This window comes from Pristiophorus japonicus, chromosome 7, assembly GCF_044704955.1.
Source record: "Pristiophorus japonicus isolate sPriJap1 chromosome 7, sPriJap1.hap1, whole genome shotgun sequence".
NCBI lineage: Eukaryota > Metazoa > Chordata > Chondrichthyes > Pristiophoridae > Pristiophorus > Pristiophorus japonicus.
In genome coordinates, this window is record NC_091983.1 from 65,804,528 (window position 1) to 65,948,706 (window position 144,179).

Here is a 144,179-nt window from a genome sequence, read left to right on the forward strand (position 1 = left end):
GGGGATGAGCTCCCTCGTGGCGGAACATGAGAGTGCATGATTTACAGATACACAACATCACTCCCCCCGCAAAGTCAAAGAGAAAACTATTTATAAGGTGAGGCGGTCGGGAGCCTTTCTTTCCCTGGTGGACCGCCTCGGTACAAATGTCTGTTCTGGTGTGTTGGCTGTGCCCTCGCTGGGCTGGCGTGTTGTTGGCCCTGCAGGGCTGCTAGCTGAGCCTGGCCTTGCTGGGCTGTTGGGCGTGATGGGTTCGAATTCCTGGTCCGGCATGGTGTCGTTGATCCTTTGGGTGTGTGTTGTGGGCTCGAAAAAGGTGGTGTCTGCTGTGGGTTGTTCAGGGCAGCCTGTGAACTGCAGCCTCGTTTGGTCCAGGTGCTTTCTGCAAATTTGTCCATTGTCTAGTTTGACTACAAACACCCCATTCCCTTCTTTAGCTATCACTGTGCCCGCAATCCACTTGGGACCATGTCCATAGGTTAGCACATACACAGGGTCATTCAGATCAATTTCCTGTGACACAGTGAAGCGACCATCGTTTACATTTTTTGCTGCCGTCTGCTCTCTACCTGATCATGCAGGTTGGGGTGAACCAGCGAGAGTCTGGTTTTAAGTGTCCTTTTCATGAGTAGTTCAGCCGGGGGCACCCCTGTGAGTGAGTGGGGTCTCGTGCGGTAGCTGAGCAGTACTCAGGACAGGCAGGTTTGGAGTGAGCCTTCTGTGACTCGTTTCAGGCTCTGTTTGATTGTTTGTACTGCCCGCTCCGACTGCCCATTGGAGGCTGGTTTAAACGGGGCCGAGGTGACATGTTTGATCCCATTGCGGGTCATGAATTCTTTAAATTCGGCACTGGTGAAACATGGCCCGTTGTCACTGACCAGTATGTCAGGCAGGCCGTGGATGGCAAACATGGCCCTCAGGCTTTTAATGGTGGCATTGGCGGTGCTTCCCGACATTATTTCATATTCAATCCATTTGGAAAAAGCATCCACCACCACCAGGAACATTTTACTGAGAAACGGGCCCGCATAGTCGACATGGATCCTCGACCATGGTCTGGAGGGCCAGGACCACAAACTTAGTGGTGCCTCTCTGGGCACGTTGCTCAACTGAGCACATACGCTGCATTGCCGTATATAGGACTCCAAGTCAGAGTCGATACCGGGCCACCATACGTGTGATCTGGCTATCGCTTTCATCATTACTATACCCGGGTGTGTGCTGTGGAGATCCGAGATGAACTTCTCCCTGCCCTTTTTTGGTAGCACTACATGGTTACCCCACAACAGGCAGTCTGCCTGAATGGACAGCTTGTCCTTTCGCCGCTGAACGGCTTGATTGGTTCATGCATTTCAACGGGGCTGCTGGCCCAGCTCCCATGCAGTACACAGTTTTGTACTAGGGACAGCAGAGGATCTTGGCTGGTCCAAGTCCTAACCTGGCGGGCCGTGACAGGTGATTTATCATTTTCAAATGCTTCCAGGACCATCAACAAGTCTGCGGGCTGCGCCACCATCAACAAGTTTGCAGGTTGCACCATTTCCACCCCCGTGGTGGGCAATGGTAGCCGACTGAGAGCATCCGCACAGTTCTCGGTGCCTGGCCTATGGCGGATGGTATAGTTATACACTGATAGCGCGAGTGCCCACCTTTGTATGCGGGCTGAGGCATTAGTATTTATCCCCTTGTTTTCAGCAAACAAGGATGTGAGGGGCTTGTGATCGGTTTCCAGCTCAAATTTGAGGCCAAACAGGTACTAATGCATTTTCTTTACCCCGAACACACACGCTAATGTCTCTTTCTCAATCATGCTGTAGGCCTTCTAGACCTTAGACAAGCTCCTGGAGGCATAGGCAACAGGTTGCAACTTCCCCGCAATGTTAGCTTGTTATAATACACACCCGACTCCGTACGACGACGCGTCACATGCTAGCACAAGTCTTTTACACGGGTTATACAATGCAAGCAGCTTGTTGGAGCATAAAATGTTTCTGGCTTTCTCAAAAGCAATGACTTGGTTTTTTTCCCCATACCCAGTTCTCACCTTTACGCAATAACACATGTCGGGGCTCTAAAAGGGTGCTTAACCCCAGTAGGAAGTAACCAAAGGAGTTGAGGAGTCCCAGGTACGACCACAGCTCCGTGATGTTCTGTGGCCTGGGCGCATTCCTAATAGCCTCTGTTTTGGCGTCTGTGGGCCGAATGCCATCCGCCGCTATCTTTCTCCCCAAAAACTCCACTTCTGTTGCTATGAAGATGCATTTTGACCTCTTCAGCCGCAGCCCTACGCGATCCAGTCACTGGAGGACCTCCTCCAGGTTTTGTAGGTTCTCGGTGGTGTCCCAATCCATGACCAATATGTCGTCCTGAAAGACTATCGTGTGTGGTACCGACTTGAGTAGGCTCTCCATGTTTCTCTGGAAGATCGCTGCAGCCGACCGAATTCCAAACGGGCATCTGTTGTAGGTGAACAGTCCCTTGTGCGTGTTGATGCAGGTTAGGCCCTTCGAAGACTCCTCCAGCTCCTACATCATGTAGGCCGAAGTCAGGTCGAGCTTGGTGAATGTCTCGCCTCCTGCCAGCGTCGCAAATAGATCGTCTGCCTTAGGTAGCGGGTATTGGTCCTGTAGCGAGAAACGATTAATAGTTACTTTATAATCGCCGCAAATCCTGACCGTGCCATCACTTTTGAGTACTGGAACAATCGGGCTGGCCCACTCGCTGAATTCCACTGGGGAGATGGTGCCTTCGCGTTGCAGCCTGTTCAGTTCGATTTCCACTCTCTCCCTTATCATGTGAGGTACCGCTCGTGCCTTGTAGTGAATGGGTCATGCCTCTGGGACCAAGTGGATCCGCACCTTTGCCCCGGAAAAGTTTCCAATGCCTGGCTCAAAAAGGGAAGGAAAATTGTTAAGAACCTGGGTACATGAGGCCTCATCGACATGTGATAGCGCTCGGATGTCATCCCAGTTCCAGCAGGTTTTGCCCAGCCAGCTCCTTCCAAGCAGTGTGTGGCCATTGCCCGGGACAAACCAGAGTGGCAGTTCGTGCACCGTGCCCTCGTAGGTGACCTTGACCATGGCGCTGCCCGGGACAGTGATAAGCTCTTTGGTGTACGTTCTCAGTTTCGTGTGGATGGGGCTCAAGGCTGGTCTGAATGCCTTTTTTCACCACAGTCTCTCAAACATCTTTTTACTCATGATGGATTGGCTTGCACCAGTGTCCAGTTCCATGGCTATGGGTAAGCCATTCAATTTTATATTTAGCATTACAGGTGGACATTTTGTCGAAAATGTGTGCACCCCTGTGTACTTCAGCATCTGCCTCCTCTCTCTGATGCTCAAAATTGCTTTGATCCACCATGGACCGATTTTCCTCTGCCACGTGGTGGTTAGCAGGTTTTGCAGAGCTTGCAGCTCATTTGCAAGTTCTTTGGAGGTGCCCCATTGTTCCACAGCTCTTGCAAACATACCCTTTGAAGCGTCTTGAATAGACTGAATGGAAGCCTCCACAATGCCAACAAGGTGTGAATTGCTTTGCATTCATCCTTTGTTGGGGACTCTGAGTCATCTGGGTCACCTGAGGCCTGCTGGCAGTTGCAGACTCATGGGTTCTGCCCTGTACATTTCTGCTCGCAAACACAGTTCAGGTAAATTTATGAACATTGCTCGCACTTGTGTGCTGAGAGATATGTTTGGTGTTATCACTAGTGGACATAAACGCCTGTGCTATCGCAATGGCCTTACTGAGGATCGGTGTTTCTACAGTCAAAAGTTTTCATAGGATGGTCTCGTGGCCAATGCCCAGTATAAAAAAGTCTCTGAGCATTTGCTCCAGGTAGCCATCAAACTCACATTGTCCTGCAAGTCGCCTTAGCTCGGCGACGTAGCTCGCCACTTCCTGACCTTCAGATCGCTGGCACGTGTAGAACCGATACCTCGCCATCAGCACGCTCTCCCTCAGATTAAGATGCTCCCGAACCAGTGTACACAGCTCCTCATATGACTTTTCTGTGGGTTTCACCGGAGCCAGAGATTCTTCATGAGGCTGTAGGGCGGTGCCCCGCAGACTGTGAGGAGGACCACTCTCCTTTTTGGAGCGCTTCCTTCTCCGTCCAGCTCATTGGCTACAAAGTACTGGTCTAGCCACTCAACATAGGCTTCCCTGCCCTCACCCTCCGAGAACTTCTCCAGGATGCCCACAGTTTGCTGCATCTTTGCGTTGGATTCCTATTCTCGTCACCAGTTATTGTGTTCCTAACACAGATGAGGCTGCACACAGGGAGGTTAAAGTAACAGTGACCTCAATCTTTAATAAGACACTCCAGAGTGAGGAACAAGCCTTAGGAGCCGGCTTATATACAGTGCTCCCAAGGGATGCTGGGATCCCTTGGGACTTCAGGGAATGAGCTCCCTGGTGACGGAATGGGAGTGCATGCTTTACAGATACATAACACCATGAAACCCAGGTCTCGTTGCACCTCCCCTTTTCCTAATCTGTCACCATTCAGATAATATCCTGTTTTTGCCACCAAAGTGGATAACCTCACATTTATCCACATTACACTGCATCTGCCATGCATTTGCCCACTCACCTAACCTGTCCAAGTCACCCTGCAGTCTCTTAGCATCTTCCTCACAGCTCACAATGCCACCCAGCTTAGTGTCATCTGCAAACTTGGAGACATCACATTCAATTCCTTCATCGAAATCATTAATCTATATTTTATACTCCAACAGCGACAGACCGGAATGCTGCACCGCCATCGTTGCCTGGGAACTTAGACGCTTTGATGTCAACATCGCCGCCCTAAGCGAGATCTGGTAGGCAGCTCAAAGAACAAGGTGGAGTTTACACCTTCTTCTGGAAAGGCAAGCCAGAGGAGGTACGCCACCTCCATGAAATTGGTTTCACTATCAAGAACGAGCTGGTCGACCACCTCAAAGACTCCCCCTGCAGGATTATCGAATGTCTCAAGATTCCCCGACTCACCATCTCCCGGAACCAGTGCGCCACAGTTATCAGTGCGTACGCCCCAACACTCAACGCAACAGATGAGGTCAAAGAGGGATTTTACTCCAGCCTCGACCAATCCCTGTCCCAAGTCCCTTCGGATGACAAACTGATCCTCCTCGCCACTTCAACACCAAAGTCGGTAAGGACACAGACCTCTGGGGAGTCGTGAGGGCAGAGAGGGGGTAGGGAAAACCAACTCCAGCAGTACCCTGCTCCTGAAAAAATGCCTAGCACACAACCTTGTCATCACCAACACCTTGTTCCACCAGAGGGACAAGTACAAGACATCATGGCAACACCCTCGCTTCAAGCACTGGCATCTACTTGACTACGTCATCGTTCGAGCAAAGGATCGCAAGGATGTGTGCATCACCCGCGCCATGACAGGAGTCGACGACTGCTGGACGGACCACCGCCTAATCCGATCCATCATCAATATTAATACAGCCCCAAAGCGATGTCGGCAACACAAGCAGTGCCACAGAAAAATCAACGCCGGGGCACTCAAAGACCCAGTTAAGAGAGCCCTATACAGCCAGCACCTCAGTGCTAATCTGGCGATCCTTGATGACCCTGAGACGCAGAGAGCCCACGGCGCTTGATCTGTCCTCCAGGCCACCATAACCAGTGCCTGCGAAGAGACGCTCGGTCACTCAACCAGGAAACACCAGGACTGGTTTGATGAGAATGACCAGGAGATCCAAGAGCTAATAAATCGCAAGCGCAGGGCATTTCTGAACCTAAAACAACCCAACTCGGGAGCAGCAAAGCAGCTTTACAGATGGCTTAAGGCCGACTTCCAACAAAAAACCCGTGGCCTAAAAAATAGATGGTGGGTGGAGAAAGCACAGGAGATTCAGCAGCTGGCAGATAGCCATGATGTGCGAGGATTCTTCACCACAGTCAAGTCCACCTACGGCCCAAGCACCCAAGGCCCCACCCCTCTGCTGGCCAAGAACGGGGAGACATCAAGGACACTGAGGCAGTTAGGACCCGCTGGAAGGAGCACTTCGAAGATCTCCTTAATCGAGACTCTGCCTTTGATACGAGTGTCTTCGACTCCATCCTGCAGCATGCTACCCGCCACCATCTCAGCAAAACCCCAGCCCTGCACAAGGTAGAAAAGGCCATCTGTCAGCTCAAGAACAACAAGGCATCGGGAGCGGATGGAAGTCCCGCTGAGGCACTAAAGTATGGCGGAGAGGCACTATTGGTACAAATGCATGACCTCATCTCTCTCATCTGGAAGGAGGAGAGGATGCCAGGAGATCTCAAAGATGCAGTAATCGTGACCATCTTTAAAAAAGGGGACAAGTCCGACTGCGGCAACCACAGTGGAATATCCCTGTTGTCAGCCACTGGGAAAGTCATCGCTAGAATCCCCCTCAAACGTCTTCTCCCTGTGGCTGAAGAGCTCCTCCCGGAGTCAAAGTGCAGATTCTGTCCACTACGGGGCACAACGGACATGATCTTTATGGCGCGACAACTGCAAGAGAAATGCAGGGAACAACACCAACCCTTGTACATGCCCTTCTTTGACCTTACAAAGGCATTTGACACTGTTAACTGCAAGGGACTATGGAGCATCCTCCTCCGTTTCGGCTGCCCCCAAAAGTTTGTCACCATCCTCCGCCTACTCCACGATGACATGCAAGCTGGGATCCTGATGGATCCACCACAGACCCAATCAACGTCTGGACCGGGGTCAAGCAGGGCTGCGTCATCGTGCCAACCCTCTTCTCGATCTTCCTCACTTCAATGCTCCACCTCACACTCAACAAGCTCCCCGCTGGAGTGGAAGTATACTATAGAACCAGTGAGAGCTTGTTCAACCTTCGTCGCCTCGAGGTTAGATCCAAGACCGTCCCATCCTCTGTCGTCGAGCCACAGTACGCAGATGACGCTTGCATCTGCACACATTCAGAGGCTGAACTCTAAGTCATCATCAACATCTTTACCAAGGTGTACGAAAGCATGGACCTTACACTAAACATCCGTAAGACAAAGGTCCTCCACCAACCTGACCCCAGCATACAGCGCTGCCCCCTCCATTCATCAAGATCCACGGCGCAGCCCTGAACAACTAGGACCACGTTCCATACCTCAGGAGCCTATTATCAGCAAGGGCAGACATCGCTGACGAGGTTCAACACCGCCTGCAGTGTGCCAGCATAACCTGAGGAAGAGAGTGTTCGAAGATCAGGCCCTCAAATCTGGCACCAAGCTTATGGTCTACAGGGTTGTAGTGATAACCGCCCTCCTGTATGGCTCAGAGACATGGTCCATATACAGGAGACACCTCAAATCGCTGGAGAAATACCACCAACAATATCTCTGCAAGATCCTGCAAATCCCCTGGTAGGACAGATGTACCAACATCAGGATTCTCGATCAGGCCAACATCCCCAGCATTGAAGCACTGACAACACGCGACGAGCTCCGTTGGGCAGGCCACATTGTTTGCATGCCTGACATGAGACTCCAAAAACAAGCGCTCTACTCAGAACTCCGACACGGCAAGCCAGCCCCAGGAGAGTAGAGAAAACGTTTCAAGGACACCCTCAAAGCCTCCTTGATAAAGTACATCATCCCCACCGACACCTGGGAGTCCCTGGCCAAAGACCGCCCTAAGTGGAGGAAGAGCATCCAGGAGGGCGCTGAGCACCTTGAGTCTCGTCGGCGAGAGCATGCAGAAAACAAGCGCCGACAGTGGAAGGAGCGTGTGGCAAACCAGGCTCCCCACCCACCATTTCCTTCAATTACTGTCTGACCCACATGTGACAGAGACTGTAATTCCCGTAATGAACTGTACAGTCACCTGAGAACTCACTTTTAGAGTGGAAGCAAGTCTTCCTCGATTTCGAGGGACTGCCTATGATGAAAGTTAGCAGGACAGGTCGATAAGGTAGTTAAAAAGGCATATGGGATCTTTTCCTTTATTAGCTGAGGCATAAGAGCAAGGAAGGTAAGCTAGAATTGTACATAACACTAGTTAGGTTACAGCTTGAGTACTGCATACAGTTCTGGTCTCCACATTACAGGAAAAATGTGTTTGCACTCGAGAGGATGCAGAGGAGATTTACGAGGATGTTGCCAGGACTGGAAAGATTGGATAGGCTGGGGTTGTTTTCTTTGGAACAGAGGAGGCTAAGGGGAGATTTAATTGAGATGTATATTATTGAGGATATAAAATTATGAGGGGCCTAGATAGAGTGGATAGTAAGAACCTAGTTCCCTTAGCAGAGGGGTCAATAACCAATAGGCATAGATTTAAAGTAGTTGATAAAAGGATTAGAGGGGAGATGAGGAAAAAATTTCTGCCTGAAAGGGTGGTAGAGGCAAAAACCCTCATCACATTTAAAGAGCCGTGACCTACAGGGCTACGGGCCTAGTGCTGGAAGGTGGGATTAGGCTGGGTAGCTCTTTATCATCCGACACGGACATGATAGGCCGAATGGCCCTTCTGTGTCGTACTTTTGTATGATTCTATGATTCTATGATGGTAATACTCAATCAAAACACACACACACACACACACACACATTTTTTGTTGCCTCAATTCATTTAACGATGGTCTCATCATTATCTAGTCACAGTACTATATTTAGTATAGTTCAATTGTGCAGATAATGCAGCCAATATGGGTCAAGGTAATTCGGGTATAAAAAATGAACAAGTTGAAAAATTAATAGAATTCTATAGAGGCAATCAGTTAACCATAATGAATGCAATAAGCCGACAGAAGAGATGAAGAAGATATACTTGGACAGCAGTAGATGACAATGTAATGAACTAGATTGATTATATGCTAGCACAAAAAATGGAATAGCAGAGTCAACAATATTCATCCATACCTGGGGATCGGGTGCATAGTGATCACAACCTTCTAATGTGTAAATTGAAGATAAATCCTTCATTTTGTGTGCCTGCTGATTTCATTGTGGGCAGTTTTCACAGTAGAAATAGTCCGAGGTGCGATACATTATCCCAAGTACAGCTGAAATACTATTCTAATCAAATACTTCAAGTAACGTGTCCCGCCAGGAATTGATTTTACGAGGAAATCTGCCCTCACTGAAGTTCACAGGCAAGCAGAGTAAAATGAAACAGGCATCAGCCATACAGGCAGAAAATGATACAACTTAACGCAGCTATACACAGTTCAGAATGTTGGATAGAAAACTTGTTATTACTCTTTAAAATAAAAATGGGCTCGAATAATAATTCACAAGCAATTGAAAAGCTGCGGCAATGTTTCATTTCTAACCTTCACAAAAGCAAACAATTAAAAGTTACTCTTCCTTCTTGGTTCAATTTCATATTGAAACATTAATCTCCAAAGGCTTTCAAAGCATTCAATAATTTTTTTCCCCCTTTTTGACTCCCTCCTATCTGTATAGCTAATCTCTACTGCACACAGCAGCTGCAATCTTTTATTACAACCATTGACTTTCCGTTCAGACACAACGCTGCAACTGTGACTTTATCGAATAGTCTATACTGATAGAAAGATCTTTGAAAAGTATCTCAATTGTTAGAAATTGAAACTGAAGTCCAAAGAGTTAGTTTCCAGCAGTAGATTGGGACAGAAGGAGACTGTTGGAACAGATTAGCAGTAAACATATAGGTGCAAAATATGAAATAAGATTGGAGGCAGAGGAGATAAAGGGCTAGACTTTCCATTTCACCACCCATATATCGCCCAAAATGGCCGTCTATCGCCCATTTTGAGCAAAAAATGGAAACTCAGGCTGTAACATCACCGGAAAATTAAGCCCCCAAGTTGCGGCTCACATCGCTGAGCTGATCGCTGAGGTGATCGCCCACACATCGCCGAGTGGAACTTTCGGCACATCGCCGGCACATTGTCGGGCTGATCTCTCGCCGAGAACATCACTGCATAATAGTTGCTTTTCCCGGTCCTTCCTCACCGAACTGGGCACTACGGATGCCATTTTAAATTTCGGAGGAAGGGAGGAGGCAGCAAAAAAACTCGAGTTTATATATTGTGAGTTATTTAAGGGTCTTTTACAGATAAATACACTCACATTTATACTTATAATTAATTATACTAATAATAGCTTAGTAGATTGGGTATTTTTTTTTACATAAAAATGCATTTATAGCAACTGAAAATAATTATTGATAGTGATGAGGCCTACACACGTTGGCTTCTGAAAGGATCAATCGAAGAGGTGGCAGAGTAATGCGGAGACAGAGGAGACAGAGGAGGCGACGTACAGCCAACGAAGGTACAAGGAAAAGCAATCTTACCTCAACTTGTCTGAAAATGCGTGTCTTAGGAGGCTGCGCTTCTGGAAGGAGGTCATCGACGAGATTTGGCAGCTCATCAAGAGGGATCTGCAGCCTTCCAGCGCCATTAAAACCGCACTGTCCGTTGAGGTAAAGGTTACTGCGGCACTATCCTTCTATGCATCGGGCTCCTTTCAGGCTTCAGCTGGTGACATCTGTGGTTTCTCTCAGCACGCCACACATTGCTGCATTCGGCAGGTGACTGAAGCCCTTTACGCTCGCAGGATGGACTTTATAAACTTCCCTGAGACCAGGGAAGTACAGACCGCGAGAGCTTTGGGTTTCTCGAGAATAGCAAACTTCCCCAAGGTGCAGGGAGCAACAGACTGCACGCACATCGCCCTGAAAGCCCCTTTACAGAACGCGGAGATGTTTCATAACAGAAAGGGATTCCACTCCCTGAATGTGCAGCTTGTTGTCGACCACAATCAAATAATTATGACAGTAAATGCTACATTTCCTGACAGCATCCATGATGCACACATCCTGCGTGAGAGTGCAATCCCTGACCCGTTTGTCAATCAGCCAGAAGATCACGGTTGGATGCTGGGGGATAAAGGATATGGCCTTGCCAGCTGGCTGATGATCCCACTGCGTAATCCCGTCACTGAAGCTGAGAAACGTTACAACGAAAGTCACATAGCTACATGTAACATCCTTGAAAAGACAATTGGAGTCCTAAAGCAGCACTTCAGATGCCTGGACCACTCTGGTGGCAGCCTACAGTGCCACACTGACCAGGTTGCTGAGTTTATTGTGGTGTGTTGCATGTTGCATAACCTAACTTTAAGGAGAAGACAACAAATGCCAGATGGGGCTTCAGGTCCAGCTCCAGAAGGAGGGGAGATGGAAGAGCCAGCCGGTGAGGAGCAAGAGGAGGAGGAGGCTGGTGAGGACCTCGGGGAGGACCAGCCTGGCGATGTAGCCATGGTCCCACTGCCCCACCCCCCGGCCCCCCAGGAAGACCAGTATCCAGTGGGAGTTACGCGGCTGCAAAGCTGTTGTGTCAGCAGATCATAAATGAATGCTTTGCATGAACTTACACTGGGGACAGTCACATTTACATTTACAGTTACAGTTAAACAAAAGTTGCATTTGCGTTGAGTTACGTTTTTGCCTTGCCTACACTGGCCTGGCCTGAACATTGTTGTATAACATTTGCATTAATGCTTTACTTAACTAAAAATAATGTTATTATAAGAGAATGCACAACAATTGTTAAATTTAGTAAAAAATTATTGCAAACAAAAGAATTTAAAAAACATTTTGACAACACCCCGCCCCCCCACCAACTTACCCACCCACCCCCCCCTCCGTCCACACCCCCACCCACTCACCCACCCACTGCCCCTCCCACGCACTCACCCACCCACCGCCCCCCCCCACCCACTCACCCACCCACTGCCCCCCCACCCACTCACCCACCCACTGCCCCCCCCACCCACCCACTGCCCCCCCACCCACTCACCCACCCACTGCCCCCCCATCCACTCACTCACCCACTGCCCCCCCAACCACTCACCCACCCACCGCCCCCCCCACCCACTCACCCACCCACTGCCCCCCCCACCCACTCACCCACCCACTGCCCCTCCCACTCACTCACCCACCCACTGCCCCTCCCACTCGCTCACCCACCCACCGCCCCCCTCCACCCACTCACTGCCCCCCACCCACAACTATGAACGCACATTAGCAGCAAAAATTTAACAAACACTTTAACATTAACATGAACACATTGAGGTAACATTGCAAAAACACCCCCCTCCCTATCAGCAGCCATGTTTCCCTCCAGGTCCTGTAACCGCCCCCCCCATCCCCGCCCCCGTGTTTTGGCACCACAGACCGAGGCGATGCTGGCGTGCAGCGGGCGACAGCAAGATTTCCTGCCATGGTGGGGTGTTGGAGTGGAAGACGAAGCTGGTGTTTCATCTTCCGAGTCGGGAAGAAGTGTATTCTCCATACTCACTTGAGTGCTCGGGGTTGTACTCAGACCCAACATGACACCTTGGGGTGCAGCGCCGTGTTCAGCCAGCAGTGCATGCCGAAGGGCATTTGTTGTGACAGTCTGTTCACGCACCCCTTCCAGGGTCTGCCGTACATCCTCCAGTAGCTTGACTTGCACAGCAGACACCTGTGAAAAGTCACGTGCGAAATGAGTGAACCCCTGGAGAAGCTCGCGACCTATCGCGACCGTCTCCAACTGACCGTCTGAGGGAGGCGATTGCTGACCTCGCTGACCCGGCCTCCGTGGGGTTGCCATGCGCAATATAATGCACCTTGGCGTTGCCGGCTGCACGCCACTTGGTCCCGGTGCCTCTTCAATCTCAAAGGAGATGACCGCAGGTTCATCCCCTTCAACATTTTTCATCAGCTGCTGCTGGTGCTCCTCCTCCTCCTCCTCCTCCTCGGGCTCAGTGGTGATGCTGGTGTCACACTTCTCCTCCTCCTCCTCCTCCTGCTGTTCACCAGGGGCAGGTGCAGGTGTTGGTTGCACCTCGACCATCGTCTCAGGATGACCTTAAAAGCACATTTGAACTTATTACGGAGCTTATTAGAACATAACGGTGCACATTAATGAGAGACGTTACATAGCAATACATTTCACTACCCCAGAAAGCTGTAGCGGCTGCATCCCCTGCATCCCCTGCTTCTTATGCACAAAGGCTGCATGACATGACATGACATCATTCATATATTGCATATTGCAATAATTATAGGACATTACATTACTTTTTAATACTGTTTGCCACATTACTCACGAGACGCATAGCTGGGCTCCGACAGACCGCGGGTAGTGGCCGGACGGCTTTCATGGCCCAGCAGCGTGGCTGCACGCTCCTCGAGGTCCATCAAGGGTTGTATCTGAGCAGAGCCCCTACCGGTGCGCCTCTGCTCAGCACGATTGTTAGATATCTTCTCTTGCAAACGAGAAAAGAGCATAGCATAGGCTAATTAACTAAGTAATATCATGGAGTCACAACAGTTTAAAACGTTACATGCTACAGCTTGACACATATACATCTCTCTATACTGCAACAGTCAGAGAGATCTCCATTCCATTAAACGCTCCCAGGGCAGGTACAGCACGTGGTTAGATACAGAGTAAAGCTCCCTCTACACTGTCCCATCAAACACTCACAGGGCTGGTACATCACAGGCTACATACAGAGTAAAGCTCCCTCTGCACTGTCCCATCAAACATTCCCAGGGCTGGTACATCACAGATTACATACAGAGTAAAGCTCCCTCTGCACTGTCCCATCAAACATTCCCAGGGCTGGTACATCATAGATTACATACAGAGTAAAGCTCCCTCTACACTGTCCCATCAAACATTCCCAGGGCTGGTACATCACAGGTTACATACAGAGTAAAGCTCCCTCTGCACTGTCCCATCAAACACTCCCAGGGCAGGTGCAGCACGGGTTAGATACAGAGTAAAGCTCCCACTACATAGTCCCAGGTTCAGAGCCCTGTCCAGATCTTAACATGCAGTTTATGTAATAAATTTATGAATAACAAACTTAAATTCAATCCAGGAGATTCATTATTATAATTAAAATTTGCATCAGTACAATATACAATGCAACTTACTCTTGCTGCAGCTACCAAGCTGTTCCAGCGTTTCCAGTACTGGTCCGACCCCCTCGCCTCATGGGATGCCGAGGACACCACCACAGCGATCTCCGCCCAGATTTTCCGATACACTCGGGTTGGGGGTTTCCCGTGCGCAACCCAAGTCAGTTGTCTCCACCGGGAATGTACTTCGTCAACGAGGGCCTCTTTAGCCTCGTCACTAAAAGCTTTTTCCCTCTTCCTCTCCCTCTCAGTATCATGATGCATTTCAGACATTACTTTAAACTATTATAACATTTTATGAAGTTTAAATTATGATTTAAAGCCTGCTCTGTTCTCTTTTCTGCTATTCTCTGCTCTTCTCTGATCCACTGCCTTCTCAGTCTCTCCTCTTTCTCTCTCTCTCTCTCTCGTTCTCTGCCCCTCCCTGTTGTGTGGATGACCCCTGACCTCCCAAAACGTGGGAAAACCAGTCACCAAGAAAAAATTAATTAAAATCGCATATGCAGAAGGCCGTTGCTAGGGAAGCTTTTGCCTTCTACATCGCTGGCCGCAAGTCACACTGCTGACCTTTCACATCGCCCATTTCATATCGTTGGCCTATCATCGAGAGGAAAATCGCGATCCAAAAAATGGCCGATGTTCCAGCAATCGGTAAGGCTGGGACATTGCACATCGCTGGAACAGCGCACATTTAAGTGGAATGTCTAGCCCAAAGGGTCCAGCAGCCCAAGGAAGTCAAATATTGACTAATAGTACAGATTTGGCAACTATTACTTGTATATTCACAGGGATTAGGTAATAGGATACAATATCAATACTTATATATTCATTGAATATGTATAAGAAACCACAGGTGCTCCTGATGAATAGTGATGGTGTTTATAAAGCAATATAATAAGGAAATATTTTGAGGAGATTTGGAGCACTGTGATTTTTCCTAACTGATGTCAGCAGCAACTCAGATCTAAATTATGCATTGTAAATTCTTAAAGAAGCCTTACTTGTTAGACCAAGCGGTCTTTTGTATTCTTAGCATTTTCTGCATTACTAATTAGAAAATCCTTCATTACAGCACAAGAAATTTCAGGACAAGAATCCTTTGCCCAGCAAGCCAATTCCTTCCAGCACCATGTCCTATCATGGACCTTATCAGTGTCCTGGCTAATCGAATAACTAAGGCTGTAGATAGGGGTTTAAACTAAATAGTGGGGGGAGGGTTCAGGTGAGGGGAAATTTAAAAAGTCAAAGAGAAAGAAGAAAGCAATAGTGCAGGGTAGTGATAGGGGTAATGATAACCAGAGTGTGACAGGAAGGGACAGAGCGTTTAAACATAAGAGTGTACCAGAAAGTAGAGTTAGAGTAGGGAAAAATGGTAAAAAAACAAGATTAAAAGCTGTTTATCTCAATGCACACAGCATTCGTAACAAGATAGATGAGTTGACATGATAAATAGATATGATCATAGCCATTACAGAGACGTGGTTACAAGGTGACCAAGGCTGGGAACTGAATATTCAGGGTTATTAAGGAGGCTAATAAATGATAAGATCAATGCAGTAGGAAGAATTGATATTGGCTCACAAGATCAAGATGTAAAATCAGTTTGGGTGGAGATAAGAAATAATAAGGGAAATAAGTCACTGATGGGAGTAGTCTATTGGCCCCCTAACAGTAGCTACACTATAGGACAGAGTATAAATCAAGAAATAATGGGGGCTTGCAAGAACGGTATGGCAATAATCATGGGTGATTTTAATCTTCATCTAGATTGAACAAATCAAATTGGCCAAGGTAGCCTTGAGGATGAGTTCATAGAGTGTATTTGTAATGGTTTCTTAAAACAATACACTGTGGAACCAACCAGCAAGCAAGTTATTTTAGATCTGGTTATGTTTAATGAGGTAGGATTAATAAATGATCTTATAGTAAAGGATCCTCGAGAGAAGAGTGATCATAGCATGTTAAAATTTCAAATGGAGTTTGAGGGTGAGAAACTTGGGTCTCAAACTAGTGTCGGAACTTAAATAAAGGCAATTACAAAGGTATGAAGGCAGAGTTGGTAAAGTGGACTAGGAAAATAGATTAAAGGCTAAGATAGTAGAAAAGCAGTGGCAGACATTTAAGGAGATATTTCATAACTCTCAGCAAAGACATATTCCAATGAGAAAGAAAGATTCTAAGAGAAGGATGAACCATCCGTGGCTAACTAAGGAAGTGAAGGAGGGTATCAAATTGAAAACAAAGGCATACAATGTTGCGAAGATTAGTGGTAGACCAGAGGATTGGGACATTTTTAGAATGCAAACGATGACTAAAAAAATAATAAAGAGAGTGAAGATAGATTATGAGAGTAAACTAGCACAAAATATAAAAACAGACAGTAAGACCTTCTACAGGTATATAAAAAGGAAAAGCTAAAGTAAATGTTGGTCCCTTAGAGGATGAGACTGGGGAATTAATAATGGGGAACAGGGAAATGGCAGAGACTTTGAACAAATATTTTGTATCGGTCTTCAAAGTAAGACACTGAAAGCATCCCAATAATAATAGATAATCAAGGGGCTATAGGGAGGAGGGAACTTAAAACAATCACTGTCACTAGAGAAAAAGTACTCGGCAAACTAATGGGATTAAAGGCAACAGGTCTCCTGGACCTGATGGCCTGCAGTTTAGGGTCTTAAAAGAAGTGGCTGCAGAGATAGTGGATGCATGGATGCATTGGTTGTAATCTAACAAAATTCTCTGGATTCTGAAGAGGTCCCAGCAGATTGGAAAACCACAATTATAATGCCTCTATTTAAGAAAGGAGGGAGAAAGAAAGCAGAAAAATATAGATCAGTTAGCCTAACACCTGTCATTGGGAAAATGCTGGAATCCATTATTAAGGAAGTAGTAGCAGGACATTTAGAAAATCATAATACAACCAAAGATGTAATGAGCAGGGTAGATAAAGGGGAACCAGCAGATGTAGTTTATTTGGATTTCCAGAAGGCATTCATTAAGGTGCCATATAAAATGTTGCACAAGATAAGAGCTCACAGGTTGGGGGTAATATATTAGCATGGATAGAGGATTGGCTAACTAACAGAAAATAGAGTCGGGATAAATAGCTAATTTTCAGGTTGTCAAACTAGCGGGTCGCCACAGGGATCAGTGCTGGGGCCTCAATTATTAAAATCTAGGGTCTAGACTTCCCACTTTGCTCACTAGCACCCAAAAAATGGGCGATGTTCCAGCGATGGTTGATGTCTCAGCCTTACCGATCGCTGGAACATCGCCCATTTTTCGGGCTGCGATTTTTCACTCGGCAATAGGCCAGCGATGTGAAATGGGTGATGCCAAAGGCCAGCAATGTAACATGCGCCCAGCGAATGGCCAGCAATGTGGAAGGCAAAAGCTTCCCTCGCAACGGGCTTCTACACATGCGTGGTTTTTTTTTTGGTTGGCTATCTTTTCCCATGTTTCGGGAGGTCAGGGGTCATCCACACATACCCAGAAGGGGGAGAGAAATCGAGAGAGGATAGAGAGCGAGAAAAAGAGAGAGAGTAGGAAGACAGTGACAGAGAGGACAGAGAAAAGGGAGAGCGAGATAGGGAGAGTGGTATATCTGAGAGTGATGAAAGTTTTAGAGATGTGGTGATGGCAGGAAGAGGTGCAAACCGTTTTTTCGGATGAGGCCAACGATTTCCTCATGGCGGCGGTGCACTCCCAGTGGGCCCAACTGACCGGGGATGAGCATGGTGAGAAATCAGCATCACGGGCATATCATAAATTATGGAGCGACATCCTGCTGTTGTCTCATCTGCGTCCCATGAAACCAGGGGACCCAAACAGTGCTGCAAATACTGGAACAGCCTTGTAGCTTCAGCAAGGGTAAGTATGATTTAATACTGTAATGATGCCAAGTCTAAGTAGAATTATAATTACCATAGTCAATCTCCTGTATTGCATGTAAGCTTTTAATTCTAACATATATAAGTTTTGTGAATGGAGAAAGAGTCAAACTGAATACTGTGAGCTCAAAGTAAAGTGTAACCTTAGTCTTTTAATTGCAGGTCTCCAGAGTGCCTCTCCAACATATGAGGCCTCTTTAAATACCTGTGCTCCTAAGGGATTATGGGATCCCTTGGGACTCCAGGGGATGAGCCCTCTGGTGGCTGTACAGAGTAAATACAAAGACCTATATATAACAACACTCCCCCCACAAAGTCAATAGTGTAACTATTTACAATGTGAGTCGATCTGGGGCCATTCCTGCCCTGATCATCTCAGTGTGAAAGCTGGTATTGTTGAATCATTTGTTAGATCCTCGCTGGGCTGCTGTGCAGTTGGCCTTGCTGGACTGCCTGGTGTGTTGGGTCCTGCTGGGCTGCTGTGGATGATGGATTCTGCTTTGTGGTCAACCATGGTGCCGGTTGCCACTGGTGTGTATGTTGGGGATCAAAAAAGGTAGGATCCAAGGAGGGTTGCTCAGGATAGTCCGTGAAACTGAGTTTGATTTGGTCCAAGTGTTTCCGGTGAATTAGTCCATTTGAAAGTTTGATCTGAAACACCCTGCTCCCCTTTTTGGCCAGGACAGTGCCGGGAAGCCACTTGGAACCTTGTCCATAATTCAATACAAATACAGGATCATTGATTTCAATCTCGCACGACACATTTGCGCTATCATGGTATGTACTTTGTTGAAGCCGCCTGCCCTCTACCTATTCATGCAGATCAGGGTGAACTAACGAGAGCCTTGTCTGAAGTACTTTTTTCATGAGCAGTTCAGCAGGTGGGATCCCAGTGAGCGAGTGGGGTCTCGTGCAGTAGCTAAGCAGGACTCGGGACAGGCGAGTCTGTAATGAGCCTTCAGTTACCCTCTTCAAGCCTTGCTTGATGGTTTGCGCTGCTCTCTCTGCCTGACCATTGGACGCTGGTTTAAACGGGGCAGATGTGACATGTTTGATCCCGTTACACATCATGAATTCTTTGAACTCAGCACTGGTAAAACATGGCCCGTTGTCGCTCACCAGGACATCGGGTAAGCTGTGTGTGTCAAAACATGGCCCACAGGCTTTCAGTAGTGGCAGTGGACATGCTAGCCGACATTATCTCACATTCAATCCATTTGGAGTACGCCTTTACAACCACAAGGAATATTTTACCCAAGAACGGGCCTGCATAGTCGACGTGTACCCGAGACCACGGTTTGGCGGGTCAAGACCATAAACTTAGCGGTGCCTCCCTGGGTACATTGCTTAATTGTGAGCATGTATTACATCTGTGAACGCAGGACTCTCAGTCTGCATTGATACCGGGCCACCACACGTGGGATCTGGCTATCGCTTTCATCATTACGATGCCTGGGTGGGTACTGTGGAGGTCATTGATGAAGGTGTCTCCGTCCTTCTTGGGAATCACTACTCGATTGCCTCACAGAAGGCAGTCTGCCTGTATAGACATTTCATCTTTGCGCCGCTGCAATGGCTTTATCTCTTCCTGCATTTCCGCTGGGACAATGGACCAGTTCTTGTGAAGCACACAGTTTTTGACTAGCGACAATAAGGGGTCCTGGCTCGTCCAGGTTTTGATCTGCTGGGCAGTGACGGGTGATTGCTCACTCTCAAATGTTTCCATAACCATGGTTAAATCTGCGGGCTGCAACATTTCCACCCCCGTTATAGGCAATGGCGGCCTACTGAGAGCATCGGCGCAGTTTTCTGTGCCTGGCCTGTGGCGGATGGCGTAGTCATATGTGGACAACGTGAGCGTCCATCTCTAGATGCGGGCTGATGAGTTGGTATTTATCCATTTATTCTCGAAAAACAGGGATATGAATGGCTTATGGTCAGTTTTCAATTCGAATTTTAGCCCAAACAGGTATTGATGCTTTTTCTTTACCCCATAGATACATGCTAATGCTTCTTTCTCAATCATGCTGTAGGCTCTCTCAGCCTTAGACAGAATCCTGGTTGCATAAGCAACTGGTTGCATTTTCCCTTAATCATTAGCTTGTTGCAATACACACCCGGCGCCATATGACGACGCATCACATGCTCGGACCAAACGTTTACATGGATCATACAACACAAGCAATTTGTTTGAGCATAACAATTTTCTCGCTTTTACAAAGGCATTTTCTTGGCTTTTGCCCCAAACCTATTCATCCCCTTTTCGTAGTAAGACATGTAGTGGTTCTAACAGTGTGCTGAGACCCGGTAAGAAGTTACCAAAGTAGTTCAGGAATCCCAGAAACGACCGCAGCTCCGTCACATTCTGTGGCCTCGGTGCGTTCTCAATTGCCTCCATCTTCATGTTGTTAGGCCTGATGTCATCTGATGCAATTCTCCTTCCCAAAAACTCCACTTCAGGTGCCAGGAAAACGCACTTCAAGCGTTTTAGCCTGAGCCCCACGCGGTTGAGTCGACTAAGAACCTCTTCCAGGTTCTGCAGGTGCTCGGCTGTGTTTCGACCTGTGACCAAGATGTCGTCCTTGAAGACCACAGTGTGCGGGACCGACTTCAGTAAGCTTTCCATGTTTCTCTGGAATATCACCGCCGCTGATCAAATTCCAAACGGGCATCTGTTATAAACAAAAAGACCTTTGTGCGTGTTGATGCAGGTGAGGCCCTTTGATGATTCCTCCAGTTCCTGCGTCATGTAGGCTGAAGTCAGATCCAGCTTCGTGAATGTCTTTCCTCCCAACAGCATTGCAAAGAGATCGTCAGCCTTTGGTAGTGGGTAGTGGGAGAAACAATTGATAGTTACCTTGTAATCGTCACAGATTCATGTACACTACTGCTCTCGCCTTGTGATGAATGGGTCGCGCCGCCGGAATTAGATGGATCGTCACTTTTGCTCCTTGGAATTTCCCAATGCCTGGTTCGAACAGCGAAGGTAACTTGTTTACGACCTGGAGGCACGAAGTGTCGTCAGCGGGCGATAGCACTCGGATGTTGTCCCAGTTCCAGCGTATCTTTCCCAGCCAGCTCCTGCCAAGCAGCGTGGGACCATCGCCCGGTACCACCCAGAGTGGTACCTTGTGCACCGCTCCATCGTAAGAGACCTTTACGGTAGCACTGCTAATTACAGGAATCAGTTCTTTCATATATGTTCTTAGTTTCGTACGAATTGGAGTTAAGACTGGCCTTGAGGCCTTGTTGCACCACAACTTTCGAAAGTCTTTTTGCCCATGATGGACTGGCTCACGCTCATGTCCAGCTCCATTGACACCGGGAGTCCATTTAGTTCAACATTCAGCATTATCGGTGGACAATTCGTGGTGAATGTGTGCACCCCATGTACCTCTGCCTCCTCAGTCTGAGGCTCTGGTTTGCCGTGATCCTCCGTGGATCTGTCCTCATCTGCAACATGGTGGTTTGCAGGTTTAACAGGATTTGCAGCTCGCCTGCACATACGTTGGAGATGTCCTATTGTTCCACGGCCCTTGCAAACATACCCTTTGAATCGGCATGAATGGAAATGATGATTACCCCCACAGTGCCAACAAGGTGTTAATGGCCTTGCATCCATCACCCTTGATGGTGGACTCTGAGACATCTGCGGACGTGCAGCTGCAGACATGTGTGACCTGCCCTGTACGTTGCGATTCAAAAACAACATCACTTTGTTCACAGTACTTGTAGCAGCACTTGTGGGCTGAGAGATTTGCTTAGTATTGTCACTGGTGGCAATGAATGCCTGGGCTATCGCTATCACCTTACTCAAGGTTGGGTTCTCTACAGTCAAAAGTTTGCGAAGTATGGTTTCGTGGCCAATGTCAAGTACGAGAATGTCTCTGAGCATGTGCTACAAATGTCCTTCAAATTCGCAATGCCCTGCAAGGCCTCTTAGCTCGGTGACATAACTCGCCACGTCTTGGCCTTCAGACCTTTTGTAGGTGTAGAACCGGTACCTCGCAATCAGAATGCTTTCCTTCGGGTTCAAATGCTCTCGGAGCAGTGTACACAAATCATCGTACGATTTCTCCGTGGGTTTTGCTGGAGTGAGCAGATTCTTCATGAGGTCATATGTTGGTGCCCCACAGACGGTGAGGACGATCACCCTTCTTTTGGCAGCGTTCTCTTCCCCATCTAGTTCGTTGGCCACGAAGTATTGGTCGCGTCGCTCGACAAAAGTTTCCCAATCATCTCCCTCCGAGAATTTCTCCAGGATGCCCACTGTTCTCTGCATCTTTGTGTTCACTATCTGTATGTTGTCGCCAGTTGTTGTGTATGGAGAAAGAGTCAGACTGAACACTGTGAGCTCAAAGTAAAGTTTGACCTTAGTCTTTTATTACAGGTCTCCAGAGTGCCTCTCCAACCTGTGAGGACTCCTTAAATACCTATGATCCCAAGGGATTATGGGATTCCTTGGGACTCCAGGGGATGAGCCATCTGGTGGCTGTACAGAGTAAATACAAGTTCAATATATAACAATAAGATATATCATCCCCGCTTGGAGCTTCACATGGTTATGAACCTGTTCCCTTTTGAAGTCTCTCTGGCTGCTGTCACTTACACAAGGACCCAGCATGGACTGGGGGAGAGCTGGCTTTGCTCCCTGTCTGGCCTGGGACAATTGTGGCACAAACCCTATTGGCATATAACGTTGGAACCTCTTGTCTATACATGATAGAACCTAGTTAAGTAGCTTATGCCACGCTCTCTTCACCTTTGCAGAGGAAGATACCTCATAATCCTTCGCCGCAGAGGCGCACCGGAGGAGGCCTTCCTGTGATACAGACTTTCACCGCCATTGAGGAACATGCTGCAGCACTAGTGGGGGTCCACAGTCGCGCGATCACTACCAGTTGTGTTGCCGGACCTCCCGTGTGCCACGTGAGTAATGTGTCAAGCACTGTTAAAGTAATGTAACATCATTTCATCAGAAAAGACTAGACGAGTGATGTACTGCTATGCATGCAGCCTCTGTGCTACTCTCATGATGACAACATAAGCACATTAAAACATAAGAGCATAAGAGCAGGCCATCTGGCCATCTGTCCCCTTCTCTGTCAGTACCCCATAAACCCTCGCTCCCTTATCATTCGGTCTATCTGCAACTGATGCAGTCTCCACAGCTCTCTGGCGCAGTGATTTCCACATAGATGTACCACCATATGGTCTTACATATGATGCATTAATATGTAACGTCTCTAGCTCACATTTATTGCAGTAATGCTGCTCCTCCTACGTATGCTAGCGCAGCGCTCCAATCCTAATAAGCTCAATTCTGTTTTGCAGGACTCCCAGCTCCAGAGGCGCCAGTGGAGGACGCACCCTCACATGCAACTAAACCACTGCATGTGTCATTCACCATGGTTGGTGAAGGGGAGACCACCAAGCAAGAGGAGCAGGAAATCCTGGAGGCAGAGGAGGATACCCCTTGCATCCCTCTGTTTGTCGAACCTGTGGCCATGACGGTGATTCCGACCGAAGTGGCACCCGCAACAAGCGGCATGGAGTTGGCAACGCCAAGGCGCACATTGGTGCTGTCGCAGACCCCACGGAGCCCGGGTCATAGACTTGAGCAATGGCCTACCCTGGATGGGCGCATAGACAGGCTGGCACGAGTGTGTGAGGCGTCTGTCTCGATCCAGCATGAGCAGCTCCAGGTGTTTGTGAGATTGACTGAGAAATTCTTCTGGTGCCTGCTCGCCAAGTGAAGGCGATGCAGCAGATGATGCACGAGATGCGTGAAAACACTGCCTCCTCCCATGCATTACAGTGCTGCACCCCAAGGTCCCGTGACCACAAGCACCAGCAACAGGCGTGTCCGGAGGAAGCCCCACCTCCTGACTCGGAAGGCGATCCACTTGTTTTTTCCTCCTCTCCAACAGCCCCCCAACAGGCGATCGTGACACCACATCCCTCACCACGCCAGGAAGTCTTGCCGTTGCCCACTGCACGCCTGCTTGTAGCAGTACCAGGGAACCAAAATGGGTGGATGAGGTAAGGAAACGGTTGGGTGCAAGATCTGGAGGGAAACGTGGCCACAGGTAGGGAGGGGGGTGCAATGATTTTTATATTGTACATATTGTTCACATTGTTCATTGTTGGTGTTTTTATTGCTGTTTCACTGTTGGGGTGTGGGTGGGGGGGTTGGGATGGGGGGCGCAGTGTGGTGGTAGGGTGTTTCTATGTTTGTTGTTTAAAAATAACATTCAAGAGTTATTATTTTATTAAAACAATTTTATTTTGCTTTACAATTGTTGTGCAGTATCTTCCAGTAATGTACGTTTTAATAAACCATGAATGCAACTGTTGTGAAACAATGGCCAGGCCGGACCAAGTAAGGATGAAACGTTACTTATGAATATAAATATAATAAAACGTCTAATTGTCTAACTATCTTTAAAAGGCCCTTACATAATGCACAAATTATTTAAGCCTCTGTCTAAGCAGCCTCCTCTGTTCCTGCGGCTTTCAAAATGGCGTCCGTAGTGCCGAGGTTTGTGAGGAAGGCCAGGGCAAAGCAACTATTCTCCAGTGATGTTCTCGGTGAGCGGCGACGTGCCCGTGATGTGCCGAAAGTTGCGCTGGGCGATGTGCGGGCGATCACCTCAGCAATCACCTTGGTGATGTGAGCTGAAAGTTGGCGGAATAATTCTCTGGCGAAGTTGCAGCCCAACTTTCCACTTTTTGGTCAAAATGGGCTATAGCAGGCCAGTTTGGACGATATATGGGCACTAGCCCAGCGATGTGAAGTGGAAACTCTAGCCCTATATTAATGACTTGGATGAAGGGACTGAGTGTAATGTAACTAAATTTGCTGGTGATGCAAAGATAGGTGGGAAAGCAAGTTGTGAAGAGGACACAATTAATTTGCAAAGGGATTTAGATAGGTTAAGTGAGTGGGCAAAAAGTTGGCAGATGGAGTATAATGTTAGAAACTGTGAGGTCATCCACTTTGGTAGGAAAAATAAAAAAATTGAGTTATTATCTAAATGGAGAGTGACTACAAAATGCTCTAATACAGAGGGATCTGGGGGTCCTTGTATATGAAACACAAAAAGTTAGCATGCAGGTACAGCAAGGAATTAGGAAGGCAAATTGAATTTTGGCCTTTATTATAAGGAGGATGGAGTATATAAGTAGTGAAATCTTGCTACAACTATACAGAGCATTGGTGAGACCACATCTGGAGTACTGCATACAGTTTTGGTCTCCTTATTTAAGGAGGGATATACTTGCATTGGTTCAGAAAAGGTTCAATAGTTTGATTCCTGAGATGAAGGGGTTATCTTATGAAGAAAGGTTGAGCAGGTTGGAGTTTAGAAGAATGAGAGGTGATCATATGGAAACATATAAGTTTCTGAGGGTGCTGAAAAGAGTAGATGCAGAGAGGATGTTTCCCCTCATTGGGGAATCTTGAACTAGGGGGCATAGTTTCAGAATTAGGGGTTGCACATTTAAAACGGAGATGAAGAAAATTTCTCCCTTTAGAGGGTTGTGAATCTTTGGAATTCTCTACCCAGAGAATTGTTGAGGCTGGATTATTGACTATAATTAAGATAGAGATAGACAGATTTTTGATAGAGGAATGATAGGGGAATGAACGATAGGGGATTCAATGGTTATGGGGAGTGGGCAGGAAAGAGGCCAAGATCAGATCAGCCATGATCTTATTGAATGGTGGAGCAGGCTCGAGGGGCCAAATGGCCTACTACTGCTCCTATTTCTTTTGTTCTTATGTTCTTATTCTATATATGAATGAGGTGATTGACCACAGATACAGCCTCCAATAAGATAAAGCTTTGTGAGATCCCTCCCTGGCCCCTGGAGGTTACCAGGTGAAGTTCTATTAATGCAACCTTCAAATCTATAAATCCACAGTGAGTTAATAATGCAATGAGTTTGATCTTTCTGGGATTGCCAGTAGTAAGATAATTGGAGTGCCTACAAGAAGATATAAATGGCCTACCTCACAATATTTACGGACATCTAGATAAAGGTAATAGTTATTGGTAAGTACAAATCAGTTCCCTAGCCACCAGCAATTTCATCTTCAGTTTCTGTTACAGTGTGATGACCTTCTGCAGCACACCTCTGGCAACATGATTTTGCTGTCTGCTGAGATGGAACATTTGATCGCCATCCTATTGTACAGAAGATTCTGATTTGATAGATTTTGCTGAAACCATAAAATTGTAACAGCAGGGATAGAATCCAGTGCTAATAAAACATAAAAATCATTTAGCACATATTGCACTATGTAAACCCAATGAAAAAGTTACCATGGATGCATTTTTTTCACCCCTCTAATAAAGGGACACTTTTGAATGTAATACCTCTTCACTGCTCGAAATGTAAACAGTTAAACCAGTCCATCCCAATGCTTCAAATCTGGTACCTTCCTGGTCTTTATTGTTTAGCACCTTATTATATGATGTATTTATGTCTTGGGTCATTGGGGGAACCCCATTTTTCTCTTTCTTTTTATGATTTACAGTACTGAAAGGAACGTATGAAATGCCATGTTGCGGTTCAGATGCAACTCGATGGGCAAATGAATCAGACACATGGAAATAAAGATAAATTCAGCCTCTTACATTCCTAACAGTGAGCCTTTCTTGGCAGGAACACAGGTCTGAGATAGGCAAGTAAGACTGTAACAGCGGCCGCAATTTTCCCTACCTCGACGGGTCCGGTGCAGCCGGGGTCGGTGGCGGGTCCCAACCTCGCTGTTGGCTCCAGCCCGCTGTCTGAAATTATTTGACGATGATTGGGCTTTTTAAGCCCACGCAGCCATTTCCAGGCCAACTGAAATAAGCGGGTTTGATGATTTCATTTGATGACATATCTTTTACATTGACATTTGTACTGTCAGTGTTCTACAGCATTGAGGTGCTGCAAACACTGACAAGCACTGCACAGAGGTGCACGCCTGCACCCAGGCTCTCCCATAGGCATGGAGGTTCTCTTCCCTTCCCATGAGCAGAAGATACCTCCCCGGGAGACCAACACAGCCTAGTTGCACATTACACAGGAGGGCAAAAGCAGGGATGTGGCCAGGAGGATCTGGCTGCAGTGGCGCAAACCTTTCAATGATCTCAGTAAATCACGAAACATTACTGCAAAGCTGCACTCAACCTAATCCTGCTGTGCCACTCCACACATCACCATCACTCTGCCTTCCCTACCCTACTCCTGCACATCCTTACTCACACCAACTTACCTTGCACCTCCACCCATCCCTCTCTATCTACATTATCACTTCCCCATCTCACTAACCACCCCTCACACTCACTGTCATCCTAGTCCAATCATACCAACTAACAACACACAAGGTGTGTTTTAGCCAATGTTCATGTAAAGTTTCTGTCAATGTGCTGTCAAGCATTGGTCTTTATTTTCAACTCTTTGCATTCTTGGACAGATTTGTGTGCACCTTTGGAAGTGGTTTAGTGAGTTGCAGTGAATGGTGAGACATAACAGTTCCCCCCGTAATGATGATGAGTGTGAAAGGAATGGCTTGGGCACTGTAGGAATACTTTATTGTGTTGGTGTGGGGTGGTGCCAACCTGGCGCATCATGTGGCAGCCTGTGTGTACAGCATCAAGTGAAGTAAATCTGTCCATGGTATGGCCTTCCCTGGCCTCCCGGGCAGCAATGTGGTTAGGTGCTGCTGCCCTGTGTCCTGTTCAGCATCAGTTGATTGTGGAGAAGGTTGCTATTGTTGTTGGTGCTGCTGGTGTGCCTGCTGTTGCTGGTGTTGGGGCTGATTGTGGTGGGATTCTGAGGACCAACTTAAGTAAGTTTCAAAGACACTGATGCAATAGATGGCAGGTGAACATGAGATGACAGAAGCGATCTGTCAATGGTAAGTGAGTTTATTCCAATGAGGTGACACTGGATACAGAGTTTACTCCAAACACTTGCAACCTGCATAAAGTTCAATCTGTCTTCCAAATGCAGTCCACAACAGCTTTTGATCTTGGAAAGTGAACAGCTGTGAGATGAGAGTTTTTATAGCACAATTGCAGTTGTCAAGTAAAGATATGATTTCATGGTAACACAACTCCCGACCTCTTTACCTGACGTGATCCCTGAGCAGCGTGGATCCCATGGGCGACCTTGTGAAACCTAAAGGTGAGCTCAAAATACTTTTGAAGAGGCTGTCATAATGACCTGAATTACCTCCCACGCTGCAGTGTGTCGGGTCTGGTCAGCGTTGGCAGACCTGACATCTGGGCTGGGCGCGTGCCGGCGGGTTCCGGATCTGCTATCAAAAAAAAATTCCCACCCGACCCGCCACCAATCGTGCCCTCTGACCCCCCCCCCCCCGAAAAATTCCCCCCAGCGATTCTGCGACCCACATTCCCATTGAGTGCACAGAATTGTTAAACTCTCAAATCACTTGAGACTGAAAAAAAACCTCATAAACTGTGGAAATCCCGTGGGCTGTCAAATCGACTGAAAATTTGTAAAAGATAATCAGAACTAATACTAAATTCCAGGAATCTATTTCAGTCAAGTCTGACCAGGGTAATAGGATATAGGAACAAGTGAAGACTTCCTTCCGAGGTTTTGTAAGGTCCTCGGACACCCATACATGTTAAATGCTTTTGCAATATAGATTGTAATTGTAACATAAGAGAATGGTAGATTATAAAATGCATGAGTTATTGTGGCATTGTTGACTTATCTCCCTGCGTTAGGCCTGGTGACTCAGTCAGCTGTGTAATGCAGCAAGAGATAACAAAAATTAAATAAATCTGTTTATGAACAGTTTACAAGAACAAGAAAATAACTTGCACAGAAGAACATTTACTGACATTTTGTGGACTTTCATTTTATTCTGATCTAAGCAGGTTTATGGATCATTTAACAGTCTGATTAGATTGAGCTATTTCCTCTTATTGGACCATGTAAGGCCTGTTAAGACAGCACTAATTTCTGATAAAGGTTCCACCTGAAATGTTAACCTGTCTTTGCTCTTCTCAGGTGTTGATGGATCTGCTGTATATTTCAACCATTTACTTAAGATTTCCAGCATTTGGAGTTTTTCTTTTTATATTCAGATTTCTCACATTTTGTCTTCCTGCTCTACCCTCCACCCACATAGATTTCTTATAGACTCAGTGGTTTCATTTTAAAAATTCACAATAGATCAAAGGACATGGCAAATGTATCATTAATTTCTCAAAAACTAATGAACCATTGGAGTTATTTTCTAATAACTAAAACTTATGACTGAACAATAACATTTTCTGTACCATTAAAAAAAAGTATGGCTCAGTGGGTAACAGGAATGTCCCGTTTCCTACTAAGCCATTTAGACCAAAGAGATCCCGACTGCAATCCCTGACCTGTGCTGAGTTACCCAATGCTAAGCTTAGAGACCCTTCTGTAAGGAGAGGAAACATTACTGCACCGAAATGACCTTTAATGGTTAGTGTAGGCTTATGATTGTTGGGTGAGTGCAAGATCAGGCTCAAATGTGATGGTCTCCATAATTGAATAGCCTGTGTAGGGTCACTTGTAAAGAATGGGCATTTGGATGAAGTGCTAAAGGTTGCTGGCATCTAAGAAATCCCGATAATCCAGCGCGAGTCAATCCTTCAAAATAGGAGAGGGAAAGAAAAACATAAGAACATAAGAACATAAGAAATAGGAGCAGGAGTAGGCCCCTCGAGCCTGCTCGATCCAATCATGGACTCAGGTCCACTTCCCTCCCCGTTCCCCTTAACCGCTTATTCCCTTATCGTTTAAGAAACTGTCTATCTCTGTCTTAAATTTATTTAATGACCCAGCTTCCACAGCTCTCTGAAGCAGAGAATTCCACAGATTTACAACCCTCTGAGAGAAGAAATTCCTCCTCATCTCAGTTTTAAAGATGGCCCCTTATTCTAAGATTATGCCCCCTGGTTCTAGTCTCCCCTATCAGTGGAAACATCCTCTCTGTATCCACCTTGTCAATCCCCCTCATAATCTTATATGTTTCGATAAGATCACCTCTCATTCTTCTGAATTCCAATGAGTAGAGGTCCAACCACCTTAACCTTTCCTCATAAGTCAACCCCCTCATCTCTGGAATCAACCTAGTGAACCTTCTCTGAACTGCCTCCAAAGCAAGCAAATGCATGGCAGATGCAGTATAATGTGGATAATTGTGAGGTTACTCACTTTAGTGGCAAAAACACAAAGACAGAATATTATCTGAATGGTGACAGATTAGGAAAAGTGGAGGTGCGATGAGACCTGACTGTCATGGTACATCAGTCATTGAAGTTTGGCATGCAGATACAGCAGGCGGTGAAGAAGGCAAATGGCATGTTGGCCTTCATAGCGAGAGGATTTGTGTATAGGAGCAGGGAGGTCTTACTGCAGTTGTACAGAGCCTTGGTGAGGCCACACCTAGAATATTGTGTTCAGTTTTGGTCTCCTAACCTGAGGAAGGACGTTCTTGCTATTGAGGGAGTACAGCGAAGGTTCACCAGACTTATTTCCGGGATGGCAGGACTGACATATGAGGAGAGATTGGATTAACTGGGCCTGTATCCACTGGAGTTTAGAAGAATGAGAGGGGATCTCATAGAAATATATAAAATTCTGACGGGATTGAGGCAGGAAGAATGTTCCCGTTGCTGGGGAGTTCCAGAACCAGGGGTCACAGTCTAAGAATAAGGGGTAAGCCATTTAGGACCAAGATGAGGAGAAACTTGTTCACTCAGAGAGTGGTTAACCTGTGGAATTCTCTACCGCAGAAGTTTGTTGAGGCCAGTTCGTTAGATATATTCAAAAGGGAGTTGGATATTGCCTTTACAGCTAAAAGGATTAAGGGGTATGGAGAGAAAGCAGGAAAGGGGTACTGAGGTTGAATGATCAGCCATGATCTTATTGAAAGGTGGTGCAGGCTCGAATGGCCTACTCCTGCACCTAATTTCTATGTTTCTATGTTTCTATGTTTCTATCCTTTCTTAAATATGGAAACCAAAACTGTATGCAGTATTCCAGGTGTGGCCTCACTATACCCTGTATAACTGTAGCAAGACTCCTGCTTTTATACTCCCTACCCTTTACAGTAAAGGCCAAGATTCCATTGGCCTTCATGATCACTTGCTGTACCTGCATACTAACCTTTTGTGTTTCATGCACCAGGACCCCCAGGTCCCGCTGTACTGCAGCACTTTGCAATCTTCCTCCATTTAAATAATAACTTGCTCTTCGATTTTTTTCTGCCAAAGTGCATAACCTCACACTTTCCAACATTATACTCCTTCTGCCAAATTTGTGTCCACTCACTTAGCCTGTCTATGACCTTTTGCAGATTTTTTGTAACCTCCTCACACATTGCTTTTCCTCCAATCTTTATATCATCAGCAAACTTGGCTACGTTATACTCGGTCCCTTCATCCAAGTCATTAATATAGATTGTAAATAGTTGGGGTCCCAGCACTGATCCCTACGGCACTCCACTAGTTACTGATTGCCAACCAGAGAATGAACCATTTATCCCGACTCTCTGTTTTCTGTTAGTTAGCCAATCCTCTATCTGGTTAGGTTGCTTGTCTACCTTTGACTTCCTCATCACTGCTGTAGAATCTGAAACAAACTTCTTTCATGAATAATTTTTGGACTGGGTCACATAATTAACTCCATCCAGTTTCTATTGGCCAGAATATTGGCTGTTCTGGCTTTGGTCATCTCATCAGTATAAAAATCTGACACCTTTACATATGAAGTTGAGGGGACGGAATTGCGTATCGCCCCGTTTGGTGGCGGTAACCTTGGAAAGAGCGGGACTTCCTGCGTCCGGCGCGGAAGTCCCGCTCTGCGACCTAAATTCAGGTTTGCGCCTCCGAGAGGAAGTGGAGCGCAATGTCGGACCTCTCCATCTGGCGCTGATCCGAACACAGGGACCCCCCCTTCCATTAAAGGGGAGGGCACACTGTGAGCTGTGCAGTAGTTTTGAGGGGCCTCCATTATGTCACACGGGGATGCAAGGTGCTGTGGTCGCAGCCCGGCACAGAAGTGGAAATACAGGACTGAAGTCCAGACCGATAAGTCGGCCGAAAATACAAAATGGTGCCACGCATCTCCCCTTCAAGTTTCGCTCCATGAGCAGAGTGCAGCCCGGTTCGTGACTCGCAAGACTGGCTCTGACATCACCTGCGGCAGCCTCACGGGGCACTGGCCAATTTCCGCCGCGGGCCAAAAGCATGCGCTACAAAAACGGGCACTACTGGCAGGAGCAGGACGCTACTGGTTTTGTGCTCCGCTAACTCCCGCGCAATTTTGTGGGAGCCGGTAGAGCCCTCTCCGCACCCCCCTCCCCTACCCAGCGCTAGAATGGATTATGCCCCGTTAGCCCCCCTCCCCCACCCAGGTCTCTTGAACTAAGCAAATTATGCAATTTGATGTGCTGGTGGTGGTTTGCATTAAGAATCAGGCAAGCTCCCTATTAGGTGTGCAATCCTCCCTGCCTGATTTCTCTCTGCCTGCTGCACTCAGATCATCCGATATACCCATGCACCGGACCGGAAAAATATGTCTTGTAAAATGGTACATGACAAATAGCCCAGGAAGTCACATTTCAAAAAGATAGAACTTTATGCACTTGTTATTGAATGCAGAATAAAAACATTTTTACAAAAGTACAAATCCAAACCAACCAATCAATATGGCATAAACCAATACGGCACAGAAGAAGGCCATTCAGCCCATCGAGTCTGCACCAGTTAGACATGGGGCATCATCATTAAAAGAGTAAATCATTACTGTAGTATCTCAAGAAAACAATCAGTGAGTTTAAATATTGTGAAATATATCAATTGTAATATAACAGAAAGATTAAAGCCAACCTATCCAGCTGCAAAGGGTTCAAGGGCAAAGAAAATTGTTATGCAGATAGTTCAACTGAGATAACATCAACCACCTTCCTCCTCTGAAGTTGATCTGGAATCTGAATAATTGCCATGTCATTTTCAGTCTAGGTACATTTTATTATTTAGTTCTAATCTGAAAATCATGTGAGATGCAAATCGGATGCACTGACCTATATGCTTGACTTTACAATACGTGCTCCTGTCATGCAAAGTTCTGTGTCAAGTGTGCTAAATTGCAACATTTTCCCAGACAAATTGCATAACCTGCCTCAGATCTACTCGATCAGCCCACCATGCCCATTGCTGTGTAAATGCAATCGACTACCACAATTTCTACAGACAATTAAGATATCATGGTCACTCAACTAGTAGAAAGGCTCTGTAAACTGCCAGAGAATCTGCATCTGGAGGGACTGTGCTGCTAAAAAGGACACATTGCCTTTGAACAGTAATATACATTACACCAGGGGACACATCAGGCTTTTCTACACCCTCATTTTGTATGCAGCGTATGGTAGAAACATAGAAAATAGGTGCAGGAGTAGGCCATTCGGCCCTTCTAGCCTGCACCGCCATTCAATGAGTTCATGGCTGAACATGCAACTTCAGTACCCCATTCCTGCTTTCTCACCATACCCCTTGATTCCCCTAGTAGTAAGGACTTCATCTAACTCCTTTTTGAATATATTTAGTGAATTGGCCTCAACAACTTTCTATGGTAGAGAATTCCACAGGTTCACCACTCTCTGGGTGAAGAAATTCCTCCTCATCTCGGTCCTAAATGGCTTCCCCCTTATCCTTAGACTGTGTCCCCTGGTTCTGGACTTCCCCAACATTGGGAACATTCTTCCTGCATCTAACCTGTCTAACCCCATCAGAATTTTAAACGTTTCTATGAGGTCCCCTCTCATTCTTCTGAACTCCAGTGAATACAAGCCCAGTTGATCCAGTCTTTCTTGATAGGTCAGTCCCGCCATCCCGGGAATCAGCCTGGTGAACCTTCGCTGCACTCCCTCAATAGCAAGAATGTCCTTCCTCAGGTTAGGAGACCAAAACTGTACACAATACTCCAGGTGTGGCCTCACCAAGGCCCTGTACAATTGTAGCAACACCTCCCTGCCCCTGTACTCAAATCCCCTCGCTATGAAGGCCAACATGCCATTTGCTTTCTTAACCGCCTGCTGTACCTGCATGCCAACCTTCAATGACTGATATACCATGACACCCAGGTCTCTTTGCACCTCCCCTTTTCCTAATCTGTCACCATTCAGATAATAGTCTGTCTCTCTGTTTTTACCACCAAAGTGGATAACCTCACATTTATCCACATTATACTTCATCTGCCATGCATTTGCCCACTCACCTAACCTATTCAAGTCGCTCTGCAGCCTCATAGCATCCTCCTCGCAGCTCATATTTGTTAACATCTATTTGCACAGTTAATTCATCCACCTTATTGTGAAGGCATGGGCCCCATGCAATGGGTTTGCTTTGGAGCCTCTGCATTTTACTCATCACTGGATGCCGCAAAGCCCTTAACTGGCTTGAGGCCCCATGCTATTACAACAGTTGTATGGTCCTAACGCCATCCCTGGATGAAGGAGAGCATAAACACTTGCAACATGATGCTCGTGCCATTGTACAGCCTGACAACATGTCTTTGTTACAATTGTATACCACCGCTGAAAAGTATTAAGGTGGTTTTCACATTATTCAATTGGCCATTTATTTTTGGTGCTCCTTTTTAAGGAGATCAAATATTGGCATTTGTAGCCATAAGTTAAGTTATATTCCTTTCAGTTTAGAAGATTGAAGGATATTCAAATTGAGGTGTTTAAAATGATAAAAGGATTCTCTAGAGTAAATACAGAGAAGCGATTTCCTCTGGTGAGAGAATCCAGCCCCAGCCTGAATGTCGTCCAGGTCTTGCTGAATGCGGGCATGGACTGCTTCATTATCTGAGGAGTTGCAAATGGAACTGCTCACTGTGCAGTCATCAGCGCACATCTGACTTTATGATGGAGGGAAGATCATTGATGAAGCAGCTGAAGATGGTTGGGCCTAGGACTCTGCCCTGAGGAGCTTCCCTGCTTTTATACTCCATCCCCTTTGCAATAAAGGCCAAGATACCATTGACCTTCCTGATCACTTGCTGTACCTGCATGCTATCCTTTTGTGTTTCATGCACAAGTACCCCCAAGTGCGGCACTTTGCAATCTTTCTCCATTTAAATAATAACTTACTCATTGATTTCTTCTGCCAATGAGCATGACCTCACACTTTCCAACATTATACTGCATCTGTCAAATTTTTGCCCACTCACTTAGCCTGTCTATGTCCTTTTGCAGATTGTTTGTGTCCTCCTCACACATTGCTTTTCCTCCCATCTTTGTATCATCAGCAAACTTGGCTACGTTACACTCAGTCCCTTTTTCCAAGTCGTTGATATAGATTGTAAATAGTTGGGGTCCCAGAACTGATCCCTGCGGCACCCCACTAGTTACTGGTTGCCAACCAGAGAATTAACCATTTATCCCAACTCTCTGTTCTCTGTTAGTTAGCCAATCCTCTATCCATATATGCTAATATATTACCCCCACCCTGTGAACTTTTATCTTGTGCAGTAACTTTTTATGTGGCACCTTGTCAAATGCCATCTGGAAGTCCAAACACACCACATCCACTGGTTTCCTTTTATCCACCCTGTTTGTTACATCCTCAAAGAAGTCCAGCAAATTTATCAAACATGACTTCCTCTTCATAAATCCATGCTGACTCTGCCTGACCGAATTTTGCTTTTCCAAATGTCCTACTACTGCTTCTTTAATAATGAACTCCAACATTTTCCCAACCACAGATGTTAGGCTAACTGGTCTATAGTTTCCTGCTTTTTGTCTGCCTCCTTTTTTAAATAGGGGTGTTACATTTGCAATTTTCCAATCTGCTGGGACCTCCCCAGAATCCAGGGAATTTTGATAAATTAGAACCAATGCATCCACTATCCCTGCCGCTACTTCCCTTAAGACACTCGGATGCAAGCCATCAGGTCCAGGGGATTTATGTGCCTTTAATCCCATTATCTTACTGAGTACCACCGCCTTAATGATTGTGATTGTATTACGTTCCTCCCCCGCTATAGCCCCTTGACTATCCATTGTTGGAATATTGTTAGTGTCCTCTACTGTAAAGACTGATGCAAAATATTTATTCAGAGTTTCTGGCATCTCCACGTTCCCCATCACTAATTCCCCGGTCTCGTCCTCTAAGGGACCAACATTTACTTCAGCCACTCTTTTCCTTTTTATATACCTTTTCGAAATATCTTTATAATTTAAGCATCAACCTTGGCTCTGTAAAGTCCTTACACAATACCACAAATTCACACGAGGCACATTCTATGGACAAGGTCACTCCATGACCTGAACCTTTATTCACAGGACCAAAAAATGATGACCCTGCTTGGGATCTCCCTTTCAATACCTGGATGACCAGGTGAGGAGTGTCTCCCACAAGTTCACCCCCTGTGGTCAAGGTGTGCATTTCTTACGTATATACAGTATTGCAGTGGTGTTACATACAGGTTACATACATGACATCACCTCCCCCTCAACATCTTATTGGGATCATAGGTTAAGTCTCTCGGGTGGTCTGCGCTCTCTCGTGGAGCGCCGCAGTTGGGGCTCTGGTTGTTGAGGCTTGGTATGCATCTCTGTCACCTATGGTGATTCCGGCCTGTCCGGGCTGACCGCAGGGACTGCGCATGCTGCTGAATGTTCTTGTGCTCATTCACTGGTGGCATATCTGCCCATTGTTAAGTTTAACCACGATGAACCTATTCCCCTCTTTGTCTATTACAGTACCCTCAAGCCATTTGGGCCCCAAAGCGTGATTGAGAACAAATACGGGGTCATCAATTTCTATACATCTCCCCCTTGAGTTTCGGTCATGATACTCGTTTTGGGACTGGCGCTTGCCCTCAATAATGTCAGATAGGACTGGATGAATAAGGGACAGCCAAGTTTTGAGTGTTCATTTCATGAGTAGCTCCGCGGGCAGAACCCCCGTGAGCGAGTGCGGTCGGGACCTATAGGCCAGCAGGAGGCGCGATAGGCGGCATTGAAGGGGGAGTCCTTGAATCCGGAGCATGCCTTGTTTTATGATTTGGACCGCACGTTCCGCCTGGCCATTGGAGGCCGGCTTGAACGGTGCTGTCCTGACATGGTTAATGCCATTACCCGACATGAACTTCCGGAAGTCGTAGCTTGTGAAACATGGGCCATTATCGCTAATAAGGATGTCCGGCAAGCTGTGGGTCGCAAAGATCGCGCGCAGACTCTCCACAGTGGTGGATGTCGTGCACTAATTCAAAATGATGCACTCGATCCATTTCGAGGACGCATCAACCACAATGAGAGACATTTTTGCCATCAACAGGCCCGCGTAGTCTACGTGAATACATGACCATGGCCTGGTGGGCCAGGGCCACGAGCTGAGCGGGGCCTCCCTGGGGGCATTACCTAGCTGGGCACACATCGAGCACCTGTGAACACCGTGTTCCAGGGCTAAATCAATTCCCGGCCACCATACATGTGACGGGCAATGGCCTTCATCAGCACAATGCCTGGGTGCTCGCTGTGCAGTTCCCTGATGAATGCTTCCCTGCCCCTCTGGGGTATGACTACCCGGCTTCCCCATAGTAGGCAGTCGGCTTGGATGGAGAGCTCATCCATCCGTCTGTGAAACGGTCTGACCTCCTCAGGGCATGCTCCATGTGCGGGCGCCCAATCCCCAGTCAGGACACATTTCTTAATCAGGGATAGGAGGGGATCTCTGTTGGTCCAGATTTTGATCTGGCGGGCTGTGATGGGGGAGCCTGCGCTGTCGACAGCCATGACCATCTCAGCGTTTTGCTCCGCTGCCCCTTAAGTGGTGGCCAGTGGAAGCCTGCTGAGCGCATCAGCACAGTTTTTGGTGCCAAGCCGGTGTCGGATGGTGTAGTCATACGCAGCGAGTGTGAGAGCCCATCGCTGTCTGCGAGCTGACGCATTGGCATTGACAATGCAGGGATGTTAGCGGCTTATGGTCCGTTTCTAATTCGAACCTCCTGCCAAAAAGGTACTGATGCATCTTTTTTACCCTATAGACACATGCGAGTGCTTCCTTCTCAACCATCCCACATCCCCGTTCAGCTTGAGAGAGCGACCTGGAGGCATAAGCCACAGGTTGTAGTTGGCCCTCAGCATTGCCCTGCTGCGACACACACCCAACCCCATAGGATGATGTATCACATGTCAGAACCAATTTTTTACAGGGGTCGTACAGGGTCAACAACTTATTTGAACAAAGTAGGTTACACGCCCGATTGAAAGCCCGTTCCTGACAATCCCCCCAAAACCAATCACAACCCTTACGCAGGAGCATGCGTAGCGGCTCCAACAATGTGCTTAAGTTCGGCAGAAAGTTCCCGAAATAGTTCAACAGTCCCGAGAATGAACGCAACTCCGATGTGTTGCAGAGCCTGGGTGCTCGTCGAATCGCCTCCGTTTTGGATTCGGTAGGCCGAATCCCATCTGCAGCAACCCTATTGCCCAGAAACTCGACCTCGGAGCCAAAAACACAAAAACTAGACTTCTTGAGTCGCAGGCCTACCCGGTCCAGTCGGCGTAGCACCTCCTCCAGGTTGTGGAGGTGTTCCTCGGTGTCACGACCCGTGATGAGGATGCCGTCCTGAAATACGATCATTCTTGGAATGGATTTCAGCAGGCTTTCCATGTTTCTTTGAAAAATCGTGGTCGCTGACCAAATGCCAAATGGACACCTGTTGTAAACAAACAGTCCCTTGTGCGTGGTGATGGTGGTCAGTAGTTTAGATTCGTCGGCCAGTTCTTGGGTCATGTAGGCTGAAGTGAGGTCCAACTTGGCGAACAGCTTGCCATCTGCCAGCATGGCAAAAAGGTCCTCCGCTCTAGGTTGCAGGTATTGGTCTTGTAGGGACACCCGGTTGATAGTGGCCTTGTAGTCGCCATAGATCCTGACCGAGCCATCCGCTGTTAGGACGGGGACGATGGGGCTCGCCCAGTTGCTGAATTCAACGGGCGAGATGATGCCCTCTCTCAGCAAACGGTCCAACTCGCTCTCAATTTTCTCCCTCATCACATACGGCACAGCTCTGGCTTTGCGGTGCACTGGTCTGGCGTCCGGGGTGATGCGTATCACTACTTTGGTACCTTTGAACGTCCCGATGCCAAGTTGAAATAGTGACTCAAATTGCTGTAGGACCTGTGTGCATGAACTTCGCTCCACAGATGACATGGCATGCACATCCCCCCATTTCCAGTTCATCTCAGTTAATCAGCTCCTCCCCAACAATGCGGGACCATTGCCCGGGACAATCCAAAGCGGCAGCCGGTTCACCAATCCATTGTGTGTGACTGCCAACATTGCACTGCCTAGCACTGGAATGATTTCTTTGGTGTACATCCGTAATTGCGTCTCAATGCGTTCTAGTTTGGATCTGCTGGCTTTGAGTGGCCACAGCTTTTCGAATTATTGAACGCTCATGAGTGACTGGCTGGCCCCCGTGTCTGGCTCCATGCATACAGGGATACCGTTTAATAGGACTTTCATCATCATATGTGGCATTTTGGTATATGAGCTGTGAATGTTTGCCACATGAACCCGCTGAACTTCAGCATCCATTGATTTGCCCCAAGCATCATCCTGCCTCGCAGACCGTTCATCTGGTTCATCCACCTCGTATATTAGCCTGGTTAGAGACTTTCTGCACATTCTGGCTAAATGGCCACTGAGGTTACAATTTCTGCAGACGAACTGTTGAAACCTGCAAGTCCTGGCAGCATGTCTGCCCCCCACACCTCCAGCATGAACTGAGATTCCCATTGTTGTGAACAAAAGAGCTGTTACAAGGCATTCCTCGCTGATTGTCCCTTTGACTGCTCTTGAGCACCCTGTTAGTGGGTGTCAATGGCCCCATCCTGGGCCGTATTGTCCGCTGCGGGGGGGCATAAATATCTGTTCAGCCTGCCAGTATCTCTGTTGGAGACTTACTCTTGGGTCTATTGCTGCCTGGGGTGTCTCGAACTGCCCTTGCCTGCCTGCAGGGCTGTGTGTCACGTTTATGATATTGACTCCCTGATCCATCGTCACGTTGGAGGCAGAATTGCGCACGTATATTATCTTGGTTTCCTCCTCCCCTGCCATAAAAGTCTGAGCCATCAACGCCGCCGCTTTCAAGGTCAAGTCCTTGGTCTCAATTAGCTTTCTGAAAATCCCAGCATGACCGATGCCCTCAATAAAGAAATCCCTTAGCATCTCCCCCCTGCAGGCGTCTGTGAACTTACAGAGGCTGGCCAAGCGCTGGAGGTCCGCAACAAAATCCAAGATGCTCTGTCCTTCCTGACGGTGTGGGTTTAGAATCTGTGTCGGACCATGTGTACGCTGCTCGCTGGTTTGAGGTGCTCACCGATTAGTTTGCTGAGCTCTTCAAAGGTTTTGTCCACCGGCTTCTCGGGTGCTAGCAGGTCTTTCATGAGCGCGTAAGTCTTCGGTCCACAGCTGGTCAGCAGATGAGCCCTTCGCTTGTCGGCCACTGCATCTCTCAGCCAGTTCTTCGTGACAAAACTCTGCTGGAGCCTCTCAATGAAATCGTCCCAGTCCTCACCAACAGAGTACCGTTCATCTGTGCTGCCAGTGGCCTTTCTCGTGGGTCGTTGATTCACGTTTCTCGTCACCAATGTAAAGTCCTTGCACAATACCACAAATCCACATGAGGCACATTCTATGGACAAGGACACTCCATGACCTGAACCTTTATTCACAGGACCAAGAAGTGATGACTCTGCGTGGGACCTTCCTTTATACCTGGATGACCAGGTAAGGAGTGTCTCTCACAAGTTCACCCCCTGTGGTCAAGGTGTGCATTTCTTACGTATATACAGTATTGCAGTGTTGTTACATAAAGGTTACATACATGACAGCTCAGTGCTAGCATTCACTCCTCTGGCTCAGATGATAATGTTCAAGCCTCACTCCAGAGACTTCAGCACCTAATCTAAGCTGACATCTTCAGTGCAGTGCTAAGGGAGTTGTGCATTGTAGGAGATGCAATCTTTCAGATGAGACATTAAACTGATGTCCTTTCTGTCCTTTCAGGTGAACGTAAAAGATCCCATGGCACTATTTGAAGAAGAGGATGGGAGTTGCCCTGGCCACCATTTATCACATGTCACTAAAACAGTTGTGCTGGCCATTTATCTCACAACATTAATATGCAATAATTGGGGTTTCTGTCACACTTGTAGTGAGGTAACTGTGATGGAGTGGGAGCAGCTCCAAACAAATTCCTAGCCAAAGAATTATTACCTATGCAGCAGCATGCATGTGTTTAAAATGCCTTTAACAACATTTTTTTGTTGAAGGATTGTGCCGCTCTGTGATGTCCAAAGTTTGAATTCAGGGGACTTCCCAGACCCACTGCTGTCAGCTGAATAAATTTTAAAAGGTAGCAGAACCTTTGCCTATAACTCCCAGATTTGTTTTATGATTGATAGCAACACCAGTCATCACACAGCATGTCAGGCTTTGCTGTTAGAAAGCCCCACATCATCCTTCATTTCTGTAGATTAAAAAAGCTACTGAGGAGGAAAGCCTGTGGGGAAACCATTTTTAGAAATCTGAAAGTAATCCAAAAAATTTTTTTTTTTTTGCACACACACATAAGACATCAAAACAAGATAAAGCATAAACCCTCCAACTGTTTCTGAGGTAACAAAATAGATTGCTATATTCAAGGATTAGTTTATTTAGCAGATGTAGTATGGTTCATGCATGATACTTAGAAATTTGGCACTGTTCAATCTTTATATTTAGTAATAAAAACATAAAATGCTAGAAATGCTCAGCAGGTCAGGCAGCATCTGTAAAGAGAGAAACAAAGTTAACATTTCAGGTCGATGACCTTGCATCAGAATTGATGTTTAGCAATGTGATTTCAATGGTTACATCGGATACTTTCTATAACTCAAAAAAATAATTATTAATATAACCAGCAGAAATTCTTCAATTGAAGAGAGGTTAGGAATAAAATTCCTGAGCTTAAATATGTTTAGTTAACTAGAATGTTTTAGTGAGTAAATATTGTTGGAGAGATAGTTGATGAAGAAGGAAATATGCAATATAAATGAATCTTTTCTTAAATGTTATATTCTTCTTGCATCTCACTATAAAAACCATGTCCAAATCACATGGACCGTAAAGTTACTAACGTGTTCTCCCATGTTACAACACAGAAATTAATTGGACTAAGTGTGGTATGTGAGGAGAATAAATTTATTTATCTACCTTCAGTAAAGAAAACATTACAGCCTCGAAACAAGCATTTAGATTTGCAGTCATGGATGCTCTACAGAGCTGAATCCAACAGGATTTCATAGCTCAGCTCATTTGTATATTCAATGGAGGATTTCCAGCACTAATCCTGTATATCCTGGGGGTACTTAGAAACATAGAAACATAGAAAATAGGTGCAGGAGCAGGCCATTCAGCCCTTCTAGCCTGCACCGCCATTCAATGAGTTCATGGCTGAACATGAAACTTCAGTACCCCATTCCTGCTTTCTCGCCATAACCCTTGATCCCCCGAGTAGTAAGGACTTCATCTAACTCCCTTTTGAATATATTTAGTGAATTGGCCTCAACTACTTTCTGTGGTAGAGAATTCCACAGGTTCACCACTCTCTGGGTGAAGAAGTTTCTCCTCATCTCGGTCCTAAATGGCTTACCCCTTATCCTCAGACTGTGACCCCTGGTTCTGGACTTCCCCAACATTGGGAACATTCTTCCTGCATCTAACCTGTCTAAACCCGTCAGAATTTTAAACATTTCTATGAGGTCCCCTCTCATTCTTCTGAACTCCAGTGAATACAAGCCCAGTTGATCCAGTCTTTCTTGATAGGTCAGTCCTGCCATCCCGGGAATCAGTCTGGTGAATCTTCACTGCACTCCCTCAATAGCAAGAATGTCCTTCCTCAAGTTAGGAGGCCAAAACCGTACACAATACTCCAGGTGTGGCCTCACCAAGGCCCTGTACAACTGTAGCAACACCTCCCTGCCCCTGTATTCAAATCCCCTCGCTATGAAGGCCAACATGCCATTTGCTTTCTTAACCGCCTGCTGTACCTGCATGCTAACCTTCAATGACTGATGTACCATGACACCCAGATCTCGTTGCACCTTCCCTTTTCCTAATCTGTCACCATTCAGATAATAGTCTGTCTCTCTGTTTTTACCACCAAAGTGGATAACCTCACATTTATCCACATTATACTTCATCTGCCATGCATTTGCCCACTCACCTAACCTATCCAAGTCACTCTGCAGCCTAATAGCATCCTCCTCGCAGCTCACACTGCCACCCAACTTAGTGTCATCCGCAAATTTGGAGATACTGCATTTAATCCCCTCGTCTAAATCATTAATGTACAATGTAAACAGCTGGGGCCCCAGCACAGAACCTTGCGGCACCCCACTAGTCACTGCCTGCCATTCTGAAAAGTACCCGTTTACTCCTACTCTTTGCTTCCTGTCTGACAACCAGTTCTCAATCCACGTCAGCACACTACCCCCAATCCCATGTGCTTTAACTTTGCACATTAATCTCTTGTGTGGGACCTTGTCGAAAGCCTTCTTAAAGTCCAAATATACCACATCAACTGGTTCTCCTTTGTCCACTTTACTGGAAACATCCTCAAAAAATTCCAGAAGATTTGTCAAGCATGATTTCCCTTTCACAAATCCATGCTGACTTGGACCTATCATGTCACCATTTTCCAGATGCACTGCTATGACATCCTTAATAATTGATTCCATCATTTTACCCACTACTGAGGTCAGGCTGACCGGTCTATAATTCTCTGTTTTCTCTCTCCCTCCTTTTTTAAAAAGTGGGGTTACATTGGCTACCCTCCACTCGATAGGAACTGATCCAGAGTCAATGGAATGTTGGAAAATGACTGTCAATGCATCCGCTATTTCCAAGGCCACCTCCTTAAGTACTCTGGGATGCAGTCCATCAGGCCTTGGGGATTTATCGGCCTTCAATCCCATCAATTTCCCCAACACAATTTCCCGACTAATAAAGATTTCCCTCAGTTCCCCCTCCTTACTAGACCCTCTGACCCCTTTTATATCCGGAAGGTTGTTTGTATCCTCCTTAGTGAATTAACTTGAGATAATAGTGCGTCCTTAACAAAACCAAGTCTGACTGAAGATTGTGGCTGTAGGTTGGGGAGAAACAGACAAGTAGGAACATGTATAGATTATCGAATTGACTGCCATTAGATAACTAATGCACCATTTTGTCCCATTTGTCAAGATTGACTTGCACTGAGGGATCTGACAAAGGGAGCTGAAAAGGGGACAAGGGCATTGTCAGGATGAAGGAAAGAACTCATCGTTTCCGTGAGACTGATCTCCAATTCCTCCTCAAGGAGATTCAACAGCAGAGAGACAGACTGCTGACTCTCCGTGGGAGCAAACCTCAAATAAATGCGTCAGGTGCCATGAGGAGGGTGGCGGCACTCGCCCAGAACGACAGTGCCGCAAGAAATGTAATGACTTGATGAGAGCAGGTAAAGTAAGATACCCGCTACTCTCCCTTTACTTTCTTGGGAACTCTGAGTGCATTACTGCACACTCTAAAATTAAGAGCTATACAACAAACCCTCACAATGCACTCTGATGAAAGGGGCCACAAACTAGAGATAATGCAGTCTGATTAAAGGGGCTACAAACTAGAAATATTGGCCCTGAAATCCCAGTTCCTTCTTCCCGCAGGCATTCGACCAACAATCGGAGAAAAGATGCGCACTTACCTTTTGGTCGAACGCCCACCAGCAGAGATCCCAGACTCGAGGCCTCCTCTTCTTGCACAACAGAATGCGTTCACGTTGGGACATCCGCAGGAAACACGTGGGCCTGGACACCCAATCATGGTAAAGTATTTCCTTATTCATAGTAATAGGAGTTTCGTAAGTCTGAAACTCCTATTACTATGAATGAGAAACACCCCCAAACACCCAAACACTACATAAAACATTAAAGAAACACCTCACATAAATACATTATAGAAATTAAAGTTGATAGAAATGTTTGTGAAAAAAACATTTGCAGATTTTTTTAAAAAGTTTTAATTATGGTTTAAAATAAAATTACCTTAGTGGGCAGGGTTTTAGCATAAATATGTATTTTTAAATGTTATTTTTATATGTTTTTGATATGTTTTAAAACTCCGACACTGGTAAAAGTAGGCTATGCTTTTACCAGGCGTAAGAGTTTTAAGGACATTCACAGGACAAGAGATGGACAAATACCGCAATCTCTGCCATGGGAATGTTCTTCTCCCCAAGATGTGTGCGATCTATCAAACCAGAAATTGACAGACCGGAAAAGCCAGTTTTCGGCGCATGCACATTGCGCGTCGAAAAGTGGCTTTTGCGATGCCTTCCAGGTCCGTACACATTCCGTACAGACCCGGTGAGGCCGCAATTTCAGGGCCAATACTTCAACAGCATTTACTTGAAAGACTATCCCATTACATGTTAAATCTGTATTGGATATGTATTTTGTGAAATCACCTTTGTATTAACCAAGAATTTACCTGATGGCTACTAACAGATTGTAAGCACTTGTTATAACCTCACATATGCACCTTGATTCATTGTACCATATGTATTTTTGATATGTAACTTTTACAGTTCTTTGTATGATCACCTTTTTCATATTAATCAAACATGTCATCATCATCATAGGCAGTCCCTCGGAGTCGAGGATGACTTGACAAACATGTATATAGTAGTCATAAAGCCTAAAATTTATCAAGCATTGCAAAACTGTGAGAAACAGAAGTCTTCTGCCATCACACAATTTACATTGTGTGAGAATTAACTAACTGGTCTTGGGACTAGATAACACACTGGGGTGATAATTGCCCCTTTTTGCCTTTTCGCCCGGGGGTGGGCGGTGGTGGCTCCTGGGGTGAAATTGCCCCTGAGATTTTGGGGGCAATTTGGAATTAATGCGATTTGCGTCCCCAGCCAGCACATCTTCAGTGATGACATCAAAGCTTTGCGCTGCGATCCCTCACCACCCAGTTGTAAAGTCCTGACCCTGCAGTACAGACTTACACGAGGGACATGCTGAAGTCAAGGTCACTCAGGACCTGCATCTTTATTTCACAGCACTCGAGTGTCACACTTGCCTGAGACCTGTGTGGGACAGGTATGCAGTGTCTCCTGCAAGTGCACCTCTGGTGGTTATGTATGCTTGTGGTTACAGGTCATATCTAGTTACAGTCATGTATAGCATGGTAAGTTACAAATGTACAGTAGTGTGGGATACATGTCACCTGTGCCAACCCCTTTGCGCCCCGCGGGGGTGGCCATGTGCGCCCCGGGCCGCCATTTTTTTGTCGGACGACTTTTCCATCAACCCAACAATGGCGGCCCTCACCTCGACCATGCTGCCAACATGCAGCCTGCCACTTCTCTTTGTGTGGTGGCCACCAAAGGGCAATGCAGAGTCCGCAGCAGCTCACCCCTTTAAATGAAGGGGTGGGCGTAGTGGCATGTCAGCCCTACGTGGAGCAGTCACGTAATGTTAACCTGTTCAGCACGGTGCTGACCTCAGCACTGCGCTGACACCTCGGGAGCACCCCTCCAATGAGGTGGAGCACCTAAGACAGCGCTATGCCTCATTTCAGGGGCGCAAAGGGCAATTCCATGCTGGGTGCGGGACTTCCGCCCCAGGCATTAACTGACCCGGACGGGCCACGAGGCAATTTCGGCCCCACTGTCTTTATAATAAGGTCTTAGATTTACCAGGCCTCAGACCAGACAATGTCTGTAGAACAGGAGCTAACAGATCCTGAAGTTGCTGGCTAAAACCTTGAGAAAAAGCAAGTGCCAGACATGATGGAGGAACAGCCTTCTTCCTCTGTTCTAGGCCAATGATTGATCAGCCATAAAGGTATAAGTTCTTGAGGACCAGTCAATCATCCCTTGTCCATCAAAGGTAGGGATGGAGAGTGGGCTGACTCTTCTTTACTTTGTCTGAAAGAAACTCAATGCCCTATTGGCCACCCCACCCTTTGGAAAGACCCCAATAAGGTAAATACCGGTGTCAATATTGACTCCCGCAACAGCCTCAAAAGTGGCATAAAAGGGGACCAATTACGAGAGTTAGGCTGTAGAGCACCAGGAGCAAGAACTGACCCTGGAGAGGAACCAGGCAGCAGTGGCCCACGTGGAGGATCCTGATCTGAACAGAGGTTACCTCAGGTGGGGTAAGAACAAGACAAGGGCCAGTGAATAGAGGATACCCCAGGCGGGATGAGGCCAAGGTAAGAGCCAACGAGCAGAAGATACCCCAGGTTTCCTTCAAAACTCATATCAAGAAAGCACAAACTCTACCCAGGACAGCCGGGTGATATAGTTCACGCTCTGTACTGTCAACTACTGCTAAGGCACTATATGTGCTGGTCTTTGTGTAACACCTAATAAAATACCATTGCACCATATTGGAGTTACGTCGAGCAATCGGGAAAGAATGCACAAACCCTGACAAAATCTGGCGACTGCTTGGCAGGACATGACTAAATGGTGGTGTTTGTTTGGTTTTATACAAGGTCCTAAGGCTGACCTATTTTGCTGTTATGTCAGTCTAGAAGGTATAACCGTAAGGGAGTGCAGGCAACTTTGTACACATGCCAGTAGTCATTGTGCCTCAGAATGAGACTCGAGGTGCTCAGCGCCCTCCTGGATGCACTTCCTCCACTTAGAGCAGTCTTTCGCCAAGGACTCCCGGGTGTCAGTGGGGATGTTGCACTTTATCAGGGAAGCTTTGTGGGTGTCCTTGTAACGTTTCCGCTGCCCACCTTTGGCTCGTTTGCCGTGAAGGAATTCCGCATAGAGCGCTTGCTTTGGGAGCCATTCGATGGCTAATGCGCCATTTTGTCACATTTTTCAAGATTGACTGGCACTGAGGGATCTGACAAAGGGAGATGAAACGGGGACAAGGGCATTGTAAGGATGAAGGAAAAAACTCACCGTTTCTGTGAAACTGATCTCCAATTCCTCCTCAAGGAGATTCAACAGCAGAGAGACAGACTGCTGACTCTCCGTGGGAGCAAACCTCAAATAAATGCATCAGCTGCCATGTGGAGGGTGGCGGCATTGGCACTCGCCCAGAACTACAGTTCCGCAAGAAATGTAATGACCTGATGAGAGCAGGTAAAGTAAGATACCTGCTACTCTCCCTTTACTTTCTTGGGAACTCTGAGTGCCATTACTGCACACTCTAAAATTAAGAGCTATACAACAAACCCTCACAATGCACTCTGATTAAAGGGGCCACAAACTAGAGATAATGCACTCTGATTAAAGGGGCTACAAACTAGAAATATTGGCCCAGAAATCCCAGTTCCTTCTTCCCGCGCGCGTTCGATCAAAAATAGGAGAAAAGATGCGCACTTACCTTTTGGTCGAACGCCCACCAGAGATCCCGGACTCGAGGCCTCCTCTTCTTGCACAACGGAGTGCGTTCACGTTGGGACATCCATAGGAAACACGTGGGCCTGGACACCCAATCATGGTAAAGTATTTTCTTATTCATAGTAATAGGAGTTATGTAAGTCCAAAACTCCTATTACTATCAAATAGTATGAATGAGAATGAGAAACACCCAAACACCCAAACACTACATAAAATATTAAAGAAACACCTCACATAAATACATTATAGAAATTAAAGTTGATAGAAATGTTTGTGAAAAAAACATTTGCAGATTTTTTTTAAAAGTTTTAATTATGGTTTAAAATAAAATTACCTTAGTGGGCAGGGTTTTTAACATAAATATGTATTTTTAAAAGTTATTTTTATATGTTTTTGATATGTTTTTAAACTCTTACGCTGGTAAAAGTAGGCTATGCTTTTACCAGGTGCAAGAGTTTTAAGGACATTCACAGAACAAGAGATGGACAAATACCGCAATCTCTGCCGTGGGAATGTTCTTCTCCCCAAGATGTGTGCGATCTATCAAGCCATGATAGAGTATTCAAACAGGCTCATTTAGACAGACTGTGAAAATTCACAGACCCCAAAGTCAAGGCTGCTACATTCAGTTTGGCATGTTGCATTAACTCATCAATCAACTTGACATTTTCGGACCTTGGCTAGTGAGCCAATAAGGTCAAAGAAGGCGAGTTCTTTTCTGTAAATTGATCCAGGTATAAAATACAGCCATTTTGACCATGTGTCTCAGTAAGACAAAGAAACTGGCAATCAGCCAGCAGCTTGTTACTCTCTGCTAAGATTAAAAAGTTAAAACTACCATCGGAGTTCGTATTTCATTGGAAATTAAGAGATCTAACAATTTTGGTGCTGCGAGCAGGGTTGCTGAGGAAAGAAACTGAATTTTGGACATCGGACCTATATATTGAGGTAAGGACTCCTCTTTTTAAAAAAAGTCCTCGGTCAAAAGTTCAAATTCGCCTCTCCTTCTACGCGATTCCGATAACCTCCGGTTTGCGAACCCTCCGGTTGGTAATCGGCTCGAGGGCCCATAGACATCTAAACTTCGGCGGTGTGTTAGTTAATTAATCACCGACCTATTGATCGGCTAGCAAGCCTACGACTCGAGATCCTAGTAAAGAACTCAGTAAAGAAATGGCAGCAAGAGATAAGGGCAAAAAATTGCCTACAACTGTTAAAGGTGGGCAGGCACCATCTGAAGTTTCGCTAGATTTAATTCTCGAACAGTTGAAAGAATACATAGAGCCACAATTCAACTCATCTGAAACCTGTATTAAGATCGAACAAAAGTACGGAACCTCCAAAGGACAATGGTCCTTGGACGAGATTAAAAGGGTCTGGGGAAAAACGACCCGTATGAAAAATAAAGAGCGAACTAGATGGTCCCTAGCGGTTATAGGCCAGATCCAAAACCGGAATGAAATTATAATGCGTTCCCAACATGATCGAGAACTGACCAGTACAAAGGATCAATTGCAAGCTGTTTGTGCACAGCTGCGACAGAAAAAGCTTGAACTTGAAAAGCTGGAAGCGGAAGTTAAAGATCTTAAAGGTGAAATTAAAGAATGGAAAAAATCATTAGGTCAAGAGACAGTAATAGGAAAAGAAAAATGTATTGATCAATTCCCAGGGTACCCATGTTTGGATAAATTAAAAGCGCAAACCCGAAGACACGACCGAGGAATAGATACGGTTTCTGAATCCTCCGACAATACAGTGTCGGAGGATGATGAAGAATTAGAGGTGCGCTTTGCCCCGTTTAAAAAAAGACGAGTTGTAGTCAAATCAGAAGAGACTGCGGATGAGGGTGGAACCAAAAAAACAAAGAGAAGGGTGTATGCAGAATACTTAGTTCATGCTCCGGCAGACCCAGAGAAAATTGATAAATGGTCCAAGGAGTTGCCCAATCCAAAGAAAGGGGGAGTAAAAACGTGGGACCAATTGGACCGCTTAAGAAATATCTATCAACTTCATCCCTGGGATGGAGTGCAAATTTTGACCATAATGGTGCCAAAAACACAGGGAAGAAAATTGCACGACAAGGTAGATGAAGCTTTGGGGCAGAATGAGCAAGAATTAGACGCAGGATGGGAGGCGATTAAACACTGACTGCAATCCTTCAGTCCAGCTAAGACAGACTGGGGAAAAATTGCAGCCTGCCAACAGAAAGGAACAGAGGAGGTCCTGGAGTATGACGAGCGGTTTAGATGCACATGGCTAGAACATTCGGGTATGAATAATACGGATGAGGAAATGGAGGAACAAGTGTTTGGACCCCTGAAAGCAGCTTTCGTGGCAGGTCTAAAGCCAGAACTGTCCAAAATGCTTAAGGTAGTGTTATCGGACTGGGAAGGTAGAGGAACTACCTTTGCAGCATTGGTGGATCGATGTTACCAATTAGATCGGGATATGGGAGCTAAAGTCCGAGCTGTACAGGCTCTGGGATGGAAATCCCAGGATTCTGATAAACAGTTATTAGGAAAATTACCCGGAAAATGTCATTATTGTGGGAAAGAAGGTCACTGGGCCAAGACGTGCAGGGCAAAACAGCAAGGTCATGGCTGGGGAAGAGGACGCAGCCAGGGATACAATTCAGCCTACAAGCCAGGCTTGTCACAAGATAACGACCTCATAGAAGCATTTAAGTGACTGACAATACAACAACAGAAGGAGTTACTTGGGATAGCAAAAAACGATTAGAGCCCAACCTGGCCCCCCTCCACGCACTAATACAACAAAGGGGAGATGGGCTATATATAACTGTGAGGGTGGGCGATAAGGATGTGGGCTGTCTTTTAGACACAGGGGCGGAATTAACATGCTTACCCCTACAATATGGAGACTTTTTGCCATTGGATGGTAGGGCATGTACAGCCTATGGAGTTGGGGGCCATAAAATGGAAATTAAAAGGACAACACCGGTACTTATAGGGCTGGGTCCACATGAACTAACCACGCCGGTCTGGATGGGCCCAGTAGATCAACCCCTTTTGGGAATGGACGTTCTAACCAAATAGATTCATCGTTGCATTTCGAGGATGGTCGGGTGACATGGTCAATTAGAACTTTGAAGAAAGAAGAATTGAAGGAACACCCGATATGGGCTAAAGATAAGAACGATTGTGGCCTACTCCAGATGGAGCCTGCGTCATTTACAGGGACCAAGCCTCCATGCACTAAACAGTATCCCATCAGTCTAACTGCCTTCGCGGGAATCTTACCGGTTCTTCAGCAATTGGAGAAACAAGGGGTGTTTATTAAAACGCATAGCTCCTCCAATAGCCCCGTGTGGCCGGTACAGAAATCTAATGAGACTTGGCGTTTGACTGTCGATTATAGGAAAGCTAACCAGTGTATTGATCAAAAAGCTCCTTTGGTCGCTGATCCCTCCACCATTTTTAATGCCCACAAACCGGAACATAAATATTTCTCGGTTATAGATATGACCAACGGATTTTGGTCGGTGCCTCTGGCACCAGAGGTTCGACAGTGGTTTGCTTTCACTGTCCAAGGACAACAGTATACTTGGACCCGGTTACCGCAGGGTTTCCACAACAGCCCTACGGTATTCCACATGGCTTTACAAAGCCATTTGCGAGAATTACCTCCCCTGTCATCCACAGTCATCCAATATGTAGACGATATCCTGCTAGCTTCAAACACGGAAGAACAGCATGAACAAGATTTACGAGCTTTGCTGGATCACCTTCGGCTGAAAGGACATAAAGCCAGCATCGACAAAGCACAAATATCCCAAGAAGAGGTTGTATACCTGGGACAAAAGATTTCACAAGGAAAGAGAGAATTTACCCAGGATAGAACTGCAGCCATTCGGGCTGCTAAAAAACCCACCACTATTCAGGAACTAAGGTCTTTTTTGGGATTGTGTAACTTTAACAGAAATTGGATTGACTCCTTCACACAGCTTGCTCAGCCATTGAATGATATTTTAAAGGGGAAACGTGCCTCTAAAGAAGCCATCACCCTCACTAAGGAACAGCAAGAGGCCTTCCTGAGTTTGAAAAAGGCTTTGTGTTCGGCACCGGCTCTGGGAATCCCCAACAGTGGGAAGCCATTTACCCTGTTTGTCCATGAGAAAGAAGGATATATGACAGCTATACTGACACAAGAACATGGGGATCGGCAAAGACCTATTGGCTATTATTCGGCAAAACTGGATGCGGTAGCCCTCGGATGGGGAAGTTGCCTAAGGGCCATGGAAGCTACATGTCGAGCGGTAATGATCACTGCGGGTCTAGTCCTCGACCAAAAGCTGATTGTCAAGTGTCCCCACACCGTACACACTTTGCTGTCTATGAATAGAATGTCTCAGGTGACGGCAGCTAGATGGACCCGCTGGACAGCAGTTTTGGAAGCTCCTAATCTCCGTATCGTCCGGACCAGCCCGGTTAATCCCGCAACTATGCTCCCGATGTCAGAATCGAGGGAGCAAGAGGGGGGAGAATGTGAAGAGCATGACTGCGTGGAGATTTTAAAAGAAACAGAAGAAGCAGCCTTAGCAGCAGAGGAGCCTCTGCACAACCCAGACCTTATCCTGTTTACAGATGGTTCCTCCTTTGTTGACAATGATACCAGAAAAGCAGGATGGGCAGTTACAACCTTATATGAGGTAGTGGCAAAAGGACGTTTACCCTCAGGAATGTCAGCACAACAAGCCGAGTTACGGGCCCTGTCAGAAGCATGTTGAATAGCAGAAGCACAGACAGCTAATGTCTACACAGATTCACGTTATGCTTTTGGAGTCGCTCACGACTTTGGTATGTTATGGCGGAATAGAGGATTCCTCACTGCTGCTGGTACACCTATCCGAAATGGAAAAGAAGTCCGAGACTTACTGGAGGCCATACAATACCTCAGGAAGTGTCCATCCTGAAGTGTAAGGCCCATACCAAGGAAAATACCACAGAAGCACAGGGAAATGCCCTAGCCGACCAGGCAGCTAAAGATGCCGCCTCACAGGGCATTCCTCCAGAAGAACCAACACAGATGTGCAGATTGAAAGCACTCAGGACTCTGACACGAGACCTTCAAACAATGCAAAGCGAGTGCTCCCGAGAGGAAAAATGGACATGGATTGAGGCAGGAATTAAGCTGTGCGAAGATGGTGTCTGGAGACAAAGAGTTACCGACAAGCCAGTCGCGCCACAAGCGCTTATGCCTTTTTTAGCCCAACAGATCCACTCGTGGGGACACTTGGCCTCATAACAGATGACGGCACGGTTCCAGAAAAGCTGGTGGGGTTGGGGATTTAAAAAACATGCCCAGCTGGTAACAGACCGCTGTGTGGTCTGCCAGAAAAATAATTCTGGACCCATCATGGTAATGCCCCAACTGAGGCCCCCTGCCCCTGTCGGACCATTCCAGCATCTGCAGGTTGATTATATATCTCTTCCTTCATGCCAAGGGTACACTAACATTCTTGTCATGGTCGACAGATTCTCTAGATGGGTAGAAGCTGTCCCAACTAAAAGAGCCACAGCCAATTACATTGCACAGGTCTTGTGTAAGGATTACATTCCCCAATGGGGAGTCCCAAGTAGTATTGACTCAGATCAGGGAACACACTTCACAGGTGCTGTCTGCCAAGAAGTCTGCAGGTTACTGAACATTACGTGGGATTTACACTGTCCTTATCATCCACAATCATCAGGACAAGTAGAGCGAATGAATCGAACTCTGAAACAACGGCTTGCCAAATATCACCAAGAAGGAACACCATGGCCCCAGGCACTACCAATAGTGCTATGCAGCATTAGGGCAACCCCGAACAGAACTACAGGTCTAAGCCCATTTGAAATTATAACAGGAAGACCCATGTCGCTGCCAGGAACTATCGATTTACGGAAAGCTGATGTTCACTTAATAAGTGACACTCTGTTATCATACTGTCAGAACCTAACCAATGCTATTCGTTCTGTTTCCCGACAGGTATCGGCAGCTTGGGATAATCCACGCGAAGGAGGACATGACATCATCCCGGGAGTCTGGGTGTATGTGAAAAAGTTGCATAAAGAACCTTTGGGTGCCAAGTGGGAGGGACCTTATCAAGTGTTATTGACCACCCAGGCAGCTGTTAAAGTCCAAGGAAAGAAAGCCTGGATCCATGCTTCACACGTTAAACGAGCACTCGTAACTGAAGCTGAAATCTAATAAGGACAATTACTTTTTGCGAAAATGTATAAATTTACTGTAGTATTGATTGTAGGTATTCTAGGCATAGGCCTACTTCTTACTAGCTGACCTCTGCACCAAAGGGAAATCATAGGGTAGCAAGGGAATTACATGTAAATACCTTTTACTTTTATATTGTTTGTTTATGTTGATTAAATGTTGTTGCGACCAGGCGGGTGTAGCTGCTGTCCCGCAGGTGAGACACCTTGCAGGTCCCAGCAGACTGTCTGTACGTGGCACAGGGGTATGTTATGCTTAAGGAAAGGTTATTTACTCGTTGAATTAAGATATTGATTTGGATTAAATTGGAATAAGGTTAATTAACCTACTAAAACCAGACTTCCATTGTGGCCACGATGGAACTCGGGTTGGTGTAAATTTGTGTGGAAGCTACGAGTCCGGACATGTGGCGAAACACATCAACAAATTTTAGAAGGAAACTCTATTAACATGTATGAAATTATTTTGTAGAATATTTCACCAGTGATACCTGAAGTTTTAAGATTCAGTTTGTGAAAGAATCAAAGGGGGGATTGATGGAGTATTCAAACAGGCTCATTTATCAGACTGTGAAAATTCACAGACCCCCAAGTCAAGGCTGCTACATGCAGTTCGGAATGTTGCATTAACTCATCAATCAACTTGACATTTTCGAACCTTGGGTAGTGAGCCAATAAGGTCAAAGAAGGCGAGTTATTTTCTGAAAATTGATCCAGGTATAAAATACAGCCATTTTGACCATGTGTCTCAGTAAGACAAAGAAACTGGCAATCAGCCAGCAGTTTGTTACTCTCTGCCAAGATTAAAAAGTTAAAACTGCCATCGGAGTTCGTATTTCATTGGAAATTAAGAGATCTAACAAGCCAGAAACTTGACAGACTATAAGGCCAGTTTTCGGCGCATGCACATTGCACGCCGAAAACTGGCTTTTGCGATGCCTACCCAGGTCCGTACACATTCCGTACAGACTCGGTGAGGCCACAATTTCAGGGTCAATACTTCAACATCATTTACTTGAAAGACTATTCCATTACATGTTAAATCTGTATTGGATATGTATTTTGTGAAATCACCTTTGTATTAACCAAGAATTTACCTGATGGCTACTAACAGATTGTAAGCACTTGTTATAACCTCACATATGCACCTTGATTCATTGTACCATATGTATTTTTGATATGTAACTTTTACAGTTCTTTGTATGATCACCTTTTTCATATTAATCAAACTTGTCATCATTATTATAGGCAGTCCCTCGGAGTCGAGGATGACTTGACAAACATGTATACAGCAGTCATAAAGCCTAAAATTTGTCAAGCATTGCAAAACTATGAGGAAAAAAAGTATTCTGCCCTCACACAATTTACACAGTGTGAGAATTAACTGACGGGTCTTGGGACGAGATAACACACTGGGGTCGTAATTGCCTCTTTTTGCCTTTTCGCCCGGGGGTGGGCGGTAATGGCTCCTGGGGCGAAATTGCCCCAGAGATTTTGGGGGCAATTTGGAGTTAATGCGATTTGCGCCCCTAGCCAGCACATCTCCAGTGATGACATCAAAGCTTTGCGCTGCGATCCCTCACCACCCTGTGCCAATCTCTTTGCGCCCCGCGAAGGTGGCCATGGGTGCCCCAAGCCGCCATTTTTTTTGCCGTACGACTTTTCCATCAACCCAACAATGGCGGCCCTCACCTCGACCATGCTGCCAACATGCAGCCTGCCACTTCTCTTTGTGTGGTGGCCACCAAAGGGCAATGCAGAGTCCGCAGCAGCTCACCCCTTTAAATGAAGGGATGGGCGTTGTGGCACGTCAGCCCTACGTGGAGCAGTCACGTAACGTTAACCTGTTCAGCACGGTGCTGACCTCAGCACTGCGCTGACACCTCGGGAGCACCCCTCCAATGAGGTGGAGCACCTAAGACAGCACTATGCCTCATTTGAAGGGCGCAAAGGGCAATTCAATGCTGGGTGCGGGACTTCCGCCCCAGGCATTAACTGACCCGGACGGGCCACGAGGCAATTTCGGCCCCACTGTCTTTATAATAAGGTCTTAGATTTACCAGGCCTCAGACCAGACAATGTCTGTAGAACAGGAGCTAACAGATCCTGAAGTTGCTGGCTAAAGCCTTGAGAAAAAGCAAGTGCCAGATATGATGGAGGAACAGCCTTCTTCCTCTGTTCTAGGCCAATGATTGATCAGCCATAAAGGTATAAGCTATTGAGGACCAGTCAATCATCCCTTGTCCATCAAAGATAGGGATGGAGAGTGGGCTGACTCTTCTTTACTTTGTCTGAAAGAAACTCAATGCCCTATTGGCCACCCCACCCTTTGGAAAGACCCCAATAAGGTAAATACCGGTGTCAATATTGACCCCTGCAACAGCCTCAAAAGTGGCATAAAAGGGGACCAATTACGAGAGTTAGGCTGTAGAGCACCAGGAGCAAGAACTGACCCTGGAGAGGAACCAGGCAGCAGTGGCCCACGTGGAGGATCCTGATCTGAACAGAGGTTACCTCAGGTGGGGTAAGAACAAGACAAGGGCCAGTGAATAGAGGATACCCCAGGCGGGATGAGGCCAAGGTAAGAGCCAACGAGCAGAAGATACCCCGGGCGGTGGAAGTTTCCTTCAAAACTCCTGTCAAGAAAGCACAAACTCTACCCAGGACAGCCGGGTGATATAGTTCACGCTCTGTACTGTCAACTACTGCTAAGGCACTATATGTGCTGGTCTTTGTGTAACACCTAATAAAATACCATTGCACCATATTGGAGTTACGTCGAGCAATCGGGAAAGAATGCACAAACCCTTACAAAATCTGGCGACTGCTTGGCAGGACGTGACTAAATGGTGGTGTTTGTTTGGTTTTTTACAAGGTCCTAAGGCTGACCTATTTTGCTGTTATGTCGGTCTAGAAGGGATAACCGTAAGGGAGTGCAGGCAACTTTGTACACCTGCCAGTAGTCATTGTGCCTCAGAATGGCTGACTCTACTACTGACGTAGAGAGAGCCCCAGAGAAGCAATTGGATAAGTTGAATGGGACAGATGTAGTCGAGGCGATTATGTCCAATAATGATAAAAGGTACCATGCAGCAGTGGCGTTTAGCCAAAAGCAGGTGGATGACAAAGTAATCAAGTAGATTAGGGTAGACAGTTGTTGGCCTATGCCACCTTCATCCACATGCAAAATAGTGAACAGCTAATAATTGATCTGACAAAGAACTTAGCCAAACAAAACTGCAAACCCTTGATCTGGAAAAAAGCACTTTGCCAGACAAAGCAGACTCTCGAGGCACAGCTCACATGGGCAGCAGTAGCAAACTCAGGGACGTATCTCAACTGCACTTGCAGTCAGATCACAAGAGATGAAGAATAGAATTACAGAATTAGAAAGTGAGATTGAAGTCTTGACCCAACAGTTGGAAGATGTGAGAGGAGCTTCAAGAGAAATAATTACCAAATGAGCTCGGGTGGCCAATCATACCCCAATGTGAACCTAAGATCGACGAGCTACAGGGCAAACTGGGATGCCAGAATGCCATAGTTTCAGCCATTACATCATCATACGCAGTCCCTAGGAACCAAGGAAGACTTGTTTCTATTCTTAAAATGAGCACTTAGGTGGCTGAACAGTCCAATACGAAAACCATAGTCCCTGTCACAGGTGGGACAGATAGTCATTGAGGGTAAGGGAGGGTGGGACAGGTTTGCCGCACACTCTTTTCACTGCCTGAGTTTGATTTCTGCATGCTCTCAGCAATGAGACTCGAGGTGCTCAGCGCCCTCCTGGATGCACTTCCTCCACTCAGGGCAGTCTTTCGCCAAGGACTCCCAGGTGTCAGTGGGGATGTTGCACTTTATCAGGGAAGCTTTGTGGGTGTCCTTGTAACGTTTCCGCTGCCCACTTTTGGCTCGTTTGCCGTGAAGGAATTCCGCATAGAGCGCTTGCTTTGGGTGCCATTCGATGGCTAATGCACCATTTTGTCCCATTTTTCAAGATTGACTGGCACTGAGGGATCCGACAAAGGGAGCTGAAAAGGGGACAAGGGTATTGTAAGGATGAAGAAAAAAACTCACCGTTTCTGTGAAACTGATCTCCAATTCCTCCTCAAGGAGATTCAACAGCAGAGAGAAAGACTGCTGACTCTCCGTGGGAGCAAACCTCAAATAAATGCATCAGCTGCCATGTGGAGGGTGGTGGCATTGGCACTCGCCCAGAACTACAGTTCCGCAAGAAATGTAATGACCTGAGGAGAGCAGGTAAAGTAAGATACCTGCTACTCTCCCTTTACTTTCTTGGGAACTCTGAGTGCCATTACTGCACACTCTAAAATTAAGAGCTATACAACAAACCCTCACAATGCACTCTGATTAAAGGGGCCACAAACTAGAGATAATGCACTCTGATTAAAGGGGCCTCAAACTAGAGATAATGCAGTCTGATTAAAGGGGCTACAAACTAGAAATATTGGCCCAGAAATCCCAGTTCCTTCTTCCCGCGCGCGTTCGATCAAAAATAGGAGAAAAGATGCGCACTTACCTTTTGGTCGAACGCCCACCAGAGATCCCGGACTCGAGGCCTCCTCTTCTTGCACAACGGAGTGCGTTCACGTTGGGACATCCGTAGGAAACACGTGGGCCTGGACACCCAATCATGGTAAAGTATTTTCTTATTCATAGTAATAGGAGTTATGTAAGTCCAAAACTCCTATTACTATCAAATAGTATGAATGAGAATGAGAAACACCCAAACACCCAAACACTACATAAAATATTAAAGAAACACCTCACATAAATACATTATAGAAATTAAAGTTGATAGAAATGTTTGTGAAAAAAACATTTGCAGATTTTTTTTTAAAGTTTTAATTGTGGTTTAAAATTAAATTACCTTAGTGGGCAGGGATTTTAACATAAATATGTATTTTTAAAAGTTATTTTTATATGTTTTTGATATGTTTTTAAACTCTTACGCTGGTAAAAGTAGGCTATGCTTTTACCAGGCGTAAGAGTTTTAAGGACATTCACAGGACAAGAGATGGACAAATACCGCAATCTCTGCCATGGGAATGTTCTTCTCCCCAAGATGTGTGCGATCTATCAAGCCAGAAAATTGACAGACCGGAAAAGCCAGTTTTCAGCGCATGCACATTGCGCGCCGAAAACTGGCTTTTGCGATGCCTTCCCAGGTCCGTACACATTCCGTACAGACCCGGTGAGGCCGCAATTTCAGGGCCAATACTTCAACAGCATTTACTTGAAAGACTATCCCATTACATGTTAAATCTGTATTGGATATGTATTTTGTGAAATCACCTTTGTATTAACCAAGAATTTACCTGATGGCTACTAACAGATTGTAAGCACTTGTTATAACCTCACATATGCACCTTGATTCATTGTACCATATGTATTTTTGATATGTAACTTTTACAGTTCTTTGTATGATCACCTTTTTCATATTAATCAAACTTGTCATCATCATCATAGGCAGTCCCTCGGAGTCGAGGATGACTTGACAAACATGTATACAGTAGTCATAAAGTCTAAAATTTGTCAAATTTTGCAAAACTGTGAGAAACAGAAGTCTTCTGCCATCACACAATTTACATAGTGTGAGAATTAACTAACTGGTCTTGGGACTAGATAACACACTGGGGTGATAATTGCCCCTTTTTGCCTTTTCGCCCGGGGGTGGGCGGTGGTGGCTCCTGGGGCGAAATTGCCCCTGAGATTTTGGGGGCAATTTGGAGATAATGCGATTTGCGTCCCCAGCCAGCACATCTTCAGTGATGACATCAAAGCTTTGCGCTGCAATCCCTCACCACCCAGTTGTAAAGTCCTGACCCTGCAGTACAGACTTACACGAGGGACATGCTGAAGTCAAGGTCACTCTGGACCCACACCTTTATTTCACAGCTCTCGAGTGTCACACTTGCCTGAGACCTGCCTTTATATACCTGTGTGGGACAGGTATGCAGTGTCTCCTGCAAGTGCACCTCTGGTGATAAGGTATGCTTGTGGTTGCAGGTCATATCTAGTTACAGTCATGTTTAGCATGGTAAGATATAGTTATGTACGGTAGTGTGGGATACATGACATCACCCTCCCCCAAGGTCTTATTGTCTTTATAGATTCAGTCTCTCAGGTGGTCTACGCTCTCGCATAGAGCGTCTTAGTTGTTGTGCAGTTGTTTGCCTTGGTGCCTGTTTTTCTTTCGGTGTGATTGCTGGTATCTCTCCTGGGCTGTCTGTTTCATTCAGTTTGACTGTTGGTATCTCGCCTGGGCTGTCTGTTGAGATTGCCCTTTCCTCAGGTTGTTCCCTTTGTCTGTCCACCAGGTGTGGTGTGAGTTCCACATTGTAGTCTGCCTCTGGTTCTGTAGTGTTGTTGGTGAATCTACTTTTTACTTGGTCTACATGCCTCCGGCAGGTTTGGCCATTATCCATTTGTACAACCAGTAGTCTGTTTCCTTCCTTGCCAGTTACTGTCCCTGCAAGCCATTTGGGACCCCTGCCATAGTTTAGCACAAACACTTTGTCTCCTATCTCATTCCACCTCCCCCTCGAATTTCGGTCATGGTACTCAGTTAGCTTCTGGCGCTTTGCCTCAACAATTTCATGCATGTCGGGGAGGCTTAATGAGAGCCTAATCTTTAAGGTCTGTTTCATCAATAGTTGCGCGAGAGGAACCTCAGTCAACAAATGTGGACGAGATCTGTATGCCAGCAGCAGTCGCGACAGACGGCTCTGCAGCATGGGACCTTGGATTTTAAGCATGCCTTGTTTAATGATCTGCACTGCTCGCTCCACCTGGCCATTGGAGGCCGGCTTGAATGGTGCCGTCTTAACGTGATTTATGTCGTTGTCAACTATAAAATCTTGAAATTCTGCGCTTGTGAAGCACGGACCATTATCACTGACCAATATGTCAGGAATTCCGTGCATTGCAAACATGGTTCTAAGGCTCTCCACAGTGGTGGAGGTGGTACTCGAGTTTAAAATGGTGCATTCGATCCACTTTGAAAATGCATCGACGACTACGAGGAACATTTTGCCCATGAATGGGCCCACAGAGTCTACGTGCACCCACGACCACGGTTTGGTGGGCCAGGGCCAGGGGTTCAGGGGGGCCTCCCTGGGGGCATTACTGAGTTGGGCACAAATGGTGCACCTTCGGACGCAGAGCTCCAAGTCCGCGTCAATGCCAGACCACCAGACGTGGGATCTGGCTATGGCCGTCATAAGAACGATCCCTGGGTGCTCGCGGTGGAGCTCCCGGACGAACGCCTCTCTGCCTCGCAAAGGCATAACTACTCGGCTGCCCACATCAGGCAGACTGCCTGTAGTGATAGTTCATGCATGCGCCTATGGAAAGGTTTGATCTCCTCGTGGCAGGCATCGCGAGCCTCTGCCCAGTCACCAGTTAAAACACATCATTTGACTAAAGATAACATGGGGTCGCTGGTCGTCCAGGCTCTGATTTGGCGAGCTGTCATGGGCGAACTGTGCACTCAAAGACATTGATTGCCATGACTATCTCACAGTCCTGTTCGTCGAACCCTTCCATGGTCACCAAGAGTAGTCTGCCAAGCACGTCGGCACAGTTGTCTGTGCCTGGTCTGTGCCTTATTGTGTAGTCGTAAGACGCCAGCATGAGTGCCCACCGTTGAATGCGCGCCGAGGCGTTGGCGTTTATTGCCTTGCTCTCGGATAGCAGGGACGTGAGGGGCTTGTGGTCGGTTTCTAACGCGAACTTGACCCCGAAAAGGTATTGGTGCATCTTTTTGACAACGTACACGCATGCGAGCAACTCCTTCTCCACCATACTGTACCCACGCTTCGCCCGCGAAAGTGACCTGGAGGCATAAGCAATGGGTTGTAATTTACCCTCATCATTGACATGCTGTAAAACACACCTGACCCCGTACGCTGATGCATCGCATGTAAGAACTAGCTTTTTACCTGGGTCAAAAAAAGCCAAAACACTGTTGGAACATAGAAGGTTGCGTGCCTGATTGAAGGCGCGTTCTTGGGCGTCCCCCCAAAACCAATCGCACCCCTTTCTGAGTAGCACGTGGAGAGGCTCCAGCAGCATGCTCAAGTTCTGCATAAAGTTCCCAAAGTAATTGAGTAGCCTGAGAAAGGCGCGCAGTTCCGAGACATTCTGGGGCCTGGGTGCCAGATGAATTGCTTTGGTTTTGGATTCGGTTGGGCGGATTCCATCAGCGGCAATCCTTCTGCCCAAAAATTCAACCTCGGGCACGAGAAACAGACACTTGGATTTCTTAACTCTTCGGCCTACCCGATCCAATCGCTTTAGTAGTTCCTCCAAATTGCGGAGAGGGGAGTCGGTGTCCCTACCCGTGATGGGTATGTCATCTTGAAACACAACCGTCCCCGGGGTGGACTTGAGCAGACTCTCCATGTTGCGCTGGAATATAGCAGCTGCCAACCTGATGCCGAATGGGCATCGATTGTACATGAAAAGGCCTCGATGCGTGTTAATGGTGGTGAGTAGCTTAGACTCTTCGGTCAGTTCTTGCGTCATATACGCAGATGTGAGATCTAGTTTTGAGAAAAGTTTTCCTACAGCCAACGTGGCAAATAGATCCTCCGCTCTGGGCAGCGGGCATTGGTCCTGTAGGGAGACTCTGTTTATGGTAGATTTGTAATCCCCACAGATTCGTACGGATCCATCAGGCTTCATGACGGGGAATATGGGACTTGTCCAGTCGCTAAATTCCATGGGTGAGATAATGCCTTCCCGCAGAAGCCGGTCCAGTTCGTGTTCAATCTTTTCCCTCAACACATGAGGCACAGCTCTAGCCTTGTGGCGGACAGGTCTAGCATCCTGTGTGATGTAGATTTTAACTTTAGCCTCTTTGAATGTGCCTACACCTGGCTGAAAGAGATGTTCAAATCGACTTAGAACTGTTGAGCAGGAGGTCCGTTCCTCTGACGACATGGCGTGAACATCATCCCATTTCCAATTTAGTTTTGCCAGCCAGCTTCTCCCCAACAGTGCTGGGAGATCTCCGGGGACAATCCACAGGGGAAGTCGATTCACCGTCCCTTTGTGTGTGACTGAGAGCAAGGTGCTGCCAAGGACTGGGACGATTTCTTTGGTATAGGTCCTTAGTTTGGTGTCGACCCTTGTGAGTTTTGGTCTGTTGCTTTTGTGTGGCTACAGCTGTTCAAATTGTTGGACGCTCATGAGAGATTGACTGACCCCTGTGTCCAGTTCCATGTTGACGGGTGTCCCGTTGAGTAGGACCCTCATCATTATTGGAGGCATCTTGTTGTAAGAACAGTGGACATTGATCGTGTTGACCCGCTGTACCCCGGCGTCCCGGGCACTGTCCCCACCATCTTCTGGTCCGTTTTTCGACCCTTCCGATTCGTATACCAGCCGAGCTGCTGTTTTTCTGCACATGCGGGCTAGATGCCCTGTATAGTTGCAGTTTCTGCAAACGGCATGCTGAAATCGACACCCCCATTCCGAAGAATGAGCTGCGTCTGGCTGATCTCTCTTGAGCTTCTCCCAGTCTGTAGTTGATTGCTCGCATTGTGGGTTGATGAGGTGTGAACGGCCGTTCCTGTGGCCCTTGATGGCTTCTGGTGCCACTGCCTGCTGTTGAAGGCCTGCTCTCCTGCCTTTGTCTGTGTGTGGGGGTAGCGGCTTGTTTCACGCTGTGAACCCCTTGTTCCGATGTTTCGTTAGTTGTCGTACTCGCTGTATAGATCAACCTTGTTTCTTCTTCTCCTGCCAAGAATGTCCGTGCGACCAGTGCTGCTGCCTCTAGGGTCAAGTTCTTTGGCTTTATGAGCTTTCGGAATATGCCTGCGTGGCCTATTCCTTCAATAAAAAAGTCTCTCAGTACTTCTCTCCTTAGTTCATCGAAGAACTCACATAAACTAGCCAGCCTCCGAAGTTCCGCCACAAAGTCGGATATGCTCTGGCCCACGCAGCGTCTGTAGTTGTAGAACCTGTGTCTGGCCAATTGTAGGCTGCTCGCTGGCTTCAGGTGGTCTCTCATCAGTATGCTCAACTCTTGAAATGACTTGCTTGCTGGTTTCTCGGGTGCCAGCAGGTCCTTCATTAAGGCGTATGTTTTCGAGCCACAGCTGGTCAACAGATGGGCTCTTCTCTTGTCTGCCTTATCGTCGCCCAACCAGTCTTTGGTTACAAAACTTTGCTGGAGCCTTTCTATAAAGTCCTCCCAATTATCTCCAGCTTTGTATTTCTCATCTGTGCCGTTGGTAGCCATTCTGTGGATTCTGTGATCCCGTAACTCGTCGCCACTGTAAAGTCCTGTCTCCTCAGTACAGACTTACACGAGGCACATGCTGAAGTCAAGGTCACTGCACCTTTATTTCACAGCTGTCGAATGCCACACTTGCCTGAGACCTGCCTTTATATATCTGTGTGGGACAGGTATGCAGTGTCTCCTGCAAGTGCACCCCTGGTGGTAAGGTATGCTTGTGGTTACAGGTCATATCTAGTTACAGTCATGTATAGCATGATAAGACACAGTTATGTACAGTCGTGTGGGATACATGTCACCTGTGCCAACTCCTTTGCACCCCGCGGGGGTGGCCATGTGCGCACCGGGCCGCCATTTTTTTTGTCTGCTGCGGATTCTGCATGGCCCTTTAGTGGCCACCACACAAAGAGAAGTGGCAGGCTGAATGTTGGCGGCCTGGTCGAGATGAGGGCCACCATTGTTGAGCTGATGGACACGGGAGCAAGTCAATCTCTCATGAGCGTCTAACTATTTGAACAGCTGTGGCCACACAGAAGCAAGAGACCAAAATTCACAAGGGTCGACACCAAACTAAGGACCTATACCAAAGAAATCGTCCCAGTCCTTGGCAGCGCCATGCTCTCAGTCACACACAAAGGGACAGTGAACTGACTTCCCCTGTGGATTGTCCCCGGAGATCTCCCAGAACTGACGACTTTTCCATCAGCCCAACAATGGCGGCCCTCACCTCGACCAGGCCGCCAAAATGTAGCCTGCCGCTTCTGTTTGTGTGGTGGCCATCAAAGGGCCATGCAGAGTCCGCAGCAGCTCACCCCTTTAAATGAAGGGGTGGGCGTTGTGGCACGTCAGCCCTACGTGGAGCAGTCACGTAACATTAACCTGTTCAGCAGGGTGCTGACCTCAGCACTGCGCTGACAACTCGGGAGCACCCCTCCAATGAGGTGGAGCGCCTAAGAAAGCGCTATGCCTCATTTGAAGGGCGCAAAGGGCAATTCCATGCTGGGTGCGGGACTTCCGCCCCAGGCATTAACTGACCCGGACGGGCCACGAGGCAATTTCGGCCCCATTGTCTTTATAATAAGGTCTTAAATTTACCAGGCCTCGGACCAGACAATGTCTGTAGAACAGGAGCTAACAGATCCTGAAGTTGCTGGCTAAAGCCTTGAGAAAAAGCAAGTGCCAGATAAGATGGAGGAACAGCCTTCTTCCTCTGTTCTAGGCCAATGATTGATCAGCTGTAAAGGTATAATCTCTTGAGGATCATCTCTTGTCCATCAAAGGTAGGGATGGAGAGTGGGCTGACTCTTCTTTACTTTGTCTGAAAGAAACTCAATGCCCTATTGGCCACCCCACCCTTTGGAAAGACCCCAATAAGGTAAATACCGGTGTCAATATTGACCCCTGCAACAGTCTCAAAAGTGGCATAAAAGGGGACCAATTATGAGATTAGGCTGTAGAGCACCAGGAGCAAGAGCTGACCCTGGAGAGGAACCAGGCAGCAGTGGCCCACGTGGAGGATCCTGATCTGAACAGAGGTTACCTCAGGTGGGGTAAGAACAAGACAAGGGCCAGTGAATAGATGATACCCCAGGCGGGATGAGGCCAAGGTAAGAGCCAACGAGCAGAAGATACCCCAGGCGGTGGAAGTTTCCTTCAAAATTCCTATCAAGAAAGCACAAACTCTTCCCAGGACAGCCGGGTGATATAGTTCTCGCTCTGTACTGTCAACTACTGCTAAGGCACTATATGTACTGGTCTTTGTGTAATACCTAATAAAATACCATTGCACCATATTGGAGTTACGTCGAGCAATCGGGAAAGAATGCGCAAACCCTGACAAAATCTGGCGACTGCTTGGCAGGACGTGACTAAATGGTGGTGTTTGTTTGGTTTTTTACAAGGTCCTAAGGCTGACCTATTTTGCTGTTCTGTTGGTCTAGAAGGGATAACCGTAAGGGAGTGCAGGCAACTTTGTACACCTGCCAGTAGTCATTGTGCCTCAGAATGGCTGACTCTACTACTGACGTAGAGAGAGCCCCAGAGAACCAATTGGATAAGTTGAATGGGACAGATGTAGTCGAGGCGATTATGTCCAATAATGATAAAAGGTACCATGCAGCAGTGGCGTTTAGCCAAAAGCAGGTGGATGACAAAGTAATCAAGTAGATTAGGGTAGACAGTTGTTGGTCTATGCCACCTTCATCCACATGCAAAATAGTGAACAGCTAATAATTGATCTGACAAAGAACTTAGCCAAATAAAACTGCAAACCCTTGATCTGGAAAAAAGCACTTTGCCAGACAAAGCAGACTCTCGGGCACAGCTCACATGGGCAGCACTAGCAAACTCAGGGACGTATCTCAACTGCACTTGCAGTCAGATCACAAGAGATGAAGAATAGAATTACAGAATTAGAAAGTGAAGTTGAAGTCTTGACCCAACAGTTGGAAGATGTGAGAGGAGCTTCAAGAGAAATAATTACCAAATGAGCTCGGGTGGCCAATCATACCCCAATGTGAACTTAAGATCGACGAGCTACAGGGCAAACTGGGACGCCAGAATGCCATAGTTTCAGCCATTACATCATCATAGGCAATCCCTCGGAATCAAGGAAGACTTGCTTCTATTCTTAAAATGAGTCCTTAGGTGGCTGAACAGTCCAATACGAAAACCATAGTCCCTGTCACATGTGGGACAGATGGTTATTGAGGGAAGGGGTGGCTGGGACTGTTTTGCCGCCTGCTCTTTCCGCTGCCTGTGCTTGATTTCTGCATGCTTTCGGCGATGAGACTCGAGGTCCTCAGCGCCCTCCCAGATGCACTTCCTCCACTTAGGGCCGTCTTTGGCCAGGGACTCCCAGATGTCTTTTTCTCCAGTTTTATTCAGTATTTTTAGTCATTTGGAAAGGAGCCTGAAGAAAAAAGAGGAATATGATGTAATTTACTGTTTTTTGCAAGGAAGTACAATTTTGTTTTGTTTTATCTGTTCTGTATTGTGTTTAGTTAATAAAATATTGGTCTGAATTAAATTGGAATTATTGAGAGTAAACCATTAAATTGTGAAAAACCCGACTTTCATTGCGGCCACAGTGAAATTTTGATTATTATTTTAAGTTATGTGACAGTTTTTAGTCCCGGACAAGAGATTCTCACATTTAAAAAAAGGATTGGCAGTTTTTAATTTCAAAAATGTTTCATGACTTGAATTGGAATTTTGGGACATTTAGGTGATTTTGCTTGGTTGTACTGGAAATTCTTATGGTTGGAAACCTCTTTTTAAAATAAAGCTAAAATGCCTAAAAATAATTGGAGTTGAATCCAAAATGCTGTCTTCCCTGATGAGAATGTTTTATTTAACGTTAATAATGATGTTACTAATGATTTTTTTAAATTCCTAATGAAGTTTTAAAGGTACAATAGACTTGGATAAAAATGCTTCAATCAGGAAAGTTATTAAATTTACGTGAAGTGATGTAATTGCATGTGTCTGACAATATTTGCTTTGCCTTCTTATAAACCTGCAAAGAAGTTAACCCTTTCTGCTGACAGCTGTTTTTTTTTTGATTCACCACACAACAACTTTAGTATTTTAAAGATATTATTGAATATTATTAAATGAAAGTTTCTTAATTTTAAGTGGATATTTCCCCACGGTGCAGAAGGAATTTTATGGTTTGACAAATGAACCTCTTGGACTCTTAAGCAGAGCCACAATGGATGCTCTGTTTTCTTTTGTTTTAAGTAGGTGAGTATGAGTTTTCGGACAGTATGAATATTGATGACGTGGAGCGACATCGAGCAGTTTTAAGAATTTAAGATTTATCTGCAGACATCAAATGTGACGGCATTTTGACAATTTGGACTGCTTGTTTTGCCTTTCAAAAGCTAGGACTTGGACTGAACCCATTCAGGGTCTTTTTTTTCTTTTAATTTTCAGAAAGAGAGTGCTTAAGAAGGGGAGATAAGATATGGAAGTTACCTTGAAAACTAACTGCGAGCACTTCTGACACTTTTACATGATATTAAAAACACCATGTAAAACCACCTAGCCTGGGAAGCACTTGTTTCTCAAACTTGAACTGATAAGATAACATTGCTAAGATAAATTGATGTGAGATGGGAAAATCTACCTGAAGTTAAAGGGAATAATTAAATTTTCATTAAAATAAACTGGTTGCGAGCAGCATGGGGTTCTGCCAATTGCTGTGTATTAAGGTGGCACAATTGAGGAACAGTGGAGGATTTTTAAGGAGCTTTTTCATAGTGCGCAACAAAAATATATTCCAGTGAAAAAGAAGGGCGGCAAGAGATAACCAGCCGTGGATAACCAAGGAAATAAAGGAAAGTATCAAATCAAAGACCAATGTGTATAAGGTGGCCAAGGTTAGTGGGAAACTAGAGGATTGGGAAAATTTTAAGCAACAGCAAAGAATGACTAAAAAAGCAATAAAGAAAGGGAAGATAGATTACGAAGGTAAACTTGCGCAAAACATAAAAACAGAGAGTAAAAGCTTTTACAGATATATAAAACGGAAAAGAGTGACTAAAGTAAATGTTGGTCCCTTAGAAGATGAAAAGGGGGATTTAATAATGGGAAATGTGGAAATGGCTGAGACCTTAAACAATTATTTTGCTTCCGTCTTCACAGTGGAAGACACAAAAACCATGCCAAAATTTGCAGGCCACAGGAATGTGGGAAGGGAGGACCTTGAGACAATCACTATCACTAGGGGGGTAGTGCTGGACAGGCTAATGGGACTCAAGGTAGACAAGTCCCCTGGTCCTGATGAAATGCATCCCAGGGTATTAAAAGAGATGGCGGAAGTTATAGCAGATGCATTCGTTATAATCTACCAAAATTCTCTGGACTCTGGGGAGGTACCAGCGGATTGGAAAGCAGCTAATGTAACACCTCTGTTTAAAAAAGGGGGCAGGAAAAATGCAGGTAACTATAGGCTGGTTAGTTTAACATCTGTAGTGGGGAAAATGCTTGAAACTATCATTAAGGAAGAAATAGCGGGACATCGAGATAGGAATAGTGCAATCAAGCAGACGCAGCATGGATTCATGAAAGGGAAATCATGTTTAACTAACTTACTGGCATTCTTTGAGGATATAACGAGCATGGTGGATAGAGGTGTACCAATGGATGTGGTGTATTTAGATTTCCAAAAGGCATTCGATAAGGTGCCACACAAATGGTTACTGCAGAAGATAAAGGTACGCGGAGTCAGTGGAAATGTATTAGCATGGATAGAGAATTGGCTGGCGAACAGAAAGCAGAGAGTTGGGATAAATGGGTCCTTTTCCGGTTGGAAATCAGTGGTTAGTGGTGTGCCACAGGGATCAGTGCTGGGACCACAACTGTTTCCAATATACATAGATGACCTAGAAGAGGGGACAGAGTGTAGTGCAACAAAATTTGCAGATGACACCAAGATTAGTGGGAAAGCGGGTTGTGTAGATGACTCAGAGAGGCTGCAAGGAGATTTGGATAGGTTAAGTGAATGGGTTAAGGTTTGGCAGATGGAATACAATGTCGGAAAGTGTGAGGTCATCCACCTTGAGAAAAAAAACAGTAAAATGGAATATTATTTGAATGGGGAGAAATTACAACATGCTATGGTGCAGAGGGACCTGGGGGTCCTTGTGCATGAATCCCAAAAGGTTAGTTTGCAGGTGCAGCAGGTAATCAGGAAGGCAAATGGAATGTTGGCCTTCATTGCGAGAGGGATGGAGTACAAAAGCAGGGAGGTGTTGCTGCAATCGTATAAGGTATTGGTAAGGCCGCACCTGGAGTACTGCGTGCAGTTTTGGTTACCTTACTTAAGGAAGGATATACTAGCTTTGGAAGGGGTACAGAGACGATTCATTAGGCTGATTCCAGAAATGAGGGGGTTACCTTATGATGATAGATTGAGTAGACTGGGTCTTTACTCGTTGGAGTTCAGAAGGATGAGGGGTGATCTTATAGAAACATTTAAAATCATGAAAGGGATAGACAAGATAGAGGCAAAGAGGTTGTTTCCACTGGTAGGGGAGTCTAGAACTAGGGGGCACAGCCTCAAAATACGGAGGAGCCAATTTAAAACCGAGTTGAGAAGGAATTTCTTCTCCCAGAGGGTTGTGAATCTGTGGAATTCTCTGCCCAAGAAAGCAGTTGAGGCTAGCTCATTGAATGTTTTCAAGTCAAAGATAGATAGATTTTTAAGCAATAAGGGAATTAAGGGTTACGGGCAGAGGGCGGGTAAGTAGAGCTGAGTCCACGACCAGATCAGCCATGATCTTATTGAATGGCGGAGTAGGCTCGAGGGGCTAGATGGCCTACTCCTGTTCCTAATTGTTATGTTCTTATGTTCTTATTATGAAAGCTTTTGGAGAAATAATATTGAACATTGACAAAACCTGTCAGTACAACAGCGCTGCTATTTGGATTATTTTGAACTGATAAAATGGATTCAAGCACAATATATCGGGTTATTTTGGAAAATAAAAGGTCCTCTAAAACATATTTTTTTAAATGTGTTAATAACTTGGACCAAGTATGAACAGTTGATTTTTGTTTCAAAGATATTATGAGAATATTGTATTGGACAGTAAAGTTCCTCCAGGGCTCATGAATGAGATAGAATGCTAATTAATGGGATGCCCCACTTACAATGCAAAATAGAAACAGGAAAATTACACCACCAAATGGGAATTTTTCTAAAATCATTTTTCATAGTTAAGTTGGAATAAATCGCCTAGGTGCAATTCACCTAAAGGTGCCCATCTGGTATTAATGTACATTCTAGTGAAAGTCAGGAAAATGCAGTTAAAAATAGTAAATTGATAGCTTTCTCTTGGAAAGGTTTGTGTCCTTGCCTATGAACTTTTTTAAAGAAAGCTGAATTTGATAGCCTGGCCACTACCCGAGTGGGAGATGGGCAAAGACTTTCAGACATCCCATGATCTTTTGATAAGATCGCCTGAAAGCCCAAGAGTAGCTTGTATGATGTGTTCATTTACTTGAAAACAGCAAGACATGAAATGGCTAATGTGGCTCAGGAGAGTGAGACAACTTTTTAAAACACCAAGGCATGACAATACTCCATAGAGAAACTGACTTTGAAACAATTAGGATAGAGTTAAACACACTGGTACCTGTCAGAGGTATTAACATCTAAGTAAAGAGTGACATAAAATTTGGATTGGGACAATGGAGGCTAAGGAGAAATAAATTTAGCAAGAATTCGGTAAAAAGAAAGATCTGGAGAATCTTTTAAGTCCATGATTCATTGATCACATTTTAAACTATAGCTTTTTGTATACTATAATAATTATCTTTGTTTGCATCATTGTTGCTTGAAATGTATGTACTTAATCAACGTGCGAATAACTTAGAATTAGCAGACTAACATGGCAGCTTGGTGCCTGGTTTGTCTCCAACATAACCTGACTCCATTAATTGATTGAGGAAGGAACCGAGGTAACAGTCCCAGTGGACGATAGTTTTCAGGGAAATGATAAGGGACAAACAGATTGTTTTATCCGCATCAAACCAATCATTCACCTAAAGCAAGAGCCAAACAAGTCAAAGTTGAGTGGAGAAAAGATGATGCGCTGGCCATGTTTCTGGGATATAATGGAGGATACTATGCTTGTGTACAGATCACAAGTATACCAGGGTTATACGGTTCCTCCTGCCCTATGGGGGGATACGAAACAAATTTAAGGAGCTAGGAGCTAAATTAAAAAGTAGGAATTCAAAAGTAGTAATCTCGGGATTTCTGCCAGTGCCACGTGATAGTCAGAGTAGGAATCGCAGGATAGCGCAGATGAATATGTGGCTTGAGCAGTGGTGCAACAGGGAGGGATTCAAATTCCTGGGGCATTGGAACCGGTTCTGGGGGAGGTGGGACCAGTACAAACCGGACGGTCTGCACCTGGGCAGGACCGGAACCAATGTCCTAGGGGGAGTGCCCTATTCCAAGAGGACTCGGGCTAATTATAATGTCTATTGCACCTTCAGTTAACAACAACCACTACTTTTATATAGCGCTTTTAATATCTTAAAAGGTCCCAAGGTGCTTCAGAGGAGACAAAATCTGACACCAGGCCACATAAGGAATTAGTAGGACATTGTACAGCAAAATTCTAAAAGGACAAAGGATGTGAAAAAAACAAGCCTGAAGGCTTTGTGTCTTAATGCAAGGAGTATCCGCAATAAGGTGGATGAATTAACTGTGCAAATAGATGTTAACAAATATGATGTGATTGGGATTACGGAGACGTGGCTCCAGGATGATCAGGGCTGGGAACTCAACATCCAGGGGTATTCAACATTCAGGAAAGATAGAATAAAAGGAAAAGGAGGTGGGGTATCATTGCTGGTTAAGGAGGAAATTAAGGCAATAGTTCGGAAGGACATTAGCTTGGATGATGTGGAATCTATATGGGTAGAGCTGCAGAACACCAAAGGGCAAAAAACGTTAGTGGGAGTTGTGTACAGACCTCCAAACAGTAGTAGTGATGTTGGGGAGGGCATCAAACAGGAAATTAGGGGTGCATGCAATAAAGGTGCAGCAGTTATAATGGGTGACTTTAATATGCACATAGATTGGGCTAAGCCAAACTGGAAGCAATACGGTGAGAGGAGGATTTCCTGGAGTGCATAAGGGATGGTTTTTTAGACCAATATGTCGAGGAACCAACTAGGGGGAGGCCATCTTAGACTGGGTGTTGTGTAATGAGAGAGGATTAATTAGCAATCTCATTGTGCAAGGCCCCTTAGGGAAGAGTGACCATAATATGGTGGAATTCTGCATTAGGATGGAGAATGAAACAGTTAATTCAGAGACCATGGTCCAGAACTTAAAGAAGGGTAACTTTGAAGGTATGAGGCGTGAATTGGCTAGGATAGATTGGCGAATGATACTGAAGGGGTTGACTGTGGATGGGCAATGGCAGACATTTAGAGACCGCATGGATGAACTACAACAATTGTACATTCCTGTCTGTCGTAAAAATAAAAAAGGGAAGGTGGCTCAACCGTGGCTACCAAGGGAAATCAGGGATAGCATTAAAGCCAAGGAAGTGGCATACAAATTGGCCAGAAATAGCAGCGAACCCGGGACTGGGAGAAATTTAGAACTCAGCAGAGGAGGACAAAGGGTTTGATTAGGGCAGGGAAAATGGAGTAGGAGAAGAAGCTTGCAGGGAACATTAAGACGGATTTGCAAAAGTTTCTATAGATATGTAAAGAGAAAAAGGTTAGTAAAGACAAACGTAGGTCCCCTGCAGTCAGAATCAGGGGAAGTCATAACGGGGAACAAAGAAATGGCAGACCAATTGAACAAGTACTTTGGTTCGGTATTCACTGAGGAGGACACAAACAACCTTCCGGATATAAAAGGGGTCGGAGGGTCTAGTAAGGAGGAGGAACTGAGGGAAATCCTTATTAGTCGGGAAATTGTGTTGGGGAAATTGATGGGATTGAAGACCGATAAATCCCCAGGGCCTGATGGACTGCATCCCAGAGTACTTAAGGAGGTGGCCTTGGAAATAGTGGATGCATTGACAGTAATTTTCCAACATTCCATTGAGTCTGGATCAGTTCCTATGGAGTGGAGGGTAGCCAATGTAACCCCACTTTTTAAAAAAGGAGGGAGAGAGAAAACAGGGAATTACAGACCGGTCAGCCTGACATCGGTAGTGGGTAAAATGATGGAATCAATTATTAAGGATGTCAGAGCAGTGCATTTGGAAAGAGGTAATATGATAGGTCCAAGTCAGCATGGATTTGTGAAAGGGAAATCATGCTTGACAAATCTTCTGGAATTTTTTGAGGATGTTTCCAGTAGAGTGGACAAAGGAGAACCAGTTGATGTGGTATATTTGGACTTTCAGAAGGCTTTCGACAAGGTCCCACACAAGAGATTAATGTGCAAAGTTAAAGCACATGGGATTGGGGGTAGTGTGCTGACATGGATTGAGAACTGGTTGTCAGACAGGAAGCAAAGAGTAGGAGTAAATGGGGACTTTTCAGAATGGCAGGCAGTAACTAGTGGGGTACCGCAAGGTTCTGTGCTGGGCCCCAGCTGTTTACACTGTACATTAATGATTTAGACGAGGGGATTAAATGTAGTATCTCCAAATTTGCAGATGACACTAAGTTGGGTGGCAGTGTGAGCTGCAAGGAGGATTCTATGAGGCTGCAGAGCGACTTGGATAGGTTAGGTGAGTGGGCAAATGCATGGCAGATGAAGTATAATGTGGATAAATGTGAGGTTATCCACTTTGGTGGTAAAAACAGAGAGACAGACTATTATCTGAATGGTGACAGATTAGGAAAAGGGGAGGTGCAAAGAGACCTGGGTGTCATGGTACATCAGTCATTGAAGGTTGGCATGCAGGTACAGCAGGCGGTTAAGAAAGCAAATGGCATGTTGGCCTTCATAGCAAGGGGATTTGAGTACAAGGGCAGGGAGGTGTTGCTATAATTGTACAGGGCCTTGGTGAGGCCACACCTGGAGTATTGTGTACAGTTTTGGTCTCCTAACCTGAGGAAGGACATTCTTGCTATTGAGGGAGTGCAGCGAAGGTTCACCAGACTGATTCCCGGGATGGCGGGACTGACCTATCAAGAAAGACTGGATCAACTGGGCTTGTATTCACTGGAGTTCAGAAGAATGAGAGGGGACCTCATAGAAACGTTTAAAATTCTGACGGGGTTAGACAGGTTAGATGCAGGAAGAATGTTCCCAATGTTGGGGAAGTCCAGAACCAGGGGACACAGTCTAACGATAAGGGGGAAGCCATTTAGGACCGAGATGAGGAGGAATTTCTTCACCCAGAGAGTGATGAACCTGTGGAATTCTCTACCACAGAAAGTTGTTGAGGCCAATTCACTAAATATATTCAAAAAGGAGTTAGATGAAGTCCTTACTACTAGGGGAATCAAGGGGTATGGTGAGAAAGCAGGAATGGGGTACTGAGGTTGCATGTTCAGCCATGAACTCATTGAATGGCGGTGCAGGCTAGAGGGGCCGAATGGCCTAATCCTGCACCTATTTTCTATGTTTCTATGTTTCTATACGGGTTTTTATGGATTATGTTACACTCCGTCCCGATGTTATGCATACAATACTGATTCTGGGAATGACTATCAGCGCAGTTCCCCTAGCACCGCGCCGGGTCAATGCATAAATTGGGACTATCCAATATGTTGTAATCGAACCAGGAGAATATATGTGGCAAAATTAGTAATTCGGCCCCAACCGTCTCACCTAAAGCCTAGTGTTAGCCAACAAGCAAAGATAGGATAACTCACTAAATGACCCCTTGAATGGGCTAGTGGTCATTGCTACCGACACAATCCTTTATAACGACCTACATTACGAGATAGTTCCTGTTCTTCTAAATTTAACTACCCTCAGGTTACCTGTGTGGTGTGCTGTCCTACCCAGGACAGGCGAGTGAAATAATTTTCGTTTTGTATTGTAAACTACTGTTAAGGTACCTATATGTACTGACCTTGGTGTAATACCTAATAAAATACCACTGGACCATATTGGAGTCACGTCAAATGATTTTGAAAGTGTGCACAAATCCTGACAACCTGCCTCCACAAACTTAAAACTCCTTCCTCCAGTTTCACAGAACCATACCAGCAGATTTCTAACATCAGCTGCCCAATGCCATTTACTGCCCTTCCCCCATTTTCCTGACAGCCTTAAGAGTCAATCACATGAAGTGGGTCTAGAGTCAGAAGTCGTGCTACCTCCTACAAGAAAGTTGAGGTTTCAAATCTGGTGGCAGTACGGACAGAATAGGCAGCAGCGTATGTATCAGCTTTCAGACCTTGCGGAGCTGCCATCCTTACCTGGTCTGGCCCATATGTGACTCCAGTCCCGCACTGACATAGTTGACTTTTAACTGCCCTCTGAAGTGGGCTAACAGGCCACTTCAAGAAGAAAGCACACCACCAGCTTCTCAGGGCAAATAGGGATGAACAATAAATCTTAGCCTTGGCAGTGATGCCCACATCCCAAGAATGAATTAAAAAAGAGAAGTAAAAAAGAGAAATGCCACCTCAGTCCTACGAGCCTTTTGTAGCACAAGAGCAGCCAACTGGTCCTTGCACCAAGGAAACACAGTAGAATAGGAGAAAGAAAGGCATGTTTAGCCAACAGGAGAAGCATTGTGTCAGGAAAGAATGGTTTGGCTTCTGTTCGCATTGGAGATTGTTGTATTAAAGGTAAAATATGCACCTACATTGTGCTCTGTTATGTAGGGAGATTAAAGTTGCACAAGAAAGGGTGCAGTAATTTTGTGCTCGCTTATTCAATTGGGTCATTATTATTAGTATGGTTATTTAGGGACAAAGAGATCTGATTTTAGATTGTTCCTGGATGGGTGCTGAATTGAAGGATTAGTCCTTTATTTGAAGGTGGAGGAGGAAGGATTTAACTCAGTGGTGAAAAAGGTAGACAGTTAAACAGAAGAGAGGACTTCAGTGGTCAGTTCAGAACTATGCCTCTGGGAGCTGTCAGAAACATAGAAACATAGAAAATAGGTGCAGGAGTAGGCCATTCATCCCTTTGAGCGTGCACCACCATTCAATAAGATCATGGCTGATCATTCACCTCTGTACCCCTTTCCTGCTTTCTCTCCATACCCCTTGATCCTTTTAGCCATAAGGGCTATACCTAACTCCCGCTTGAATATACCCAATGAACTGGCATCAACAACTCTCTGCGTAGAGAATTCCACAGGTTAACAACTCTGTGAGTGAAGAAGTTTCTCTTCATCTCAGTCTTAAATGGCTTACCCCTTATCCTTAGACTGTGTCCCCTGGTTCTGGACTTCCCCAACATCGGGAACATTCTTCCTTCATCTAACCTGTCCAGTGCCGTCAGAATTTTATATGTTTCTATGAGACCCCCTCTCGTCCTTCTAAACTCCAGTGAATACAGGCCCAGTCAATCCAGTCTCTCCTCATATGTCAGTCCTTCCATCCCGGGAATCAGTCTGGTGAACCTTCGCTGCACTCCCTCAATAGCAAGAATGTCCTTCCTCAGATTAGGAGACCAAAACTGAACACAGTATTCCAGGTGAGGCCTCACCAAGGCCCTGTACAATTGCAGTAAGACCTCCTCTTAGCGTCCTCCTCACAGCTCACACCGCCACCCTGTGATGATTCCTTTGAGTAATAATCACCTGATTTTCTCCTCCGTGTGTTACTGCTGGAAAGGCAGCTATGGCAAGCTGAAGCATACTGTGGAACCCCTCCCAACCTGTCAAAGAAATAAAAGGAGACTCTTATAAGATCCCAGTGGTCAGTTCAATGACCAATCTGTTTAAGGCATGTGCTTCCTTGTCATGCTTCTCAGTTGCTGTTTGCGCAACTCTTAATGGGGGTCATTATATATACGGGAAAGCAGTATGCATTGTGACCCCCAAGCCATCCATTCACATGCATTGCTTCCTTGAACAATTAAAATCGCAGAGGATGAATGGCTTATGGTAACTTCCAGCAAATCTTGCGCTGACATGCAGACTGTGTGTGCTGTCACACACAATCTGGAATGTAACGATGGAAGCTCTTTCTGTAGATAAAGTTGAGGGAGTTGACGGTGGAAGCTCGCAAAGCCTTGGGAAAGCCATAAAGTCCATAAAACTGGATTTCCATTCCTCACTGCTTTCTTGCAGTCAAACTGTCATTATTAGCCTTGAAATTGCAGTTGGAGGCTTCCCGTGGGCGGATGCCCCTGACCACAAAAATATTTATGAATGTACCTGGTGGTCCCGGAGGAATGAACACTTGCGTTACGAGGCCTCCATGCGCAGCCCAGCGTAGGGGCCCACGTATTCCAGGAGAGTATGTGCATCCTGGGATCACGTGGGCCGGACCAACCAATGAAAATGGCGTATCCCCATTCACAGAAATGGTGAGTTCCGTTTGTATGGAGATCACCATTTCTATGAATGGGGATACCCCCAAAAACACATAAACATTTTAAATAAATAAGAAAAACACTTCACATATTTAAAATTAATTGAAATTAAATTTAATTAAATGTTTTAGACAAAAATGTATTTTTTTGAAATTGTTTTGATATATTTTTATAGGGATAAAAATAAACTTACATTAAAGACAGGGTATTTAATATAACAATAATTGATAACATTTTTATTTTTCTATCTTTTAAAACTCTTACATTGGTAAAAGCAGGCCTTACGAACTGTTTTTACCAGGAGTAAGAGTTTTAAGCACATTCGCTAGGCAAAAGTTGGGCAAATAGTCCAAATCTCCACCCGCGAAAGCCCTTCTCCCGGGAATGCACTGGAACCGTCAAAAAAAATTTGGACAGTTCACGTGGCAGATTTCGGCGCATGCAGTTTGCGCGCCTAAACCCGGAACTTGCGGGACCTCTTTGGGTGTCGTACGCACCCGGACAGGCCGCAATTTCAGGGCCATTATGTTAATTAGCTGAGGGCTCGGCAGGTGGATAAGAGGAATAGCAAGTTGGAAATTCAAGAGCTCGATTTGGGTTTAAAAAAACCCAGCAGAAATGGCTTCTGCCACAATTTGCCAGCCAGGAAAAAAAACGCTCCGATTTCATGCCAACGACACGCCGGAAACACCGTGGAATTTCAGAGCTGATGGATTTAGTTCCTAAAAATTAATCGCAAATATTCAATACACTGTTGCTGAACTAATCGTTTGCAAAATTCTTGCTGAATCCTTTCTTCAGTAATGTATACCCGTCACCTATTCCCACAACCCAGCAACCATCCTCGCAAGCATGTAACTCCTGACTCACCATTAGCAGCAATATAATAGATCAGCTAGTAATAAGGAGAAAAAAATAGCACAGTGGCACGTGGCCAAAGAAAATGGTAACCAAGCACTTCAGTCTTCTGGGGGAGGGAGCCAACAACAATTTGCATTTTTATAACAACGTTAACATAATAAAACAATCTAAGGCGCTTAAACCAGAATATCTTCAGTGTTCCAATTCTAATTTAAGTGTTATATCACAGCAGTGTTCATAAAGGCACTATTATAAGTATGTTAATAATATTCAGTAAAAGTATTCCAAATCTGATGGCTAATGTTCTCTGTGTCCAAAAGTATTTGTTGTGGTTGAAGTAAGTGAATTAGTTTGTTCATCTTTCATCCTCTGAAACTTATCATCATCATCATCATCATAGGTAGTCCCTCAGAATCGAGGAAGACTTGCTTCCATTCCTGAAGTGAGTTCTTTGGTGGCTGAACATTCCAATACGAGAGCCACAGACTCTGTCACAGGTGGGACAGATAGTCGTTGAGGGAAGAGGTGGGTGGGGCTGGTTTGCCGCACGCTCTTTCCGCTGCCTGTGCTTAATTTCTGCATGCTCTCGGCGTTAAGACTCGAGGTGCTCAGCGCCCTCTCGGATGCACTTCCTCCACTGAGGGCGGTCTTGGGCCAGCGACTCCCAGGTGTCAGTGGGGATGTCGCACTTTATCAGGGAGGCTTTGAGAGTGTCCTTGTAGCATTTCCACTGCCCACCTTTGGCTCGTTTGCCATGAAGGAGCTCCGAGTAGAGCACTTGCTTTGGAAGTCTCGTGTCTGGCATGCGGACTATGTGGCCTGCCCAACGGAGCTGATCGAGTGTGGTCAGTGCTTCAATGCTGGGGATGTTGGCCTGGTCGAGTACGCTAATGTTGGTGCGCCTGTCCTCCCAGGGGATTTGTAGCATCTTGCGGAGAGATTGTTGGTGATACTTCTCCAGCAACTTGAGGTGTCTACTGTACATGGTCCATGTCTCTGAGCCACACAGGACAATCTCATTGTAAAAAGATATAATTCTTGCAGAATTCAGATCTTATTTCTTTATGAGTCTACAGGTGATTTTGTAATTCGATTCCTCATAGTCAAAATTAGGAGCCATTCAACATTTTGAAGGACATTGCGGATGATAAGACAATTCCAGAAGAGACAGAATTTAAGGTTTGAATTTTGCTCCCAAGAGAATAGATGGATTTCATACCTGAATTAATCTACGATCTCAATTGTCATGTTTGTAACCTCACATAACTGTAACCTTCATGTAACAACACTGTATATTGTATACACCTGAGAAATGCACACCTTGACCACAGGGGGTGAACTTGTGGGAGACACTCCTCACCTGGTCATCCAGGTATATAAAGGGAGGTTCCACGCAGGGTCATCACTTCTTGGTCCTGTGAATAAAGGTACAGGCCTCGTGTTGATTTGCTGTAGTGTGTAAGGACATAACATCTATCTAGACCATTTCTAGGTTATATCAATCAGCCTAAAGGCATGACTTCCATGTAAGCCTCCTGCAAAGTAGCAGGCACTACCTTCATTTTTGAAAAATGCATACGGAGAGAGGACTTTGTACTGTAAGCGCAGTTTCTCTATTTTAAGTTAATTGCAACAGTCCCCTTAAAATTGGAAAGGCTTGTTTTAGTAGTTCTCCATCGTATTCATTTACGGCTGTGTTAATTCTACAATACAATATGCAAAGTGCATTAATATGTTCGAAGTAATCTTAATGCCTGTACTCTGCTGTTACACTCAGTGCTAAATGGGCAGTAAAATTGTCAACTCTTCAAATATCTGTTGCTATGAGTTAAGCATTGAGTGATTTATTGTAAAAATTAAATTCTAATTTCTTAGCTTATGATAATACCTGAAATTATTATTGATTTCATAAAATTAGATTTTAAATGTTACTTCAGCCCTTAACAATTTACACTGTTGTGACTAATTAAAGTCGCATGTGGAGCCAAGGAACAGGAATAGGCCATTAAGCCCCTTAAGCCTGTTCCGCCGTTCAATTAGATCATGCCTGATCATTATCTCAACTCCATTTACCCAACTTTATTTCATATCCTTTACTGAACAAAAATCAATTGATCTTAGTGCTATATCTTGAATAAAGTGTCAGACTGGGTACTGCAAGCTCAAAGTAAGTATGACCGTAGTCCTTTATTGCAGATCTCAGAGTGCCTCTCCAGCCTGTGATGCCTCCTTATATACAGGTGCTCCCAAGGGATTGTGGGATCTCTTGCGACTCCAGAGGATAAGCCCTCTGGTGGTTAGACATGGTAATTGCAGGTTTACATACATAACAACACTCCCCCCCCCAAAGTCAATAGTGTAACTATTTACAATGTGAGTCAATCTGGGGCCTTCATTTCCCTGGTTGATCGTCTCAGTGCAAATGCTGGTGTTGGTGAGTCGTTTGTTGGGCCTTTGCTGGGTTGCTGCGCAGCTGACCTTGCTGGGCTGCTGGGGGTGGTGAGCCTTGCTGGGCTGCTGGGGGTGGTGAGCCTTGCTGGGCTGCTGGGGGTGATGAGTCTTGCTGGGCTGCTGGGGGTGATGAGTCTTGCTGGGCTGCTGGGGGTGATGAGTCTTGCTGGGCTGCTGGGGGTGGTGAGTCTTGCTGGGCTGCTGGGGGTGGTGAGTCTTGCTGGGCTGCTGGGGGTGGTGAGTCTTGCTGGGCTGCTGGGGGTGGTGAGTCTTGCTGGGCTGCTGGGGTTGATGAGCCTTGCTGGGCTGCTGGGCGTGGTGAGTCTTGCTGGGCTGCTGGGGGTGATGAGCCTTGCTGGGCTGCTTGGGGTGGTGAGCCTCGCTGGGCTGCTGGGGGTAGTGAGCCTTGCTGGGTTGCTGCAGGTGGTCTATCGCTGGGTCGGTTGGCACTTGTGTGTGTGTGTTGGAGGGTCGAAAAAGGTAGAGTCTATTGTGGGTTGTTCTGGATAGTCTGTAAATCTGAGTTTGGTTTGGTCCAAGTGTTTTCTGCAGGTGAGTCCATTTGCGAGTTTGACCACAAACATCCTACTCCCCTCTTTGGTCAAAACAGTGCCAACAAGCCACTTGGGACCTTGTCCATAGTTCAACACAAATACAGGATCATTTACTTCAATTTCACGTGACACATTTGCGTGATCATGATATGTATTCTGCTCTCTACTTGTTCATGTAAATCAGGGTAGACTAACGAGAGCCTTGTCTTAAGTGTCCTTTTCATGAGCAGTTCAGCGGGAGGGACCCTGGTGAGCGAGTGAGGCCATGTGCGGTAACTAAGCAGAACTCGGGATAAGCGAGTCTACAGTGAGCCTTCAGTTACTCTTTTCAAGCTCTGCTTGATTGTTTGAACTGCTCGTTCTGCCTAATTGTTGGACGCTGGCTTAAACGGGACAGGCATGACATGTTTGACCCCATTGCGTGTCATGAATTCCTTGAATTCGGCACTGGTAAAGCACAGCCCATTGGCACTTACAAGGACATCAGGCAGGCCGTGCATGGCAAACATGGCCCGTAGTCTTTCATTGGTGACAACGGACGTGCTTGCCGACATTATCACACATTCAATCCATTTGGAGTACGCATCTACAACCACAAGGAACATTTTTCCCAAGAATGGGTCGGCATAGTCGACATGAACGCTCGACCATGGTTTGGAGGGCCAAGAGCATTAACTTAGCGGCGCCTCCCTGGGTGCATTGCTTAACTGGGAACATGTATTACATTTGTGCACACAGGACGCTAAGTCTGCATCAATATCGGGCCACCAAACGTGGGATCTGGCTATCGCTCTCATCATTACAATGCCTGGGTGGGTACTGTGAAGATCACGAATGAAAGTGTCCCTGGCCTTTTTTGGCACAACTACCCAATTACCCCATAGGAGGCAGTCTGCCGGTATAGACATTTCATCTTTGCGCCGCTGGTACAGCTTTATTTCTTCCTGCATCTCTAACGGGACACGAGACCAACTCCCGTGGAGCACACAGTTTTTTACTTGGAACAGTAAGGGGTCCTAGCTCGTCCAGGTTCTAATCTGTCGGGCGGTAACAGGTGATTGCTCACTCTCGAATGCTTCCATTACCATAACTAAATCTGCAGGCTGTGCCATCTCCACCCCGGTGGTGGGCAATGGTAGCCTACTGAGAGCATCGGCACAGTTTTCTGTGTCTGGCCTGTGGCGGATGGCATAGTTGTATGCGGACAACGTGAGCACCCATGTCTGGATGCGGGTCGATGTATTCGTATTTAGCCCCTTATTTTCAGAAAAGAGGGATATAAGCAGCTTATGCTCAGTTTCCAATTCAAATTTGAACCCGAACAGATATTGATGCATTTTCTTTACCTTGTAAACACACGCTAACGCTTCTTTTATGATCATACTGTAGGTCCTCTCGGCCTTAGACAGACTTCTCGATGCATAAGCAACCGGTTGCAATTTCCCAAATTCATTCGCTTGTTGCAGTACACACCCGACCCCGTACGACGCATCACATGCTAGTACCAAACGTTTACATGGATCGTACAACACAAGCAATTTGTTTGAACATTCCAGCTTCCTAGCTTTCTCAAAGGCATTTTCTTGGCTTTTACCCCATACCCATTCATCTCCCTTATGCAGCAGTGCTAACAATGTGCTAAGACCCGGTAAGAAGTTATCAAAAAGTTCAGGAGTCCTAGCAGCTCCGTCACGTTCTGTGGTCTCGGTGCATTCTTGATTGCCTCTGTCTTTGAATCGGTAGACCTGATGCCATCCGTCATGATTCTTCTCCCCAGGAACTCCACTTCAGGCGCAAGGAAAATGCACTTCGAGCGTTTTAGTCTGAGCCCCACATGATTGAGCCAACTAAGAACCTCCTCCAGGTTCTGCAGGTGCTCAACGGTGTCCCGACCTGTAACCAAGATTTCATCCTGGGAGACCACAGTGCATGGGACTGACTTCAGTAAGCTTTCCATGTTCCTCTGGAATATCGTTGCAGCCGATCTAATCCCAAACGGGCATCTGTTGTAAATGAAAAGACCTTTATGCATGTTGATGCAGGTGAGGCCTTTCAAAGATTCCTCCAGCTCCTGCGTCATGTAGGCCGAGGTCAAGTTCAGCTTCGTGAATGTTTTCCTCCCGCCAGCATTGCAAATAGGTTGTCTGCCTTTGGTAGAGGGTATTGATCCTGCAGCGAGAAACGATTGATAGTTACTTTGTGATCACCACAGATTCTGATGGTGCCGTCTCCTTTGAGTACTGGAACGATCGGACTGGCCCACTCATTGAATTCCATCGGTGAAATGATGCCCTCTCGTTGCAGCGTGTCCAGCTCGATCTCCACCCTCTCTCTCATCATGTAAGGTACCACTCTCGCTTTGTGATGGATGGGTCCCGCCCCCGGAATCAAATGGATCTGCACTTTTGCTCCTTGGAACTTCACGATGCCTTGTTCCAACAGCGAGGGAAACTTGCTTTTGACCTGGGCACATGAGGTGTCGTCGACAGACGAAAGCGCTCGGACGTCATCCCAGTTCCAGCGTATCTTTCCCAGCCAGCTCCTGCCGAGCAGCATGGGGCCATCGTCCGGTACCACCTAGAGTGGTAAATCGTGCAGCGCTGCCTCGTAGGAGATCTTTACGGTTGCACTGCCAATTACGGGAATCAGTTTCTTTGTGTACGTTCTGAGTTTGGTACGAATGGGAGTCAGGACTGGCCTTGAGACCTTGTTGCACCACAACTTGTCAAAAGTCTTTTTGCTCATTATGGACTGGCTCGCGCCCGTGTCCAGCTCCATGGACACCGGGAACCTATTTAATTTAACCTTCAGCATTATCGGGGGACACTTTGTGGTAAATGTGTGCACCCCATATACCTCTGCCTCCTCGGTCTGAGGCTCTGGTTCATCATGATCCACTGTGGATCTGTCCTCCTCTGCTAAATGGTGGTTTGCAGGATTAGCAGGATCTGCAGCTCACCTGCACATGCGTTGGAGGTGTTCCATTGTTCCACAGCCCTTGCAAATGTATCCTTTGAAACAGCATGAATGGAATCAATGATCACCCCCACAGTGCCAACAAGGTGTTAATGGCCTTGTATTCACCACCCTTGATGGCAGACTCTGAGTGATCTGCGGACATGCAGCTACAGGCATGTAAGTCCTGCCATGTACATTTCGATTCGAAAACAACGTTACTTTGTTCACAGTAATTCCAGCACCACTAGTGTGCTGGGAAGTTTGTTTGGTATTGTCACTGGTGGAGATAAATGCCTGGGCTATCGCTATGGCTTTACTCAAGGTTGGGGTCTCTACAGTCAAAAGTTTGCGAAGTATTACTTCATGGCCAATGCCAAGTACAAAGAAGTCCCTGAGCATATGCTTCAAGTGTCCTTCAACTTCGCAATGTCCTGCAAGGCGCCTTAGCTCGGTGACATAGCTCGCCACTTCCTGGCCTTCCGACCTCTTGTACGTGTAGAACCGATACCTCACCATCAGAACGCTTTCCTTTGGATTTAGATGCTCCCGGACCAGTGTGCACAACTCATCGTACGACTTGTCTGTGGGTTTCGCTTGAGCAAGCCGGTTTTTCATGAGGCCATACGTTGATGCCCTGCAAACGGTGAGGAGGATCGCCCTTCGTTTGGCAGCGTTCGCTTCTCCTTCCAGCTCGTTGGCCACGAAGTATTGATCGAACCGCTTCACGAAGGTTTCCCAATCATCTCTCTCGGAAAATTTCTCCAGGATGCCCACTGTTCTCTGCATTGTTGCCTTGGGGTTTGTCATCTGTATCTCATCGCCAGTTGTTATATCTTGAATAAAGAGTCAGACTAGGTACTGCAAGCTCAAAGTAAGTGTGACTTACTTTATTGCAGATCTCAGAGTGCCTCTCCAGCCTGTGAGGCCTCCTTATATACAGGTGCTCCCTTGGGATTGTGGGATCCCTTGGGACTCCAGGGGATAAGTCCTCTGGTGGTTAGACATGGTAATTACAGGTTTACATATATAACACTTAGTATTAACAATTTGAATTGACCTAGCATCCATAGCCTTTTCCTGAGGTTCGGTGCCCAAAACAGAATGCAGTACGATACAAAAAGAACAAGATGACTTAAAGTACGATTAGCAACTAATATGCTTAAACTTGGGTCGTTTTACTACTGGCATATAAATACACATAAATAAAGCTTAATTTGCAGTGTTTCCATATATAACAGATTAGAATATAGATTCGGTTACAATTTACTTAATTTTTGATTAATTCTGTGAAATGAATTTATTAATATAATGTTATGTTAACAAATGTTTTTATTTTCCAATATAAAACCCAAAAGATTACTTCAACATTAAAAATAATGATTATGCTATTTCATGATAATGCAATCGGTACTGTGAATTTTGGTTGGTAAAAGTTCATTTGCATTTTATTCTGGAATTAATGTGTGATTACGAGAATTGTAAAACATTAGGTGACAATGCGGATTAAAATATTGAGATCTTCTTCTGAATTACAAATCTCTCATGTTTCTCAGTTGAACAATCACAGTCTGGTTAATGATCACTACGTTACTGAAAGCTGTGGTTCAGCTTACAAAAAAAGCATTTTGAATGTTCTATTTCCAATATTAAGGCATGTTGGACAAGTATTGTGGCAGATTTTCAGAGTGTGGAAATGCAAAGTGGGTGGTCCCTATAACGAGCATCTGACCCACAATGCCAGTTTTACTCCGAGGCGGCAAGCTGAAAATCTACTGCATTTGTGGTAAATTCCATCACATACCCTTCATGCAGGAATGTAGCATTTTCCAATAAATAACAGTTTAGTTTACAGATGGCAGTAACGTGGCCCAATTAGAAGTTACTTGCCATTTTCCAAATCTATCACCACAATAAGTCATTTTATATATGTTAATACATACAAACGATTGGTACATAATGCAAATTAATATGATCATGTTTCTGACATAAAATGAAGTCCAGAAGTAGACAAAGGTGGTCAGACTTCACTCAACCAGTATTCTTGCAATTTTGCAAATATCTGTTTTGGAATATTGACAATGCTTCTCACACCCAAACACTCGAATCTTGGAATCTAACATTCACCTTTAACTGAAAAGTGTGAGCACTGGCTTTTCTTTTAGTTCAATTTAACAAATGCGAACAAAATTGTTGGAATGTGTGACGGTGATATGTGTGATTTCTGAGAATGTGATTTTATTAGCTGCAACACTAAACGAGCAGCTAAGCAAAATGCACGGCCACCTGATCTTTACGACCTTCAATCTGTGAACAAGCCAGTTAATAAGTGTAAATCTCAAAAAAGTTCATTAATCTAGCCATGGAGTTTTTTTTATTAAAAATTCCTGTGGTGAGAGACTGTGCTCCACAACTATGCAAAAGAGAAAGCAGTTTTGGATTTAAACATTACTCGTCTGGGAAGTGGGCAGGCAGGCAGTTTAAATGTGCTAGGTTACTCACCCACGAGAAAGCTGCCTGGATCCTGCCATATTCAATTTTACCCTGCTCTTCTGAGCAAGTAACAAAGGCACTCGCCTGAAGCCAGCAGGGTCCTAATAGACATCTGCAGATTGGGGTCCAATGACATCAATCAGGTCCCCCAATGTAATTTTAACTCCGGCCTGAGCAGGGGCCACTAAAGCTTTCCCACCAGGCTGAAGCAAATCTGAAGAGATTCAGGACGTGAAGAAGCCATGAAAAGTATTTATTTTTTAATTTGCTTTTGTGGATCAAGGAGCAGGAGTGCTCCACCAGCTCACCCTTGCTCTTGATTCCGCTCCCCCCCCACCCCTCCCCAACCCCAGCCATCCCCATTCACTCCCACAAAACCTTCCTGCACCCCGTCCCCACACCTACCTGCATTCCCATTCCAGGTAAGAAATGGAACAGTATCATAGTAATGAGTCTTCGCAATTAGGGTTGTCGTGGCCTCTCTCACAGGAAACCCACTGCGAGTTAAAATTGACCCAAGCCTGTCTCAAATATTCAGAGACAATTCCCTTTTACAAATAGGGCCTTGCAAGTCCCAGGAATTGTATTGGGGTGATATGCGTGCACTTCTGACAAGAGAGGACAGCAAAAGAAGCAGAAATTAACGTCTCAGAACTGGACTGGACTGACTGGAAGTCCAGAAGACTTAAAGAAGGCCACACAGACAAGGCATGAATGCTACTGTGAAGTACCAGCTTAAGAGAAATGACTGCAGAGATTGTGGATACATTGGTTGTAATCTACCAAAATTCCCTGGATTCTGGGGTGGTCCCAGCAGACTGGAAAACCGCAAATATAACGCCCCTATTTAAAAAAGGAGGCAGATAAAAAGCAGGAAACTATAGACCAGTTAGCCGAACAATCTGTCATTGGGAAAATGCCAGATGCCGTTATTAAGGATGCAGTAGCGGGACATTTGGAAAAGCATGATTCAATCAAGCAGAGTCAGTATGGTTTTATGAAGGGGAAATCATGTTTGACAAATTCGCTGGAGTTCTTTGAGGATGTAACAAGCAGGGTGGATAAGGGGAAATCAGTGGATGTGGTGTATTTGGATTTCCAGAAGGCATTCGATAAGGTGCCACATAAAAGGTTACTGCACAAGATAAAAACTCACGGGGTTGGGGATAATATATTAGCACGGATACAGAATTGGTTAAGTATCAGAAAACAGAGAGTCGGGATAAATGGGTCATTTTCCAGTTGGCAAACAGAGACTAGTGGGGTGCTGCAGGGATTACTGCTGCGTCATCAACTATTTACAATCTATATTAATGACTTGGATGAAGGGACTGAGTGTAATGTAGCCAGGTTTGCTGATGATACAAAGATGGATGGGAAAGCAAATTGTGAGGAGGACACACAAAATGTGCAAAAGGATATAGACAGGCTAAGTGACTGGGCAAAAATTTGGCAGATGGATTATAATGTGGCAAAATATGAGGTTATCCACTTTGGCAGAAATAATAGAAAGGCAAATTATAATTTAAATGGAGAAAAATTGCAACGGTCCTTGTGCATGAAACACAAAAAGTTAGTGTGCAGGTACAGCAAGTAATCAGGAAGGCAAATGGAATGTTGGCCTTTATTGCAAGGGGGATAGAGTATAAAAGCAGAGAAGTCCTGCTACAACTGTACAGGGTATTGGTGAGGCCGCACCTCGAGTACTGCGTACAGTTTTGGTCTCCGTATTTAAGGAAGGATATACTTGCATTCAGAGAAGGTTCACTAGGTTGATTCTGGAGATGAGGGGGTTGACTTACGAAGATAGGTTGAGCAGGTTGGGCCTATACTCATTGGAGTTCAAAAGAATGAAAGTTATTGAAACTTATAAGATAATGAATGGGCTCGACAAGGTGGACGCATAGAGGATATTTCCAATCATGGGGAAACTAAAATTAGGGAACATAGTCTTAGAATAAGGGGCTGCCCATTTAAAACTGAAATGAGGAGAAATTTATTTTCTCAGAGGTTGTAAATCTGTGGAATTCACTGCCCCAGAGAGCTGTGGAGGCTGGGTCATTGAATATATTTAAGGCGGAGATAGACAGATTTTTGAGCGATAAGGGAATAAAGGGTTATGGGGAGCTGGCAGGGAAGTGGAACTGAGTCTATGATCAGATCAGCCATGATTTTATTGAACGGCAGAGCAGGCTCGAGAGGCCAAATGGCCAACTCCTTCTCCTATTTCTTATGTTCTTATGATATATATGGACATGAAGGAAGATAGTAGCTGTTAAAAGTCTATATGCAAATCTGTTGTACTGACAGTGTGAAATGTTAGAAAGAATATAGGGAAGAAGCCATTAGAAGTGAAAATAGCAAATTTATGCAAATTGCATTATAAATGCCATGATATTGGGAGAAATTTATACTCTTTCCAGATTGCTTGAAGCCACTTTCCAATATTAAATGGAACATTATTGTCAGATTTTCTCTCATCATTTGTGGCAGTGTGCAATCCTATAAACCAAGAGTGGTAACCCTATCTGACATATTCACTTTCAACTTGCTTCTCCAGACCTCAAAATGGTGGCTTCCAAAAGTAGTTAAAAGACACAGTAAATTATATACATGGGAGCTGGAAATTACAAATCGAGAAATGAGCAGAGGAACAGAAGTAGGCCATTTAGCCCCTTGAGCCTGTTCTGCCATTCAATGAGAAAATGGCTGATCTGTGACCTAATTAGTCGAACCCAAAGGGGGAATTCAACAGTGACAATGGCTGGCTGAACGGCGATTCATGCCATCGCAATGGACAATGGGGCCATCAACACCTGTTAATGGTGCGCTTAAGGACAGTTACAGAGACAGTCAGAGACGATCGACTGGTAATGGACCTTTTGTTTCCAACAATGGGGCCTCCAGCTCATGCTGGAGGTGTGGAGGCAAACACCCAGCCAGAGCTTGCAGGTATCAGCAATATACCTGCAGAAACTGCAACATCAGCGGTCACTTGGCGCGTATGTGCAGGAAGCCTGCAGCCAGGTTGATGTACGAGGAGGACGGGCCTGATGTAAGCCCTACGAGGCCAAATGAATACTGGGGGAAATCGCTGGAAGTTGAAGTTCAGCGAGTTCATGTGGAGCATATATACAGTTCATATACCAGGATGCCACCGATAATGATGAAAGTGCTCCTCAATGGCATCCCAGTATTAATGGAGCTAGACACAGGGGCCAGCCAGTCCCTGATGAGTATCAAACAGTTCGAAAGATTGTGAGTGTCCAAGGCCAGGAGGCCAAATTTATTGCCGATTGATGCACAGCTACGGACGTATGCAAAGGAGATCATTCCGGTGCTAGGCAGCGCCATGGTAGTCGTGACCCACAAAGATTCGGAGAACAGGTTGCCACTCTGGATTGTCCCGGGGGACGGTCCCGCACTACTGGGGAGGAGTTGGTTTGCTGTCATGAACTGGAAATGGGGCAATGTCAATGCAATTTCTTCTGTGGAGCGAGTATCATGCTCACAGGTCCTGGACAAATTTGACTCATTATTTCAACCCGGCATCGGCACTTTCATGGGGGCCAAGGTAGTGATTCACATAAACCCGGACGCCAGGCCAGTACACCACAAGGCCAGAGCGGTACCGTATGTGATGCGGGAAAAGAGAGAATGTGAATTGGACCGCCTGCTGAGGGAAGGCATCATCTCGCCAGTCGAATTCAGTGACTGGGCGAGCCCGATCGTGCCAGTGCTCAAGGCGGATGAGTTGGTCAGGATATGTGGTGATTACAAGGCCACCATCAATTGGGTGTCACTCCAAGACCAGTACCCACTACTGAGAGCGGAAGACTTCTTAGCGACGCTATCCTGTGGCAAACCTTTTCCAAAATTGGACCTGACCTCAGCTTAAATGACCCAGGAGCTGGTGAGTGAGTTGAAGAAGCTGACCACCATCACAACACACAAGGGGTTGTTTGAGTATAACAGATGTCCGTTCTGGATTTGTTCGGCCACCGCGATCTTTCAGCGAAATATGGAAAGCCTCCTCAAGTCGATTCCCAGGACAGTGATTTTTTAAGACGACATCTTCATCACGGGTCGCGATACTGAAGAATACCTCCACAACCTGGAGAAGGTGCTGCACAGACTGGACTGGGTAGGGCTGCGACTGAAAAAGGCGAAGTGCATCTTCCTAGCTCCAGAGGTAGAATTCCTGGGCAGGAGGTTAGCAGCAGATGGGATCAGACCGACTGCGTCCAAAACGGAAGCGATCCAGAGAGCACCAGACCTCGTAACACGATGGAGCTGCGTTCGTACTTGAGACTCCTGAACTATTTTGGCAACTTTATTCCCAAATTGAGCACGCTGTTAGAGCCACTACACGTGCTCCTTCACAAAGGTCATGATTGGGTCTGGGGGGACAACCAGGAAAGGGCTTTTGATAGAGCAGGCAATTTGTTATGCTCCAACAAACTGTTAACGTTATATGACCCGTGTAAGAAACTTGTTTTAACTTGCGATGCGTCGTCCTATGGGGTCGGGTGTGTGTTGCAGCATGTGAATGCCAATGGTCAGTCACAGCCGGTAGCTTATGCCTCCAGAAGTCTGTCCCAGGCAGAAAGGGGCTACAGGATGGTAGAAAAGGAAGCGCTAGCATGTGTATATGCAGTAAAAAAAAATGCACCACTACCTGTTTGACAGGAAATTTGAGTTGGAAACAGATCACAAACCACTAACGTTCCTTTTGGCTGACAACAAGGCCATAAATGCGAATGCATAGGGCCGCATACAGAGGTGGGCACTTACTTTAGCTGCCTATGACTACACAATTCGGCACAGACCGGGCACTGAAAACTGCGCCGATGCACTCAGCGGGCTCCCACTAGCCACCACTGAGGGGGCAACCGAGCATGATGCTGAGATGGTCATGGCTGTTGAAGCTTTTGAAAGCGAAGGCTTACCTGTGACAGCCCGTCAGATTGGTCTGGACAAATAAAGACCCGCTATTGTCTTTTGATAAGAAATGTGTCCTGAATGGGGACTGGGCAGCCACGTACGGGGCATGTCCTGAGTAATTTAAACCATTTCATAGGCACAAGGATGAACTCTCGATTCAGGCCGATTGCCTACTGTGGGGAAACCGAGTAGTCATGCACCAGATGGGCAGAGAGATGTTTATCAGAGAACTTCATAATGAGCACCCGGGCATTGTCATGATGAAGGCAATTGCCAAGTCACACGTTTGGTGACCAGGGATAGATGCAGACCTGGAACTTTGTGTTCGCAGGTGCAACAAGTGTGCTCAGCTGGGCAACGCAGGTCCTGGCCCGCCAAGCCATGGTCACGCATCCATCTGGACTACGCAGGTCCTTTCATGGGAAAAATGTTTTTTGGTTGTAGTAGACGCCTATTCCAAATGGATTGAGTGTGCCATTTTAAATTCAAGCACATCCTCTATCTACGGGCAATGTTCGCTGTCCATGGTCTACCGGATGTCTTGGTCAGCTACAATGGCTCGTGCTTCACAAGCACTGAATTCCAGGACTTCAGGCAGGCAATGGAATCAACCATGTCAGAACGGCACCGTTCAAGCCGGCCTCAAACGGCCAGGCGGAACGAGCAGTGCAGATAATCAAACAGGGGATGCTCAGAATCCAAGGGGGTTCCCTACAAAGCCGCTTATCACACCTCCTGTTGGCCAATAGATCCCGACCACATTCACTCACGGGGGTTCCACCCGCAGAGCTGCTAATGAAAAGGACGCTCAAAACCAGGTTATCCCTTAAACACCCTACTATGAAAGAAATTGTTGAGAACAGTCATCAGTCACAATGTGACTAACATGACAGGAATGCGAGGGCGCAATGTATTGATGTCAATGACCCTGTTTTTGTCCTTAATTACACTGCAGGGCCCAAATGGCGTGCAGGCACTGTGATTGCCAAAGAGGGAAATAGGGTTTTGGTAGTTAAACTTACCAATGGACAAATCTGCCACAAACACGTGGATCAAACTAAAAGGAGGTTCAGCAACCCCACAGAAGAAGCAGAGGAAGAACACGACGTAGCGTTTACTCCACCACAGGTGACCGAACACCGGAACCAAGTGGAGGAGGCCCCAGTCACTGTGGGTAGTCCGGACAGGCCTGAGGCACCGCAAACAGCAGAAACTCAGGCCAACGCCCAACAACCGGAGCCCCAACTCAGGCGCTCTACAAGGGAGCGTAAACCACCAGAGAGACTTAACCTGTGATCCCAATAAGACTTTGGGGGGGAGGTGATGCCATGTATTCAACTGTCATTGTAACCCATGTATAAACTGACCTAAGTTGTACACCTTGAGAACATTGACCACAAGTGGTGAACTTGTGGGAGACACTCCGAACCTGGACTTTCAGGTTTCAAAAGGGGAAGCTCCACCCAACTTCATCACTTGAGGTGTTGGTAATAAAGGTAACTGGTCACAGAGTGACCTTCTCTCAATTATGGGCCTCGTGTGCATTTATACTGTATAGTAAGGACATATCATTTCCCAAGTGCTGGTTCTGCCTGTGCTTTGCAGACCTGGCACTAAGCGGTGGGTGAGGCAAATGAAGAACTTAAGAAGATGGTTAAAGGTATTTAAGCAGCATTTTACCAGCTACTAACAATTTTTCCAACTTTTTCAGGAGGCTCCCGTCGCTTGGGGATCACGTCAGGTAAGCAAGGCGGGTTTTCAGTGACTCTCCATTGCTTTGAATAGGTGACAGCTGCAAAATTGTTATAAAAGCTATCATTTCACATCTGTTCACTTTCCAATGTTAGAAGCTGGAGCATTCAAGATTTGGAATACACTTTTCAGCTTCAGGAAGGTTGGAAGTGTTTGGAGTATTCTCTCTATCCACTGTCACTTCCTTGGAAAAACCTATCTAACCATTGACAGATCACTTCTGTCATCTCATCTCTACTAAAGGAGAAAATAGAACATCGAGAAACCAAAACTAGAATAATGAATAGTCAGCATGGATCTCAAAAGGGAAAGTGTTGCTTGACCACCTTATTGAATTTTTTGAAGAGGTAACAGAGAGAGTAGACCATGTTAATGCAGTAGATGTAATTTATCTAGATTTATCTAGGCCTTCAATGAGGTACCCATAATAGACTGATGAACAAGGTCAGAGAATGCAGAGTCAGGGGACAAGTAGCAGAATGTTTTGCTAGCTGGCTTCAAGACAGAAAGCAGAGAGTAGGGGTAAAAGGTAGCTATTCACAGTGGCACAAGGTGGGTAGTGGTGTTCCACAAAGATTAGTGCTCGGACCACTGTTGTTCACAATTTATATCAATGATTTAGACTTTGAAATCTAAAACACAATTTCTAAATTTGCGGATGACACCAAATTGGGGGCGGTAGTCAATACTGAGAAGGACTGCAAAACATTACAGGAGGACAATAATAAATTTGCAGAATGCGCATTTAATTGGCAAATGAAGTTCAACACAGATAAATGTGAACTATTGTATAGGCACTTGGGGCCTTTAGCCAATGTTTATGTGTAGTTAATGGTGATGTGTTGTCAAACATTGAAATCCTTATTTTCAGGACTTTGCTTTCTTGGACAGATTTGTGAGCACCTTTGGAAGTGGCTTAGTGAGGCCACTTCAGGGAACAGCGCAAGCTGGTGCAGGAGGGCGATGACTTGGAGAAGGGCGACTGGATTGGACGTCACCAAAATCAAGGTCGCTGATTGGAGCATGGGCAGATATAGCAGGAGAGGCGGCACGCAACAGAGGAGCGGCAAAGTTGGGGCGAAGGAGCGACGAGAGGTTGTAGAGTGACTTGATCAGGGCTCAGGAGAGGCATGAATTTGGGGCCCAGAAGAGGTGAGGGCCTGGGGCAGCACGGACCAGCCCACACTGAGATATGTGTGCGCACTAGGTCCGTGCAGCAGAGCTGATCTCCAGTCGTCTTGGTTAATCCTTGCCACCTAGCTCTGTCAAGCCCATGTGGTGTCTGGTGTGCAACAGCCACCACACGTTAAAAAAATCTACGCACAGGCATCTTGCACCCTTCAATATGTTGTTCAGGACCTGGAATGTCAGGTCCTTCATTGAAACACCTGTGAACTCATCCCTTTTTTGTGTGGAAGCAAGTCATCCTCGATACGAGGGACCACTTAAGAAGGAGAAGGCTTAGTGAGTTGTAGTGAACGGTGAGACATAAGGGTACCCCCCCACAATGGTGATGAGCGTGAAAGGAATGGGTTGGACATTGCAGGGATGCTAAATGGTGTTGGTGTGGGGTGGTGCCAACCTGGCATATCATGTGGCAGTCAGGGTGTACAGCGTGAAGTGAAGTAAATGTGGCCAATGATGAGGCCATCACTGGCCTCCTGGGCAACAATGTGGTCAGGTACTGATATCTTGTGTACTGTGCAGCATCAGGTGATTGCAGAGAAGTTTAATGCTGTTGGTGATGATGTGGCGTGTTTCTATCCACTCGCAGGACTGGGAAGATTCGGGCCTATATTTCTGAGTTTCGTGTCATCTGAATACTTTGAAATTATGTTTTATATACTCAAGTCTAGGTCATTAACAAATATCAGAAAGAGCAATGGTCCCAACACAAACCCTTGAGGGACACCACTGTACACTTCACTCCAGTCTGAAAAACAACCGTTCACCACTACTCTCTGCTTTCTGTCCCTTAGCCAATTTAGTATCCACACAGCCACTGCCCTTTTAATCCCACAGGCTTCAAATCTCCTAACAAGTCTATTATGTAGTACTTTATCAAACGCCTTTTAAAAGTTCATATGCACAATATCGACCACACTACCCTCATCACTTCTCTCCATTACTTCATCAAAACTCAATCAAGTTTGTTAAACACAATTTGCCTTTAACAAATCCATAGTGGCTTTCATTTATTAACCCATATTTTTCCAAGTTCCCATTAATTTTGTCCCAGATTATTGTCTCTAAAAGTACCCCCACCATCGACGTTAGGCCAACTAGCCTAATTATGCGTCTCCCCTTTTTTGAATAGGAGTGCAACATTTGCAATCCTCCAGTTCTCTGGGACCACCCCTATATCTAAGGAGGATTGGAAGATTGTATGATTTGAATCAAATTTTAAAGTAGTTCTAATAAATAAACTTTCTCTTACAATGAAATGATCACCACTAAAGGAGTTCATACTCATCAGCTCTGGATTCACAAGAATGTTCCTAGTGCAGAGTCTTAGTTGCCCAGAGCACAGAATGGAGATTTGGGGACAGGGGTCCTTGCACCTGCTAATTTAACAGCTGGGTGTGCAGTGAATCAGGTATGCTGATTTCTATGCCAAATTCCCCAATCTGCATTCCAGGCAAATGGTCAGGTATTAGAATCATGGGGCCTAAATTCAAAATTGTTATGCCCGTTTTACAGTACAAAATGGATGCGACGATAACCAATTTTACAGGGTAGAGACCCTCACCCGATCTGCATAGGCACTGGTTAGGGTCTTTTTTTAGGTGGCCCTGCTGGCTACCTGAGATCAGCACAGGCCTCATTTCAAAACTGAAATGAGCCTCCTGTGCCATTTCAGACCCGGAATCCTAAATTTGTTTATACTAGTCGAAGCTTGTAATGGAGGCCGCTCAGATAAAGGCCTCAAAACCTTATGAAATTTAGCTTTTTGTGGAGTCAGAAGGAGTGCTCCTCCTGGCTCTACAAATTAACTGCAGGCCTAGGTTTCATGCTCGGTAAGTGGAATCGGGTTCAGTGACTCTCCATCATTTTGGCTAGTTGACAACTGCAGAAGTGATATAAAAGCTACCATTTCACAGCTGTTCACTTTCCAATGTCAGAAGCTGAAGCCTTCAGGATTTGGAAGACACTTTTGAGCTGTATACAGGTTGGAAGTGTTTGCAGTGAACTCTCTATTCACTGTCACCTCCTTGGAACAACCTCTCTCACTGTTGATAGATCACTTCTGCCATCTCAACCTCACCTGCCATCTATTCTAGCAGCATCGGTGCCCTTGAAAAAATCTCACCTTGGTAGTTGGCATGATTGGACAAGGATGAGGTTGGGGGGGGTGGGTGTGACAGGTGGCTAGTGAGATGGGGATGTGATAATGTAGATAGAAAGAGAGGAATGGGTGGAGGTGCAAGGTCAGTTGGTGTGAGTAAGGATGTGCAGGGGTAGAGTAGGGAAGGCAGAGTGACGGGAATGTGATATATTCTTATGACATTACTAAGAAGCACACTACACACAAGATGGCTCTCAACAGAAACTGTCATCATGTGACCTTGCCACATGATCCTTTATTATTTACATCAGTAGTTACATTACCATAGTAGTCCACAAAGTGGAGCAGTAGTCCACTGGGGGGAGCCCTATTACAATGGGGATATGATGAGTGGCACAGCAGGATGAGGCTAAGTGCGACTTTGCAGTAACGTTTCACCATTCAATAAGATCATGGCTGATCTTCAACCTCAAGTCCACTTTCTTACCTGATCTCTATATCCATTCATTCCCCTAGAGTCCAAAAGTCTATCAATCTCAGCCTTGAATATGCTCAACAACTCAGCAGCCACAGCTCTTTGAGGTAGAGAATTCCAAAGATTCACAACCCTCTGTGTGAAGAAATTCCTCCTCATCTCAGAGTTAAATGGCCTACCCCTTATCCTGAGACTATGTCCCCTGGTACTAGACTCTCCAGCCAGGGGAAACAATCTCTCAGCATCTATCCTATCAATCCCCCTCAGAATCTTATATGTTTCAATGAGATCATCTCTCATTCTTCTAAACTCCAGATTTTGGCCCAATCTCTCCTCATATGACAACCCTCTCACCCCAGGGATCAATCTAGTGAACCTTTGTTGGACCGTCTCTAAGGCAAGTATATCCTTTCTCAGGTAAGGAGACCAAAACTGTGCACAGTACTTCAGGTGTGGTCTCACCAAAGCCCTGTACAATTGTAGTAAGTCTTCCCAATTCTTGTACTCCAATCCCCTTGCAATAAAGGCCAACATCCATTTTCATTCCTAATTACCTGCTGTATCTGTATGCTAACTTGCTGTGTTTCCTGTACAAGGACACCAAAATGTAATCGTTGCTCACCATTTAAAAAATATTCTGCTTTTCTAATCTTCCTACCAAAGGACTTAGCAAGGGTGGAGAAGAGATTTATTCGAATAGTACCAGCAATTAAAGACTTCAGTTACATGATAAGATTAGAGAAACTGGAATTATTCTCCTTGAGCAGAGAAGGTTAAAGGGATGATTTGATAGAGCTGCTCATAATCATGAAGCTTTGGATAGAGTAAATAAGGAGAAACTGTTTCCAGTGGCAGGAAAGCCAGACACCAGAGGCACAGATTTACGGTAATTTGCAAAAATAAAACCTGCAGCGACATGAGGAAAATAAGATTACGCAGGGAGTTGTTATGATCTGGAATGCATTGCCAAAAAGGGTGGTGGAAGCAGATTCAATATTAACTTTCAAAAAGGAATTGTATAAATACTGGAAGTGGAAACATTTGAAAGAGCAAGGGAGTAGAATTAAGTAGCTTGCACTTTCAAAGAGCCAGCACAAGCACGATGGGCCTAATGGCCTCCTCCTCTGCTGTATCATTCTATACTTCTAAGGATAAACAGCCAAACTAGGAAGGTGTAGTTGAGCCAAACTAACCATAATGGTTTGGGGAGCACTAAACTTGAAAATTTTGGGGCCGAAATTCATCAACTCACCGCCCGCTGTCGCCGACTGCTGCCCACTAACGCCGATATTCCTCGTAAAGATCCACCCAGTGCCACTTTGGAGGTGGCCTGGAGCAGGCTGGAGCGGGCGGGAGGAGAGAGCCGCCAGAAACTGCCGGCTGACGTCAGCGGACGGCCGAGTGGCACAACTGGCCTCTCGCCCACCGCTCTCCCATTTTGATGCGGGCGGGAGTCGGCGGGACTCGGTGGCAGAACGGGGGTGGACCGTTGCATGGAGGCTGGTCTGTCCCCGACGGTGAGTATGAGGAACCTGAAAAAAGGTAAGTGAATATTTGTTTTTAATTTCCACAGCGACTCACCTGGTTGGGGTCCCCTGAACGTCCTCCGATAGTTTTTTTATTTTTTACTGATGATTTTTTTTTTCAGGTCTTCGACCTTCCGTGGGCCCGACTCCATCCTCGGTGGCACTTGGGCGGCAGGCACCTCTCCCGCCAAGAATGAGACCTCCCGCCCGCTGCTTCCCGCATATGTCGTACGTTGTCCATTTGCCGCCCGCCGACCTTCGAGGGACCTCCGAGATGAATATCCCACCCAAAGTACCGTCTCAGCAGCCATCAGCGGCACTTTGGGCGGGTAGAGGCCTTGATGAAAACCGGCCCCATTATCTTTCTATGCGAGTGATTTCAGATTCCACTAAGTCCATCCTATCAACAATAGCCAGCTGACAGATCAGCAGCCATCAATTTTAAAACCTTTTTGCACAAGAATGTTGAAGCATTGCTTTCAACACTTCTTCTTTATGTTCTTTAGTATGTTTTTTCCATCAGAATTTTCTGTATTTTCCAGCCTTCTGTTCCCTTTATTTCACCTTTCACCGACAGACACTCATAACTGGCAACACTCTCAGGCACACAGCTCTCAAATTGTCAAATAAATTCAATTTGTAAGGAGTGAGCCACAGATGGCATTGCATACACTGTGATGTTATTTCTTGAGAGAGCACTTTCTGATTAAGGTACAAGAGCCAAAATCTGTAATACACTTTTCTAAACAATGTGGAACTCAGGTCGTGCGACCGAGCTGAAAGCTCAGATTTTCCTGTATCGCTGGATTTCCACAGGTACACGGTATAATTGACTGCACACACATTATTTGTGATCTCTCCTTCAAGAACCAACCATGTTTGATAACAGGACATGGTTCCATTTCCTGAGTGTTCAGCTGGTTTGTGACTATAGTGAGTGAATAAGCAAGTCTGTGCCCAGTGTCCTGGCAAAAATCTGCGCCAGTCCGCAATCACCCCGTCTTCAACCCAGACCAGCAGGGTGTTAGGCTGAAACTTTGGAGATAGGGGCCACTGTATCCCTGACTAATGACCCTAGCTCTCTGCTGGTCCCATTCGTGCGAATCAGTGAATGGGCCAAGCAACCTCTTAAAGGGGCCATGCACCTCAAAAATTGCAGGGAACATTGTTCATGATGCCATCAGGAACCCAGGCACAGACATGAAGTGCCAATACAGTGAGAGCCACATTCAAACCAGAAAGCTATTATGCTCATAATAAATGGTTAGACTGAGTATTGTGTGTAATGAGCAAGTGTGACCTTAGCTCCTTTATTACAATTCCAGAGTGCAGGTACCTCGTGGGTGGCCTGCTGATATGCTGTGCTCCCAAGAGATGCTGGGATCCCTTGGGACTCCAACAGATGGGTCCTCTGGTGGTCAGGTGTGATGCAGATTAGAAAGGGTTAAATACATAACAAAAGCTTACTGGGAAAAGCTTAAATGTTCTAAAGGAAAGGTTCCAGTGCCAGGGCCGTTCCGGTGGAGCCTTACAGTATAACCCCCAGTGACTCCCAGATTTGTAGTGGTTTGCTGCATGCTATTCAGAGGGGCCAAGTCTCGCAGCTGCCACAGGAGGAAGAAATGCAGGAGCAAGATGATGAAGGGGACAAGGAAGAAGCGGATGATGAGAAGACCAAAGCCAAGCAGTACTGCTAGCTCTCACGGCTGTCAGGCAACAAATTACTGATGAGAGATTCTCTGAAGCAGACCCTCACCCCAATATATCAACAGTCCCACCATTTGATCCACTCCTTCCACCCGTCTTCTGAATACCCTCCAACACTACTAGCTTATTGATTTTCCTCTGGTATAATTAAGAATATGAAGACCAATGCAAAAAAAATTCTCTTTATTTCACATTGTGCCTTTAAATACCGTCAGTGACGCCCAATATTCAAGCTCCTGATTAGGCGAGCTGCCAATCACCAGCGGGACTAGCAGTGCCAGTCTGCCTATTTCATGGTAATGACCAATTCCATCTGTTAAATGCGCCCACGTAATTAGGTGTGCATTGCCGAGGCAGTGACAATTCTGTGTCTGAAAACAGGCTTGTTGTGTCCTTACACACTACAGCAAATCAACACGAGGCACATACTGGAGACAAGGCCACTCTGTGACCTGTACCTTTATTCACAGGACCAAGAAGTGATGACCCTGCGAGGGACCTCCTTTATATACCTGGATGACCAGGTGAGGAGTGTCTCCCACACGTTCACCCCCTGTGGTCAAGGTGTGCATTACTCAGGTGTGTACAGTGTACAGTGTTGTTACATAAAGGTTACAGTTATGTGAAGGTTACAAACATGACATCACCTCCCCCCAACATCTTTGGGTCAAAGATTAAGTCTTTCAGGCGGTCGACGCTCTCTCGTGGAGCGCCACAGTTGGGGCTCTGGTTGTTGAGCCTTGGCATGCGTCTTTGTCACCTGTGGTGATTCCGGCTCGTCCGGGCTGACCGCAGGGACTGTGCATGCTGCTGACGGTTCTTGTTGCTCGTTCACTGGCAGTGGTGTGGGCAGCATCTCATGATTTTCCTCAGGTTCCTCAGTGTCCATGCTGAATCTTTTTTTTACTTGGTCCAGATGCTTGCGGCATATCTGCCCACTGTTGAGTCTGACCACTATGACCCTATTCCCCTCTTTACCAATTACAGTACCCTTGAGCCACTTGGGCCCCACAGCGTGATTAAGAACAAATACTGGGTCATCGATTTCTATCCATCTCCCCTTTGAGTTATGGTCATGGCACTCATTTTGGGACTGGCACTTGCCCTCAACAATGTCTGACAAGACTGGATGAATGAGGGACAGCCGAGTTTTTAGTGTACGTTTCATGAGTAGTTTTGCTGGCGGGACCCCCGTGAGCAAGTGTGGTTGGGACCTGTAGGCCAGCAGGAGACGCGATAGATGGTATTTAAGGGAGGGTCCTTGAATCCAGAGCATGCCTTGCTTTATGATTTGGACCGCATGTTCCGCCTGGCCGTTGGAAGCCGGCTTGAACAGTGCTGTCCTGACATGTTTGATGCCATTACCCGACATGAACTCCCGGAATTAATAGCTAGTGAAACAAGGTCCGTTGTTGCTAACTAGGATGTCCGGCAAGCCATGGGTCACAAAGACCGCACGCAGACTCTCCACTGTGGTGGATGTCATGCACAAATTCCAAATTCAATATGATGCACTCGATCCATTTCGAGTACGCATCAAAAACACTGAGGAACATTTTTCCCATGAACGGGCCCGCGTAGTCTACATGAATATGTGACCATGGCCTGGTGGGCCAGGGCCACGGACTGAGTGGGGCCTCCCTGGGGGCATTGCCCAGTCGTGCACCTGCGAACACAGTGTTCCAGGTCTGCATCAATTCCCGGCCACCATATATGTGACCGGGCAATGGCCTTCATAAGCACGATGCCTGGGTGCTCGCTGTGGAGTTCCCTGATGAATGCTTCTCTACCCCTCTGGGGCATGACTACCCGGCTGCCCCATAATAGGCAGTCGGCTTGAATGGAGAGTTCATCCATCCTCTGTGAAACGATCTGACCTCTTCAGTTGCGCGCGTATATGATCTTGGTTTCCTCCGCCCCTGCCATGAAGTTTTGAGCCATCAACGCCGCTGCTTCCAAGGTCAAGTCCTTGGTCTCAATTAGCTTCCTAAAAATCCCGGCATGACCAATGCCCTCAATGAAGAAATCCCATAGCGTCTTCCCCCTGCAGGCATCTGTGAACTTACAGAGGCTGGCCAAGCGCCGAAGGTCTGCAACGAAGTCCGGTATACTCTGCCTTTCCCGACGTCGGTGCGTATAGAATTGGTGTTGGGCCATGTGTATACTACTCATCGGTTTGAGGTGCTCACCGATCAGTTTGCTGAGCTCCTCGAAGGTCTTGTCCGCCGGCTTCTCAGGTGCGAGCAGTTCTTTCAGCAGCACGTACGTCTTAGGTCGACATCTGGTCAGTAGTTGCGCCCTTCGCTTGTTAGCCGCTGCCGCTCCCAGCCAGTCCTTCATGACAAAGCTCTGCTGGAGCCTCTCAACAAAATCATCCCAGTCCTCACCAACACAGTACCGTTCCTCCGTGCTACCGGTGGCCATTCTCTTGAGTCGTTGATTCCCATTTCTCGTCGCCAAATGTTGTGTCCTTACACACTACAGCAAATCAACACGAGGCACACACTAGAGACAAGGTCACTCTGTGACCTGTACCTTTATTCACAGGACCAAGAAGTGATAACCCTGCGTGGGACCTCCCTTTGTATACCTGGATGACCAGGTGAGGAGTGTCTCCCAAAAATTCACCCCCTGTGGTCAAGGTGTGCGTTTCTCAGGTGTATACAGTGTACAGTGTTGTTACATAAAGGTTACAGTTATGTGAAGGTTACAAACATGACAAGGCTCATACAAATTTCGACTCCTGAGTGTCTTGGTGTGTTTGACTTGACCCTTAAAGTTATGTGTGACTGAATGAAGAGTTAAAGCAATCATTTCAAAGACAGATTAGGATTTTTCTTGGCATTTCATGTGCATACCAACAGAATTCAAAAAGTTGTTTCAGAAATCAGGAAATGGCAGTTTTGCTCATTTAAATAAGGTCTCAATGATTGGTTTAACTGCTGGCTTAGTTAGAAAAAGAGTACCACTATTTTCAATTCTTGTCAGAATTTCCACATGCTGCAAAGTGGGCAGTAAAATGACATCCTGTCTGAAATTTTCAGCAGCAGAACTTCTTTTAAGAACATAAGAAATAGGAGCAGGAGTAGGCCATTTGGCCCCTTGAGCCTGCTCTTCCATTTAATAAGATCATAGCTGATCTGATCATGGACTCAGCTCCACTTCCCTGCCTGCTCCCCATATCCCTTGACTCCCTTATTTCTCAAAAATCTGTCTATCTCTGCCTTAAATATATTCAATGATTCAGCCTCCTCAACTCTCTGGGGCAGAGAATTCCATAGATTTACAACCCTCTGAGAGAAGAAATTCCTCCTCATCTCAGTTTTAAATGGGCGGCCCCTTATTCTGAGACTATGGGCTAGACGTTCCATAAGTTTTGCATCGTTACCATCCACTTAACGTACATTTTAACGTTGAGATGAGGTTATAACGCCCAGATATCGCCCATTTAGGAAAAAAATGGAAAGTTACACCCATTTATCGCTCACTTATCACCTAGCGTTACTTTCAGCATTTAGTTAATGCCAGGAATTAATAATATCACCTGGCCATTTTTTCCTGTTGTAAACGTCAGAAAAATGGAAACTAACGTCCATAATATCGCCGAGCATTACTTTCAGCATCTCGCCCACATATCGTCGAAAATATCGCTACCGAAACAAATGCTGAGAAAAAGTTGCTCTCACCTGAACTTAACCCAGCGGTATCGATGCCATGGTGTAAATCGGAGGAATTTTCATATAAAAGGCTGCTTCAACTTCTGGGGAGTTTTGATGTAATCTGGAGTTATTTTAAGGTGATTTGAACATCTGAACAAACACCTTATCATACAGTGAACAAATTGAATTTATTTTATTTGTTTTAATAGGTCAATTTATTGCTTGTGAACAATAGGTGTAATACTGATAATTATTGTATAGGGCCTGTAATTTCTCAGCCTGTCTTGATGACTACACACATGCTGCAGACTAGAGATGGGAGAAGGCTTATTGAAGAGCATTATGTGCCCAATCAAAGATGTGGCAGACTGAGGAGAAGGAGGATGAGAACTTACACCTGACGTACTTACAGGGAGAAGCGGTCTTACCTGAGAAACTGCACAACAATGTTATGTTCAATAAAATTAATTTAATATGTGTATTAATTCATATTGATAACTGTACAAAACACCCCACACCACTCCCATCCGACCCCACAACAAATTTAGAACATTTATATCATCTATTACATTTTTAACACTACCAAAGGCACGGAGACACTTGGGGTGCCCTGCGGCAAAGTGCTTGGACCCGCTACCTCCACGGTGGAGGAGGACATGGCCGCAGGAGCACTAAATATCATCGGTATAGTTGACATGATGGAACTTTTTGCTGCAGGCTCCTCAAACTCCACACTGTCATCAGTGGAGAGGGCACCCTGCAGCTTAACGGACAAGATTCGGGGCGCTTCACCACCAGAAGGATGATTCCCCCCCACCGATGCCGATGCCAGATCCGCACCTTGCCTCAGTGATGTTGCCTGTGACTGCGCGCTTGGCTGAGCTGCAAAATATAAGATTATGAGGGGGCTTGACAAGGTGAATCCAGAGAGGATGTTTCCACTGATGGGGGAGACTAGAACTAGGGGGCATGATCTTAGAATAAGGGGCCGCCCATTTTAAACAGAGATGAGGAGAAATTTCTTCTCTCAGACGGTGGTAAATCTGTGGAATTCGCTGCCTCAGAGAGCTGTGGAAGCTGGGATATTGAATACATTTAAGATAGAAATAGACAGTTTCTTAAACGATAAGGGGATAAGGCGTTATGGGGAGCGGGCGGGGAAGGGGAGCTGAGTCCATGATCAGATCAGCCATGATCTTATTGAATGGCGGAGCAGGCTCGAGGGACTGTATTGCCTACTCCTGTTCCTATTTCTTATGTCCTTATATATGAGGTTATTAGAGGATAAGCGGGTGCTAGGGTCACATGGAGATTCAAACACTACACTCAGCATATGCACGCGAACAGCACTACTGCTTTCAAAATAATTACAGACATCACATTTAATGAACATAACCAAATACTGCATTACAATGATTTTCATGAGCCCATCATTAATTACATAACACTTTCATCAATCATCTATCATATATTGTTCGGATATGAGTGAGTGTGGCATCTATTGACTTTACATCACACAATGGTGTGTACTTTACTCACGTGGCATCACATCAGGTTCTGCAGCTGCCTGGGTGGCCGACCGGGGGTGGATCCCCACTAGTGCCAGCGTCTGCTCCTCAAGGTCGGTCAGCTCACACATGATTGGTGGGCCACCTCCCATGTGCCGCTGCTCGGCCTTATTCTTCGAAAGCTTCTTCTGCAAAAGGTAACAACAGCACAACATGGCATAAGATCATTATGTAAGGTCATTGCTAGGTACTGTCACAGATACTGATACAACACATAACCGAAAGATGTTATAATAATAATTATTATTATTATCATTATTAACCGAAAGACGTACACCGTAAAAATAGGCTTTGAGTAAAACATTACCAGTCTAGCTTCGATACATCAGATCTGAATTTATTTACTCATTACACTTACAATTCCAATTATATAAATATATAAGTAAATGTAAATAAATGTAATACTTACTCTGCCGGAGCAGGCAAGGTCGTTCCAGCGCTTGCGGCACTGGTTGCCCTCACGCACCTCGTGTGTCACCGACAAGACCACCTCAGCTATCTCGGCCCAAATTTTCTGGTAACCCTTCAGGGACGGCTTTCCACGCCCACGCCAGGTCAATTGAACCCTGCATTTGCCTCGTGGGAGAATCTCCTCGCTCGTCTTCATCCTCCCAACTCCACTTTCTCTCCAACATCACTGCCATCACCAGCCTCCTCCACTGCCACATTGTGCTGTCTCACCTCCTCCATGCCTTCCATGTTATTATTTTTTTTGCTAATATTTCTGTGTGACCAAACTAAATGGTGCTCTAATTTCTTCTTACTCCCCACAAAAATCTTTACTACCTCCCACGACAGCCAAACAAACCACAAAGACCCAGACAACACACCCACACATACTTTCTCTTCCTCGCTGCTCTCTCTCTCTCCTCTTCTGCGCATGTATTGATGACCCCTGACTTCCTGAAATGCTGGAAAAGACCGTTACTATGGCGTTGGTATTGACCGGGACATTTTACGGCAAAAGAAAAAAAAATTACCGCTAACGCCCGTTTCACAACGTTCCCACCAACGCCCATTTTATAAAGTGGAAACTAGGGGTTTTGAAAATGGGCGATAATCCGGCGATCTCAAAACCCATTAATAAATATCAGCACTGGAGATAATGCCCATTTTTGAATGATCTGCACAATAATGAAAAGTCTAGCCCTATGTCCCCCAGTTCTAGTTTCCCCTATGAGTGGGAATATCCTCTCTGCATCCACCTTGTCGAGCCCCCTGATTATCTTATATGTTTCAAAAAGATCACCTTTCATTCTTCTGAACTCCAATGTTTATAGGCCCAACCTACTCAACCTATCCTCATAAGTCAACCCCCTCATCTCCGGAATCAACATATTGAACCTTCTCTGAACATCCTCCAATGCAAGTACAGAGTCCAAAACTGCATGCAGTACGCCAGGTGTGGCCTCACCAATACCCTGTACAGTTGTAGCAGGACTTCTCTGTTTTTATACTCTATCGCTCTTGCAATAAAGGCCAACATTCCATTTGCCTTCCTGATTACTTGCTGTACCTGCATACTCACTTTTTGTGTTTTATGCACAAAGACCCCCAGGTCTCTCTGTACTGCAGCACTTTGCAATTTTTCTCCATTTAAATTATAATTTGCTTTTCTATTTTTTCTGCCAAAGTGGATAACCTCACATTTTGCCACATTATACTTAGTCTGCCAAAAATGTTTCCCACTCACTTAACCTGTCTATATCCCTTTGCAGATTTTTTGCATCCTCCTCAAAATTTGCTTTCCCACCCTTGTTTGTATCATCAGCAAACTTGGCTACATTATACTCGGTCCCTTCATCCAAGTTATTAATATAGATTGTAAATAGTTGAGGACCCAGCACTGATCCCTGCGGCACCCCACTAGTCACTGTTTGCCAACCAGAAAATGACCCATTTATCCCGATTCTCTGTTTTCTGTTAGTTAGCCAATCCTCTATCCATGCTAATATATTACCCCGAGTCCCATGGATTTTTATCTTATGCAGTAACCTCTTATGTGGCACCTTATTGAATGCCTTCTGGAAATCCAGATACACCACATCCACTGATTCCCCCTTAACCACCCTGCTCGTTACATCCTCAAAGAACTCCAGCAAATTTGTCAAACATGGTTTCCCTTTCATAAAACCATACTGACTCTGCTTGATTGAATTGTGCTTTTCCAAATGTCCCTCTACTGCTTCCTTAATAATGGACTCCAGCATTTTCCCAACGACACATGTTAGGCTAACTGGTCTATAGTTTCCTGCTTTTGGTCTGCCTCCTTTTTTAAATAGGGGCGTTACATTTGCGGTTTTCCAATCCGCTGGGACCGCCCCAGAATCCAGGGAATTTTAGTAGATTACAACCATTGTATCCATTATCTCTGCAGCCACTTTGTTTAAGACTCTCAGATGTAAACCATCAGGTCCAGGGGACTTCTCCGCCTTTAATCGTATTATTTTGGAACAGCTAATGATTGTCAGCTGATCAGATGAATGTGGCACCTTAGGCTGCCCTTGGGAAAGCCCAGTGACCATTCATTGGGATGATGGTTGGCTTGAAGGGACTGGAATCTGATGTGAAATTGGGTGAACTCGGGTTACATTCCCTGGAAGTGATCAGGTTAAGACGTGAACTAATTGAGCTGTTTAAAATAATGAAAGAAATTGATGTTAGATATGGATCCAGAACAAAAGCATATAATCTTAGAACTTGAACTCAGTCAGTTAAAAGCAAATCTAGGGAAAAATATTCATACGAAAGATTGTGAGAATGTGGAAAACAGTGCCTCAAAAGACCACAGATGGAAAAACAATTGAAATTTTTAAAAAGGGAGATAGATACTTACTGGCAAATAAGAGTATTAATGGGTATAGGGTACATTTTATGACCATGGTGGGTAGATTTTATGATCTAGCACTGTTGATACAGAGTATTAACTTTAAGGAAAATTGTGAGGGTTGGGAATCGGACTTCTGTGCCTGAATCCCCAATATGCACTTCCATCCTGAGAAACTCTTTGGAGGGATCTCTAAGTTGTAAAATGTATCCCTTAGATAAAAGCCAGACAATTCGAATTAAAAAAGAGAGACCTTGTGAGAAGAACACTTGGTTTCTGTATCCTAACAAATATATACTGAGGAACCAGAAGATTCCTTAACGCCCTTGCAAGGAACTGTCTGGGGCTTACCTACTTGGACCGAGATGAGGAGAAACTTCTTCACCCAGAGAGTGGTGAACCTGTGGAATTCTCTATCACAGAAAGTTGTTGAGGCCAATTCATTAAATATATTCAAAAAGGAATTAGATGTAGCCCTTACTACTTGGGGGATCAAGGGGTATGGCGAGAAAGCAGGAATGGGGTACTGAAGTTGCATGTTCAGCCATGAACTCATTGAATGGTGGTGCAGGCTGTCATGTATCTTACATTATTATATATAACTGTATCCCAACATGCTATACATGACTGTAATAAGATATGACCTGTAACCACCAGCATACCTTACCACCAGGGGTGCACTTGCAAGAGACAGGTATATAAGGACAGGTCTCAGGCAAGTGCAGCATTCCAGAGCTGTGAAATAAAAGTGCAGGTCCAGAGTGACCTTGACTTCACTACATGCCTCGTGTGAATCTGTACTGAGGGGACAGGACTTTACAGTGGCGACGGGTTACAGGATTACAGAATCCATAGAATGGCGAACAACGGATCAGATGAAAAGTACAATGCGGGAGACAATTGGGAGGACTTTATAGAAAGGCTCCAGTAAAGCTTTGTAACCAAAGACTAGTTAGGCGATGATAAGGCAGACAAGAGAAGAGCCCATCTCTTGACCAGCTGTGGCTCGAAAACATATGCTTTAATGAAGGATCTGTTGGCACTGAGAAACCAGCAAGCAAGTCGTTTGAAGAATTGAGCACACTGGTAAGAGACCACCTGAAGCCAGCGAGCAGCCTACACATGGCCAGACACAGGTTCTACAAATACAGATGCTGTGTGGGCCAGAGCATACCCGACTTCGTGTCGGAACTTCGGTGGTTGGCTAGTTTATGTGAGTTCTCCGATGAACTGAGGAGAGAAATGCTGAGAGACTTTTTCATTGAAGGAATAGGCCACGCAGGCATATTCCGAAAGCTCATAGAGACCAAGAACCTGACCTTAGAGGCAGCAGCACTGGTTGCACAGACATTCTTGGTAGGGGAAGAAGAAACGAGGTTGATTTATAATGCAGGTACGGCAACTAACGAAATATTGGAACAAGAAGTTCACAGCACTAAACAAGCTGCTACCCCCACACACAGACAAAACCGGGAGAACAGGCTCTCGACAGCAGGCAGAAGCCATCAAGGGCCACAGGAACGGCCGTTCACACCTCATCAACCCACAATGCGAGCAATCAACTACAAACTGAGAGAAGCTCAAGAGAGATCAGCCAGACGCAGCACATTCTTTGGGAACTCTTTGAACAATGGAACAGGTCTGTGCTGGAGGTGTGGGGGTGGGCACTCATCAAGGGGATGTCGATTTCAGCAGGCTGTTTGCAGAAATTGTGAATATACAGGGCATTTGACCCGCATGTGCAAAAAAATGGCAGCTCGGCTGGTATACGAATCGGATGGGTCAGAAAGCGGACCAGATGAAGGTGGGGACAGTACCCGAGACACCGATGTACAGCGGGTCAACACAATCAATGGCCGCTGCTCCTACAACAGGACGTCTCCTATAATGATGAGGGTCCTACTCAACGGAATATCTGTCAACATGGAGCTGGATACAGGAGCGAGTCAATCTCTCATGGGCGCTCAACAATTTGAACAACTGTGGCCGCATAAAAGAGACAGACCAAAACTCACAAGGGTCGACACCAAACTGTGGACCTATACCAAAGAAATCGCACCAGTCCTCGGCAGCACCATGCTCTCTGTCACACACAAAGGGACAGTGAACCGACTTCCCCTGTGGATTGTTCCCGGAGACCCCCAGCACTGCTGGGGAGAAGCTGGCTGGCAAAACTAAACTGGAAATGGGATGATGTCCATGCAATGTCATTAGAGGAACGGACCTCCTGCTCAACAGTTATAAAGCGATTTGAACATCTCTTTCAGCAAGGTGTGGGCACTTTCAAAGGGGCCAAAGTCAAAATCTACATCACACAGGATGCTAGACCAGTCCATCACAAGGCCAGAGCTGTACCCTATGTGATGAGGGAAAAGATTGAACACGAACTAGACAGGCTTCTGCGGGAAGGCATTATATCACCTGTGGAATTTAGCGACTGGGCAAGTCCCATCGTCCCAGTCATGAAGCCTGATGGATCCGTACGAATCTGTGGGGACTACAAATCTACCATAAACAGAGTCTCCCTACAGGACCAGTACCCGCTGCCCAGAGCGGAGGACTTATTTGCCACATTGGCTGGAGGTAAACTTTTCTCAAAATTAGACCTCACATCTGCGTATATGACGCAAGAATTGACCGAGGAATCCAAGCTACTCACCACCATCAACACACATCGAGGCTTTTTCATGTACAATCGATGCCCATTCGGCATCAGGTCGGCAGCTGCCATATTCCAACGCAACATGGAGAGTCTGCTCAAGTCCATCCCGAGGACGGTTATATTTCAAGACGACATACTTATCACGGGCAGGGACACCGACTCCCATCTCCATAATTCGGAGGAAGTACTAAAGCGGTTGGATCGGGTAGGCCTACGAGTCAAGAAATCCAAGTGCCTGTTTCTCGCACCCGAGGTTGAATTTTTGGGCAGAAGGATTGCCGCTGATGGAATCCGCCCAACAGAGATCAAAACAGAAGCAATTCACCTGGCACCCAGGCCCCGGAATGTCTCAGAACTGCGCGCCTTTCTCGGGCTACTCAATTACTTTGGGAACTTTATGCAGAACTTAAACACGCTGCTGGAGCCTCTCCACGTGCTACTCAGGAAGGGGTGCGATTGGTTTTGGAGGGACGCCCAGGAACGCGCCTTCAATAAGGCACGCAACCTTCTGTGTTCCAACAGTATTTTGACTTTCTTTGACCCAGGTAAAAAGCTGGTTCTCACATGCGATGTGTCAGCGTATGGGGTCGGGTGCGTGTTGCAACATGTCAATAGTGCGGGCAAATTGCAACCCATAGCTTATGCCTCCAGGTCACTTTCGCGGGCGGAGCGCGGGTACGGAATGGTAGAGAAGGAGGCGCTCGCATGAGTGTACGGTGTCAAAAAGATGCACCAATACCTTTTCGGGGTCAAGTTGGCATTCGAAACTGACCACAAGCCCCTCACGTCCCTCCTATCCGAGAGCAAGGCAATAAACGCCAACGCCTCGGTGCGAATTCAACGGTGGGCATTCATGCTGGCGTCCTACGACTATACCATAAGGCACAGACCAGGCACAGACAACTGTGCCGACGCGCTCAGCAGGCTACCCCTGGCGACCACGGAAGGGTCTGACAAATAGGATTGTGAGATAGTCATGGCAATCAGTGCCTTTGAGTCCACAGGTTCGCCCATGACAGCTCACCAAATCAGAGCCTGGACGGCCAGCGACCCCACGTTATCCTTAGTAAAAAGATGTGTCCTAACCGGTGACTGGGCAGAGGCTCGTGATGCCTGCCCCGAGGAATTAAAACCCTTTCACAGGCGCATGCATGAGCTATCACTACAAGCAGACTGCCTGATGTGGGGCAGCCGAGTAGTCATGCCTCTGCGAGGCAGAGCGGCATTCGTCCGGGAGCTCCACCGCGAGCACCCGGGGATCGTTCTCATGAAGGCCATAGCCAGATCCCACGTCTGGTGGCCTGGTATTGACGCGGACTTGGAGCTCTGCGTCCGAAGGTGCACCATTTGTGCCCAACTCAGCAATGCCCCCAGGGAGGCTCCACTGAGCCCTTGGTCCTGGCCTACCAAACCGTGATCGCGGGTGCACGTAGACTATGCGGGCCCATTCATGGGCAAAATGTTCCTCGTAGTTGTGGATGCATTTTCAAAGTGAATCGAATGCACCATTTTAAACTCGAGCACAACCTCCACCACTGTGGAGAGCCTCGCAACCATGTTTGCAATGCACGGAATCCCTGACATATTGTTCAGTGACAATGGTCCGTAATTCACCAGCGCAGAATTCCAAGACTTTATAATTGACCACGGCATAAATCACGTCAAGACGGCACCGTTCAAGCCAGCCTCCAACGGCCAGGCGGAGAGAGCAGTGCAAATCATTAAACAAGGCATGCTTAAAATCCAAGGTCCCACGCTGCAGGGTCGCCTGTCGTGACTGCTGCTGGCATACAGATCTCATCCGCACTCACTGACTGGGATCCCCCCCACGCAACTGTTGATGAAAAGGACTTTAAAAACAAGGCTCTCATTAATCCTCCCAGACATGCACGAAATCGTTGAGGCAAAGCACCGTAAGCTGACTTAGTACCATGACAGAAATTCGAGGGGGAGATGGAATAAGCTCGGGGACAAAGTGTTTGTACTAAACTATAGCAGGTGTCCCAAATGGCTTGCAGGGACAGTAACGGGCAAGGAAGGAAACAGGCTACTGGTAGTACAAATGGACAATGGCAAAACCTGCCGGAGGCATGCAGACCAAGTCAAAAGCAGATTTACAAACAGCACTGCGGAACCAGAGGCAGACTACAATGTGGAACTTGCACCACACCTGGTGGACAGACAGAGGGAACAACCTGAGGAAAGGGCAATCCCAACAGACAGCCCAGGCGAGTCAACAACAATCACACCAATTGAAACAGACAGCCCAGGCGAGATACCAGCAACCACACCCAAAGAAAACCAGACACCAAGGCAAACAACTGAACCACAACTCAGACGCTCCACGCGAGAGCGTAGACCACCTGAGAGACTGAACCTATAAAGACAATAAGACCTTGGGGGTGGGTGATGTCATGTATCTTACATTATTATATATAACTTTATCCCAACATGCTATACATTACTGTAATAAGATATGACCTGTAACCACCACCATACCTTACCACCAGGGGTGCACTTGCAAGAGACAGGTATATAAGGACAGGTCTCAGGCAAGTGCAGCATTCCAGAGCTGTGAAATAAAAGTGCAGGTCCAGAGTGACCTTGACTTCACTACATGCCTCGTGTGAATCTGTACTGAGGGGACAGGACTTTACACAGGCTCGAAGGCCTACTCCTGCGCCTATTTTCTATGTTTCTATGTTTCTATGTTTCTATGTTTCTACCAGCATAAATGTGAATGGTGCCTGAGTCAGCTCGTCGAACTGCCTTTACATTAACCAGCTCCGATTAAACTTAAGTTTTATTTCAACTCTCGATTAGGATGCCATATGCTACACAGTGAATGCATTAACAATTTCTTGCCAAATTATCCAAGAAGACTTTAGACAACTGGCCATGCATTATAAGACAGTTTACTGGTTAAAAAAATCCCAACTTAAAGTTCAGGTTGGATACATGGGCACTTGATAGATAAGAATAGATGTATTATGGGCGCAATATTCCCCATTGCCGTTTTTTTGCGTATTGCAAGAGTTAGCCCGTTTTTTTTGGCCCCGACTACTCCAAAAAAATAACTAGCAAGTTTCCCCATTCTATTTTTTTGAAATTGGCGCCGTGCAGCCTGTCCTGGAGCCCCCCGCCCACCCCGCCCCATCACTGCGCATGCACTGAAAAAAAAATGATGTTTTTGACATGACTGCTATGGGCGCGCGTGCCCAGTACAGCTCCCGGTCTGCATTCGACCATTTTTAAAGAGCCAATTGTGTGTGAGAACTTTAATTGTCATTGGAAAAATCGGAGCTGCAATACAAGATACAATGCGGCGCAAGGACCAAGAATTTCTCACAGAACGAAGTGGATGCACTGGTTACTGTAATTGAGGCCAGATGGCATGAGTTGGACATCAGCAGAGGTCACATAAAAGTTTCATCAAAAGAAATGAAGAAACGCTGGAACCAACTTGCAGAAGATTACTGTGCAATGGTAACCACCCCGAGGTCTGGAGGCTAGTGCAAAAAGAAGTGGCAGGACTTTGGTCAAGTAGTTCGTGTAAGTAATATTTTCATTTATTCACTGGAATTGCAATTGTAAATGTGACCACCTGTATATGTCCCACCCAGCAAAAAGACGCCCTCTCTAAAAAGTTATATTTTCATCTTTGCAGAGGAAGGTGGCACACAACAAAAGGGAAAGGAGACCCGGCAAATCTGCATCCACTGACACCCTTGGAAGAGAGGGTCGCTGCTTTGATCGGTCCTGCCTAGAGAAAAGCAACCACCACTGCACAAGCTGGGCCCACACTTGAGGGAGAGGGTAAGTCCTGCAAATTCCACAATCTGGCTTTCCTAATTGTTAATTACTGCGTGGGCTAGCCATGCTTCGGTTCATGAGGATGTCTCCCTCAGCTACGCTTCGGTTGATGCAATGTGCTATCATTCATCATGATCCTTCAAATCAGCCTGCTGCCTGCGCTGTATGAGCCTACTCATGCCATCCACCTGCCCCCTCCTCTGTTGCTAATCATTTGTCTGTTCTGTTATATTTTGCAGAACTTGAGGACAACCCTGATGATGCAGAAGAAGATTCAAATGAGGACGAACCTGAAGAGGAGAACATCTTCCAATCCTACATTCAAGACCAAGAGCATGCGGGTGAGGGGCAGAGGGAGGGGATGGATGATGCCCCCATTGTTGTACTCACTTTGGAGGAGGTTCAGGTGTCGCCCATGGAGGTGCTAGCCTCTTTCCTGAGCAGTGCTTTGAGTGTTGGTGGGACATTCCATAGTTTCCCATCATCCGAGGCTGGGGATTCCAGTGGAGTGCAGTGAGGCACACCCAGGGCCCTACCATCCCAGGCTGCCAGTCCCAGTGGGATGTAGCACATCACAGACATGGGGAGAAGGGGAAGGAGAGCTTGACAGTGCTCTCCTGAGGTGTAGGATCTAACAGATGTGGCTCAGATGATGGCAATGAGTGTGGAGAGCATTGACCTTGCGCGACCACTCCTGGACACCATCAGTGGGGTGGGTGAAGAGATATTGGGACTGTCAGGAGAAGTAACAACGCTCTCACGAGAAATGGGAACACTGTCCGAGCACACGAGAGAGGGAATGTTGCAGACAGTTGATACAATGTCAGTGCATATGAGAGAGGGAATGTCGCAGGTAGCTGATACACTGTTGGTGAACATGAGGGAGGGAATGTTGTAGGTAGTTGATACATTGTTGGTGAACATGAGGGCGGGAATGTTGCAGGTAGTTGAGACACTGTTGGTGAACATGAGGGAGGGAACGTCGCAGGTAGCTGATACACTGTCGACGAACATGAGGGAGGGAATGTTGCAGGTAGTTGAGACACTGACAGGGCACATGAGGGAGGGATTGTCAGAGTTAGCTGCTGCAATAAGGGAATACGCCCAGACCCCGCACCCATTGACAGAATCAACTGCCGCTCCCACTCCAATCCCCAGACCAGTCTCTGAACCAAGCCAGGCCTTCCACATTACCGCCTGCCGCCGCCCCCCCCCCCCCCCATTGAGGAGTGCATATTACCCGAGATGTTCAAAAGAATAAGCTTGATACCAACCCGAGAAACGCTGCACCACCACCTGCAGGCAGGGGAGGAGTCACCAAGACACAGTGTAATGGGTGGTCTTAGAATAAGGTGGAGGAGAGATGGGTGCAACCTTTCTTTACTGCTGTTGTTGTTTTTATTATTATTGTTGTTGTTACTGTTCTCAAATATAAAAAGTTTTTTGTAAGTTATGTAAATTTACAAGTTTAAAAATTTGTAAGTGATCTTAAAGTGTTTAAGTGATCTTAAGTTTGTCAGTGATCTTAAAGTTTGTAAGTGATCTTAAAATGTGTAAGTGATCGTAACTGAAAGCTTTAAGGTCCAATGCAAGAATATTTTTATTGAAGTAATGTTGAGTACAAACAAATATTACATTTTTGAATAAAATATATTTTAAATTACAACTGAATCATTTCCATTATTTGTTCCATTATTAACACAACTTTTTGAACTGAAGACGAATCATTTCCATCAGTTGTTCCACAACACAACATTGCGGAACAGGTCCAAACAGTAATCATGGTCTATTTGGAATAGTTGCCGCTGATCCTTCAGGCAGCAAACCGTTCACAGATGAGCTTCTGGTGTAAGGCTCGAGCAATCGTTAAAGAGGCACGACGGCTCGCCCTCCTCCGCCGTCGTACTCTGGGTTCAGGTAGTTACATGGCTTCCTTGTCCTCCTCCTCCTCCTCATCATCTGCATGTTCCTCCTCATCATCAGCCACTTCCACCTCAGGTGGGGCTTCTACTACCAGCTGCTGCTGCCTCATGATGGCTAAGTTATGCAGCATGCAGCACACAGCACACAACATTGAACTGACCGACAATCTCAGGGGAGTATTGCAAGTAGCCTCTGGAATGGTCCAGGCATCAGGAACGCTGTTTCAAGAGGCCAATGGTCCTCTCTATTATGCTGCATGTCGCAATGTGCGACATGTTATATTGACGGTCAACTTCTGTCCGAGTTACGCGTAGGGGTGTCATGAGCCAGGTGGTGAGGCCGTACCCTTTGTCTCCCAGCAGCCAGCTCAGCCTTCCTGTCTGCTGCTGAAACATGGCAGATATAGCGCTCTCATGTAGGATGAACGCATCATGGGTGCTCCCAGGATATCTTGCATCAATTAACATGATGCAATGCATGTCGTCACACACAAGTTACACATTAATGGAGTTGAAGATTTTTCTGTTCCTGTACATCTCGGAATCCTCCAAAGATGCTCACAAGGCAAAGTGATGACAATCAATGCAGCCCTGTACCTTTGGGAAGCCAGCAATCCTGGAAAAGCCCACAGCCCTTTCACGCATTGCCTGGGCGGTCATGGGGAACTTTATGTAATTATTCCTCCAGCATATAGTGCAACTGTCACCTGCCAAATGCAGATATGTGTTGCATGTTGAGAAATGGCACATAAATTCCCAGTTGTGGCCTGGAACGATCCAGATGCATAGAATGAAAGTGCAGCTGTAACCTTCACTTCAACTGACAAAGCAGTCCTCCTGATGTTTCTAGGTTGCAGGTCTGCTTTTACCAACCCACAGATCTCGGTTACAACTTCTTTGCGGAAACGCAGCCTTCTCACAGTCTGCATCACTCAGGTGAAGGTATCAACGCCTATCTCTATATACCCGATGTGGATAAGGCCTCCTGCTCATCATCCTACGTGCTCTGAGGTTTCTCATACAATGATGTCGAATCATTCATCTCCTCCACAGCACCATCATGCAGAAGGCTTGCACGATGCATGGCATTGTCAATATTGCCCCCATAATTAAATTGTACCTTTGCAAGAAGCTCAAAACAGCAGGACAAGGATTAAAGCTTCTCTGCTCTCTCTCCCCAAGGTCAACGCCCTAGTATGGACCACACCTTGGTCTGCGCATGCACAACAGACTTGCTTAGAATGAGAAGCTAGGCATTCAAATGAGGATATTTGGGGCAACGAAGTCTAATGCAATTCTTTAATTTTAGATTTTTTTCAAATTACAGGCAGCTCTCGATTATCCGTACACAGAGCTATCAGAGAGCCCGCTGTAACGGCGTTTTTAAAAACTGTCGCACACGTGAATATCTCGATCACACATAAATTGACAGGTGTGCACTCCTTTCTCACTTCGCAACTGACACAGGCATTAAATAACTGTCACACACATGGAAATATCGATCACTTCAACTAGCAAGCACACATAAATTGAAGCAGGTGAATCCATTGTCATGTATTTTATTACGTTCATGCTATGATAACACGAACTAAGTCTTCGTGGTTAGTTCTATCACCGTCAAATTTCAGCTCTGAGACGTGCACGCGCCCTAGCGACAAAATCGTTTACCTGGAATAGCCCAATCCCCGAGGGACCCGGATAATCAAGAGCTGCCTGTACTACCCCACCACTCACTGAACGTCTCCTCATCAGGCTCGAGAGTCGACCGGCAGAATCGGTCCCTTGCCCGGACACATGGGCTTGGCAAACACCCCACCCCACCCTTCCCCCTGGGCTTCTTTTGAAGCTGCTGCATAGTGTAAGGGTTCTCATGCCTTCAGTTTGGCTTCCACTCCCCCCACCACCACCCCTCCCCCCCGAGCTTCTTTTGAAGCCGAGCCCCTGTGTCTGGGCGAGGCAGCGATTCTGCCAGCCGACACTCCGACCCTCGAGCCCGGAGAGGAGATGTTCGGTGGTGGCACTTTGAAAAGAATTTAAAATTAAAGAATTGCTTTAGACTTCCATTTTCTCCATTTTAAGTTTGAAAAAATTAAGCTTCCTGATGCATATTTATGGTGTTCTTGACTCCCTCCAAAACGTCGCATAAAAACAATGGCGTTATTCTGCGACGATTTTTTAATGAGCGCTGGTTTTTCTGAAGTGCCCAGAAGGTTTTTTAGGAGTGGTCACATACACTGTCCTAGGAAAAATGTAATTTGGCCAAACTTGCATAAATCTGAAAAAGTGGCGCAGACATCAGGTTACACCCCATGACGCAAAAAAAACTAACCTAAACAGATCGTAACTAACTGAGTTACGCTGGTGTAGAAACTTTTGGGAAACTTGGATATTTTAATTTAGGCCAAAAAAAGTGGCGCGCGCCAAAAAAAACGGCACAGATAACTGGGGAAAATTGAGCCCGTAGGTTTCGGGCACTGTTCCTCCCACCTGCCACAACTCAAATAATAGTGGAGTAGGATTGATGGACTAAATGGCCTACTCCTGTTCCTAAAGGTTAAGAAATTATTTCCAGATTGTCCAAATACATCCTAAAGTAATCTATTTGCTCAACAGCAAGTAATAAATTTGAAGATAGATTTTATGAATATGTGCTATTTTTATGGAACTTCATGTGTTGGCTGTACATATCAGGTATTCAGTTACAGTGATCCAGGTCGAAGGGTGGAACGTTAGGCCACTGAAGTCAACTTAAATCATAGATTAAATCACCTTACGACAGTTTGGGAGATCTTGCTGTGCACAAAATGGGTGCTGCATTTGCCTACAGAACAACATTCACTGCATGTGAAGCATTATATCTTATGGGCCCAACTTTGTATAACCCCTTTTTTCGGCGCACTTATCTTAAGTGCGCCTACATTGCACGCTGGAAAGGGCACTGGAAAAAAGGTGCCCCATTCTGGCTGCTCTTCGGAGTCCCCAGAGTAGTGGCATGGCGTGCAGTCTGAAGGAGGCGGAGCAACAGTCCAGCGCAGAAAGCACTGCCGGCACCTCTACGCATGTGCAGTGAAGTCTGCGCGCATGCTCCTGCCCTCCCAGCGTGTCCTGCAGGCTGTGAGCAGGACCCGATGCTCACAGCCCCTATCCCCTGCTGAATGGACACCCCGATCTCGCCACACCCTATCCCCGGCCGAGTGGCCTCCCACACCGACTGGCCGTCCCGCTGAGTTCCCGGGCGAGGTAGGACTTCGGTTTTATTTTGTATTTATTGTTTGTGTGTGCTTCAGAGTTTTGATTGGGGGGAGGAGAGGAGGAGAGTTTTGGGGGTGGGGGGAGAGTTTTGCGGGGAGGGGAGAGAAAAAGTGTATGGGGGGGGGAAAGAAAGAGTGTTTTGTATACCAGCATCTCTCTCTCTCTCTCTCTCTCTGGCTACCCCCGCACACCGCCCCCCACCCCCCACCCCCACCGCCCCGTGACATCACTGCCAGCAGCTTGCATTACTCTGGTAGGATTTACTTCATTTTTATTAGTATTTTAATTGTTTGAGCTTTTCCTTGCAATGCTTGGTGCTTGGTTGTTGAGGTCCTCTCCAGTTCCCTTCCTTTCCCTATCCCTGTCCTAATGTCTGGCGAATGTACGCTGCTTTTTCTTCACTGCCCGCAAGGTTTTTCAGAACTGGCCACATACGCTGACCTAAGACAATTTGGCGTAAGTTTTAGCCAAAGTGGCGTAAATGGCCAAAACTGGCGTAAGTGTCTGGGAACACCCCCTTTTGAAAAAAAAACAGACCTAAAAAAAAATCGTACTTAACTGACTTACTCTGGAGCAAATTTTGGGGGGAAAATGGCTTTTTTAACTTACGCCAGAAAAAACAACTTACTCCAAAAAAATTGATGCAAGTCATGGGAAAAATTGGGCCTAATTAGCAATCTTGTGCGAGGCCCCTCGGGGAAGAGTGACCATAATATGGTAGAATTCTTTATTAAGATGGAAAGTGACACAGTTAATTCAGAGACTAGGGTCCTGAACTTAAGGAAAAGTAACTTCGATGGTATGAGATGTGAATTGGCTAGAATAGACTGGCAAATGATACTTAAAGGGTTGACAGTAGATAGACAATGGCAAAAATTTAAAGATCACATGGATGAACTTCAACAATTGTACATCCCTGTCTGGCGTAAAAATATAACGGGGAAGGTGGTTCAACCGGGGCTAACAAGGAAATTAAGGATAGTGTTAAATCCAAGGAAGAGGCATATAAATTGGCCAGGAAAAGCAGCAAACCTAAGAATTGGGCGAAATTTAGAATTCAGCAGAGGAGGACAAAGGGTTTAATTAGGAGGGGGGAAATAGAGTATGAGAGGAAGCTTGCCTGGAACATAAAAACTGACTGCAAAAGCTTCTATGGATATTTGAAGAGAAAAAGATTAGTGAAGACGAACGTAGGTCCTTTGCAGTCAGATTCAGGTGAATTTATAATGGGGAACAAAGAAATGGCAGACCAGTTGAACAAATACTTTGGTTCTGTCTTCACGAAGGAAGACACAAATAACCTTCCGGAACTACTAGGGGACCAAGGGTCTAGTGAGAAGGAGGAACTGAAGGATATCCTTATTGAGCGGGAAATTGTGTTAGGGAAATTGATGGGATTGAAGGCCGATAAATCCCCAGGGCCTGATAGTCTGCATCCAAGAATACTTAAGGAAGTGGCCCTAGAAATAGTGGATGCATTGGTGATCATTTTCCATCAGTCTATCAACTCTGGATCAGTTCCTATGGACTGGACGGTAGCTAATGTAACACCACTTTTTAAAAAAGGAGGGAGAGAGAAAACGGGTAATTATAGACCGGTTAGCCTGACATCAGTAGTGGGGAAAATGTTGGAATCAATTATTAAAGATGAAATAACAGCGCATTTGGAAAGCAGTGAAAGGATCGATCCAAGTCAACATGGATTTATGAAAGGGAAATCATGCTTGACAAATCTTCTGGAATATTTTGAGGATGTAACTCGTAGAGTGAACAAGGGAGAACCAGTGGATGTGGTGTATTTTGACTTTCAAAAGGCTTTTGACAAAGTCCCACACAAGAGATTGGTGTGCAAAATTAAAGCACATGGTATTGGGGGTAATGTACTGACGTGGATAGAGAACTGGTTGGCAGACAGGAAGCAGAGAATCGGGATAAACGGGTCCTTTTAAAATGGCAGGCAGTGACTAGTGGGTTGCCGTAGGGCTCAATGCTGGGACCGCAACTATTTACAATATACATTAATGATTTGGATGAAGGAATTGAGTATAATATCTCCAAGTTTGCAGATGACACTAAACTGGGTGGCGATGTGAGCTGTGAGGAGGACGCTAAGAGGCTGCAGGGTGACTTGGACAGGTTAGGTAAATGGGCAAATGCATGGCAGATGCAGTATAATGTGGATAAATGTGAGGTTATCCACTTTGGGGGCAAAAACACGAAGGCAGAATATTATCTGAATGGCGGCAGATTAGGAAAAGAGAAGGTGCAACGACACCTGGGTGTCATGGTACATCAGTCATTGCAAGTTGGCATGCAGGTACAGCAGGCGGTGGAGAAGGCAAATGGTAAGTTGGCCTTCAAGCTAGGGGTTTTTAGTAGGGAAGCAGGGAGGTCTTACTGCAGTTGTACAGGGCCTTGGTGAGGCCACACCTGGAATTCTGTGTTCAATTTTAGTCTCCTAATCTGAGGAAGGAATTTCTTGCTATTGAGGGAGTGCAGCGAAGGTTCACCAGATTGATTCCCAGGATGGCTGGACTGACATATGAGGAGAGACAGGATCAACTGGGCCTTTATTCACTGGAGTTTAAAAGGATGAGAGGGGATCTCATAGAAACATATCAAATTCTGACGTGACTAGACAGGTTAGATGCAGGAAGAATGTTCCCGATGTTGGGGAAGTCCAGAACCAGGGGACACAGTCTAAGGATAAGGGGACCGAGATGAGGAGAAACTTCTTCATCAGAAAGTTGTTAACCTGTGGAATTCCCTACCACAGAGAGTTGTTGATGCCAGTTCATTGGATATATTCAAGAGGGAATTAGATATGGCCCTTACAGCTCAAGGGATCAAGGGGTATGGAGAGAAAGCAGGAAAGCGGTACTGAAGTTGCATGATCAGCTATGATCTTATTGCATGTTGGTGCAGGCTCAAAGGGCTGAATAGCCTACTCCTGCACCTATTTTCAATGTTTCTATGTTTAATGTTTCTGTCATCACTGTAACATGCACAGAAACCCATCACTGTAAAATGACGGTGCTGTGAAATCCACATAAACAGGGTTTGCTGGCCTAACATGGGGTGCAATCTTTCTCACTGTAGGGATATAGGGGGTGAAATTGGTCTTGGGCAGCAGTACAAAACCGGCGGTCACAAGTTTCTCTCCCACGGCTATGCCCGCCGCTCCGCCCCCTCCCCATCACACTGGCATCCCTGTTTGAGACAGGTCCGCCCCAAACAATGTCCTGCTGAAACTAATGGGGAAGGCTGGGTCATGGCCTAATGTTCTGCCCTTCCACCGCACCGGCTTACAGCAGAGGTGCTTCGGAACAGCCACACATTTTAAGCCCTGTTATCTTTACAACATTTGAAATTAAGAAATTGTCCTATTGTTAAAGTATGTACCAAAGCTATAAACAAATAAAATAATATTTTTGTCCATCATTTGATGCATTATTGGGGAAGATACTTTACTGCTGTGGTTATGTTTAAAAAAAAAGGGGGCAGACAAAAGGCAGGTAACTATAGGCTGGTTAGTTTAACATCTGTAGTGGGGAAAATGCTTGAAGCTATCATTAAGGAAGAAATAGCGGGACATCCAGATAGGAATAGTGCAATCAAGCAGACGCAACATGGATTCATGAAGGGGAAATCATGTTTAACTAATTTACTGGAATTCTTTGAGGATATAACGAGCATGGTGGTTAGAGGTGTACCGATGGATGTGATGTATTTAGATTTCCAAAAGACATTCGATAAGGTGCCACACAAAAGGTTACTGCAGAAGATAAAGGTACGCGGAGTCAGAGGAAATGTATTAGCATTGATAGAGAATTGACTGGCTAACAGAAAGCAGAGAGTCGGGATAAATGGGTCCTTTTCGGGTTGGAAATCGGTGGTTAGTGGTGTGCCACAGGGATCGGTGCTGGGACCACAACTGTTTACAATATACATAGATGATCTGGAAGAGGGGACAGAATGTAGTGTAACAAAATTTGCAGATGACACAAAGATTAGTGGGAAAGCAGGTTGTGTAGAGGACACAGAGAGGCTGCAAAGAGATTTAGATAGGTTAAGCGAATGGGCTAAGCTTTGGCAGATGGAATACAATGTCGGAAAATGTGAGGTCATCCACCTTGGAAAAAAAAACAGTAAAAGGGAATATTATTTGAATGGGGAGAAATTACAACATGCTGCGGTGCAGAGGGACCTGGGGGTCCTTGTGCATGAAACTCTTTTGAGTTTACTTGCGAAAACATAAAACATTAAACGGTGCCACCCGACCTGGGTGACACTCCAGACATTTACAAGGCCCTTTTTTTCCCCCCCCCCTTTTTTTGTTTTTTTTTGTGTTTTTCTTTTTTTTTTTGGGCACTAAAATCACAATTTTCCCCAGTGCCCCCTATAAAAGGGAAGGGGGACACTAAAAGCACCGGCAATTAAAACAAATTAAACTTAAAAACGTAAAATCAAATTAAAATTTGGTTGCCGGGCGTGATGATGCACTCCAGTCCCTCCGGTGCCCACCTCTCGCGGAAGGCCGCGAGCGTACCGGTGGACACCGCGTGCTCCATCTCCAAGGACACCCTGGACCGGATGTAAGAGCGGAAGAGAGGCAGGCAGTCAGGTTGAACGACCCCCTCGACCGCCCGCTGCCTGGACCGGCTGATGGCACCCTTGGCCGTGCCCAGGAGCAGTCCTACGAGGAGGCCTTCGGACCTACCCGCTCCCCTCCACACAGGGTGCCCAAAGATCAGGAGAGTGGGACTGAAGTGCAGCCAGAATTTCAGGAGCAGCCCCTTCAAATAATGGAACAGGGGCTGCAACCTCGTGCACTCAATAAAAACATGGAACACGGACTCCTCCAGACCGCAGAAATTGCAGGCGGCCTGGGAGTCCGTGAACCGGCTTAAAAATTTGTTGCACGGCACTGCTCCGTGCACCACCCTCCAGGCCAAGTCCCCGATGAATAGTGGGAGGACCCCTGCGTAGAGTGCGCTCCATCGGGGACCCCCGACTCCTCCGGACGGCAAGATGGTACGCCATGGCGTGTCCGGACGGCCGGCGAGGATGGCAAAGTTGAGGGTGTGCAGGAGCAGCCCGTACAGGAAACCCCTCCGCGCGGAACTGAAAGGCGCGGAGCGGATTTCCCCGAGGCGGCTCAAGTTGTGAGGCGCCGGCCCCCGAGGGAGGTTCCGGGGTTTGGCGCCGATGAGGAATTCCGTCCGGACGGGGGTCAGTTCGGACGGGATCTCCCCACGTGCTTGAGCCTCCTCGATGCACCTAACGGAGTCAGGGCCCAGAGCTGTTTTTAGCGACTCGATGGCATCGGCCGCGTGGCGGACGCTGGCAGAATTTAGGCGCCGCGCCAGCGTGTCTGGCGCCATCCAGCCCGCTCCTCCGCCATCGAGCAGGTCCCTGACCCTGGTCACCTCACCAGCCACAGCCCTCTCTTCCGACCGCCACATAAAACCTCGGCCGTGGAGGTACGGATTCCCGAGCAGCGGTTCCTGCAGGACGGCCGCCACTCCAGCCGGCGGAGAGCTGCGCTTGGTGGTGACTTTGTTCCAGACCCTGATGAGTTCCCTGTAAAAGACAGGCAGCTCCCGGAGGGCGGTCCTGGCACCCCCCAAGTTCACAAACAGGAGCTGCGTGTCATAATTGAGGTCGCGCTGCTGGCGGAAGAAATACCTCGCCAGAGCACAGCACCTAGGAGGGGGCTCGACGTAAAGGTATCTCTGCAGGGTCTGAAGACGGAAAGTCGCGAGCTGGGCGCTGACGCACACCAACGACTGACCGCCCTCCTCAAGCGGGAGACTCAAGACCGCAGCAGAGACCCAGTGCTTCCTGTTGTTCCAGAAGAAGTCCACCAGCTTCTTCTGTATCTTGGCGACAAACGCAGGGGGAGGGGTCAAAGTGACCAGCCGGTACCACAGCATTGCGGCCACCAGCTGGTTTATGACTAGCGCTCGACCCCTGTAGGACAGCACTCGGAGCAGTCCTGTCCAGCGCCCTAGGCGAGCGGCGACCTTGGCCTCCAGCTCCTGCCAGTTCGCCGGCCAGGCTCCCTCGTCGGGGCTAAGGTAGACTCCCAGATAGAGGAGATGGGTCGTGCTCCAGGCAAAAGGCCTGAGCTCCTCCGGCAGGGAGTCCACCCGCCACTGACCTACCAGGAGTCCGGAACATTTCTCCCAGTTGATCCTGGCGGAGGACGCGGCCGAGTAAATCTCCTGGCACTCACGCATCCTCCGCAGGTCAGCGGGATCCTCTATCGCGAGGAGCACGTCATCGGCGTAAGCCGAGAGGACGACCTCCACGCCCGGCCCTTGCAGAGCCAGTCCCGTCAACCTCGTCCGCAAGAGGCGCAGGAAAGGCTCCACGCAAACGGCGTATAACTGGCCGGACATGGGGCATCCCTGGCGCACCCCTCTCCTAAAGCGAAGGGGCACCGTCAAGGACCCGTTATCCTTAATCAGACACTCCGCGGCGGCGTACAAAAGTCGGATCCAGGCGACGAAATGCGTCCCGAACCCGAAAGCGCGCAGAGTTCCGAGCAGATAGTCGTGATCCACCCTGTCGAACGCCTTCTCTTGGTCGAGGGATAGGAAGGCGACCGACAGACCAGCCTCCTGGGAACAATGGATGAGGTCCCGGACCAGATGGATGTTATCGTGGATTGTCCGGCCCGGGACCGTGTAGGACTGGTCGGGGTGGATCATGTGGTCCAGCACGGCACCAAGGCGAGCAGACATCGCCCTGGCGAAGATTTTGTAGTCCGTGCTGAGGAGGGAGACCGGGCCCCAGTTCTTAAGGAGGCGGAGATCGCCCTTCTTCGGCAGCAGGACGATGACTGCCCTGCGCCAAGAGAGGGGCATCTCCCCGGTCGCCAGACTTTCCCCCAGGACCCGCGCGTAGTCACTCCCCAGGACGTCCCAGAACGCCCTGTGGAACTCCACGGTCAGCCCGTCCAGCCCCGGGGATTTTCCCCTCGAGAGCCGGGCGAGGGCACCGGTCAGCTCCGCCAGGCTGAGCGGAGCTTCCAGATTTTCGGCGCCCTCCGGGCTGACCTTCGGCAGGTCCTCCCACAAAACTCTACGCGCTTCCTCGCTGGACGGATCCGGAGAGAACAGAGCCCCGTAATATTCACGGGCCCTGTTGTTGACGCCCTCCGCATCCGAGACGAGAGAGCCGTCGTCGGCCAGCAGCGTCAAGAGCTGCTTACGGACACTCTGCCTTTTTTCCAGCGAGTAGAAGAAGGGGGAGCCGCGGTCCAGATCCCGCAGGAACCGGATCCGCGACCTCACGAACGCGCCTCGGGACCCGACGAGCTGCAGGTCCTTCAGCGCGGCCTTCTTCGCTTCGTACACCGTCCGCAGGGCCGGGTCCTGGACGACTTGACCGAGACGGGCTTCCAGGTCGAGCACCTCTTTTTCTAGGCGCCCGACTCTGGCCGCCCGCCTCTTGGTCGACCCCCTCGCGTACTCTTGACAGAAGACGCGGACGTGAGCCTTGCCCACGTCCCACCATAGCCTCAAGGAGGGGAAGCCCCCCTGCTTCCTTCTCCAGTCGGACCAGAATCGACGGAACGAGTCCTGGAACCGCACGTCCTCCAGCAGCCGGTTGTTAAAGTGCCAGTACGCGGACCCCGTCCTCGCGCGGGGCGAAGCGAGCTCCGCCCACACCAGGTGGTGGTCCGAACACGGCACCGGCCGCATGGAGGCCGCCGGGACAACAGGAAACGTACGCCCGAGACACGTAAAGGCGGTCAACTCTAAACCATCCAACTCCAGGCCTCACCCAAGTAAAGGCGCTGGAGTCGGGGTGGAGATTTCGCCAGACGTCCACCAAGTCGAAGGACCCGACCAGGTCCCTCAACTTCTCCATCGCCGTCATGCACTGCGGGGCACCGGAGCGGTCCCTCGCCTCGAGGGTGCAGTTAAAATCCCCCCCGAGGACAATGCAGTCGCCGACGTCGACGGAGCCAAGAAGAGCGGACACCTCTTCAAAGAAGCGCGTCTGCTGCGGGCCGGGATGAGGGGCGTACACGTTCACGAGATGGAGCGGCACGTCCCCCAGGCGAACCGTTACGTGCAGCAAGCGGCCTGGCACGGGCTCCTCAACCCCCAAGATCTCCGGCTGAAAATGCGGGCCCAGCAAGATGGCCACCCCACTAGAAATGGCGGTGAGGTGGCTCATGCGGACGTCTCCTTGCCATTCCAGGAGCCACGTGGCTTCGTCTCCCGGAACGGTGTGGGTTTCTTGCAGGAAGCACACCGCATATTTCCCCTCCCGCAGGAGCGAAAAATTGTCAAATCTACGGCGTGCCCCTCTGCCGCCGTTGATGTTGAGGCTGGCTATCGTTATCTTCATGGCAAAAGCATAGTGCAACCTCTACCTTAACCTATTGTGGGGGAGGGAGCGGAGTCTTTTGTTGAACTCCGCTCCCTCCGCAGCCCAGCGAGGAGTCCCTCGAGCTCGCGCAGCTCAAGGTGTTGCGCCTTTGTCAAGGGCCCGCCCGCGGCCAAGGTTTTGACGGCGGCGCGGACGGACGCCTTGATCAGCTCTGGCTCGGACCATTTTTCCAGGGCCAGTCGGGCTTGGTTGCAGCGACCCCGGCTCTGGGCCAAAAAGTCCCGGAGTTCCTTTGCAGGAATGAGGATGGTCTCGGCGGCGGCCGCGAGCAGATCCACTGCCTCGCTGGCGGTGGTCTCTAGTTCTTCTCCCGCGTCCCCCACCGAGTCCCCGTCCTCCTCCGGGAGGTGGCCGCCAGCAGCCGGCCCATCGACCGCACAAGGCACGGCAAATGAACCGGCCGCTCCAACCGGCCCTGGCTCTGCCCCGATCCCACCCCCAGGATCGTCGGCAGAGGAGTCCCCACTGGGTTCTTTAAAAAATGGTGCTGGGTCGGGAAGCGACAGCGGAAGGGGTTCCCCCTCCGCCCCAGGAACCGGGGAACAAGGAGAGACCCGGCCATAGGAAATCCCCAGGCTCCCCAAGTGCTCCAGCTCCAAAGTAAGGGGCGAGGGTGGGTGTTCCTCCCCCTCCCCGCTGCCACCCCCCGGCCCAGCATGTACAGTATCATTAAAATCAGTTGTTTCATTCTCTGCCGGGTCGAGCAAATCCCGGGGGAAGTTGGGTATTGGCTGGGCGGGCTCAGGTTCGGCCTTTTCGGCCGCGCCCGCCTCAGTCCCCGGGATGCCCGGCCCGGCGGCAATGCTTTCCTCCGCGGTCCCCACGCCCCCAACGACGGGCAGATCCTCCACGCCATCCCCGGGAGGCTGAGGCTGGGCAGCCTCAACTGTCTCACCCTCCCCGGGGACAGACTCCTCTCGCCTACGGCGCAGCTTGGGGGCGCTGGTGGGGGACGCGGGACACGCGGCGGGCACCGACTCCTCCGCGGAGGGATGTTGTTCCCCCTCCGCCTCAACGGAGCGGCGCCTCCTTTTGTTGCTGGAGGTGCGCTGAGGCAGGGAGACCTCCATGTCTGCCGAGGCCTCCCGCACCACCCCCCCCTTTTCCTTTTCTTGCCCGCGCCCGAGCCGCTCTGTGGTATTGGTCAAGGGCTCAGGCACGGGCTCGGGGCACCCCGCGCTCGCCGGTGACTGGGTTGGGCTGAGCGCGGTGGTCAAATTGTCTGGCGCACTGAGGGGACCCGCCTCTGGATGTTTTGCCTTCTTCCGCGCCTTCTTTCCGGTCGGACGCTCTCCCTCCCCCCCGCCGGAGGCCCCGAAAACAAAGGCCTCCGACGATGCCCGCGCACCCATGGCTCCCGGCACGCGGACGCAACTAGGGGGAGGGGTGGCGGCGGCGCCAGCCTTGGCCGCCTTCGGTGGTTTGGCGGCCTTGGAGGCGGGGCAGTTCTTGCGAACGTGCCCCACCTCCCTGCAGGCATGGCACCGCACGCCGTCCGACGTCCAGAAGACGCGGTAGGCAGTCCCCTCGTGCACCACATTAAAATTTCCCTCCGTCGTGTCCTCCCGCGCCAACCGGACAAAGAGCTGGCGGCGGAAGGAGAACACGTGGTGCAGGCTGTTCTCCCTGAGGCCGAGCGGTATGGGGTTGATCCCTGACCTTACCTCCCCCAGTTGTTGTAGGTGAGGGAGGAGGAGCTCAGCGGGAACAAAGGGCGGGACGTTCGACACGATGACCCTCTGCGCGGTGGCCTCGAGAGGATCCACCGGCAGGAACGTCCCGCCCACCGTGAGCCCCCTTTCGAGGGCCAGGGACACCGCCCGCTCCGACCCCAGGAAGAAAACAGCCTTCCCAGACATCTTGGAGGCCGCGACAATGGCCGAAGGGCCGACTACCCCAGCCATCGCCCGCACGCACTCCTCGATGCTCATTGTGGGGTGAGTGTAGCTCTTGACCCCGTGTTTCTTCGTAATGAGTATGAATGGTGGCAGGGCAGCGGGTGGCGCAGGAGGTGCCGTGGAAGCGGTTGCCACCTGCGCATATGTCTTCGCTGGCCCTGCCACCGGCGTGGATGGGGTCGCCATCACGGGGTCCCTTTAAGGGCTACACCCACCCCAAAGTCACAGGCCTTAATGGTCTTAATTGGCCTCGTTTGGTTTGACTGAGCAGAGGAGCTCTTAATGAGGCACCTCTCCCCTAGTTGGTAATTGGGGAGGGGCCTTGCTCCCTCTGCTCAGTTGTCTTAATTGGTTTTTTTAAAAAAAAAATTAGGAAGAAAGGGCTCTCAGAGAGAGAGGGGAGAAACAGAGGGTAACGGAGAAAGAGAGAGGGGGGTGGGAAGGGGGGGGGGCTGCGAGGGCAGGTCTCCCCTCGCAGCTGTGGGTGGGTGCACTCCCCAGATGGCAAAACACACAAGCACAGTCTTTGGGTTGGTCTTCAGGTGGGGGGAGAAGGCGTCTTCACCTGGGGTAGCTGGAGCCACCAGGCACACACTCCTAACGATGTTAATTGGGTTAATGAGAAAAAATCTTCAGCCTGGTAGCTCCAGCTATCCCAGGCTAGGCAAATGTGGGGGGGGTGGGGGGGGTTCCAATTGTGGGGGGGGCCTAGTTGTAGCACGGCCCCCACGCACACTTCCACACACACACACACCCCCCGCGATGTTCCGGCCCTCAGTGGTCTTCTTTCCTCCCCCCACCGATACAACAAAGTCTTTTGGGAAATGCACCCACACCCACCTGTATAAATGTAGAGTCTCCCTCCTTCCACACTGGTTTGTTGTTGGTTTTTCCCCCTCTCTCCAACTCCTTGCAGAATGTTAAAAGTTGGTAAATGTTTTCTGTTCTCCTCCTCTCCCTCTGGGTAAAAGTTGGTGGTGAAGCCCCTTGCCTCCTTCTCTTCCTGGGCTGGTCTCAGGGCTCTCCAGGCAGGAGCTCAAGTTGCTAGCTGCTTCTCTCACTGCTCACAGCTCCAACTGAGCAGGACACGCCTCCACTGCTCTACCATTGGTTCCTTGTGCATGAAACTCTTTTGAGTTTACCTGCAAAACATAAAAACATTAAACGGTGCCACCCGACCTGGGTGACACTCCAGACATTTATAAGGCCCTTTTTTTTTCCCCCCCTTTTTTTTTTTTGTTTTTTTTTGTGTTTTTCTTTTTTGGTTTTTTTTTGGGCACTAAAATCACAATTTTCCCCAGTGTCCCCTATAAAAGGGAAGGGGGACACTAAAAGCACCGGCAATTAAAACAAATTAAACTTAAAAAACGCAAAATCAAATTAAAATTTGGTTGCCGGGCGTGATGATGCACTCCAGTCCCTCCGGTGCCCACCTCTCTCGGAAGGCCGCGAGCGTACCGGTGGACACCGCGTGCTCCATCTCCAAGGACACCCTGGACCGGATGTAAGAGCGGAAGAGAGGCAGGCAGTCAGGTTGAACGACCCCCTCGACCGCCCGCTGCCTGGACCGGCTGATGGCACCCTTGGCCGTGCCCAGGAGCAGTCCTACGAGGAGGCCTTCGGACCTACCCGCTCCCCTCCGCACAGGGTGCCCAAAGATCAGGAGAGTGGGACTGAAGTGCAGCCAGAATTTCAGGAGCAGCCCCTTCAAATAATGGAACAGGGGCTGCAACCTTGTGCATTCCATAAAAACATGGAACACGGACTCTTCCAGACCGCAGAAATTGCAGGCGGCCTGGGAGTCCGTGAACAGGCTTAAAAATTTGTTGCACGGCACTGCTCCGTGCACCACCCTCCAGGCCAAGTCCCCGATGAATAGTGGGAGGACCCCTGCGTAGAGTGCCCTCCATCGGGGACCCCCGCCTCCTCCGGACGGCAAGATGGTACGCCATGGCGTGTCCGGACGGCCGGCGAGGATGGCAAAGTTGAGGGTGTGCAGGAGCAGCCCGTACAGGAAACCCCTCCGCGCGGAACTGAAAGGCACGGAGGGGATTTCCCCGAGGCGGCTCAAGTTGTGAGGCACCGGCCCCCGAGGGAGGTTCCGGGGTTTGGCGCCGATGAGGAATTCCGTCCGGACGGGGGTCAGTTCGGACGGGATCTCCCCACGTGCTTGAGCCTCCTCGATGCACCTAACGGAGTCAGGGCCCAGAGCTGTTTTTAGCGACTCGATGGCATCGGCCGCGTGGCGGACGTTGGCAGAGTTTAGGCGCCGCGCCAGCGTGTCTGGCGCCATCCAGCCCGCTCCTCCGCCATCGAGCAGGTCCCTGACCCTGGTCACCTCACCAGCCACAGCCCTCTCTTCCGACCGCCACATGAAACCTCGGCCGTGGAGGTACGGATTCCCGAGCAGCGGCTCCTGCAGGACGGCCGCCACTCCAGCCGGCGGAGAGCTGCGCTTGGTGGAGACTTTGTTCCAGACCCTGATGAGTTCCCTGTAAAAGATAGGCAGCTCCCGGAGGGCGGTCCTGGCATCCCCAAGTTCACAAACAGGAGCTGCGTGTCACAATTGAGGTCGAGCTGCTGGCGGAAGAAATACCTCGCCAGAGCGCACCACCTAGGAGGGGGCTCGACGTAAAGGTATCTCTGCAGGGTCTGAAGACGGAAAGTCGCGAGCTGGGCGCTGACGCACACCAACGACTGACCGCCCTCCTCAAGCGGGAGACTCAAGACCGCGGCAGAGACCCAGTGCTTCCTGTTGTTCCAGAAGAAGTCCACCAGCTTCTTCTGTATCTTGGCGACAAACGCAGGGGGAGGGGTCAAAGTGACCAGCCGGTACCACAGCATTGCGGCCACCAGCTGGTTTATGACTAGCGCTCGACCCCTGTAGGACAGCACTCGGAGCAGTCCTGTCCAGCGCCCTAGGCGAGCGGCGACCTTGGCCTCCAGCTCCTGCCAGTTCGCCGGCCAGGCTCCCTCGTCGGGGCTAAGGTAGACTCCCAGATAGAGGAGATGGGTCGTGCTCCAGGCAAAAGGCCTGAGCTCCTCCGGCAGGGAGTCCACCCGCCACTGACCCACCAGGAGTCCGGAACATTTCTCCCAGTTGATCCTGGCGGAGGACGCGGCCGAGTAAATCTCCTGGCACTCACGCATCCTCCGCAGGTCAGCGGGATCCTCTATCGCGAGGAGCACGTCATCGGCGTAAGCCGAGAGGACGACCTCCACGCCCGGCCCTTGCAGAGCCAGTCCCGTCAACCTCGTCCGCAAGAGGCGCAGGAAAGGCTCCACGCAAACGGCATATAACTGGCCAAACATGGGGCATCCCTGGCGCACCCCTCTCCTAAAGCGAAGGGGCGCCGTCAAGGACCCGTTAACCTTAATCAGACACTCCGCGGCGGCGTACAAAAGTCGGATCCGGGCGACGAAATGCGTCCCGAACCCGAAAGCGCGCAGAGTTCCGAGCAGATAGTCGTGATCCACCCTGTCGAACGCCTTCTCTTGGTCGAGGGATAGGAAGGCGACCGACAGACCAGCCTCCTGGGAACAATGGATGAGGTCCCGGACCAGATGGATGTTATCGTGGATTGTCCGGCCCGGGACCGTGTAGGACTGGTCGGGGTGGATCATGTGGTCCAGCACGGCACCAAGGCGAGCAGACATCGCCCTGGCGAAGATTTTGTAGTCCGTGCTGAGGAGGGAGACCGGGCGCCAGTTCTTAAGGAGGCGGAGATCGCCCTTCTTAGGCAGCAGGACGATGACTGCCCTGCGCCAAGAGAGGGGCATCTCCCCGGTCGCCAGACTTTCCCCCAGGACCCGCGCGTAGTCGCTCCCCAGGACGTCCCAGAACGCCCTGTGGAACTCCACGGTCAGCCCGTCCAGCCCCGGGGATTTTCCCCTCGAGAGCCGGGCGAGGGCACCGGTCAGCTCCGCCAGGCTTAGCGGAGCTTCCAGATTTTCGGCGCCCTCCGGGCTGACCTTCGGCAGGTCCTCCCACAAAACTCTACGCGCTTCCTCGCTGGACGGATCCGGAGAGAACAGAGCCCCGTAATATTCACGGGCCCTGTTGTTGACGCCCTCCGCATCCGAGACGAGAGAGCCGTCGTCGGCCAGCAGCGTCAAGAGCTGCTTACGGACACTCTGCCTTTTTTCCAGCGAGTAGAAGAAGGGGGAGCCGCGGTCCAGATCCCGCAGGAACCGGATCCGCGACCTCACGAATGCGCCTCGGGACCCGACGAGCTGCAGGTCCTTCAGCGCGGCCTTCTTCGCTTCGTACACCGTCCGCAGGGCCGGGTCCTGGACGACTTGACCGAGACGGGCTTCCAGGTCGAGCACCTCTTTTTCTAGGCGCCCGACTCTGGCCGCCCGCCTCTTGGTCAACCCCCTCGCGTACTCTTGACAGAAGACGCGGACGTGAGCCTTGCCCACGTCCCACCATAGCCTCAAGGAGGGGAAGCCCCCCTGCTTCCTTCTCCAGTCGGACCAGAATCGACGGAACGATTCCTGGAACCGCACGTCCTCCAGCAGCCGGTTGTTAAAGTGCCAGTACGCGGACCCCGTCCTCGCGCGGAGCAAAGCGAGCTCCGCCCACACCAGGTGGTGGTCCGAACACGGCACCGGCCGCATGGAGGCCGCCGGGACGCAGGAAACGTACGCCCGAGACACGTAAAGGCGGTCGACTCTAGACCATCCAACTCCAGGCCTCACCCAAGTAAAGGCGCTGGAGTCGGGGTGGAGATTTCGCCAGACGTCCACCAAGTCGAAGGACCCGACCAGGTCCCTCAACTTCTCCATCGCCGTCATGCACTGCGGGGCACCGGAGCGGTCCCTCGCCTCGAGGGTGCAGTTAAAATCCCCCCCGAGGACAATGCAGTCGCCGACGTCGACGGAGCCAAGAAGAGCGGACACCTCTTCAAAGAAGCGCGTTTGCTGCGGGCCGGGCTGAGGGGCGTACACGTTCACGAGATGGAGCGGCACATCCCCCAGGCGAACCGTTACGTGCAGCAAGCGGCCTGGCACGGGCTCCTCGACCCCCAAGATCTCCGGCTGAAAATGCGGGCCCAGCAAGATGGCCACCCCACTAGAAATGGCGGTGAGGTGGCTCATGCGGACCTCTCCTTGCCATTGCAGGAGCCACGTGGCTTCGTCTCCCGGAACGGTGTGGGTTTCTTGCAGGAAGCACACCGCATATTTCCCCTCCCGCAGGAGCGAAAAATTGTCAAATCTACGGCGTGCCCCTCTGCCGCCGTTGATGTTGAGGCTGGCTATCGTTATCTTCATGGCAAAAGCATAGTGCAACCTCTACCTTAACCTATTGTGGGGGAGGGAGCGGAGTCTTTTGTTGAACTCCGCTCCCTCCGCAGCCCAGCGAGGAGTCCCTCGAGCTCGCGCAGCTCAAGGTGTTGCGCCTTTGTCAAGGGCCCGCCCGCGGCCAAGGTTTTGACGGCGGCGCGGACGGACGCCTTGATCAGCTCTGGCTCGGACCATTTTTCCAGGGCCAGTCGGGCTTGGTTGCAGCGACCCCGGCTCTGGGCCAAAAAGTCCCGGAGTTCCTTTGCAGGAATGAGGATGGTCTCGGCGGCGGCCGCGAGCAGATCCACTGCCTCGCTGGCGGTGGTCTCTAGTTCTTCTCCCGCGTCCCCCACCGAGTCCCCGTCCTCCTCCGGGAGGTGGCCGCCAGCAGCCGGCCCATCGACCGCACAAGGCACGGCAAATGAACCGGCCGCTCCAACCGGCCCTGGCTCTGCCCCGATCCCACCCCCAGGATCGTCGGCAGAGGAGTCCCCACTGGGCTCTTTAAAAAATGGTGCTGGGTCGGGAAGCGACAGCGGAAGGGGTTCCCCCTCCGCCCCAGGAACCGGGGAACAAGGAGAGACCCGGCCATAGGAAATCCCCAGGCTCCCCAAGTGCTCCAGCTCCAAAGTAAGGGGCGAGGGTGGGTGTTCCTCCCCCTCCCCGCTGCCACCCCCCGGCCCAGCATGTACAGTATCATTAAAATCAGTTGTTTCATTCTCTGCCGGGTCGAGCGAATCCCGGGGGAAGTTGGGTATTGGCTGGGCGGGCTCAGGTTCGGCCTTTTCGGCCCCGCCCGCCTCAGTCCCCGGGATGCTCGACCCGGCGGCTACGCATTCTTCCGCTGGCCCCACGCCCCCCACGACAGGCAGATCTTCCACGCCCTCCCCAGAAGGCAGCGGCTGGGCAGCCTCGACTGCCTCACCCTCCCCGGGGAAAGACTCCTCGAGCGCTGGTGGGGGACGCGGGACACGCGGCGGGCACCGCCTCCTCCGCGGAGGGATGTTGTTCCCCCTCCGCCTCATTGGGGCGGTGCCTCTTTTTGTTCCTGGGGGCGCGCGGAGTCAGGGAGACCTCCATGTCTGCCGAGGCCTCCCGCTCCGCCCCCCCCTTTTCCTTTTCTTGCCCGCGCCCGGGCCCCTCTGTGGTGTTGTTCAAGGGCTCGGGCACGGGCTCGGGGCACCCCGTGCTCGCCGGTGACGGGGTTGGGCTGAGCGCGGTGGTCAAATTATCTGGCGCACTGAGGGGACCCGCCTCTTGATGTTTTGCCTTCTTCCGCGCCTTCTTTCCGGTCGGACGCTCTCCCTCCCCCCCGCCGGAGGCCCTGAAAACAAAGGCCTCCGACGATGCCCGCGCACCTACGGCTCCCGGCACGCGGACGCAACTAGGGGGAGGGGTGGCGGCGGCGCCAGCCTTGGCCGCCTTCGGTGGTTTGGCGGCCTTGGAGGCGGGGCAGTTCTTGCGAACATGCCCCACCTCCTTGCAGGCATGGCACCGCACGCCGTCCGATGTCCAGAAGACGCGGTAGGCAGTCCCCTCGTGCACCACATTAAAACTTCCCTCCGTCGTGTCCTCCCGCGCCAGCCGGACAAAGAGCTGGCAGCGGAAGGAGAACACGTGGCGCAGGCTGTTCTCCCTGAGGCCGAGCGGTATGGGGTTGATCCCTGACCTTACCTCCCCCAGTTGTTGTAGGTGAGGGAGGAGGAGCTCAGCGGGAACAAAGGGCGGGACGTTCGACACGATGACCCTCTGCGCGGTGGCCTCGAGAGGATCCACCGGCAGGAACATCCCGCCCACCGTGAGCCCCCTTTCGAGGGCCAGGGACACCGCTCGCTCCGACCCCAGGAAGAACACAGCCTTCCCAGACATCATGAAGGCTGCGACAATGGCCGAGGGGCCGACTACCCCAGCCATCGCCCGCACGCACTCCTCGATGCTCATTGTGGGGTGAGTGTAGCTCTTGACCCCGTGTTTCCTGGTTATAAGTCTGAAAGGTGGCAGGGCAGCGGGTGGCGCAGGAGGTGCCGTGGAAGCGGTTGCCACCTGCGCATACGTCCTCGCTGGCCCTGCCACCGGCGTGGTTGGGGTCGCCATCACGGGGTCCCTTTAAGGGCTACACCCACCCCAAAGTCACAGGCCTTAATGGTCTTTAATGGCCTCGTATATTTAACTGAGCAGAGGAGCCCTTAACGAGGCACCTCTCCCCTCGTTGGCAATTGGGGAGAGGCCTTGCTCCCTCTGCTCAGTTGTCTTAATTGTTTTTTTTTTAAAAATTAGGAAGAAAAGGGTTCTCAGAGAGAGAGGAGAGAAACAGAGGGTAACGGAGAAAGAGAGAGGGGGGTGGGAAGGGGGGGGGCTGCGAGGGCAGGTCTCCCCTCGCAGCTGTGGGTGGGTGCACTCCCCAGATGGCAAAACACACAAGCACAGTCTTTGGGTTGGTCTTCAGGTGGGGGGAGAAGACGTCTTCACCTGGGGTAGCTAGAGCCACCAGGCACACACTCCTAACGATGTTAATTGGTGATTTAAAGAAACTTCAGCCTGGTAGCTCCAGCTATCCCAGGCTAGGCAAATGTGGGGGGGTGGGGGGGGTTCCAATTGTGGGGGGGGCCTAGTTGTAAGGACGGCCCCCACGCACACTACCACACACACACACACCCCCCGCGATGTTCCGGCCCTCAGTGGTCTTCTTTCCTCCCCCCACCGATACAACAAAGTCTTTTTGGGAAATGCACCCACACCCACCTGTAGAAAGTGTGGAGTCTCCCTCCTTCCACACTGGATGTTGTTGGTTTTTCCCCCTCTCTCCAACTCCTTGCAGAAATGATAAAGTTGTTCAAAGTTTTCTGTTCTCCTCCTCTCCCTCTGGGTAAAAGTTGGTGTTGAAGCCCCTTCCTTCCTTCTATTCCTGGGCTGGTCTCAGGGCTCTCCAGGCAGGAGCACAAGTTGCTAGCTGCTCTCCTCACTGCTCACAGCTCCAACTGAGCAGGACACGCCTCCACTGCTTTACCATTGGTTCCTTGTGCATGAAACTCTTTTGAGTTAACCTGCAAAACATAAAACATGTATCCGTGCCACCCAACCTGGATGACACACACAAGACATTTACAAGGCCCTTTTTTTGTTTTTTTTGGGGGGTTTTTTTGTGGTTTTTTTTTTTGGGCACTAAAATCAAATTTTTCCTTTTTCCAGTGCCCCCTATAAAAGGAGAGGGGGACACTAAAAGCACCGGCAATTAAAACAAATTAAACTTTAAAACGTAAAATCAAATTAAAGTTTGGTTGCCGGGCGTGATGATGCACTCCAGTCCCTCCGGTGCCCACCTCTCGCGGAAGGCCGCGAGCGTACCGGTGGACACCGCGTGCTCCATCTCCAAGGACACCCTGGACCGGATGTAAGAGCGGAAGAGAGGCAGGCAGTCAGGTTAAACGACCCCCTCGACCGCCCGCTGCCTGGACCGGCTGATGGCACCCTTGGCCGTGCCCAGGAGCAGTCCTACGAGGAGGCCCTCGGACCTACCCGCTCCCCTCCGCACAGGGTGCCCAAAGATCAGGAGAGTGGGACTGAAGTGCAGCCAGAATTTCAGGAGCAGCCCCTTCAAATAATGAAACAGGGGCTGCAACCTTGTGCATTCAATAAAAACATGGAACACGGACTCCTCCAGACCGCAGAAATTGCAGGCGGCCTGGGAGTCCGTGAACCGGCTTAAAAATTTGTTGCACGGCACTGCTCCGTGCACCACCCTCCAGGCCAAGTCCCCGATGAATAGTGGGAGGACCCCTGCGTAGAGTGCCCTCCATCGGGGACCCCCGCCTCCTCCGGACGGCAAGATGGTACGCCATGGCGTGTCCGGACGGCCGGCGAGGATGGCAAAGTTGAGGGTGTGCAGGAGCAGCCCGTACAGGAAACCCCTCCGCGCGGAACTGAAAGGCACGGAGGGGATTTCCCCGAGGCGGCTCAAGTTGTGAGGCGCCGGCCCCCGAGGGAGGTTCCGGGGTTTGGCGCCGATGAGGAATTCCGTCCGGACGGGGGTCAGTTCGGACGGGATCTCCCCACGTGCTTGAGCCTCCTCGATGCACCTAACGGAGTCAGGGCCCAGAGCTGTTTTTAGCGACTCGATGGCATCGGCCGCGCGGCGGACGTTGGCAGAGTTTAGGCGCCGCGCCAGCGTGTCTGGCGCCATCCAGCCCGCTCCTCCGCCATCGAGCAGGTCCCTGACCCTGGTCACCTCACCAGCCACAGCCCTCTCTTCCGACCGCCACATGAAGCCTCGGCCGTGGAGGTACGGATTCCCGAGCAGCGGTTCCTGCAGGACGGCCGCCACTCCAGCCGGCGGAGAGCTGCGCTTGGTGGAGACTTTGTTCCAGACCCTGATGAGTTCCCTGTAAAAGACAGGCAGCTCCCGGAGGGCGGTCCTGGCACCCCCCAAGTTCACAAACAGGAGCTGCGTGTCATAATTGAGGTCGAGCTGCTGGCGGAAGAAATACCTCGCCAGAGCGCACCACCTAGGAGGGGGCTCGACGTAAAGGTATCTCTGCAGGGTCTGAAGACGGAAAGTCGCGAGCTGGGCGCTGACGCACACCAACGACTGACCGCCCTCCTCAAGCGGGAGACTCAAGACCGCGGCAGAGACCCAGTGCTTCCTGTTGTTCCAGAAGAAGTCCACCAGCTTCTTCTGTATCTTGGCGACAAACGCAGGGGGAGGGGTCAAAGTGACCAGCCGGTACCACAGCATTGCGGCCACCAGCTGGTTTATGACTAGCGCTCGACCCCTGTAGGACAACACTCGGAGCAGTCCTGTCCAGCGCCCTAGGCGAGCGGCGACCTTGGCCTCCAGCTCCTGCCAGTTCGCCGGCCAGGCTCCCTCGTCGGGGCTAAGGTAGACTCCCAGATAGAGGAGATGGGTCGTGCTCCAGGCAAAAGGCCTGAGCTCCTCCGGCAGGGAGTCCACCCGCCACTGACCCACCAGGAGTCCGGAACATTTCTCCCAGTTGATCCTGGCGGAGGACGCGGCCGAGTAAATCTCCTGGCACTCACGCATCCTCCGCAGGTCAGCGGGATCCTCTACCGCGAGGAGCACGTCATCGGCGTAAGCCGAGAGGACGACCTCCACGCCCGGCCCTTGCAGAGCCAGTCCCGTCAACCTCGTCCGCAAGAGGCGCAGGAAAGGCTCCACGCAAACAGCGTATAACTGGCCGGACATGGGGCATCCCTGGCGCACCCCTCTCCTAAAGCGAAGGGGCGCCGTCAAGGACCCGTTAACCTTAATCAGACACTCCGCGGCGGCGTACAAAAGTCGGATCCGGGCGACGAAATGCGTCCCGAACCCGAAAGCGCGCAGAGTTCCGAGCAGATAGTCGTGATCCACCCTGTCGAACGCCTTCTCTTGGTCGAGGGATAGGAAGGCGACCGACAGACCAGCCTCCTGGGAACAATGGATGAGGTCCCGGACCAGATGGATGTTGTCGTGGATTGTCCGGCCCGGGACCGTGTATGACTGGTCGGGGTGGATCATGTGGTCCAGCACGGCACCAAGGCGAGCAGACATCGCCCTGGCAAAGATTTTGTAGTCCGTGCTGAGGAGGGAGACCGGGCGCCAGTTCTTAAGGAGGCGGAGATCGCCCTTCTTAGGCAGCAGGACGATGACTGCCCTGCGCCAAGAGAGGGGCATCTCCCCGGTCGCCAGACTTTCCCCCAGGACCCGCGCGTAGTCGCTCCCCAGGACGTCCCAGAACGCCCTGTGGAACTCCACGGTCAGCCCGTCCAGCCCCGGGGATTTTCCCCTCGAGAGCCGGGCGAGGGCACCGGTCAGCTCCGCCAGGCTTAGCGGAGCTTCCAGATTTTCGGCGCCCTCCGGGCCGACCTTCGGCAGGTCCTCCCACAAAACTCTACGCGCTTCCTCGCTGGACGGATCCGGAGAGAACAGAGCCCCGTAATATTCACGGACCCTGTTGTTGACGCCCTCCGGATCCGAGACGAGAGAGCCGTCGTCGGCCAGCAGCGTCAAGAGCTGCTTACGGACACTCTGCCTTTTTTCCAGCGAGTAGAAGAAGGGGGAGCCGCGGTCCAGATCCCGCAGGAACCGGATCCGCGACCTCACGAACGCGCCTCGGGACCCGACGAGCTGCAGGTCCTTCAGCGCGGCCTTCTTCGCTTCGTACACCGTCCGCAGGGCCGGGTCCTGGACGACTTGACCGAGACGGGCTTCCAGGTCGAGCACCTCTTTTTCTAGGCGCCCGACTCTGGCCGCCCGCCTCTTGGTCGACCCCCTCGCGTACTCTTGACAGAAGACGCGGACGTGAGCCTTGCCCACGTCCCACCATAGCCTCAAGGAGGGGAAGCCCCCCTGCTTCCTTCTCCAGTCGGACCAGAATCGACGGAACGAGTCCTGGAACCGCACGTCCTCCAGCAGCCGGTTGTTAAAGTGCCAGTACGCGGACCCCGTCCTCGCGCGGAGCGAAGCGAGCTCCGCCCACACCAGGTGGTGGTCCGAACACGGCACCGGCCGCATGGAGGCCGCCGGGACGCAGGAAACGTACGCCCGAGACACGTAAAGGCGGTCGACTCTAGACCATCCAACTCCAGGCCTCACCCAAGTAAAGGCGCTGGAGTCGGGGTGCAGATTTCGCCAGACGTCCACCAAGTCGAAGGACCCGACCAGGTCCCTCAACTTCTCCATCGCCGTCATGCACTGCGGGGCACCGGAGCGGTCCCTCGCCTCGAGGGTGCAGTTAAAATCCCCCCCGAGGACAATGCAGTCGCCGACGTCGACGGAGCCAAGAAGAGCGGACACCTCTTCAAAGAAGCGCGTCTGCTGCGGGCCGGGATGAGGGGCGTACACGTTCACGAGATGGAGCGGCACGTCCCCCAGGCGAACCGTTACGTGCAGCAAGCGGCCTGGCACGGGCTCCTCGACCCCCAAGATCTCCGGCTGAAAATGCGGGCCCAGCAAGATGGCCACCCCACTAGAAATGGCGGTGAGGTGGCTCATGCGGACCTCTCCTTGCCATTCCAGGAGCCACGTGGCTTCGTCTCCCGGAACGGTGTGGGTTTCTTGCAGGAAGCACACCGCATATTTCCCCTCCCGCAGGAGCGAAAAATTGTCAAATCTACGGTGTGCCCCTCTGCCGCCGTTGATGTTGAGGCTGGCTATGGTTAT